This window comes from Pelobates fuscus, chromosome 4 (assembly GCF_036172605.1).
Source record: "Pelobates fuscus isolate aPelFus1 chromosome 4, aPelFus1.pri, whole genome shotgun sequence".
NCBI lineage: Eukaryota > Metazoa > Chordata > Amphibia > Anura > Pelobatidae > Pelobates > Pelobates fuscus.
In genome coordinates this window covers 237,216,748-237,352,001 of record NC_086320.1, presented here as the reverse complement: position 1 = coordinate 237,352,001, position 135,254 = coordinate 237,216,748, and the positions used below count along the sequence as shown (strand labels likewise).

Genomic DNA, 135,254 nt, shown 5'->3' with positions numbered 1-135,254 from the left:
AATTCTCTGCAATTTCGGCCTGGGTTGGCAGGCAGGTCCCTCAAATTGCAATTAATAAAATTACTTAATTATGTAAAAAATATTACATAAATACGCACGTAGAATTTACATATATATGCATATTTATATATTTGAAGTCTACATGTATATTTATATAATTATTTATGTAATTTTGTATATGGACAAATGTATATTTTGTATTATTTTTATTTATTTATATATACATAGATATATATGCAATTTCATTCTAAGTGTATTTTTGATATAAATATATATCAAAATACAGTTAGAATAAAATTTCATATAGATATATAATTTTTTTTTTTTTTATTTTTTTTTTTATTCTTTATTTTTGCGGGCGCATGTTCAAACAGTTGCTTGCGTAGCAGTATACATTCGTACAATTCAAAATGCGTAAAGGAAATACAAATATTTCGCCCATTTTTTGTTTTTCTTTCGGTGTACAAGAATATACAATGTATGTAACTGGTTAATAAAACATTGACATGTTAACTCTGTAAGGTAAGTCGAGTGTGTAGGGTGTGAGAGGTGTCTAGAGGACTTGTCTATCCAAGCTTGCTGTGTGAGGTGCTCTGTATCCCCGAGCTGGGGGGGGGGGGGGGAGAAGTAGATGTCACCTTATGTTTTGGTCTGCTAGTGAGTGGTGTGGTTAGTGTCACGTCGCCTTATTGATATCCCCTCTACCGGGGTAGTGAGATGTGCGGGCCATAGGGGTGATATTAGCGGAAACCAACATGTGAGGAAAATAGTCAAATGAGAAACTAAAAAAAATTAAACTATACATATTCAGTGAAATAAAACAATTAAACTATACACAGTCCCGGTCCATGTTGTTACATGGAGTCTTGAGGTGTGAGTCCCGATACATGGGCAAAGGCCTCAGGTTGCGCCAGCTGCTTGCGTGCCTGTTATGGTCTTCCGAGGGACGAAAGAGGTGGCCGTTGCAGGGTTCCACGCGTGTGTGGCAGATTTAGCTGGGTAAGGTGTTAACTGCAGGGTGGTCTGTTGGAGGCCCAGGGTCCTGCAGCGGCCTCCTGTAGAGTGTGGACATAGTGCGAGTTGTCCCCGTGGAGGATCAGCAGGGTCTGCGAAGGGCGCCACCGGTACTGGATATTATGGTCCCGTAGGAGGGTGGTGAAAGGCTGCAGGGATTTTCGCCATTTCAGTGTGTCGCCAGAGACATCAGCAAAGAAAGATATGTCCAGGTTCTCGAATTTGTAAATGGGAGTCCCTCGTATAGCGGCCTGGACTGATGCTTTCTCTCTAATGGTTTGAAATTGGACCACCAGGTCCCTGGGTGCTGCGGTCGGCGCCTTCCGTGACTTGGGTATGCGGAACACTCCGGTGAAGGCTATGTTTTTAGCCTGTCGTGGTGTGAGCAGGGATGCCGTTAGTCTCCGCAGGAAATGCGGGATTTCGGCCTCTGGTATGTCCTCGGGTACTCCTCGTATCTTGAGGTTTTTGCTCCTTCTTCGGTCTTCAAGGTCTGTGAAGCGCAGGTCTGTGATAGCCTGTTGCTGTTTGAGGGCCTGGACCTCTTGTTCGAGAGCCGCAATCTTTTGGGAGTGCGTGTCAGACGAGGCTTCCACAACCCCCAGCCTGCCCACGAGGCCTGTGAGGTCCGCCCGGAGCAAGGCCACGTCCGCTTGGATCGTTTTCGTCAGGTCAGTGAGCATCACCCGCAGGGCTGCCTCTGTCACCGGGGCTGAATCAGCGTTCCGTGGGACTGGTTGTGGGTTAACCAGGGCCGGCGGTGTAGTGTTGTTCAGATTCAGTGAGAAGTCATCTGAGTAGTCTGAGCAATCTGTAATGTCGGCCGCCATATTGGGCCTTAGCGCTCCACGCCGATATATAATTTTTTAAACATTTTTGATTACCGTATATACTCGAGTATAAGCCGACCCGAATATAAGCCGAGGCCCCTAATTTTACCCAAAAAAACTGGGAAAACTTATTGACTCGAGTATAAGACCAAGGTGGGAAATGCAGCAGCTACTGGTAAATTTCTAAATAAAATTAGATCCTAAAAAAAATATATTAATTTAATATTTATTTACAGTGTGTATTTAATGAATGCAGTGTGTGTGTATGAATGCAGCGTGTGCGTATGAGTGCAGCGTGTGTGTATGAGTGCAGCGTGTGTGTATGAATGCAGTGTGTGTGTATGAGTGCAGTGTGTGTATGAGTGCAGTGTGTGTGTACGAATGCAGTGTGTGTATGAGTGCAGTGTGTGTATGAGTGCAGTGTGTGTGTGTATGAATGCAGTGTGTGTATGAGTGCAGCGTGTGTATGAGTGCAGCGTGTGTATGAATGCAGCGTGTGTATGAGTGCAGCGTGTGTATGAGTGCAGCGTTTGTGTATGAGAGCAGCGTGTGTGTATGAGTGCAGTGTGTGTGTATGAATGCAGTGTGTGTATGTGTATGAGTGCAGTGTGTGTATGTGTATGAGTGCAGTGTGTGTATGTGTATGAGTGCACGGTGTGTATGTGTATGAGTGCACGGTGTGTATGTGTATGAGTGCACGGTGTGTATGTGTATGAGTGCACGGTGTGTATGTGTGTGTGTGTGTGTGTGTGTGTGTGTGTGTGTTGCAGAGCCTTGGTGGGGGGTGGGCAATTTTATTATTTTTTTAATTATTTTAATTTTTTTATATTATTATTTCTTATTATTATTTTGAATTTAATTTAATTATTATTATTTTATTATTATTATTATTTTTTTTCGTCCCCCCTCCCTGCTTGATATATGGCAGGGAGGGGGGCTCTCCTTCCCTGGTGGTCCAGTGGCATTGGCAGTTCAGTGGGGGGGAGAGGGGGGCTGTCAGAGCTGTAACTTACTCTCCTCGCCGTCCGGTCAGCTCTTCTGTCAGCTCCCACTGTCGCGGCTCTCGCGAGATTTACACTGGGAGCTGACCGAGGTGCTGAACGGACGGCGCGGAGGAGGAGGGAGCTGACAGGAGCTGCAGGAGAAGGTAAGTTACAGCTCTGACAGCCCCCACAGCCCCTGTCTGTATTATGACAATGCAAATTGCCATAATACAGACTTTTGACTCGAGTATAAGCCGAGTTAGGGTTTTTCAGCACAAAAAAATGTGCTGAAAAACTCGGCTTATACTCGAGTATATACGGTATTATTTTAAAATTTTTATTTAATTTAATTTACTTATTATTTGTATTTTATAATAATATATATATACAATATATATAGTTATTATATATATATATTATATATATACGTGTGTAATTTAATTATAAGTGTATTTTTATATTAATATATGTACATATTAATATAAAAAATACACTTGGTATGACATTATATATATGATATATAGACCTATATTATATAAATATAATATAGGTCTATATATCATATAAATACACACATATATCTTTTTTTTATTTTTTTTATTAATATTAACTTTATTTTTATTTTTTTTATTTTACAGTTGCAGGGAAACTGCCTGTCAGCACAGACAGTCTCCCTGCAGGCAGACACATGGACACCTATTGTGACCATGTGATTGCTCTGTTGAGCGATCACATGGCCCCTGGGGTCCTAATCCGCCATGGGGAGACTGTCTGGGCTGCAGGCAGTCTCCCCACACCGGGAGCACCGCCGGGGGAACGACGGCGATCGGGTAAGTAACTAAGACCGTTAGGACGGTTCAGGACCATCATCGGTCGGCAATGCAAAAATGCCGATGATGGTCTGAACTGTCCTCAGTCCTTAAGGGGTTAAGGACTGAGCCAATTGTACAAGTTGTACGTGATCAAAACAAAATGTAAACAAAACCTGGAACTTGCGCTATATATCTGTTCAACCATAATTCGACTCTTTCATATTCAATGCACCCACACTTATATATCATTTTGTTCAGGAGAAATAAGGCTTTCATGTCACATCCAATACTTATTAAACATAATTTAATATGAATAGTATAGAAATAAATGTGAGAAATTAAGAAATGTTTTTTTTAGTTCTGCATGGCATTTTAACTGTGAATGTCACAATACTGTTAGCTGTTACTGCAATAAAGAACACATATTTGTATTCAGCAATGTCTGACTAGTACAACAGTACCCCCATGTACAGATTTTATGATGTTTTGGAAAGTTACAGGGTCAAATATAGCATGTTACACTTTTCAGTATATACACATTGAAATTTGCAAGATTGATTATGTTGCCTTTGAGACCATATGGTAGTCCAGGAATGAAAATTACCCCCTTGATGGCATACCATTTGCAAAAGTAGACAGCCCAAGGTATTACAAATGGGGTCCAGACTTTTTTAGTAGGCACAGTAGTCACAAACACTGGCCAAAGTTAGCGTTTATAGTTGATTGTATGTGAAAAATACAAAAAACTAAATTGAATGCTAATTTTGGCCAGTATTTGTGACTACTAAAAAGAACGTATGCAATTTGCCATACCTTAAGTTGTCTACTTTTGCAAATGGTATGCCATCATGGGGGTAATTCTCATTCCTGGGCTACCATACGGTCTCAACATAACCAATCTGGCAAATTTCAATGTGGAAAAACTGAAATGCCTCGGAGCCTGACCGTGCAAGGAAATGGAAGCGTAACTCATGAGCTCTGCCACAACCAAGCCTAATCCACAGCCATCACTAGCAACTGAGCCCCCAAAACCCCCTTACTCCTCACCCACCCTCAACCTAACACAGACCAAGACACCCAATACCTAATGGGTGGTGGGAGGAAATTAAGGAACTCAGTGGCAGCTCCCATCTTCTGCACCAGGCCGGAGAACGCACAGACACCATCTTCAAATCATTCCCAGTCAGAATCCGACTCGGATAAGAGCAGCACGGCGACCGTGGAGAGGACAGATGCACCTCTCACACGACGGGACATAAGAGGATTTCTGGCAGAATTTTAAAAATCCGTCGCGGGGGAGCTGGACAAATGCCTACTCCCGGAAGGCATGGCGGACCTTGCAGCCCGAGCCCAGTAGACAGAACACAAAATGGAGGAGATGGCGGAAGCAGTAAGCTCTCATGATTGTCTGCCTGTGTATGTGTGTCTGCCTGTGATTGTCTGTGTGACTGTGTGTGTGATTGTCTGTGTGACTCTGTGTGTGTTATTGTCTGCCTGTGTGTGTGTGTGTGTGTCTCTGACTGTGTGTATGTGACTGTCTGACTGATTGTGTGTGTGTGACTGTCTGTGATTGTGTTGTGTGTATGTGTGACTGTCTGCCTGTGTGACTGTCTGCCTGTGATTGTCTGTGTTACTCTGTGTGTGACTGTCTGCCTGTGATTGTGGGTGTGTGTGAGTGACTGTCTGTGACTATGTGAGTGTGTGTGTGTGACTGCCTGTGATTGTGTGTGTGACTGTCTGTGACTGTGTTGTGTGTATGTGTGACTGTCTGCCTGTGATTGTTACATAGTTACATAGTTACATAGCTGAAAAGAGACTTGCGTCCATCAAGTTCAGCCTTCCTCACATATGCTTTTGCTGTTGATCCAAAAGAAGGCAAAAAACCCAGTCTGAAGCGCTTCCAATTTTGCAACAAACTAGGAAAAAATTCCTTCTTGACCCCAAAATAGCAGTCAGATGTCTCCTTGGATCAAGCAGCTATTACCCCACTAATTAGAAATTATATCCCTGTATGTTATGTTTTTGCAAGTATTTATCCAATTGCTGTTTAACCCCTTAACACCGGAGGGCGTACTATTATGTCCTTTTAAAAGCAGCTCTAAACGCAGCAGGACGTAATAGTACGCCCTCCGTTTTTTTGTAACTTACCCGGTCGCCGGCGATCCCACGCCGGGGATCGCGGTTGGGGGGACTCCCAGGGAGCTCACAATCACATGGCCGGGATAGCTGGCTGCAGCAATGCCAGCAGGGGGACTAACTGTAATGACAGTTAGTCCCCCTGCTGGCTGGAAATCAAATTCAAATTAATTGAAATAAGTGTAAAAAAAAATAATATATACTTAGATCATATATATATATATTATATATATATGATCTAAGTACATATATACACATATACACACACACACACACATACACCGTCTAGGTGTATTTTAATATTAATATATACATAATTATATATATATATATATATATATATATATATATATATTAATATCAAATTACACGTAGACTGATACTGATTAAATATATATATATAATTATTGTTATATATATTTATATATAATATAAAAAAAGAAATATGTAAATAAGTAAAAAAATAAAATACAAAAAGTAATTAAAAATAAAATATTAAAAAATATATAGATGTGTTTTATTTCGTTCTAACTGTATTGTGATATTAATATATATATATATTTATATCAAAATACACGTAGAACGAAATAATATATATATCTATATACATAAATATATACGTGTATATCACTATATATATACCTATACATAAATAAAAATATTTTTAAAAAATTATGTATATATATATATACGTATATATACACATATGTATATATATACATATATTAATTCTACACATATATTTATGTAATAATTTTACATAATTAGGTATCCTAATTAATTACAATTAGCGGGACCTGCCTGACAACCCATGCCGAAAGTATAGGGAATTTAATTTGCTAGCACTATATTTAACCCTATAACTTTCCAAGACACCATAAAACCTGTACATGGGGGGTACTGTTTTACTCGAGAGACTTCGCTGAACACAAATATTAGTGTTTCAAAACAGTAAAATGTATTACAACGATGATATCGCCAGTAAAAGTGAAGTTTTTTGCATTTTTCACGCACAAACAGCACTTACACGGACGATATTATTGCTGCAATACTTTTTACTGTTTTGAAACACAAATATTTGTGTTCAGCGAAGTCTCCCGAGTACAACAGTACCCCTCATGTACAGGTTTTATGGTGTTTTCAAAAATTACAGCGTCAAATATAAGGCTTGTGTTTCTTTTTTTTCACATTAAAATTCGCCAGATTGCTTACGTTGCCTTTATGACCCTATGGTAGCCCAAGAATGAAAATTACCCCTATGATGGCATACTATTTGCAATAGTAGACAACCCAAGGTATTGCAAATGGGGGTATGTCCAGTCTTTTTTAGTAGCCACTTAGTCACAAACACTGGACAAAATTGGCGTCTTTTGCATTTTTCACACACAAACAAATACTAACGCTAACTTTGGCCAGTGTTTGTGACCAAATGGCTACTAAAAAAGACTGGACATACCCCATTTGCAATACCTTGGGTCGTCTACTATTGCAAATGGTATGCAATTATGGATGTAAATTTATTTCCTGGGCTACTATACAGTCTCAAAGGCAACGTTACCAATCTGGCGAATTTCAATTTCAACTGTAACACGCTATATTTGACCCTGTAACTTCCCAAAACACCATAAAACCTGTACATAGGGGGTACTGTTTTACACGTGAGACTTTGCTGAATACAAATATGTGTATTTTATTGCAGTAAAAGCAAACAGTATTATGACATTGACAGATAAAATGTCATGTAGAACTAAAAAAATAAAAAAAAAATCTTATTTTCTCCCATGTTTTTCATATTAAATTATGTTTCATAGCTAAATATTTGATATTAAATGAAAGCCCTGTTCCCCTGAATAAAATGATATATAATAAGGGGGGGGGTGCATTTAATATGAAAGAGGTGAATTACGGTTGGACAGACATATAGCGCAAATGCCAGGTTTTGTTAACATTTTGTTTCGTTCACAACTTGTACATTTGGCTGCGGTGTTAAGGGGTTAAGACCGCAGCCAAATGTACAAGTTGTGATCCAAAAAAAACTTAAACAAAACCTGGCATTTGCCCTATATGTCTGTCCAACCATAATTCACCTCTTTCATATTAAATGCACCCACACTTATTATATATCATTTTATTCAGGGGAAACAGGGCTTTCGTTTAACATCAAATATTTACGTATGGAACATAATTTAATATGAAAAAAATATTTAAACAAAATGGGAGAAAATAATAATTTTTAAACATTTTTTAGTTCTACGTGACATTCTAACTGTGAATGTCAAAATACTGTTTGCTTTTACTGCAATACAATACACATATTTGTATTCAGCGATGTCTCACGTGTAAAACAGTACCCCCTATGTACAGGTTTTATGGTGTTTTGGAAAGTTACAGGGTCAAATATAGCATGTTACATATTTCAGTTTTTTCACATTGAAATTCGCCAGATTGGTTACGTTGCCTTTGAGACCATATGGTAGCCCAGAAATAAGAATTACCCCCATGATGGCATACCATTTGCAAAAGTAGACAACCTAAGGTATTGCAAATGGAGTATGTCCAGTCTTTTTTAGTAGCCACTTGGTCACAAACACTGGCCAAAGTTAGTGTTAATATTTGAAAATGCAAAAAACTAATTTGAACGCAAATTTTGGCCAGTGTTTGTGACTATGTGGCTACTAAAAAAACTGAACATACCCTATTTGCAATACCCTGGGTTGTCTACTATTGCAAATGGTATGCCATCATGGGGATAATTTTCATTCCTGGGCTACCATACGGTCTCAAAGGCAACCTGGTGAATTTTTTTTTTTTTTAATTCTTTATTTTTGTTGTGCATTTTATACAAAGTATTGACATACTCCACAATAGCCGGTCTGAGAATAAACTAACAGTAATCAGTGGTATGGATTCTTGCACATTTTTATATAATTCTAAATATTCATCTGGTAGGCTAGACAGTAGAAACATTTAAACCAAATGTTAAAGATAAAATTAACGTTTAACTGTGTCAGGATAGGTAGGTTAGCATGGATGTCCACAATCTGGGTCTGCTAGGCTAGGGTGTACACTGCGTAGGCATCATAGATGTATTAATATAGTAGTGACTTGGTCAGCATCAGCATGCCTGGGGATATACTTATAGTGAGCAGTGGCATAAAAGCATACAAAATTAAATACAGTTCTATTAGTTATCCGATAGGCTAAACATAGAGGGCATTTATATAAAATAAAATATTAATGAGAGGTTGACACTTAACAGTTCTAGGGTAGGTGGGTCATTCCAGTTGTCCTTATTCTGAGTCTGCTGAGTTAGTGTGCTTACTGTGCCGGCCTCATGGGCGTATATACTTAGTATTGACCCCCTCCCCCGCAGCATGTCTGTGAATGAACTTGTAGTAATCGGTGGCCTGGAAACTTGCAATTGTGTACATAGGTCTACTAGTCATCCAATAGGCTAAACGGTAGAAACGTTTAACTATTTAAATAAGCTGGAATGACACGGATAAGGTTGACACTTAACCGTGCCAGGGTAAGTGGGTTATCTCAGTTGTCCGCATTCTGAGTCTGCTAGGCTAGTGTGCGTACTGTGCAAGCCTTATTGACGTGTATACTTAGTATAGACCTGCTCCATCTCAGTGTGTCTGGGAGTAAACTTTCAGTGCTCAGTGGTATGAAGTCTTATGAATGTATATGTATCTATAAGTCTAATAGCCAACCGCTAGGCTAGACAGTGGAGACAATGAGTTAGAATAAAATAATAATAATACATTTGACGTTTAGCAGTGCTAGTGTAGGTGGATTATCTTGGTTATCCACCTTTTGAGTCTGTTAGGCTAGGGTGTAAGCTGTGTAGGCATTATAGGCGCACATACTTAGTAATGACACATGCAGCAGCAGCGTGTCTGAGGATAAGCTAAGTAATCAGCTAAGTAATCAGCGGCCTGCGACCTTGCACATTTTGTATAATTCAAATAGTCCTCTGATAGGATAAACAGTGAGAACATTTAAACAAGAGAACAGTGATAAGGTTTACGTGTAACAATGTTAATGTAAGTAGGTGAACACGGATGTCCACATTCTGCTGCAGTTAGGCTAGGGTGCTGACTATGTAGGCAAAATATGTACGCTTGTTGATTGTTGCTGGGGAGCGATAGCCTGTTTAGGAGGCTGCAGTGGCCCGCAGTATCTTACAATATAGTATGCCCATGTTGGGATGCTCGACTCTCCTCTATCAGGTGGTGACTATACTGCCCTGCATGTTATTTAAAATTTTGCCCGCTAGCACTGCGAGCAGGGTGTGGGAAGATATATAAGCGTAGACAGGCTGGATCTGTTCGGTGGGTGGACTAAGTATTCCAGCTTCATTCGGCTATGCCGGCCTATTGCCATTATACCCAGTCAAGGACGGGGTCGATGGTTATTAGTGTACCTCTGGCACAATCTGATTTGTAGCTGTGAGTGTGAGTGCTGATCTATAACATATAACAAACCCGACATAAACCTATTTTACAAGTAGTGTCATATGCGGTATAGTGTATTATAATCACATATTGTGGCGAAACCGACCTCGCCACGTGTCCTTGGAGGGGGCTGATTGCCCGCCTCTTGCCTTTGGACTATGGACCAGACTTTATGGGAATGTGATACCCCAGATAGCCATACCATGGAGCCTATTCATATAATGAAAGACTATGGGAAAGACTTCAGCTCCATGGCAATTGTACTGTGGGAGTAGGATCTGCGCGCTATTCGGTAGTTTTGTGCGTGCAGATCCCAGCTATCTGGGGATAGGTGAAATGTCTGTGTGTTATGTGTAAATGTGACTTTATGTATTTTAAAGTGTTTTATGTCGTTTTGCAACCATGTGGTTAATGGAGTCTGCCTTTAGTCCTGGGTAATTGGATTACTTCTCCAATTAACTCCAGGGCAGAAGGGAGGAAACCAGGGTGCATTGTGGGGATGTTTTTCTGCCAGCCAGAAAGGAACAAAAGATACTTTTAGTAACTTTTGAACCCCTGGTCGGATTCATGCCATGGATGGACATAGAAATGGTGAATGATCTGGTATGAGAATTATTGTACTTGTGAAATCGCAATATAATAGGATATCTTGCCTATGAGGATTGTAGCTAGCAGTGAAGAGTTAATTCAGTGTGATTTGACTGTCAGCCAAAGTTTTTATTGCTGTGCTGCTGTGAGATGCTGTATTCTGTGCTAAGTTGATTTCAAACTAAATTGTCCTGTCGTAAATCTTCTGAAAACTGCATACAACTGTTGCATATAACCGTTGCTATTTAGCGGTCTATATTGCGTTAAAACCACTGCCATATTGTATACTTTTGTTATACCTAAATATTCACTGATTGACACGCATGTTACGGTTTATTATTTTATTATTATTGTCACAATAATTTATATTTTTTATAATTAATTTGTGATTAATGTCTGAAATAATATCTTCTGATGAAACTTACTCTAGGATCTAGGAGAAATAAAATAGTGGGTAATTCTCAGCTTTAAATCATTAATCGGGGAACATTGCCAAGATATACATTTTTTACAATAAAAATTATGAAATTAATTTTTGATAAGGTTTATGAAAATATTTTTAATATTTATTCCCTCATAAATATCCTCTATTTTGAAATTAACTCTATCCTCCAATATGGCCGAGAATGGTATTTTAGTTCCTTTATTTGTTTGCTATACCCTCTGCTAATGTTTTAATATCACCTTCACTTTTGAGTTAGGGGTTACACTTCTCTTATTTTATTGTAATTACAAGGACTTTTATGTATGTTTTCATGGTTTTTAATTTCCCCCTTTGTCTTTTATATTTGCCCATATCAAAAATGGTGCCTGAGGACTAACATCAATAGACACTCATAGCACCCTGCTAGATGTAAACTCTTTCTGTGTAATAAAAATGTTGGAGGCAGCTCAGAACTACAGGATGTAGCCATGAACATGCTACCATCTTGGGGTGGTAAGATCCTCTGGAAACAAGCAGCCACAACAGGAAGTCTGCTAGAGGAAGTCGATGCACGGACATTTTGGAAGAGGGCAAGGCTGCCAAAGGATGTGCGGCCATAATGGGAAGGTCGGATATCTCACAACTGGATGTACCAGCATGTTGGAGGTGGCGAAAAGCCACAGGAAACGAACCATATTTAGTAATGGGTGTTGGTTCATGACTATTAACACACCTGGACTAAATCTGAACATTAGCGGGGTATATATATGGATGTACGGACATTGTATGAACATATGCACCTGAGGAAGACCCCGAGTTTGGTTGAAATGCGTAAGTATCTTTATAGTTTTATGTGCAATTAAGTTTTTAACTTCATCTGGTTCCTGGCTACCTTTTAACCCCTTAAGGACACATGACATGTCATGATTCCCTTTTATTCCAGAAGTTTGGTCCTTAAGGGGTTAAAGGAATATTGCTGCTTTCTGAGGGGCCTGGCACTTGAAGTATTCTACCCTGCATCAACCTGAGATTCTTGAAATGCCTGTACGGTTTAGAGCCAACTGGCTCTTTAATTTGTGAGTGTTCCAAGTTCTCACCATTCTGATTTGGGTTTACATACTAAACCATATTTTCATGGGTTTTAAATACCAAACTGAGGTTTTACCACTGTCTGCACAATCACCTTTTTCCCAGTTTGATTTATGTATTTATTAAGTTTGAAAGTGACATTGTACTTGGGTGATTTATTGACTTCACTGGGTTTTAGTTACAACGTCATCCTTAAAAGTTTTTAGTTATTGTAACTTGAAAAACTGCCTGCTTATTAGTGTACCGTATTATGGGTCTCCGGGTGAGCTCGGGGTTACGAGGGCCATGGCAAGACCGCTATCTTAGGTGCAGCATGTGGGAGCAGAAGCATCTTCTGTGGCAAAGAGGTGAGTATCTCCAGCATGAACTGTGATAAACCACACGGGTGCAAAGGGGGATAGGGCTGTATTGGTTTCTCTGCTAAAAGCATGTCTCATTTCCGAAGATCGTCCACTTTGTCCAAGCAGTCGGTCGCACAAGTGAAGTAGGTCTCTAGGCCTAAATGTGCTCTGTTTTGATGCTGCTGTCTGATACAGGTCTGACTGAGCGGCTACCATGGGCGGGATGCAGTCGGAAGAGCCCAGGAGCAGCGTGCAAAAGCTAGAGCTTTTGAAAAGCACTACCAACCATTTTAGCAGTCAGGGCCCACCCCCTTAATTTGCCATCGTGTATTAAAACATCAAGTGCATTTAAAAAGCATTAAAACCATTAGGCTTCGCAGAGATCAGTCCCCTCAGTAGAGGTATGTATCCCAGCCCTAGTGCCGGCTTCTTCAAGGCTATGGGATCAGATTTTTCAGCTCAAATGGATTCCGGAAGGCGGAGGCAATGATGTTGTCGAAGCAGTTTTAATTTAAGTTGGCAAATAAAGAATTTACAAAGATACTGCTGCTGTCGTCTGTGACATCTACTGGAACCACCAAATTTAGTGGTCTAAAAGCACACTTACACCCTGAGCATTCTTACCTACTCAACACTTGTAAGTAATACTTCATCTTCTTAGGATTACATTTCCAAAAAAAGTGTTACACTATATATTTTTTTCTTTTATATGCTAAATGGATTTATATGATGCAAGTGTTTATTGAGCACGTTACATGGATTGCACTTCGGATTGAAGCACTTAATTGTGATTGAAATATCTAATTGCACTTTATTGAATATACAGTGCACTCTGGTGTCACTTAACACTTGTGAGAAGGTAATATTTTATACATTGTGCAATTCACACCGTCTTAAAGACACAGCACACTTTTACATTGAGGTTTGTTATACAGAACACTTATTTCAAGTTATTGCTGCTAAAGGTAGTTTTACAAGCTATTGAATCATAAGGTGCACACATTGGTTCTCCATTTTGGCTTTATATTTGTTAACTAAAACATGACACTAAGTGTAATGTCATGTGTCATCTGATGTTGTATTTACCCAATTTTAAGACCTGTTAAGGCACAGATGATTGTTTTGTCTTGATATGTAAAGCTATAGAATCCAGTCATAGAATAATTCCATCAGCAGTCATTAAATGAACATACATAATTTTGATACAACAGTCTCATCAAAAAACTTTGGCTTTAATTGAGACAGTTGCCTCACTGTGCAGGCTGAAAATAAGCAGGTAAATATATGTTTGGTAATATTTACCCGTTTTCTTACACATTCCACACTTTCCAGGGGGACATTGATCTAGCCAGTGACCCTAAACCAAACATCAGAGACTTCTTTGCATGTTTAAACTCCCTAAAGAGGGAGTCTGATCATGCAAAGCAGGCTCTGATGTTTGGTTCCCTCTCTCCTGCTGCACAATGATGCCCTGTTTGTTATTAGAGGACTGGACTGAAACTGAGCTAAGGCGTGTCCAGTAATGCATCTGAGCAAATTTGAAAAGTATGTAATAAACATTTAGAAATTTACCACAAAGTTTTCTTGCTTTATTTGGGTTGCCTATTTGTTTAAAAGTGTTTGCTTGCTGGTTTAAAAAAAAACCTGTTGTCAAGTGATGCATGATGACCCTTTTAGTCAAATGCAGTCACACACACACACACCATACACCACCCCCCCGCCCCCCAATAAAATATCAGGCATAAAAATGTCTTATGAAAACATAGGTAAGGCAGAATAAAGTGTTACTCTATGATAAAATCACCAGCAGAATAAACAAAGAATGCCCAAATAAATGCACTTAAATATAGACCCTTAAAATGTATTTATTTTTCCTGAAATCATCATTCCATATGCATTTGGTGTCCAACCTCAAAAAAGGTCACACAATGGTAAAAAATAAAAATAATAATAAAAGTTAAACAAATATTTTTGGAACAAAAACTCCAGTTGACAACTCATTCTGTAGACATTTAAATTAAGAACAATTAAAAGATATCACTGTAAAAACAGTCACTGATCAAAATAAGTTGTTTGAAAAGCAAGACACAAAAAGGTGATACTGAATATATCTGAGGTGGATTTTAATTAACTGTACTCATTTGAAGCTCCACAATCATAACTGTAGCTCTCAGTATTTCGCAAACCTTTCAAAATGCCCTTATTATAGTATTAAGCAAAACACCAAAGCTCTTAAACTTACATTCATTCTAAATGCCATAATAAAGACATTGTGTAATGCAATTTAGATCTCAACACTTAAAACAATAAGGTCTACTGGCCATTGCTTTTTAAGTGAAGTGAGTATAACCTTGGTTGAAGAGACACATTTATGGGGGAAATCCCCTTGCAGACATAATTAGTGGGAAGGTAACCTCTTTCTGTATTAACCAAGGTTGTCATGTGTTTTCAATATGAAACAATGAATTGTAACTGAAGTCAGATCCTAACTTCTGTAATGATTATTTGTTTCATCAATGTTATAAGCACAATATCTCAGCTCAGCTGTTCACGATCGATCTATTTCAAAATTATGTGAAAGCCTTCTCCACTGTCCGCTAAAATAAAAAAAATAAAAAGTTAGTGTACAAATATTGGCAATAACAAAACTTCAACTATATATTGTTGACAAGTTTGATGTCTCAAGCAAAGCATTATCCTAAAAAGTACAGGAAGGAGGACGGCAGGAGAGTATCAAAAAGGGAAATGTTTAAAAGTCTACTTTTTTCAAATATTTAAAACAAATTACAACAATATTATAAAATGATTTACACTATAGTGTACAAAGAATAACAGAAGGGTATTGCAACTTTTTTGTGTGCTCATTTTAATAAAATCAAAAACAATTGCTATTGTTCCCCTTTGTGGATTAATGATGGGAAAATCTTAAACTAGAAGACAGGTGCCAAACACTTCCCTATACTTTATGTCCTGCTCTGCTTCTCTGTAACCCTGCACAGTTACTAACCAGATTATAGATGTCAAAAAAATGGGAATCAGTTGTTAAATTTAGAAAAGAACAAAAAAATAGTGTAATACAGTTAAATATGAATGTGTGCTATCATTAAATGCACTCACAGGATGGAAGTATGGACTGCGCTCAAGGGTGCCTCCCCCGATGGTGCTGGGGGGTTGGAAATCACAGGATTTGGCAAGAGAATAGCCACTTTATTACAAAATAAAAAGGTGTATATCACATATATCAACCAAATTGGTCCTACGCGTTTCGTCCCAGTGACTTGGGACTTCCTCAGGGATTTGAGATCAATGTACAATTACAAACATTCAAACAAGTAAAAAGCAGCCTAACCAAACCCACCCCTGAATCCCTTTAAATAGGGCTAAGCCCGGAGTCCAATTGGTGGCAAAGGACCAATTTGGTTGATTTTTATCATTCTATAGGTGATATACCCCTTTTTATTTTGCAATAAAGCTGCTATTCTCTTGCCAAATCCTGATCTGGAGTCCCAATTTCAAGTGGGCGACCTAGAACAGATTTCCAGCCCCCCCAGCACCATCGGGGGTGGCACCCTTGTGCTCAATCTATACTTCCATCCTGTGAGTGCATTCAATGATAGCGCACATTCATATTGCCTAACTGTAATGCATTATTTTTTGTTCTAGGTTCTTTTCTAGATTTAAAAGCAGATTTCCATTTTTTGTGGTCTATAAACTGGTTGAGATCATTATCTGGAAAGTAATCATATGGAGGCTGTCCAATTTCACTATTAGATAACTAATATTTTATACTTGTTGCACACTATTTACACGTTATACTGTGGTGATAGTGTTGTTCTGCATCTACAGTTACTAACCAACAAGAATGCATGAAACACCAGAAGAACAAAGTACTAGTACAGGAGAATGTTGGAGGACAAGTTTCCTGGATACAACACATGTTGACCATGCCAGTTGCTTTCAATATACATTAAGTTACCGTATTTATCGGCGTATAACACGCGCCGGCGTATAACACGCACCTCTTTTTCAGAAGGAAATTCCAGGAAATTTCCACCCCTCCCATAGTATTCCCCCCCCTCATCCCATAGTGTTCCCCCCCCCTTTCCATAGTATTCTTCCCCCCCTCCCATAGTATTCTCCCCCCCTCCCATAGTATTCTCCCCCCATAGTATTCTCCCCCCCCCCCTCATCCCATAGGGTTCCCCCCCCTTCCATAGTATTCTTCACCCCCTCCCATAGTATTCTCCCCTCATCCCATAGTGTTCCCCCCTCATCCCATAGTGTTCCCCCCTCCCATAGTATTCTCCACCCCCCATAGTGCCCCTCCCATAGTGTGTCCCCCCTCCCATAGTGTCCCCTAGTGCACTTTCCCTCTGTCCCATATTTACTTACCTGTCTTGAAGCGTGGGCCGGCTTCACAGCGCGCACCGCGGTACTGGAACTTAAATTTCAGGTTCCGGTTTCCGGCGGGACTGAAAGGAAGTGTGCACACTATTGTGTGCACACTTCCTTTCAGTCCCGCCGGTTGTGGAACTTAAATTTCAGGTTCCGGTTTCCGGCGGGACTGAAAGGAAGTGTGCACACAATAGTGTGCACACTTCCTTTCAGTCCCGCCGGAAACCGGAACCTGAAATTTAAGTTCCAGTACCGCGGTGCGCGCTGTGAAGCCGGCCCACGCTTCAAGACAGGTAAGTAAATGTGGGATATCGGCGTATAACACGCACCCATGATTTTCTCCCTATTTTCAGGGAGAAAAAGTGCGTGTTATACGCCGATAAATACGGTAATTTAGCATTACAAGCATACACTGAAGGTAAACAGGTATAATGTAACAGTGCATGTATAGAAAATCTGCAAGTTGCCTTGTTTTGATGGTAGTTTTTAATTATTTTTTTTAGTGAACCAAATGGTGAATTAAAAAGGCAAGGTAGCATATTTTAATCACCAAAAAGACCAAACGTGTTTTTTTGTTGGGCTATTTTTTTGCACTTAATAAAATAATTAACAATGATTTGTACAAAGCCTGTTCCAGAATTTTAATTTAGAAGACTACATAAAATAAGGTAAAAGTAAGGAATCTTTATGCAATCATAGCATCGGACTCCCTAAAATCCTTTTTAATAAGAGCCCTAATTTGATAAAGTTGAAATGCAAAATACCTTTTAATGTTGTAACCATGAAACAGCTTTCATCCTGAAAATTCTGAACCATCTAGGGAAAAAAAATAATAATTTATGAACATGTATGGAAAATACTCTAAACCTTTTATGTATATATCCACAAACCATTCAAAATTGCAAAGTAGGAATTTAGGGTCTATCGAATTTTTATGGACTGTTCAAAACCTTCACACTGTACCTTTTGGAAAATGTTGTAGAAAATAAACTCCACATCAAACCACCTGCAAGGTTTTCAGTGTGTTTATTCACAAAACTTCAAATTGTAGTGAAGTTAAATCTGAATAAGTTTGGCAAAAATGGCCAATTAGAAATAAATTTCGACTCACTCAGCTACAATCACAGAGTAAATTCTAAAACTTGTTCAGAATGTTCAGCACATTACAATGCAGTCAGTTTATATAAGCAATCAAATGTGCAAATGCTAGTGTTGGTGATATACCAATGTTAGCACATAGGGTGTTATAATCACTACCTTGTTTTGAGTGGTGTAATAATTTTTTTTTAAAAGGGACCAGGGTACATGTGGTCACCACATTTTTGGTTTGTCAAAGCATGACCTAGTAGAGATGCACTGCAAATCCTATGGCATGCCCTTACAATGACCTGTAATTACTCAAAAACATGACAAACCTGCAGTGTTAAAGCTGAATCTATGCCTTACATGGCAGTTTAGTAACCCAACAATCAAGTTATGTCAATAAATGCAGGTATGCAAATTTCAAATATATACTGCCTCAGCATTTTAAAACTTCATGTGACACCTGTACACTAAATTCTGACAAATCTGTGTGCGCCACTTTGTGTGTCTCTGTGTGACTCAACAAGTTAGTATCTGTTAATGTGAATGTTTTGCATTCAATGTGCAACGCAATAAAAAACAAAATATGAAGGGTACATATATACCCAAACCGGAATACTAATTAAATACTGAATAAATGTTCAAGAGCAGCCAACTCATTCAGAAACTTTATAATAAAAAAAAAAAAAAAAAAAAATCACTCTTACCTGATCACTGACCACGACATGAATGCCAGTGGGACCCTGTCTATAAACACTGGATATTTGATGAAGAGGAATATCAAAAACCACAGCCATCTTACTGGTTAATTCTGATGCATTAATATCTTCCAAATATAATGCATGGTAAACTGCACATGGAAATAAAATAATTTAAAAATTACAAAAATACAAAATAATAATACAGATTAATCCGTTAGAAGGTTAAAGTGCTACAAATAACTCACAAAAAGTATAAGTAGTAATATAAACAGTGTTGTGCTTACTCTCCAAGTAAAATAAGAAAAATAAATTGACAGTATAGCCCCCAAAACGTAAATGAACAATATAGGGTCAGGAACACAAACATGTATCCCTGACCCTAAAGCATTGAAACCACCACCTCCTCTCCCCAAATGCCTACCTAAATATAATAAAATCTTACTTGCATTCAAGTCTGAAGCTGCTGGCTCTGCCCCTGTCTTCCTCTGCAACTGCCTGTGTCTGCTGACATCATCAGAAGTAGTGGTCTGAGCCAATCACAATGCTTCCCCATAGGATTGGCTGAGCTTGTCAAGAAGGCAGATCAGGGGCAGAGCCAGCACAATCCAAACACAGCCATGACCAATTAGCATCTCCTCAGAGATGAATTGAATCAATGCATTTCTAGGAGGAAAGTCCAGTGTCTGCATGCAAAGGGTGGAGATACTGAATAGCAGTACAGCTCAGTGTTCGGCACTGCCCCTAGCAGTCATCTGAGGAGTGGCCAGTGGAGTTATCACTAGGTTGTAATGTAAACACTGTATTTTCTCTGAAAAGACATTGTTTACTGCAAAAAGCCTGACGGAAATTATTCTACTCACAAGAACAAATACAATAAGCTGTTAGTTGTTCTGGTGACTATAGTGCCCCTTTAATTTATCTTAATGAAGTGTATTTGACTTCTGACAAGGTACAAAACAGATTTCATATCAGACAGGAGGCTAATATTATGCAATATTCCATGTTCACCAAGCATCAGCAGCAAATTTTATATGAACAAAAGTTAGAATGCGAAGAAAACTTTATTTTAACCAAACTAAAAGGTATCAGCAACAGCCAATCAGAACACAGCCAAGTCTATAAATAACAGGCAATATAGTCAACTCCTTTCTTTGTGGTTTCTCATAAGAGTATCATTGTATTACCAGTTTAGAAAAACATGAATTGGGTTGCATATTTTCTAATTTATTCTACATATTTTATTTCCCAGTACATTTATTTTTCCTTAAAGGGACACTAGTCACCAGAACAACTACAGCTTATTGTATTTGTTCTGGTGAGTAGAATCATTCCCTTCAGGCCTTTTGCAGTAAACACACAGAGAAAATGCAGTGTTTACATTACAGCCCAGTGATAATTCCATTGGCCACTCCTCAGATGTCTGCTAGAGGTGCTTCCTGGGGCAGTGCTGCACAATGTGCTGAACTGCCATTCAAGGTCTCCACCCTCTGCATGCAGACACTAAACTTTACTCATAGAGATGCATTGATTCAATAGGGGGGATAGATGGTGGTTTTAACACTATAGGGTCAGGGATACACGTTTGTGTTCCTGACCCTATAGTGTTCCTTTAAATTACCTTTTCATTCACTTTTTTGTGGACAATCTTTGCCTTTTAAGTGTTGCTCCATTATTCATAGTTTTATTGCTTAGTTTAAAACCTTTCATGTTTCCTGGCTTATACTGCACCTTCTGTTTCCCTCCATGTTACTTTCTCTTTCTACATTCGTTCTCGTTGCCTATGTGCGCCACTCCCCTCCTCCCTGCGCATTTACTTGCTGGATTTTAATTGGCTGTATCAAATGGCTACTGTAAAACTTTTGTCGGTCATTTACGACCGGAATTTCAGTGCTTTAATTAATGATTTAATTTTTTCACTTCATACCTTTCATTTTAAATGTTGTATTTTAGTTTAGTTTATTATTTAGTATCATTTTAGTAGGCATATTTTAGAAAAAAAAATACTGTGCAATATCTAGCAGTTTTACTGTAGCTCCAAAAGTACAGACCAAAAAAAAAAAAAAAAAGTACAGTGAAATATTTTCAGACCCCTTTGAGTCTGTTCAAATTACTGTATTCAAAGCCATATTACCAGCAATGTCTTCTATGCAAAATTCCATAAGTCACTCAGTCACTCTGGTTTTGTCTCAGGCACAGATTAACAAATCTTGGAATCCCTCTACTCCCTCAGACCGCTACTGGTCAGCTAAAGAATCAAAGGCAGCTTGCAATGGCATGTTGTGGAAAGTCTGATATGGTCACCCAGAAAACCAAACATGGCTTAAACAGTCCTACTCCTTCCACCAAACACTCTAAATCAATGCTCTAAAGCAGGGTTGCCCAAAGTGTGGGCCGCTGGGTGATTCCCACTGGGTCGTGCTGACTCACGCCTCCAGGGCCGCCGGGGACCTATGAGACAGTCAAGCAGACTGATTAGTCGGGCCCTTGGTCCGTGACCACGGGTCCAACGGCTTGCCCTGTTTTTGCAGACAGTGTTTTTCTAGAAATCTAACTTCCAAAGACATAATATAAAGGCCTGCTGTACTTTTTTTTTTATTTTTACCTTGAACTGGTCCATCTCCATTTTCCCTACTGTCTCCATCTGCTTGGCTTTCTAGAGGAGCACCTCCAGATATATCTTGACACACATAAATTGTTAAACGGGGCGGAATGATCCTGGAACAAAAGGAGTTGTTAGATATGGCTATTAAATGGAAAAAAATATTCTATCTTCGTCTATAAATGGTTAAAAGAAAAGAACAATCAGCCTCTTTGCAGATTATGACTTCCTTTGGCTGCCACCCCACAGTTCTCTCTGGTCTCCAGGGGGAAAATCTGACAGCCACTAGAAGTGGAGTTAACCGTGAATAGTAATTATTGCAGTTTCTCAATAACTGCAATAATTACTATTGCAGGGTTACGGGACATGGGACATTACACCTAGACGATTTCAATGAGCTGAAGTGGTCTGGATGACTAGAATGTCCCTTTAAATAAAAAGGATTTGATTGGAACACATAGAATGGAGATCACAACCAAAAGTTATAAAAAATATAATTACAGTAAGTGTCCCAAGAGAGTTTTAGATATTATGTAGGCATTTCGGGGTGGGGAGAAAATATTACCGTAATTTCAAAGCATTGAATAAACGAATTCCATTAGCAGGACCACAAATTTGAACTAAATCCTCTCTGGTCAACCTTAATAAATCAGCCCCTATGGAGAATAAGAAAAGTGAAAACATTAATATTATTTGTATAAAATTTAGAAGGACACACACACACACAAAGGAAACAAATGCAAAAGTTATTTCTAACCTGAGAAGTTAGAAAAAAGTCTTGTGTATGTGGAAAACCTGTTCCTCACCAGCCATTGCTGTGCATCTTGAATTGTAGCAGTTGGATGAAGTTGCTAATGGGAAAGGCAGCACATTAGAAATTTAGTGATATACACAATGTGCAATTAAGTGGCACTGCAGATAACATTTAAATATCTTGATGAGCAGCTACACCATCCCTTAGATAGGAGGCACTACTCACTTTAGAAATTTGCACAACTTTTTAGAAAAAAAAAAATACCCCTTTGTTTGCTACTCATCTTCATTAAGCCAGTCAGTACCCAATATAAGTATCTGACAAGTAACAGATGCATAGTGGAAAAGAGACATGTGTCCATAAAGTTCAGCCTCTCTCATTTCTGTTTTTTGGGGTTGATCCAAACGAAGGAAAATACCCAGTTTGGAGCGCTTTCCGATTTTGTAACAAACTAGGAAAAAATCCCTTCTTGACCTCAGAATTGCAGTCGGATATCTCCTTGGATCAAGCAGCTGTTACCCCACGTACTAAATAGGATATCCCTGTATATTATGTTTTTGCAAGTATGCATCAGATTGCTGTTTAACCATCTCTATGGACTCTGATAATACCACATCTTCAATAGTCACAATTAAAACAGGTAGGCACACTTAATATGCTAATAAAGAACAGAAAATAACAACGAAACTCGGGTGCTCACTCGTATAAGGCCGTATTCCAAACAGGCCAAAAGAGTTACATTTATTGCTTGAACAAGGAGCACAACCACAAAAGTATATAGAAAAATATGTTTATTACATGGGTCAAAATAATAGGCTCTCATAAACAGTATCAATGCATAAAAAAAAGACAATAAATGTCCAATAAAGAATACAATGCAATATCTATAAGTTCTTAAGTTGCATACAAGCAAACTGCATAATGCATAAAAAATTATTTATGAGTATACAAGACAGCTATATGAGATGCCAAATTCAATAACCCCCCCCAAAATGATAAATTACACAAAAATAAAGACAACATACCAGACCTAGTGAGAAGAAGGACAAGAGTCTGGTATGTTGTCTTTATTTTTGTGTAATTTATCGTTTATTTTTGGGGTTATTGAATTTGGCATCTCATATAGCTGTCTTGTATACTCATATATAATTTTTTATGCATTATGCAGTTTGCTTGTATGCAACTTAAGAACTTATAGATATTGCATTGTATTCTTTATTGGACATTTATTGTATTTTTTATGCATTGATACTGTTTATGAGAGCCTATTATTTTGACCCATGTAATAAACATCTTTTTCTATATACTTTTGTGGTTGTGCTCCTTGTTCAAGTAATAAAACCACATCTTCAGTCAGAGAATTCCACATCCTTATCTCCTTTCTACCAGTCTAAATGCGTGACCTTTTGTCCTATGTATAGTCTGTGAATAGATTTCCAGACAATGGTTTGTATTGGTCATGAATATATTTGTGTAATGCTATCATATTCCTTCTGAGATGCAGTTTTTCTAAACTAAACAGATATATATAATTTTTTTTTTTACCTTTCTTCATAACTAATGTTCTATTCTTTTTATTAAAGGCACACTATAGTCAGCTAATTGTATTTGTTCTGGTGAGCAGAATCATTTCCGTCAGGCATTTCACAGTAAACACGGTCTTTTCAGAGAAAAAAGGGTAATAGAAGCATAGTTTTTAGACACTCAAAACTAATGCAGACACAAGTCATTGCCTGTTAAATCTGAAGCATAGATGTGTATTTTTAGACTACGTGTTATTAGTCAAACTCAGTGTTTTCTACTATTTACAATATAAATTTGGTACTTACTTCAAAATTCCCTTGTGGAATAGCATCTCCTTGGTGATTTGGTGAAGAGGAGTTGCTAACAACAACAAAAAATAATTACATTTTACTTTTCCTTTTGTGAGATTTTTGATTTTAACATTTCTTGTAAATTCTTGTTTTACTGAATATATACAGTAAACCACACATGTGCAAATGTGTGTGCTTGAAGCTTCTTAGGTAATCATAAACAAATGTAACTTGCATGAGAAACAGTTTTTACTCATAAGAGTGCTTTTGATTCAATGTAAATCAATTACTTTCTGAAATGGGAAACCCTACACAGCAAAAGTGTTATTCATTTTTAAGCAATTTATTCTGCTATACATTTGATAACAAAAACACAAACAAAATAGTTTCAAAAAACCTACCAAGTTGAACTGATTATACAGGAATACCAAACTGCTTTTACATTTTCCAACAATTTTCCAGTATACCTGAATACCACGTTTATTTATTAATTTATTCTAGTACACACCTGTCTGGGACACTGTAGGTACTGTGTTGAGTAGGAGAGGTAAATGTAGGTGTTGTAGTTGGACTTGTATTTACATATGCTGTATCTGGCCACGGTGAACACTGCAGAAAACCAAAAAAACAAATATCAAGTTACAATTTATATACTGGGGAAGAGATTTAGCTATACGAGACTTATACAACTCATTTACATTTACGAAACCCCAACACACACACACACACACACACACACACACACACACACACAAACTTACCGGTATATATATCAAATTAGTTGTGAGAATCACTTTAGTTTATTATAAATCTATATTCGGTTTTAATGACTACAATACATTTAAAAACAGAAACTGTTCTATAGGTTGACAAACATTTTGAAAACAAATTGTACAGACGAGCATGCAAGTTTTACAAGCTTGTATCATTTCAATGGATGAAGGTCATCATGCCAAAATTAGGAGGGCATTTGATGGATCTGCACTTGGGGCATCATATTGTGGACTACATGGTCCATAATCTTGAGAGTTAAAGGGACACTATAGTCACCAGCTTAATGTAGTTCTGGTGAGTAGAATAATTATTTTCAGGCATTTTCATGCAAACACCGCCTTTTCATAGGGGCACTGTTTACACTGCCCCTAGGGACACCTCCAAGTGGCCACTCCTCAGATGGCCACTGGAGGTGCTTCCTGGCTCAGTGCTGCACAGTAGACAGCAGTGCCATTCAGCGTCTCCACGCTCTGCATGGGGACACTGAATTTTCCTCATTCAATGCATCTCTATGAGGAGGTGCCGCATGGCCAAAATGGCGTTTGGCCCTGCCGCGTTGTCGATTTTAGCCAATCCAATGCTTTCCCCATGGGAAAGCTTTGGATTGGCTAATAATCTGCAATTCTGGTGATGTCACCAAGGGGGTGGGGCAAGCGCTGGCAGACCCACACGGCGCTGGAAATAAGGTTTTATTAACTTTTTAAGGGGTTAAAGGGGGGGAGGGGGGCGGCAAGCCTCCTAAATGGTGGGTTTTGCACTATAGGGTCAGGAATACATGTTTGTGTTCCTGATCCTATAGTGTTCCTTTAAGGAAATACCTCATTAACACAGAAATAATATATAGTAATAATTAAACAAATGCAAATTATATTCTAGTCTTGCTGTCTGAAGCTTTGGGAATTATGGTTCAAAATCCCTCACCTACACCAACAAGACAGAACAGGGTAGCAGAAGATTCTTTCACTAATTTGTGATCAGAAAGAAGAGAAAATTCTGTCATAAGAAATATTGCATTTGCCATTTATACAGGCATATACTGGTACTTATGTAAAAATACTCAAATTGCAATAATTTCCTATACAAATTCATTTATAAATGTTTACTGGGACCATACATCAGCGAAAAATGGGACTATATCACAAAACATGCATCCGGACATCTTCACTGAAAACAAAATTTACGAAATATTGAATTGAAGATCAAACTGCAAAATATCGGAGTTTGAATTTTAACAATAGCTATAGTAACAACATGGCTATTTTGATATTCTGTTTTCACTGTTTAGTGAATGTTTTTATAGCAACATCTCTTCACTAGTCCGTAGTATACATTCAAATCTGACTTTTTTTGTACAACATTTCAAGAAAAAGTTTATCTATTGGGAAAAATCGAGGCAGATGGAAAAAATACAGAAGAGTTGCAACTTGCATATTGTTTTATGCAACAAATCAAATTTAGGTTTAACATTTTTATGACTATTTCACACGCCACTATAAATAATTACCTTTATTATATCAAACGTTATAGCTAAACAAAAACGCCCCATGAAAAGAGTTTCTGGAAAGGTTCTCTTCACCCAGACCATTTGTTATCAGTGAATTGGGCTGGGTGCAGTGCCCCCTTGTTTCTCACATATCACCTCCTCTAAATGAGAGGAGAAATTTGCTAAGAGGAGCACAGCAATCGCTGCACAGGCACTCCTCATCCCCGTTACTCATAGAAACATAGAATGCGATGGCAGATAAGAACCATTAGGGGAGGGGATTTTTTTTTTTTTTTAAATTACATTTTAAATTAAAAAGGGAGAAAATATTTCAAAGTTAATTTAGGGATCCTCTAAAACCAGGGATAGGCAACCTGCGGCTCTCAAGAAGTCACTAGAGGGACTTCCTGAATTGAAACGGACCTTTGGCCATTATCTCAGTGAGGACTCCCAGGGTCAGATTTTCCCCCAAAGAAAAGCATTGATTAATGTTTTTATTAATGCTTTCCTATGGAGAAATCCTAATGCGAGCACGGCTATTGACGCGCATGCGCATTAGGTCACCCCCACTGACGTTAGTGAGGAGCGTAGGCGGATCCTGACCCAGCGCTGAGGCACATCAGCGCTGGATTCAGGTAAGTGACTGAATGGGTTTAACCCCTTCAGCGCCGCAGGAGGCAAGGGGCACTGTAGGATTCTATAGTACCAGGAAAATGGCATTGTTTTCCTGGCACTATAGAATCCCTTTAAGGTAGAACCTATGGCTATAGATATGCAAAGGATTGCATACAGATAAACAGCAACTAGATGCATACTTGCAAAAACAACATTCAACAATCTAATTTTCTTCAACAGTAGAGCAATAGCTTGTTTATTCAAGGATATATCTGACTGCTATTCTGGGATCAAGAAGGAATTTTTTTCCTAGTTTGTTGCAAAAAACAGATGTGAGGATGGCTGAACTTGATGGACATGTCTCTTTTCAGCCTCGGTAACTCGTACATGAGAGTATTCCATCTACAGGGTGTGGACTTCCATGTCCATTCTTCCAAAAACTGAACATGTACTTTGAACACTGTTATGTTGCTTTTCCTTGACCTTTTAAGCTTTAGAATCTGAAGACCATAAATCTGTTTTCTCTACCAGCTTTAGGCAGGCTTGAGCAAATCAAGACACAGACCACGTTCTTAACCACTATGTTACAGGAAATAGGTATTCTATATTTCCAAAATCGTGAACCATGTGCAGATCAGTATTAAGAAAAAAAGAGAAGAGATGAGTGCCCTAAATTTATTTAAAATATAACCTTTAATAGTAATAATAAAAGCTAGTGTCAGTATCCTTAATGGAGATAATATTCAAAAGTATAATAATAAACTAAGGTATATACACACTGTGGTAGATAGTTTGTCAATAGGAAAATATGTAAAGAGACCCTGTAGACAAAAAATAGATTGAAATAGGACCTACCGTAGCCCTGTATTCTAAGTATTCAGAGACCTTATTTAGTGGTGCCTGCAGAGGATCGTTCTGCAGTCCACAATAGCTAGGTGGTTACGGCTAGCTAGAGAAACAGTGAGTGTACAGAGTAATACACTGAAGTCTAATAAATCTATTAGTGTAAATTAAAGTATAAACGTACTTGTAAATAACTAAAGTATATACAGTGGAGTGAACTGGTAAATAACTAAAGTATATACAATAAGGTAAAAGGTCCTGTACGTAGATTTGTACAAAAAAGTGAACTAATAAATTACTGAAATATATACAATATATTAGAAGGTTTTGTTCTAAAATTGTCAGAGACCTTCACCTGGTAATGTGTGCAAAACAAAGTTTTGCAATCCACAGGGGCTGAGTAAAGTGGCACTAACTGTGCAGATAGTTAAGTAAATATCTTGGTTGAGTAATGTTACAGCAAAAATGCGTTCCAAATACGGATTGAGCAAAATGACGTAATTGAGAAGAGACGCGAGAAGCCGCGTCATCAGAAAAAGACGTAATCGTTTGACGACATCAGGTGACCGTAATGAGGAATTAAAGGGCAAACGCCAAAGATCAACAGGATACGAAACAGAGGAAGAAGAAATAGAGAACAAGGGAAAAAGAGGGAAGAAGTGAATATGGATGGCATCTTTAACCTCTCAGAATATGTATTCAATGAGGAAGAAATAAAAGTCCTGAAAAAAGGGTTAAAATTTGCCCCTAGTTGTGACTTAAATAAATTAGATTTTTTTGTTGATTTAAATAAATTTATGAGACAACTAAGTTTGAAAAAGGTTTTTTTCGGGAAGGAAGAAAACATAGTAGAGAGTGAAGATACTGAATATATTCATACAGAATTAAAAGATAAATCAAAATTCTACCCCAAACACATGGTCTCGGATGAGATGAGAACATTCGAGACCATGGTTATGAAGGACATTAATAAAATTAAGAAACTAAATAGATACCAACAAAATATGACTGTAAAGGAAAAAAAGATTCTAAAGAACATCCAAGATAATAAAGAGTTAATTATAAAACCAGCGGATAAGGAGGGGGGGGGGGGGGGTTTGGTAGTCCTCTCCGAGACTTTGTATGTACAAGAATCTGAGAGAATTCTATCCGACACTACAACTTATCAAAAATTAACCTCGAATCCAATTAATGAAATTAAAGAACAATTTGCAAACTTTATACAGAAGGGGCTTGATAAGGGAATTTTAACTGAGAAAGAAGGCAAATACCTCTCTGTCCCGCACCCCAAAACCCCAGTTTTCTACTATCTTCCGAAAGTCCACAAGAACCCCCTGCACCCTCCAGGTCGCCCAATAATATCTGGAATTGATTCTATTCCATCTAAAATTTCAGAATACATCGATACCCTGTTACAACCCCTAGTGAGCAATACTACAGCACATTTAAAAGACACGATTCACGTCCTACAGCTCTTGAATGCGATTCAATGGAAAGACCAATACCATCTAGTCACAAGTGACGTCACATCTTTATATAGTATTATTCCTCATGAGATAGGTCTTAAAGCAGTCAGGCATTTTTTAACAAAATCCAATTTTAAAGATGATCAAATAGAATAAATTTTAGAAGGAATTTTATTGATCCTGACCCATAACTATTTTTGGTTCCAAGACACATTTTATTTACAGATCCGAGGTATGGCGATGGGCACCAAATTCGCACCCAGTTACGCAAACCTCTTTAGGGCATACTGGGAGGAAGAATGTATCTTTTCGAAACATTCATGGGTTGCGAATTTGGTGTCCTCTCGCCGATATATAGATGATATCCTCCTGATCTGGAATGGTTCCATTGAAGTTTTAGAACAATTTTTATTCTTTCTTAATAATAACGAATGGGGAATTATCCTCACCACGATTCACAGTTCAACAAGTATTAACTTTTTAGATCTTCATATTTTTATAGAAGATAATTCAATTAAGACCAGAAACTTTTTTAAACCTGTTGATGCCAATGGATACATTGATCAGAATAGCTGTCACCACAAACCATGGCTAACCAATGCACCAAAAGGCCAATTCCTAAGAATAAAACGGAATTGTACCAATGACACAGACTTTTTAAATCAAGCAGGAAAGATAAAAAGCCAATTTATGGAGAAGGGATACGATGACTCACTTCTAACCACAGCGATAGAGGAGGTGAGAAAAATCCCAAGGGAACAACTATTGACCTACAAATCAAAGAAAAATGATGAAAAAACATCACAGAGTGCTCGGTTTATATGCAATTTCAATGGCAACAGTAAAAGAGTCAATAGAACCATTAGAAAGTATTGGCACGTCTTACAAGACGATCCAATACTTAAGAAAGTGCTACCTACAAAACCTCAGATCATTTATAGGGGGGCCACAAATTTGAAGAGAACCATAGCCCACAGTAGTAAGGAACCCCAAGCACTAAAGCACTTATGAATCAAACGAAAGTTTTTTTTGGATGTGGGTCCTGCCTAGCCTGCAGAATTACAAAGAGCAGAAAAAGGCATATAACAGAAGTGAAAGAATCTACGAATACCACCTTCTCCATTAAGGATCAACTAACTTGTTACTCAAAAGGGGTTATATACCTCTTGAAGTGCCCGTGTAATTTAATATACATAGGAAGGACCATTAGATGCGTTAATGTGAGGGTTTCAGAACACATTAGGAATATTAAAAAGGGACTAGAAACTCATTGCGTCTCTAATCACTTCAAGGTACATCATAACCAAAACCCAGAAAACCTCTTTTTCTGTCCCCTCAAATTAGTGAAAAAAAGATTGGAGAGGTGGGGACTATATTAACAAACTAGGGAAGGAGGAAATGAAGTTTATCTTTAATTTTAACTCTTTAATACCACATGGTCTTAATTCGGATTTTGAATTGTGTCACTTTTTTTAAAATAGCATAAATTTTAGATTGTTCTTATATTTTACCCATATTTTATTTATTCTTATATATATATTTTTACATATGAGATTATGAGACTTAGAACATATGTTATTTTGTATATTTATCAATTATTTAGGTATATTAACTGAATATGGTTTTTTAATATAGATGCAGTTATTATTAAGAACAGTTAGTTGTAACAGTATATGCCATTGACTGCTATTTTCCGTTTGAAACTTAATACTATACAATACAGTTATAAGAGGAAAAGTCATTACTGCTATTTTTCGTTTGAAATTGAATACTGCAATATGTATTTTATTTTTGATACCATCGGAGTAGAGATGATGTACTGGAACGCACATTTGATACGTCGTGCGTTCCAGGGACGCAAGGGTCGCAACAATCAATGACGTCACTCTGTGCGACCCGGAAGTGGAGCGCACGACGTACAGGTTGGAACGCACGTTGCGTTCCACGTGCGCACAACGCCGGAACCCGGAAGCAACGAGCAAAAAGAAAAAACCCGTAAATAGACGCCAGTAAGAAGATATATAAAGTGAAGAGGACCCATCAGAACATTACACCGACTGAGGAAGCCCCCATAGGGGCGAAACGCGTATCGGCATCGGCACTAGTACAGAAGTTACCAAAAGGTACCATTTGGACTTTTATACAACACATTGGACTTTAAATTTGTTTTTCTTTTTGGGACTTTTATGATTGGGTCTGACCTGATTCCAGACAGTACCCATACAGAGATATCCCACATACATTATTTTAACCACTATCAGCACTTATATATAGGTGCTTGTTTTTACAATAAAGAATTGTTCTTTCGCAAAGACGTCGTTTTTCATCCATCACCTGCACCAAATACATCAAGAAGCAGGATTGAGGACGTCCTAAAAGAGTCCTCCTGCGCTATTCATGAGAGCCTTATGATTATATTTGGCTCCATGTTTATCCGCCCAAAGTGTTCCACCAATTGTATGTATTTGTATTTTGATATTTAGAGTGGTATAAGGGGTTCCCACTCAGGTGGTTTATAGCACTGGTTGGCAACACTTTTTTCCCCCGCATATTGTGTATTGTATCCTTCTCTCAAGATCTACAAGCAACTGAAGAAGCCTTCTAATAGGTGAAACGCGTCTTGCAAGCTTTCACCAATTATTTTGGACTTTATATATTGTACCCATTTACTATTTTATCTTATATTTAACTTTTATTTTATTTTGTTTTGCACTAATAAAGAAATTCCTGACACTGGAATTCACGTGCAGTGGAACTACTGTGAAAACAGGAAGACTCCTAAAGCAACAAAAGGGAGTGGGGTCCCTTCCAACTTCCCCACCTGTGCCTTTGGAGCCTCTTATATTGGCTCCATCTTTATGATTACCATACCATTAGAAACACATTTTTGTCTATTTTGATTAGACCAACTATATTACACTAGGCTTTGGCCATGTTGTTTTGACTTTTGCAGCAATATTATACCTGAAAACCAACCATACTCCGCCTATTTCCTTATGTATGTATAATTGCTGTTATTCTGTTTTTGTGTGCAAAGAGAGGTGAGCACACAGGTGTTTAGAGTGTGTTGGTATATTGTGGGTAACACAGCAGGACTTTGAATTTATTTTGAGACAGATATAAATACACTTTTATTTACCAAACAAACGATAAGAACAATAAAAATGAAATTCAAGAGTCCACTTTACGCGTTTCGCCTATTCAAAGGCTTCATTTTTATTGTTCTTATCTTATGTTTGGTAAATAGTGTATTTTATAACTATATTCACACTTTTAATTTTTCCAAACTTCACTTCCGAGTACCAGCATATCCCTGGGTGGGGATTATACCACCAGCGCTATACACTAGAGCAAGTTTTGCTCTAGTAAATGTGAGTACGATTACTATGAATCATCCAGTTAGAGTTATGGCCTGGACTAGTATGACAGCAAAAGGTGTGGGCAGACTGTGGTACTGTAAATGGGAAAAGAAAAGAAAAAGAAAAAAAAACACCGGTGATATACTTGAGTTAAAACTGAAGCCTATGGCACATACTTTGTCCAAGATAATCAAGCCTACATACTTCACTTTGTTATGTTGCTGCAGTGTGCAAAAAGGTTTCAGGAAAATCATATTACACTGCTTGAATGCCCAGGTAGTAGCCCTGATGTGAATCCAATAGAAAATCTGTGGATCCGATTAAACTTGTTAGTGAAAAGTAACAAAGGAATAAAATACAATTGATAGAACCAATCACAATCTTGGTTTTACATTATGACACCGAATTAACTAAAGCACTTGGTTCACTCAATATGATCCTGTTGCGAGGCTGTAAATGCAACAAAAGGTTTCAGTAAAAGAATCAGGTTCTGAAATATGCTTTACCATGGTTTTCATTGTTCAGGATGGGCCAAAATCCAGAAGCTCATGTCAATAAGCAAAACAGTTTCTGATTTAAGAAACTCCAAATATAATTCAGCAGTGCCAAATGCACCGCCTGGCGACCTCATAGGAAGTTATCAAGTTATCGGGCTTTACTTCTTTAAAAACGGCTGAAATGCGAGCACTAGAGCCTCAAACATTAACTATGTTATGAACATCAAAAAAAGACCAGAAACACAAACAGGATCTGTGAAGAGAAAAACACACCCAACTATTTGTGTCTCTCTCTCTCTCTCCACAGAGCCTGTACACCAGTGAGACACTCCAGGGATGTCTCAAGGCATAACCCTAAATTGTACTCAAAGAAAAACACTATTCCTAAAACGTGAAAGAATGCTGCCTGGAAGTATGAACAACCTCAATTAGTCGTATCAAATATGTATGTGTAGTCATACAATTGTAGTAAAAGAGAGAGCTCTCTTTTGCTACAATTGTATGACTACACATACAAATATGGTCATCCAAATGGAAAGAAAAACAAAAACAAAACTGAAAACTAAATAATACTTTATAATGAGGACCTATTGGAGATGTTGACGGAGTTCGACATTTATTGGGTGTCTTTGTCAACCCACTACATCATGACAGTGTGGTAAGTACAAGTTGTGGGAGAGGGAGAAGTCGGAAGGCAACTATGTACAGGAAGGTGTGTTGTGTGTCAGTAAGGAAAAGAATAGGATAGAAGAATGAAAGGAGATAGGAAATTGGAGTATCGATGAAGTATAGGAAATGTCTAGGTCTCACAAAGGAGTTGGGTTGTAGGTTGCTGGTTGTGCCTGTGAATTGAGGCACTAATTGAGTGGTATCTCTGTAACCTTTATTGGAGTTTACAATGGGGACGTGGCAACCAATAGGTTTATAGCCACGGGTCCAAAACCTTATGGAAAACTTTTGGAGTGTATCTGGTCAGTTCGTTTATCCATATCGAGTGCATCTTCAATTTTTCACATCGCTGTGGTAATGGTGTGTATGCGTTTGGCCATAACTCTCCTGTGTATCTGTGTGCTACAAATGTGATCATTGTGGCTAGTTTACCCTAATTTCTAGTGAGAGCTAATTGTTTCAAACATTGCACACGGGTCCGCTGGGAAGTTTTTTTAATACCTGCGCTATCGGTGATTGCACCGTAGACAAGAAACATTGTAATTTGGAGCACGTTTGTCACCATTGTAGGAATGTGTCAGTGTCACCGCACAGCTCCAACATGAGTTTGTCGGGAGCGGTCCCATTTTGTTTAGTCTGTTGGGTACTACCTGAAAAGCATCTTGTACAATTGCTCTGTATGCCTGACACAAATAGTTAAAACCCACATTGCTTTCCATATCTCCTATCAGACGCTCGATTCATCAGGTGGACCAGAATCTCATTCCCATGGAGCTATATACAGTAGCACAATATGTGAGGTATGAGTGGTTAGTGAGATGTCCCATACAGAAATTTGCCTCTTGTGAATTGGTAGTTCCAGGTTAGCGGGACTGTCTCGGCTTGCCTAATGACTAGTGCTGCAGCTAAGTCTCTTTGTTGTAAGAAGCTAAATAAACCTGTGCACAGCAAAAATGTATTGAATATGTATTTAGTCCCCAAGATTGTTCCTATTCTTTCCTTAGGATTAAAGGAAGTGCTCTGTAGACTGACAGCCATACCACGGCTGCGATCGGTTTAACCATATCCCATAGCTGTGTGAGGCCATCTAAATAGCCAAAGCCAGCGGCTCAGTTTTCCTCAAGCAGCTACTTTGTTTTAAGTATTTTCCTACTCTTGACAAAGAGTGGAGCTTAATGCAATTTAATTAACTTTTTCAGGACTTGTCAAGTGCCACGTTAATATCCCTCAATATTCCATCACCTCCATCCTAAGTAATCTCACAATTTCTCCTTTTGCAAGTGTTGCACATGCCTAGTACAATTGGGAGTGGGCATGTGCGAGATCAGAAGTGAGGTGGAAGGATGGGCACTGAAAAAGATGCCGGATGGGGAGGAGATGCCAAACAGAGAGCTTTTCTGAGGTTAGAATGAGGGACATGTGACAATACTTTTGGGGAAACAATTAGGTAATATAAACATCACCAGACAAGTGTCCATGACAAAGCTGCTTTAAGTCAGAAGGAATACAATGTAATACAACAAGGATTGGTATGTAAATTAAATAACCCTTGCAACAAAGATAGTAGAGTAACATAATAGAACAGTTCAGGAAGGTTTAGTATACGCACATAATTACTCTCAGCATGAGTGGGTGTTGCCTTGTGAGAAAGGTCTAGGTTAGACAGTCCAGTGTGCCTTAAAAGGGTCACTCAGCAACATAACTTGGTATTGTGAAATAAATTTACTTTGATTCCAAGGTTCAAGCTTATCGGTGTCATATTAGATATCCTATATTAAAATTTGCTAACTTGGACTCAGGAAATGCTTAATGCTTAAAATGACACTTAAGACCATATATGTCTAGTTCCGGGAGCAGATAGCCCAACCTGAGCTGTCTCTCCTAAATCAGTCGGTTCTCTCTCTGAATTATCTGTTATATGTACATGGTGTTCATCCCTATGTCTTATCTGTACTCCTTTCACTCCCTTCCTACGAGTATTTGCACGTAAGCACTTACTTTTTAATGTATAAAAACACAATTGACAAAATAAAGGTCAGAGGCTTATTTAGAATACCAACAGGTGTCTGGTGTCTAATTCACGCTCCTTCAAGTGCACTTGAAGTAACAATTTAGGCTCCCTTGAATATACCAAAAATCACATTGGATCTATATCAGCATCACTTCAAGATGCATTTAAACATTTAAAACCCTGCATTCACTCTCACCTCTGACAGTGGCTTATAAGTGCAGTGTTTTGTTAAAAAAAAACAAAAAAACCACCTCTGCAGCTATAAGACTGCCCCCTAGAGCTGTCAATCAGGCAACCAGGTTTCTCTCTTCATGCATGCCAGTATCAATTTTGTGTAATGCATTAATTTGTTAAAATGCATTAATAGAAGTTAACTTTTACACCACTAATTTCAGTTTGACTTCTGTAAAAATCTGTGCTTACAGGAACACCAAGCACAAAACCACTAAATTTTTGTGCATCTAGTTTGTGCAAAGACTCTGTGCCTGCATTCAAACAAATGTACCGTATGTACTTGAGTATAAGCCGACCCGAATATAAGCCGAGGCCCCTAATTTTACCCCAAAAAACTGGGAAAACGTATTGACTCGAGTATAAGACTAGGGTGGGAAATGCAGCAGCTACTGGTAAATTTCTAAATAAAATTCGATCCTAAATTATATTAATTGAATATTTATTTACAGTGTGTGTATATAATGAATGCAGTGTGTGTGTGTGTGTGTATATAATGAATGCAGTGTGTGTGTGTGTGTATATAATGAATGCAGTGTGTGTGTGTGTGTGTGTGTGTATATAATGAATGCAGTGTGTGTGTGTATATAATGAATGCAGTGTGTGTGTGTATGAGTGCAGTGTGTGTGTGTGTGTGTGCATGAGTGGTGTGTGTGTGTGTGTGTGTGTGTGCATGAGTGGTGTGTGTGTGTGTGTGTGTGTGCATGCATGAGTGCAGTGTGTGTGTGTGCGTGCATGCATGAGTGCAGTGTGTGTGTGTGTGTGTGCATGCATGAGTGCAGTGTGTGTGTGTGTGCATGAGTGCAGTGTGTGCGTGTGTGCGCATGAGTGCAGTGTGTGTGTGTGCGCGTGTGTGTATGAGTGCAGTGTGTGTGTGTGTGCGCGTGTGTGTATGTATGAGTGCAGTGTGTGTGTGTGTGCGCGTGTGTGTATGTATGAGTGCAGTGTGTGTGTGTATGAGTGCAGTGTGTGTGTATGAGTGCAGTGTGTGTGTGTATGAGATGCAGAGTGTGTGTGTATGAGATGCAGAGTGTGAGATGCAGAGTGTGAGATGCAGAGTGTGAGATGCAGAGTGTGAGATGCAGAGTGTGAGATGCAGAGTGTGAGATGCAGAGTGTGAGATGCAGAGCCTTGGTGGGGGTTATTTTTTAATTATTTTAATATTGTTTTTTGTTTCATTAATATTTTGTATTATTATTATTTTATTATTATTATTTATATATTAATTTTTTCGTCCCCCCTACCTGCTTCCTAGCTGGCCAGGGAGGGGGGGCTCTCACTCCCTGGTGGTCCAGTGGCATTGGTAGTTCAGTGGGGGGGAAGAGGGGAGCTGGCAGGGAGCACTTACCTCTCCTGCAGCTTCTGTCAGCCTCCCTTCTCCTCCGCGCCGGTCCGGTCAGCTCCCCTGTCAGCTTACAGTGTTAGTCTCGCGAGAGCCGCACTATGGCCCCGCGGCTCTCGCGAGACTTACACTGGAATCTGACAGAGGTGCTGAACGGACCGGCGCAGAGGAGAAGGGAGCTGACAGGAGCTGCAGGAGATGTAAGCGCTCGCTGCCAGCCCCCTGTCTGTGCAATGTAAATTGCCATAATACAGACAGTGACTCGAGTATAAGACGAGTTGGGGGTTTTCAGCACAAAATGTGCTGAAAAACTCGTCTTATACGGTAAACACTGTGAAATGCAATGCTTACATTTGTCAGTCAGAATGGTTCCTAGTGTGTCAGATCACCACAGGAGGAACTTCCTTAACCCCTTAAGGACACGAGATGTGTGACATGTCATTCCCTTTTATTCCAGAAGTTTGGTCCTTAAGGGGTAAAGACTTTTGATTAATGAAAATGTTCACTTTTAGCATTGGCAAATAATGTTAATGCTGGTCGTGGAGAAACACTGCAAGTAAATCACTACATCACAAGAGAAGTAGCTGACAGGTGGAGTGCAACAAATGAAGCACAAGTACCATAGAGCCATAATGCTTTTATGAGAAACATTTGACTGGCCCAAGATCATCAGTAACAATGATCTCAGGATAAGAGAAGTGAGAGAGATAAAAATGGAGTGGCCCAATGTTCTATTAGGGTACAGAAAACTTAACTTTAAAAAATAAATACATTTATAGTCGGCATTTCATTGAAGATGTGATTATGAAAAAAGATTCCTGTGTGTTAATACACTGATCAAAAAAATAAAGGGAACACTTAAACAACACAATGCAACTCCAAGTCAATCACACTTCTGTGAAATAAACTGTCCACTTAGGAAGCAACACTGAGTGACAATTTGCTGTTGTGCAAATGGGATAGACAACAGGTGGAAATTATAGGCAATTAGCAAGACACCCACAATAAAGGAGTGGTTCTGCAGGTGCTGACCACAGACCACTTCTCAGTTCCTATGCTTCCTGGCTGATGTTTTGGTCACTTGAATGCTGGCGGTGCTTTCACTCTAGTGGTAGCATGAGACGGAGTCTACAACCCACACAAGTGGCTCAGGTAGTGCAGCTCATCCAGGATGGCACATCAATGCGATCTGTGGCAAGAAGATTTGCTGTGTCTGTCAGCATAGTGTCTAGAGCATGGAGGCGCTACCAGGAGACAGGCCAGTACATCAGGAGACATGGAGGAGGCCGTAGGAGGGCAACAACCCAGCAGCAGGACCGCTACCTCCGCCTTTGTGCAAGGAGGAGCACTGCCAGAGCCCTGCAAAATGACCTCCAGCAGGCCACAAATGTGCATGTGTCTGCTCAAACATTCAGAAACAGACTCCATGAGGGTGGTATGAGGGCCCGACGTCCACAGGTGGGGGTTGTGCTTACAGCCCAACACCGTGCAGGACGTTTGGCATTTGCCAGAGAACACCAAGATTGGCAAATTCGCCACTGGCGCCCTGTGCTCTTCACAGATGAAAGCAGGTTCACACTGAGCACATGTGACAGAGTCTGGAGAAACCGTGGAGAACGTTCAGCTGCCTGCAAAATCCTCCAGCATGACCGGTTTGGCAGTGGGTCAGTAATGGTGTGGGGTGGCATTTCTTTGGGGGGCCGCACAGCACTCCATGTGCTCGCCAGAGGTAGCCTGACTGCCATTAGGTACCAAAATTAGATCCTCAGACCCCTTGTGAGACCATATGCAGGTGCGGTTGGCCCTGGGTTCCTCTTAATGCTAGACCTCATGTGGCTGGAGTGTGTCAGCAGTTCCTGCAAGACGAAGGCATTGATGCTATGGACTGGCCCGCCCGTTCCCCAGACCTGAATCCAATTGAGCACATCTGGGACATCATGACTCGCTCCATCCACCAATGTCACGTTGCACCACAGACTGTCCAGGAGTTGGCACATGCTTTAGTCCAGGTCTGGGAGGAGATCCCCCACGAGACCTTCCTCCACCTCATCAGGAGCATGCACAGGCGTTGTAGGGAGGTCATACAGGCACGTGAAGGCCACACACACTACTAAGCCTCATTTTGACTTGTTTTAAGGACATTACATCAAAGTTGGATCAGCCTGTAGTGTGTTTTTCCACTTTAATTTCGAGTGTGACTCCAAATCCAGACCTCCATGGGTTGAAAAATTTGATTTCCATTTTTTTTTATTTTTGTGTGATTTTGTGGTCAGCACATTCAACTATGTAAAGAACAAAATATTTCAGAAGAATATTTAATTCATTCAGATCTAGGATGTTATTTTTGTATTCCCTTTATTTTTTTTGGGCAGTGTATTCTAGCAAATTATGAGTAATGGGAATTCTTGCTGCATGCAATCCAATTGGAATATTGTTACGATTTTATTTAAATCTCTTTAATGAACAGTGTGTTTGTGCCTTCTTAACGGTTTTCTATAAAATATAAGGAATCTTATATAGTGAGGCAGAAGAGACATTCCAAGCAAACTCAGGCTGGAACTGTTGTAAAGTCACTGCTGCAGAAACATACTAGGAATGGCAGATGGATTACTGTAGGATCTGGTAGACTTAGAGTTGTGGATAAAGGGCATATTGCACAGTCTGCTGCTCTACAAAATTCATTTCCAGCACTTTCAAAGTGTAGTGGAGACAGGTTCAGGCACCGAGTGCAGTGGTATTATGGAGACAGGCTTGGAGACTATGGTGAGGTCTGATAGAATCCCTCAACAACAACTGCTTTCTATCATAAGAGGTGTGGAGCTGGACAATAGCAGTCTTGTGAGAACTTTTCCTGGAGCTACTGCTCACAGAGACAGGAGACGTATCTGTAATCTTGTTAAGCGAGCAAAGCAGGAATGGAAATTGGATGTACTTGTCCATCTAGGGACAAATGACTTGGCTTGCAATGAGGTTTCAGAGGTAAAGGACGTTTTTGTTGTTGCTTCCACACTGTCATTCTCTTAAGTTTGGCCTGTGCATAACATTTAGAACGACAGGCGGATGCGTATTAGGGACTTTAACTTGTGGCTTGGTGAATGGTGTCGGGAGCAAGGATTTGGCTTTATTGCTCATGGTAGCTCGGTTTGAACTGGAAATAAACTGTACAAAAAAGTTGGTTTGCATCTTTCTCAAAATGGAACAAATGTTCTCAGTGAGCAGTTCAGAGGTTTTGCTAGGATGTATTTAAACTAGGAGGGGGGGACAAAAGGGTAATAAATAATCAATCCAATAGCCCCCCAAAACAAGGACAGAAGGTGCATGTAGCAAGTGTGTTAAAAATGTACTTCAGAAGTACTTCAGAAGCCTATCAGGTGAAACGCGTCAAGTGGGACTTTATTTTATATATTTTATCCTTTACCATTTTGAAGTTACTTTTTATATCCACTATTTTTTTGTTTCCTGATCCTGTATATCCTTGGTGGGGATTATACCACCTAAGCCGTTTACACTAGAGCAGGTCATTTGCTCTAGAAAGTGTAAGTACAATACCATTTACTATTTAATATAATATTAGTACTTACTTCACCATATTGCTGCTATCTTTTTTTTTTATATCTACCAAGTACAATGCACTTTGAAAACATCTGTGACAACCACTATAAATCCAAAGACGGGGATTGTACCGTCCAAGCGCTTCACAGCAGAGCTCTGTCATAGCTCATTTAAATGTGAGTGGACTGTACATAGCCATATAACCACCTGTCTTTAAGATAATATTTACTGTATTGCACTATGATTACTGTAGGTGAAAGTTTAGGATCCAGTGATCAGTCAGTGAGTCATGCCGCACAAAAACAAAAAAGTTTTAGACTTTAGAAAAACAGACTTTTCTAAAATTAGAATATGTGTAAAGGAGTCATGATCAGACTGGAACAGTTTAAATGGGGTCAAAGAGAAATGGGATTATTTAAAAGTTGCACTGCTGAAGGCAAAAGAATATTGCATTAGGCTTGTCAGTAAAAGCAAACTACTGTGGTGCTCTGTCAATATGGCAAAAATAGTAAAAAACTAAAAGTTAGCATTTAGTAATTATAGACAGATCTATAAAATTAGACAGAAAGAGGTTAAGTAAGTTATAAGAGCTTCCGAATCACACACAAAAGAGAAAACAGTCAGTAAAAAAGGGGGATAAAACATTTTTAGATACATAAATGAGAAAAGGAAAGTAAAACAAGGATATTTTCAATTCAAAACAAAAGAAGGAAGGTATGTAGAAGAGGATAAAGGTCTAGCTGACTGCCTCAATTAATATTTTTGTTCAGTATTTACAGATGAAAATGAAGGAAGGGGGCCTCAGTAAGGAAAAAGTACAAATTAGTAATTTGTTACATGTGATTTTACAGAGGAAGAGGTTCTATTTCAAATGCCAAAAGTAAAGACTAATAAGTCAATGGGACCTGATGGAATACACCCAAAGTTATTAAAAGAGCTTAGTGGTGTACTAGCAAAACCATTAACAGATTTATTTAACCCATCATTGTTAACAGGAGTAGTCCCAGAAGATTGGTAGTTAGCGAATTCTTTGCCCATTAACAAGAAAGGTAGTAGGGAGGAGTCGGTCAACTATAGGCCAGTAAGCCTTACTTCAGTAGTGGGGAAAGTAATGGAAACCATGTTAAAAGATGGGATTGTTGAACATCTAAAATTCCATAGATTTCAAGATCAGAGACAACATGGGTTTACTTCAAGGAGATCATGCCAAACTAATTTTATTGATTTTTTTTGATTGGGTAGTGATCATGGTGGTGCAGTAGACAATGCTTACCTAGATTTCAGTAAGGCTTTTGACACTGTTTCACATAGAAGGCTCATCAATAAACTGCAATCTTTAAGTTTGGATTCCAATCTTGTTGAATGGGTAAGGCAGTGGCTGAGTGATAGGCAACAGAGGGTTGTAGTCAATGGAGTATAATCGAAGCATGGGCTGGTCACCATTTTTATTAGTGATATTGCAGAAGGTCTTGATGGTAAGGTATGTCTTTTTCTGCCGTCACATTCTATGTTTCTATGTTTACCCTTTATCTATCAATAATGTTGGCATAAATGGGTCAAAGTAAAAACGTGCATATACCTATAAACGTGCATATACCTATAAACCTATAAACCTATAAAACACTCAAAATCATGTATTTTTTTTAAATAACTTAAAATTAGGAATCTTCTAAAACAATGTGCAGTGAATAACTTGTTTTTGGTTACAAAATTCTCTTCATAGACTTTATCTTTTATGGTCATAATACAGAAAGGTAGAAAAGACAGACATACTGCATATCACATTTATACCTAATTGCACCAGGAGACCAAGAAAGCAGTAATTCCTACCTACAGTAGCAGAGTTATTCACTAAATCCCATTTTTTTGTAAAATAACAACGGAAATATATATATATATATATATATATATATATATATATATATATATATATATATATATCAGCAGTGGAAATGTTTCTACTTTATTTTAATTTGCAAAAAAATCATTTAGTGAATAATCCAGTAGATGTGGTTTCTGAATTTCATAATGGCCAATATATGCTGGGTGCTGTGCAAGATTTGAGAATGACAGCTAATATTTATTCATATTGCTTGGTGTACTACTCTCTGGTGGAATAAATAAACCCAATATCAAATTGTATTCACTTCACTTTATAAATAAAAAAGAAAATCAGAATCACAAAGCACAAACACAGAATGTTTTGTATTATCAACCTAACGTAAGCTAATTTTTGCATGACAGACATTCTGGAGAAAATATCTATGACAAGTGATTCACGGAACTGCCTTAAATAACGCTACCTGCACGTGGATGTCTTAAACTACATAAGTGATTTTAGTTCATTGGTCCATTTTGTGAATTTAGCATATTATTTATTTCACATAACACCATAAAAATCTCGAATACCGTAGATTTCCTTTGCAAGGAAAGAAGAAAAAAAATTATAAGACCATTAAACGAAAAAATAAATAAAAATGAATGTAGAATGTCTTAAAGATCTACATACTTTATACAACATTCCCAAACCTGTGAACCTCAGTCTATAAAAGCACATTTACTCAGGTGTTAGATTTAGGAAGGATTTTTTTCTCCCATAAAAGAAATGTAGTATTGATTTTTTTTTTTTTTTTTAAATCACTGCAATTGAAGAAAAAAAAAAGAAAAAAAAAAAGAAAATGTTTCTGCTTGCATTAATGGTTTATGTTGAAATTTGTTCAATGGCATTAAAGACACCAAACAGGGAACTCTACATTGTGCAGGGCTTTTGTTCCCTGCATAACTAAATACATATTCTAATATTATTCACAGTCCAAAGAGATTTCCATATTTTTTTGTAATAGGACAGGTGCTGCTTTTTTTTTTACTGCAAGAGAATTAAGGAAAATATATTTTTTAATCTGCAGTTACATTATACAGATCAAACACTGATAAATGGAACAAACAGGGACAAAGCACCCAAGTATTAAATGGACACTAAGCATCAAAACAGTTGTGGCTTAATGAAGTGATAGATCATGGCCTTGCAGTCTTACTGCTCAATTCTCGGTCATGTGTTAAATCACTTTGCTTATGCAGCCCTAGCCACATCTTTCTTGACTGACTTACACAGCCTCCCTACACACATCCTGTATAGATAGATCCAATTTTTAAACTTCCTTCAATGCACAGATTTTGTAATTAGGAATTTCTGTTGATAGCCTGTTGGAGCAACTGAAGTTCAAACAACGGAGCAGGAGATAAAACCTTATAAAGTAAACATTGTGTTCTGTAAAGATTTGGTTGAAATTTGTTTTTGTTTTCATGCTGGCTGTGTGAGTCACACATAAGTGGCTAGGGTTGCATAAACAGAAATAAAAGTGATTAACTCAAAAATGGAAGAGAAGTTAGCAGTGAGACTGTTGGGGCCTTACCTATACACCAAAATGTTTATGGTGTCATCTATACAACAAAACAACTTTATAAAAGTAAAGTTGTTTTGGTGCTTAGAGTAACCCTATAACTAACAAACATATAGACAATCTTGGGATTTTGGTAGGAAAATTTGGCTACACAAACCATTCTGAATGGGGATGTCAACACGTAAATCTATTTTTAGATGTACTATCCACTGTATGCATATGGGCAGCACATCAGATAGCAGTCCCCCTCCTCCACATACTGCCCAAAGCATATGAGGAAAGCCCTGCATAACAAGAGTTATCAGAGTTGTCAAGAGTACAATCAAGTCAATCTCAATTCTAACAGTCTTTGAGAATGACTGTTTGGTAATGTAATTTTTTTTTTTTTTTTTAAAAAGCTGCTGGAGGAGATGGACCAAAGAGATAGGGGGGGGAAAAAAGCACTCTCGAAGACTTTGATCCGGTTTTAACTCTTATTAGCTTATGCAGAAACCAATGCAATTTAATGTAATTAACAGAATGCATTTTTTTTATTCTAGGGTTATAGACCCCTGAAAATATACTTTTAAAATAGTTAATGTTGGTAAATAAGGGATTCTATATTTCAAAAGTGTACTATTTATATGCAACATGGTTGGTGTCTTTGTATGCACACCTATTAGAACATTTCTATAAAACAAAATTAGTTTCAGTTTCAAAAATAACTGAAGCATGATGCATAAAGAAGCAAGCATTATTTTAGGAGTATCTCCTAGATCTAACACAGCTATTCTTGCACAAGATATCTTGCACAAATAAATAAATTAAAAAGTAAGCAGAGGTCCCTTACACTGCCTCGCTTTGCCAGAGAATCACCGCAGTCTGCTGGCAAAGTCCGCTTGCTGGACTTTTTCTGCTCATGTTCAACTGCATCTTCAAATATAGGCTCAAGCCTCATCTGGGATAAACACCAAAAATTTGGATCAATTTTCTTCATGACTGTCAAGTTTGATTTAAAAGCTTCTTGTGTTTAATCACTTTTAGTTTGAGGACTGGGATTACAAAATAATTTATTTGAAAAAATATATAATAGTTAAAATCTAGAAGCGGATATAGATATATATATATATATTATATATATATATTATTTTTTTTTAATTGACATAAAAAGGTTTATATAGTTATATCACTCTTCTCATTTCCCTTTTACGTACAAACCAACATTCAAACAATCTTTAATATCAAAGATAACTCAAAGGATTAATGGAGTAACAAATAAGGAAATTAAGAAAAGTAATTCTTAGCTCGTACATGAACTAATCTCAAACTAGGCTTGTAAAAAAAAAGGATATAGGAGAGATTATATTATATTAAATATAATAGCGTAAATACACGCTTTTTTCCCCCCAAGACCAATTACAAAAACACTTAAAAATCCATGGCTCAATTAATTAATTAGAACATATACAAGATCAGATTTACTAGTATGAGAGAAAGGGGGTGTTATTTTATGTGTCTAGCACTTCCAAAATGGACTAAAGCAACTGAATACGGAATGTGATTACATCTCGGTTACATACACTAATAATCTTGTCTGGAAAGTGGGCACGGAAATACAAATGTGTAGCCTCTGACTAAAAGTCTGATAACTAGTAAAGGAAAACCCTGAAGTGAGAAATCTGTTGAGGCAAACTTGGAAGAAGCGAGAGTTAGAGGAGTGTGTGTGTGTGTTGCAGCTTCTGATGTAGAGTAAGAACAAACCAATTCACATATGCACAATATGCATTAATAACCTAATTGGCAATTTACCTCAGTCAAGATTGTGGTCTCATAGGAAGGTTGGTATTTTTCCTTCTCCTGAGGGGTTCTTTTCTCCATTTTCTCTCTGTCTGTTTTTTGTTTCCTGTCAGCTCCTTTGGGCTATAAGAAAAATTAAAAGGTTATGCAATAAACAATACACAGAGTCATGCATCTTTAATAATTATTTGTTTTAATCAGTGTTTCAAGCAAAAATAATGCCATTGAAGATTTCGAGAGAGATGATACTATAAACTGTCAAATCAAAGGCAGTTTCCATAATGCATGTTTCAGCTTTTAGACTACAAGTTTTTTTTCATGTTATGGTTAAAGGAACACTATAGGCACCCTGACCACTTCATCTCATTGTACAAGGTGTGCAACGTGCAAATACTACAATGCCCAGGTATGGCTTTACTACACGTGCTCTCGAGTGACCTTTCAAGAGGGATAAGACAGTTTGGCTGTCAATTGATCAAAGCAATTTATCACAAATGGGGCCTGTTACTCCACAGCTATCTTCAAAACATCTTTTCTTCTTTTCTCGCTGCTCCATGCTAATGCTTTCTTTTTATGTGAAATGCTTTTAAACGAAATGTCGACCACAATCATTACATTTGTAATTTTCATTTATTGTTCATATAACAGATGACTTTTGTATCTGCACACACATATGCATATTTTTTTAATGAGTATTTCAATATCTACCTATTCTCTGTTAATGCAAATCTAATAAAAACGCTTATTGGATTGGGGGGAGGAGGAATACATCTTTGTATTCTCAACACTAAAGTTTTCCACTAAGTTTAGAGCAGCTACATGACATGTACTGTAGAAAAACGGATTAAAAACATACATCTTACACACATGCACATACACAGTGATAACAGTGTCACACAAGCTTTAAAAGAGTTTAATGCACCTCTTGCTTTGTACATTTGTACCTTACTTTTAAATGCACACAAAGTAAATATGTATGTATTTCAACATACGAGATAGGCCATATACTTTAGTCAGTGTTCATATTTATGTCCGTTACCTTAAAAACTTTGATTTGGCAGCTTGCTGAGTGCAGGTGATCAGTGTATTCTCCATTTTCATTTTGTTTGAAAGTGTCAACTTGAATTCTGAATGGAACACCTTTTTCACCTCCATGTTTGCGAGGGGTAAATTCTGTACTGATACAATGCACCTGGAGGGGTGTGGAGAAAATGTACTCATGATTCTAAAACAGAATGTATTTGACTATACTGGAAACTAAAAAAAAAAAAAAAAAACACTGTGGGCTACCATGCTTTGTGTATTATACAGGTTGAATAGGTAGACTGCTTTTAGCTGCTCAGAATCGTACAACATACTGAGTGTAAAATGTGGAATATTTTTGCTGGATTAAGTCAATTCAGTCTTCCCTGCTTCCAGACCAAATCCCATGGCTTTACACGGTTTTAATAATATTCAAGTGTTTATTCCTATATCACAAACACAAGAAAAATTAATGGGTGTTTCAACCATAAAACAGTATGGAGCAAGGTTGCTTGTCCTCCACAAAAAAAAAAAAAAAAAAAAAAAAAAAAGTAAAAAGCCAGTTTATCCTTGAAGCCATATCCTCTTTCTATGCTATCCCTCCTCCTTACTGCATTGGGAGGGATATCCCATAGGCAGAGACAGGGAGAAGAAAGGGTGTGCCACCACTGGACATTATTATATGGCTTGTATTGTCACTAGACCAGACAATATAAAGACAAATCCAGCTAGCTAAGCACCAAACTGCCTACATATACATCAAAGAACACTTCACGGTCTCCCAGTATGTGAAGGTTCACTGAGTGTGGGGGGATTGTTCCAGCACCTATATAACCCATTCACTTGCCACTAAGCCAATGCCCAGTTTAGTCTGTCCACATCTGCGCAGCACTGACAGGCCCATCCTCCGAGCACACACAATCACTGCTTGGACAGTTAAATACAGATTGGTACCAGATGTGCCAATATTATAGAGGCATCAACCTAGTTTTGGTGTAAAATGTTGCCATGATAAACATGGAAATATCAAACCTGAATAAATGCAGATGAGCGTTTGGATAAGTCCCATAGAAATTCAACAGCATTTAATTGACCCGGGTTTGTTCTTGGATCAATTATTCCGACAGACATGGGGATATCTATAGATAAAACAAAATTAAAATTATAAAATTTACAGAAAACGATTTAGAATCTGCACAACACTGTAGCATGCATCTCCCAGGAAACCCTAGCTAATAGTTGATATATCAATGCTTACGTAGATTCACCCTGTTGAAATAGCACAACCCCTCAACCGGCAAGTATCTCTACATTTTTCAATCTGCATACATGGCCTGGACATGGGTCTCACCAATGCCAGTTTATCAGAAGTTATAGTCTATTAAAATTTGGTGTGGGATATAACCAATTTCTCCTGATGCATGCTTTCGAGATAGTTTTTCTAATTTCACAGGGCAAGGAAAGCTTTAAACAGGCCTGTGCTGGCCAGTCTTGTGACTCTCTCGGAGTCTGTAAATATCAAGAGCAGTAACCACTGGCATCAAAGTTTTACCAATGGAATATCCAACTGTGTAGCTTTGACACCATATTTGATTTAAAATCAAAGTCTATAACAAGTAAAAAAAAAAAAAAAAAAAAAAAGATTATTAAAATGGTGCTATAACATTTATCATAAAGCAAAGAGTTGGAGGTAGCAGTTTCATGTGGATGGTACAACCAGGGAATTCCTATGATATTTACTGGATCCAAAAATAAATATAAAATGACAAATACTAATAAAACATCACTTTTAATAAGTTACTAAAAAAGCGCCCTTGTATATTACAGACTGACACGTCAACATAAAGTGAGAAACAGAAAATCAAAAAATTGTGAAGTAAAAATAATTGTATAGGTAAAAATGCCCTGAAGACTTTGTATGTCAATATCAACCGCAGTTTAATACTGACCGATATAGCTGGGATACAATTATAAGTGGAGTCTAAGCCACTGAGAGCAATATGATGTTGTACTGGATTGACCACGCTGTCAAAGATTAGGTGTATGAAAAACACATTCAGTGTCCTCTGATGAGCTTATGAGCGAAACGCGCGTCAGGGCAACCAGAGCAACTAGGACTTTATCCAATGATCATATATTTACCTAGATGTAGCAGCAAAATAATTTATTATACTTCTATCGAATTCTGATTAACTTTTGGATTTTCTGCGTGCACATATTTTTTATCTTTATTTGTCTCACAGGCTACCTTATCTCCATACTTACCACCTTATATCGATCTCTCAATTTTACCATACTATATATGAGGAGGGTGGATTCCTTTATTATATACCAACCAGGGAAAGCGTTTTCGGTTAAGGGGTGCCCTTGAAGGCACAGTAGGGAAAGTTAAGTTACATTTTAGACCAACTATTCTCTTTTACCTCCCTCTCTTCACATCTAGTAATCGGAAGCTGATAATGTTTTCACAACACTTCCAACATTAGCACTATTATTTGGATGCTTAATATAGATCCCTTTAGAGCAGGGGTTCTCAACCCAGTCCTCAGGACCCCCTACCAGTCCAGGATTTGGGGATTACCTGGGTGTGTCTAAGGTGTTTAGAAAAAGGGGGAAAAAAAAAAAAACACCTTAGACTCTAAGGTGTTTTTTTCTTTTCTTTTTCTGAACACCTTAAGACACACCCAGGTAATCCCTAAACCCTGGACTGGTAGGGGGTCCTTGAGGGCAAGGTTGAGAACCCCTGCTTTAGAGGATCCTCAACAATATATAACTTCCTGAAGTAAGTGGATTTATAAGGGTCCAATAATGATACAACGTGTACCGGTTAGAAATGAACTCTATTTACACACTTTAACAGTCACTATCTAATACATCTAACCAGGGTGTTTTTTACACAGTTGTATATTTAGAGAGTTAACAACAAGCCACTCTTCTGTATTTAGTGGTTACTTTGTAATCTAGCTGCTACTTCTATCTTGCACCGATAAGGTGCGTTAGTCACAGACATCCTAACGGATACAAAGTATCGGACTGAGAAAAAGTTATTGTGCATAGACGGCATATTTACAAATAACTATGGATGCCATCAATAGCAATGATTTAGATAGCTACAGATACAAGACATTATTAGCTATCTAAGCTACTCTGTTGCAAACGATCTCAGCTGCAAGAGCAGATTGCTATCACCAGGACCGGATTAAGAGCCCAGTGGGCCTGGTGCTGACAATTATGATGGGCCTATTTACAGAATCTTATCGACCAAAAACACTAAAACGGTCATACCTCCCAAGCGTCATGTATCTGATGGAGATGGTGTTGGAGGGAGACTCATGGGATGCAGCTATAAGAAAACATATACTCTATGCTAATCTCTCTCTAATTTATGCTTTCATCTTTCAAGTAAATCCATACCCCCTAACAGCAGTGTCCAGTGAAGCAGGGAGTCAATGGGCAGGGTAAAAGGGTGGGTCACTGGTGCGAATCACGTCACCAGACCTGCCAAAAGGGGAGAACATGCCCAAAAAGGGGGCATGTCTGTCCAAAGAATTTGAAGGACAGCCTGGCATGAATGCATGTCAGGCTGCCCGCCAATCCTGCAGGCTGTCCAACTAAGGGCATACTATGCAGGCAGCACCCTGAGCTTGACATAAATGTGTCTAATGATGCGCTCACTCAATGTCCCCTAGCACTTGCTGGTCCACTTGTCTCCTTACCTTCTTACTAGCAGGCAGCAGTTCCTGATATACAGTCGGAGACAGAGAAAAGGTGTATGTAGTGAGTGTAGAAGAAAGGAGGGGACATACCACATTGTTAGAGAGACCAACAGCATTACCTAAACTAATTTTATTGTCAGCCAGTCCACACAGGTTTTGTTCCCATACATCCCTCTTAAGCTTCCAAACTTAAAGGGACACTATAGTCACCAGAACAACTACAGCTTATTGTATTTGTTCTGGTAAGCAGAATCATTCCATTCAGGGCTTTTGCAGTAAACACTGTCTTTTCAGAGAAAATAACTCCACTGGCCACTCCTTAGATGGCTGCTAGAGGTGCTTCCTGGGGCAGTACTGCCTAGTGTGCAGCACTGCCATTCAGTGTCTCCACCCTCTGCATGCAGACACTGAACTTTCCTCATAGAGATGCATTGATTCAATGTATCTTTATGAGGAGATGCTGATTGGCCAGGGCTATGTTGGACTTGTGCTGGCTCTGCCCCTGATCTGCCTAGTTAACAGTCTCAGCTAATCCTATGGGCAAGTATTGTAATTTGCTCAGACCACCACTTCTGATGATGTCAGCAGACAGTCAGTTCAGAGGCAGAGCCAGCAGTTGCAGACTTGAATACAAGTTATATTTTACTATACTTAGCGAGGCAAGGAGGGGCCAGGGTGGTGGTTTTAACATATTAGGGTCAGAAATACATGATTGTGTTCCTGACCCTGTAGTGCTCCTTTAAGCAAGAGTATGTGAAGAGTAGTTAGGGTTGCCACCTTTCTTGGGAAAAAAATACCAGCCTTAATCATTTGTATAATCACAAGGAGTGACATCAGAAAAAATTCTGTAAAATCACCAACAAACTACTCACAGTTTGATTCTGCTGTATAGATGGATTGCTCCCAATGTCTCCCTGTGTCTCAGTCTCGCAAGTCACCCAGTGTCCCTATGTATCACAGTGTCAGTGTACCCATGTCACCCAGTCCTAGTCTCCCAGTGTCCCCATTTCTCCCAGTGTCCCAATGTCTCAGTGTGTCCCCATGTCACTAGGATACTGGGGACACAGAGACATGGGGACACAGAGAGACCCGGGAACACAGCGACATTTAGGGAAACTGGGAGAAATGGGGACACTGAGACACTATGGACACAGACACATGGGAACACAGGCACTGGGAGACTAGGGGACAATGGCTGGGAGACAGACACTTGGGGACACTGAGAGACATGGGGACACTAAGACACTAGGGACACAGACATGGGAACAGACACTGGGAGACATGGGGACAGTTGTGGACATAGACATGGGGACACTGGGACATATAGGGACACATGGGGACACTAGACACACTGAGAGACATGGGACACAGACACTGGGAGACTTGGGGACACTGAGACACTAGCTGGGAGAAATGGGGACAGTGTCTCTATGTCCCAATGTCCCTATGTCCCCATGTGTCTCAGAGTCCCCATGTGTCTCAGAGTCCCCATGTGTCTCAGAGTCCCCATGTGTCTCAGAGTCCCCATGTGTCTCAGAGTCCCCATGTGTCTCAGAGTCCCCATGTGTCTCAGAGTCCCCATGTGTCTCAGAGTCCCCATGTGTCTCAGAGTCCCCATGTGTCTCAGAGTCCCCATGTGTCTCAGAGTCCCCATGTGTCTCAGAGTCCCCATGTGTCTCAGAGTCCCCATGTGTCTCAGAGTCCCCATGTGTCTCAGAGTCCCCATGTGTCTCAGAGTCCCCATGTTTTCCAGTGTCTGTGTCCCCATTTGTCCTAGTGTCTCAGTGTCCCCTATGTCCCTTAGTGTCCCCTAGTTTCTCAGTGTCCCCATGTGTCCCTACTATCTTTCCCCCCATCCCTCACTTACTGTAGAGCTGTTGTCTGGACTCTGCTGTGTAGCTGCTCCCCCACGGATCGGTGAGTAGTAGAGAGAGGCAGGGATATGCTGTAACTTCCTATCCCTGCCTCTCTCCACACACAGTGACCCCTACTGGCCGGTGCTGGTATTGCAGAGTAATCTCCATTTATTCTGAGAAAAATACCTGCATTTGTATTGCTGGTATTACTGCAATACCGGCACGGCCACACAGCCTCAAATACCGGCTGTGCCAGTAAAATACCAGTCAGGTTGCAAACCCAAGAGTAGTGTGTAAAAAAAAAAAAAAAAAAAAAAAAAAAATTATATATATATATATCTATCTGTTGTAGAATTATTAAAACCTTTATTAAATTTCCCCATTAACTCCATTAACTTCATTATGACAGATTTTCCTAACAGCATTTAGAATATTAGAAAGAGAATGTATTTTCTAGAAGGATATGAGTAACACCGGAATTGTCAAGTTCCTGTAATATGTAACAATGTATGCCATAGTTAGATCATGAGAACTGTACTAATGAAATGTCCATTCACTAAAAAGCCTTGAACCTGACCTCGAATATAACATCACTAACTACTCAAAATGGCGCCTAAAGCCCCCTTCCCATCGAGTAAAGCCTCGTGCTAGCAAGATGGCGCCTGGGCCATCGTGTCCACTCCCGTGTCCAAGATGACGCCACCTCTAGGTGGGAGGTCATGTAGCCGGCCACTTAACACTTAAGCCAATTAATAATATTGATGACTGGGGATTGACATAGCCACTTAACACCTAACCCAATAAATGATGTTTATTTGTTGTTATCTTGATATTCTATGATGATGTAATATTGCTCTTATAAGGGTCTGCAAGCCCGCTTTTTAACCAGATACCATTAAATTTTCTCGAAGTTCTTTTAACCTGAACTCCGTGTGTCAGTGTGAATTTACTTCTGCGTATACGCAATTTAATCATCTCAGATTTGGACAGGAACAGATAGACATTCAAACTTATTTGTTTGATTAAAAGAATCTATATCATATATATATATATATATATATATATATATACACACACACACACACACACACTATTGCTATGTGAAGGATGGATACATACTAATAAGATCGATTATTACCCATGTGAACATATGTAACCTGCTACTGACATGTATGTCACTTGCCACTTTGCTGTATGTCCGCCATAATCAAAGAAGAAAAAGAATACTTGATTATATGCTGCTTTTTATGAACAGTGTTTCTACTTCCACACCCACAAGCGCACTTAATTTAAATTTTAAACAATAATATATCATCTAATGTGTAACTCTACCCGCTGTGGTGGCCTCTGTGTTCCAGATGTACAATTATACCACAATGCAATTAAGCCATCAAAAGCCGGGCTTTCATCCCTCAAGCTCAATCCCATTTGTGGGTGCAACTACAAGGCCCATACTGCTCACCTTTCCCAGAGCAGCACACCTTGTGGATTCCTAGCAAACACAAACTACTTCCTGCAGAAATTCTAAGCATGACAGCCCTCACACTACAGACTGTGTGCTTGGTTGCCAAAGATTCTTCCTCATACCTCTGGGCTCTTAGTTGCACTGACGAGTTCCCTACATATCCCAACATCAGATCATCCATGGGAAATCTGGACAAAAGCAAGTATTGCCAAAATTCAACAACTACTCTACCCACAAGGTCCTATCCCATTGCCAGAGACGTGCTCCACTTACCACTCACTGTCATCTAGTATGTTCACCTATCTCCGCATAAAGAACATTTTGCCAATCAACAAAGTGCAAGCATCACTTCTAGATCTAGTAGTAACTCCCTTTTGTAAGTTCTGTATTGGGCAAAGACTCCTGCTAAACCTTTTTATGTTACCACGCAATCCTGAACAGCTGCCAATTAGCACAACCCTCATATATTACAAATGGGAAGCGAAACTCCATTGCTCTTTTACAGCAGAAGAGTACTGCATTGAAAAGAGCGAATATATCTATGAGCAGGTCACATTGGGAAGCAAGCAGAACATTGTCATAGAGTTAGCACATATATACCCAAAAACGCTTTGAAAACACTGCTGGAGATGCCAACAACAATGCTCCACATACTCTGGTGGATGCACACTGTAGACCAAATACTGGAGATATATTTCAGCAAACTAAAAAGTTCTCCACATAATCATCCCATTAATGCAATATTTTCTGTTGGGACATACTGCCAGTATTCGTTACGAACCTTGTGTTACGAAAAGTGTAGTCCTTTTTTAAAGGGAAGACAAAAAAATAAGGACCCCATTTGCTCCGAACATACGATTCAGAGAATACGAATAAGTGGAAACAGGGGAGAACAGAGAACTAAGGAGACCACAAGAAAAAATTTGGAAATACAGATTCTTTATTTAATCGAGTAAAATTTTTAATTTTAATTATATCAGTATTTTTAACAAAGGTTTTAAAGTTGTCCCCAGCTGCCCTATTAATAAATTGGATACATATACGGATATTACATTTTTTCATAAATTATGCTTTAAAAAAAAAAAAAGTTTTTAAGGGACAGAAATTTAAAGTTTACCAGAAAAAACAAACAATTAAAGGGACACTATAGTCACCTGAACAACTTCAGCTTAATGAAGCAGTTTTGGTGTATAGAACATGCCCCTGCAGCCTCACTGCTCAATCCTCTGCCATTTAGGAGTTAAATCCCTTTGTTTATTCACCCTAGTCACACCTCCCTGCATGTGACTTGCACAGCCTTCCATAAACACTTCCTGTAAAGAGAGCCCTATTTAGGCTCTCTTTATTGTAAGTTCTGTTTAATTAAGATTTTCTTATCCCCTGCTATAGCTTCCTGTATGTGATTAAAGTTCAATTTAGAGATTGAGATACAATTATTTAAGGTAAATTACATCTGTTTGAAAGTGAAACCAGTTTTTTTTTTCATGCAGGCTCTGTCAATCATAGCCAGGGGAGGTGTGGCTAGGGCTGCATAAACAGAAACAAAGTGATTTAACTCCTAAATGACAGTGAATTGAGCAGTGAAATTGCAGGGGAATGATCTATACACTAAAACTGCTTTATTTAGCTAAAGTAATTTAGGTGACTATAGTGTTCCTTTAATCGTGATGATTTCAAGCACAAAAATCTTGAATAACCTTCTACATTTTATACTATTTATTTGAAATCAATGAACATGAAAGTTTTTGAGAGAGTATGTGTAAAAGACAAAGATATGAAAATTAAAAACAAAAATATCAAAATAATGCAACTATTAACCCCTTAAGGACACAGCTTCAGAAGCTTATCTTACGCTTAAAGACACAAGCCATTTTTGCATTTTTTTGCGGTTTGTGTTCAAATGCAATTTGCATCTCTGTCATTTATTGCACCAACACATATTATACATCTTTTTTAGAGGGCAAACGGGTCTTTAACTTGATATCACATATACATAGATATATTCTCAATTATAACAAATAAAAAAAAAAAGCCAAAAAATGTAAAACAAAAAAAAAAGTTTTGGCAATAATAGCGTGTGCAGATGTCCATCTTAGAAAGAGTAATTAAAAATAAATTCATTTATGTGTCTTGATTTATAGAGTACATCATAAAATAAATACAAGGACTAAAAAAAAAAAATTACATTTGCAACAATTTTAGAAGTTGGCTACTAAACCTACAAGACAAACATACCATCACAGAAAATAAAAATTGCCACACAAAAGTATGTGTTTATATGAAGTAGAAATCACGTGCTATTTACCTAAGGTTAGTTTGACACTTTTTACGTAGCCATTTCATCGCCAATCTCTGCTAAATATTGGAGTAAAATTGTGCTTTTTCTCTATTTTGTCATACACACATAACAAGGTTTTTGTAATGTGTATTTTGTAAAGCTAGTGTGTACTATTCCTGCACATAACCCCATAGTGTTCAGCTACATTTGCTGAGTGTCAAGATACCCCCCATTGTATGCCTTGGGCACTTTTCTGTGCCATCTAAGATACAAGGCTATTTCAGTTTCTATAGTTAGAATTTTCGTAGATGGATTTGACGGGCCGGTGTCTCATTTTAGGATATTATAGCAGTGTGACTGTTCAAGTAACCCCACAAAAGGGCTTTCATTTGATAAAGCAGATATTGTGCCTTAACTTGTCACCATTTTTTCATCAATTTATGTCAAGGTTTGTGGTGGTGGGGGGGGGCTGAGTATTTTTTACACTTAATATGTGCCACTGTCAAAAATCCTCCAAATTATGCTCTGTTTCATCTTCTGAGTAAAACAATATGCCCAATGTATGACCTAGACACTATTTTGTGAAGTTACAGTGCTGTAAAAGAGACGTGACAAGTTCAGGTTTAAGTGTGAATTTTCATGGAGGGTTTTGATGCGTCAGTGTCCCACTTGAGCAGGCTACATATAACACTACACCATAAAGGCATACCATTCCTTAGCGAAGACATCCCAGGGTATTTCAAAAGGCAGATTTTGAACCTTGGCGTGGGATCATTTTCCCGCTAGCTTGTACCAAATGTAGTGGTAATAAGCATTTTTCTGCCCTTTTGACACACAAAGTGAGTTTGTACATTTTGCAAACCTTATGTGTGCTACGACTGTATAATACTACATATGTTGCTCAGCTATGTCGTCTGAGTACAGCAATACCCCCGTATTTACCTTTTCCAGGTATATGTGGATGTTGAACGGGCACATTTGAGACGCAGCCAGTTTTTTTTCTAATTTTGAAGTTTTCCGCTGTGTCCATGTTCCATTTTGGAGTAATTTAGCTGGTTGGTTTTTGAAACTTACCCACAAACATACTATTTATTACACCCTGGGGTAATTCAAAAGGCGTATTTTGAACATTAGCGTGGGATCATTACTTCTCTAGTTTGTTCCATCTGTAGTGGTAATGAGCATTTTTAAATTACTTTTTTTTTTGCTTATGAATTTTTTTAAACTTTCTTTAAACTTAAATGTTTTTATTTTTTTTTTACAGATTTAACATTTTTATACGTTTTTTTTTTTACCATTAACCCCTAACAGTAAATTCCCCAATTTCCCATAACTCCCACCCACCCCAGCTAGCAAAATGTATAATTTTAAAATATTTAAGAAGTCAGTTAATTTTTATTGAAGTTATTTTTCCATTTATACATACACTATACAATCATTATTAAGCAATTTGAGTTACGAAATTTATATACATACAATACCGACATGACATACATACTTTATTGTTTGGTATTTTACTCATTTGAAAGGTTTAGATAATATTTACTGTCTAGTAGAATAAGAAAGACTATTAAACTAATTATTTAATCTTTTTAATCCACTGTTCATAATGATGTATATATTTGAGATTATGATTTGAATATGCAACTCCTTTCTCCATTTCAAGCTGAAATACAAGTTGTTTTTTTATATTTATATAAAAAAAACATATGTGAGGAAGGCTGAACTTGATGGACGCAAGTCTCTTTTCAGCTATGTAACTATGTAACTATGTAACTATGCAATATTGAGAGATATCTGGAGTTGTTGTTTGTTTCCATGATCTTGCAGTTACCATTTTCACAGACATAAGGGAATGTAAGATTCATATTTGGTGTTTTTTGGGGAGTTTACACCAATTAAGATGGAGCAGACCAATGTCTGGGGATTTCTTTAACGTTATATTAAAGAGTGACATGAAAAAATATATTGAGTCCCAAAATATGCTTATTTTTAGGCAATTCCACCAAATATGTAACATATTGTCTTCCTGAGTTAGACATCTCCAACAAAGGGGAGAGTTGGACAGAGATATCTCGGCCAGCCTGGTTAGAACTAGGTACCATCTATTAAGTACTTTTAACCCCTTAAGGACCAAACTTCTGGAATAAAAGGGAATCATGACATGTCACATGTCATGTGTCCTTAAGGGGTTAAAAAGGTTTTGATAATATTAAGGCAATGTATATGCTTTTTAAGTACTCTCAAGGGGGAACACCATTCTCGGTCGGATATTTTATGGTTCAAATCTTTTTCCCATTGTTTTTTAGCTAAAGGTTGTATATTTAAGTATGATTGTCTGATTAAATCTATTGCAATGGAGCTGACTGATTTAGATTCCTTTTTTTTGAAAATTTTATATATTAAATTCTTCTGATCTCCTTCAGTCTTTAAGAGAAACTCACTCTGAAATCCTATAACTCTTAAGTGAGAATATTTCTTTATCGGAGATGTCAAGTTTTAGTTTCAAGTTGTTAAATGGACACAATTGGAATTCTGAAGGAGATCTTCAATAAAAATTTTGTTGTGAGCTCTACAGGTGCTAAGATTTAAATCAGGCTTACCTGAATGTTTGCTCCTTCGAATATTTTTTTGTTTATAGCTATTTTAAGCGTTTAATTAATTGCCATTCTCCTATGAGATGGGATACAATGCTTGAATTACATTGCATTAAGTGGAGATTATAGCTCGTGAAATCATCCCATATCAGAAGGGCTAAATCTTTTTCATTTATTCTATGTGGGATTCTATCTTAAACCAGGGTTCGTTTCTTGAATCTAAAATTTGTGGATATGGGAAATAATATAATCATTAGATACATCCCTAATCAAAGGGAATGCCATACCTCATTGATTATTATTTTTTTTGTCAAAATGTGAGATTTTATTCTTGGGAATTTTCCTTTGCAAATAAAATTAGAGAAGGAATATTGAAGCATGTCCAACCATGGCTTAGGGAATTTTAACGGAATCATGTTAAAAAGATAAGCCCATTTGGGGATAATATATGCTTTTACGGTATTAACTCTTCCCCACCAAGAAATTTCTAGGGAGCGCCATTCCTTGAGAATTTTATTAGTATATTTTATCATTTTCAAGAAATTGGCCTCTACTATATTTTTGGGATTTGCTGTTCCCAAGTACTGAAAATCTCTCTAAGTCCATTTTAAAATATTTAAATTAAATAAATTTAACCTCTGAGGGTTAAATAAATAAATAAAAAAATATCGTATCATAGTATAATACTGTGATCTGTATTTTGATCACTGTAGGTAGTGATCAACTGGCAGGGAAGGGGTTAATTTTTATTAGGACTGGGTAAAGGAAGGTGGGATTTTTATTTTATTTTACGTTAACCCCTAGCTAGCCTAACAACAAATCCCCCACTTCCCCACTAACTTCCACCCACGCCAGCTAGCTAAATATATCATTTTAATATATTTAAATTAATTAATAAAATCAAATTAACCCCTGAGGGTTACAAAAAATAAAAGTTGAACATTTTTTTTATCAGATCACCATAAAATGTAGTCTCTGCCAATTGATCACTTGGCAGGGAAGGGGTTAATTTTATTAAAGTAGGGGAAGGGGAGGGGGGGTGAAATTTTACTTTAATTTATTTTTTTTGAACAGGGAGAAGATCACTGCTGATCCATCTCCCTGCAGTTCACACAGACCGCGGAAGAGCAGGGAGGCGATCGCGAGTTCCTGCAGCACATGTGCTCGCTCTGACTGTGTCACGTATTCATCCGCACATTAAAAATGTGGTTAATGGCATTTACTGTCCTGACAGGAAAAGTTGAGCCGAGCAACATTACTGTCCTGACAGGAAAAGTTGAGCTGAGCAGCAATCAAGCACATGTAAACCTGGTAATTGTTTTTAGGGTCAAATGCCGGTTACAGCCAATCGAATCCACAGGAGGGGTATTTAAACACAGCTCTCATCTTGCTCATTGCCCTGTCGTGGTTTCAGGCCTATGGTTATCCGAGAGTGCGATCCTGATCTTCTGGTATTTGACTTTGGCTTTGTTTTGACTTCCCTGATATCTGGTATCCTTGACTTTTGGCTTTCCCTCATCTTTGTGTCTGATTCTGTGTCCCTGACCTCGGCTAGTATTTTGACTATTCTTGGAGACGTTAAGTCTGGCCATTCTAAGGTCCGGTTATACGTTATCCTTAGTCCTAGGTGTGACACAGTACTGCATGCTGGATCAATTTGTAATCCTGACAGACAGCCTGTCAGAGCAATCACTGCTGCAGAGGCAGCGCGATCGGGTGCGCCCAGTCTGCCTCTAATACAGAGGCAGACCGGAGGAGCGTTAACCCTGCGACCTGGTCCATCATTCGGCGTTAACTGCTTCCCCGCCATGACGGACCCAAAATTGCTGGGTAGAGAAACTGTTGCTCTATAGGAGATATATAGATGACACTTTTTTTGGAAATGTAGCAAGGCTTCTATTTAAGAATTTTTTACATTTTTAAATAACAATAGCTGGAATATTAAGTTGTCCCATGAATTTGGTAAAAATTAGATTAATATCTTGGATATTAATATTTATATTAAATCAAAACATGCACTAAATAAAATAAAAAAATTAAATAGATGACGTTAACAGTTTTATCTAAAAAGAGTTGCCATTTCCATCCATGGCTTGAAAATATCCCTAGAGGACTGTTTTTAAGGTTAAGAATTAATTGCTCGGAGATACAAAAATATGACATCGAAGCAGATTTATAATATATATATATATATATTTATTTATTTTTTTAAATAGAGGTTATCCCCTTAACCACTTGAACAGAGAAACTAAAGATATTAGAGAGCAAAAAAAGGAAGAATTAGTTCAATAAAAATGTAAAGAAATTAAAAAATGAAATATAAACGATTCCTTTGATCTTTAAATTGTAATAAAAATCATGCTCAGCTCAAACAGATTTTAAATAAAAACTGGCATATCCTACAACAGGACAAATAAATTACACCTTTTGTGGGGCATAAACCAACAGTAATTTTTAGAGCAGGACAGAATGTAAAACAGGTTTTAACATCAAGTTTTATATAACACACTAACAAAGATTTTACTAGTTCAAATAAAAATTCCAAGAAAGGTTATTATTGTGGAAGCTGTATGGGACATAGAGTTCATAATATTAAGGAAAAGAAAACCAAATTCTTTAATTCTAAATCCAAATTGAATACCTTCTCGGTTAAATAATTTTTGATGTGTAAAACTAAAAATGATTTAGATGTTCTCGTGTGACCATGTGGTCTCCAGTATGTGGGTAAGACATCTAGGTGTCCGTGGACCAGGATATGCAAGCAAATATATATCATCAAAAGAGGATACAAGGGGGGCGGGGCCGGACCGCGAGCTGGACGGTCGCAAGGGTGATCAGCTCCGGCAAATCCCTCTACTTTAAGCCTATAAACCTACAAATTTCAGCCTAAAAGTTGACCGACAGCACTAGTCTTTATGCAGACACCCTTCAGCTCTTGACAAAGGCGGTTCTATGCGCCGAAACGCGCGCCGAGCACTTAATAATGCCGATGCATTTACTTTGAGTTCCTTCATTTTTTGTTTTTTCACGTTTTGGCTTTTCTTTTTTCATTTATTCCCTTTATTTATTATTATTTTCTATTATACTAGGCGACCTTTTTGGTTCCTCTTATGACCAGTTAGGATCTTTATGGGCGGTGTGGGGCTTGTGTGGCAGGGATAGCCGCTAGGCTGCCTTGAAGCAGCAGGTAGTTAATTTGGTCCCCCTGTTATTCTGGGAGACAGTTAGGAAGCTCAGGGCTTTACAAGGTGTGGGTGTGGTGTATTTTTAGGACTCCTGCAATGGAAGTTTTGGCTATTTCCTTTCCTTCTCTACTTATATGTGGAATTCACACTTTGAAGGTCTAGCCATTTCCTTTTGAGTCATTTACTCTGTATCTACCACCCCCTCCCCTGGCATTAGTAATTGGCCTGTTTGAGTAACTATACTACTGTCCCCAGGGGCACCATTACTACCAAGGCATAATATACTATTTACCCCCACCTATACTCCACTCGACCCTATACCAGGGTTTCTGGTATGATTATTCTGTTAAGAGATATATATCATATCTTTACAGTGACTTTCCTGTTAAGTGGTCTATTGAACCGGTTATCTGGGTTCGCTCTAATCAGTGTCTGTGAGCACTTATCTCACTGACCTGCAGTATTTGTTTCTCGCAATTTTTTAACCCCTTAAGGACCAAACTTCTGGAATAAAAGGGAATCATGACATGTCACACATGTCATGTGTCCTTAAGGGGTTAAGCCAGTTTTACACATTACTAATTTGTTCTATTAAAGGTCTAAGAACCCGTGCCTGTGAGCACTTATCCCACTGACCTGTAATATCTGTGTCTGGCAATCTTTTTAAGCCAGTTTTATATATTACCTAATTTGTATATTCTATTCTATTAAAGGTTTAAGAACGTTTTTTTCCCTCTTTTATGTAAGTACATTTACTTTGAGAGGTATAGATTTGAGATTGAGCAGGTAGTCCACCCTTTCATTTCGGTGGTCTCCCAGCCCAGTCTCCTCTTTTTCTAATCTTCTGAATTGTTAATGCAAGCATGTCTGTTAAACTATGCACTACCAAAAAAAAAAAAAAAAAAGAAATTTTTTATATATATATATATATATATATATATATATATATATATATATATATATATATCTATATCTATATCTATATCTATATCTATATCTATATCTATATCTATATCTATATCTATATCTATATCTATATCTATATCTATATCTATATCTATATCTATATATCTTGCACTCACGCTCAGTAGTTCCTCATTAGCCGGGTGCCAAAGCCTGGACTCCAAAGATACAAAGAAATGCCAAAAAGTAGCTGCTCACCGGTCTTTTAAAAATTCTAATATTTTATTAAATCACATTAAAATCTACGACCAACGTTTCAGTCCCCGCTTGGGACTCTCATCAGGGTCAAATATGATATGTTGTCCTATCATATTTGACCCTGATGAGAGTCCAGAGTGGGGACTGAAACGTTGGTCGTAGATTTTAATGTGATTTAATAAAATATTTAAATTTTTAAAAGACCGGTGAGCAGCTACTTTTTGAGATTATATATTTGGATGTATATCAGAATACATAATATGACCAGCACTCACAGTTTTGTAGAGAAATAAAAAAAGTGTAGATTTTATTTAAACATGGTTAAAAAATGGCAGCTTTGAGCTGCCATTTTTTAACCATGTTTAAATAAAATCTACACTTTTTATTTCTCTACAAAACCGTGAGTGCTGGTCATATTATGTATTCTGATATTTGAACTTACCCTGGATTACAAGCACCCGGATTCTTTTTTTTTTTTATAAATTCTTTATTTTTCATGTGCTATTTTTGACAAATGGTAGAACATATGCATTCAAGGTAGGCATTAAGATCGTTTGACGTTTGCAGGTACATAATGCATTGGTAGTGTTTCTTGCACGTATTTTATATTTATGAGGTGAGGCTGATCGTGTGCTCAGGTGCCGTGAGGCGGTGTAGGTGTGCCGTCCCAGTGCCATATGCCCTGCCGGGCCGATTGTGCTCTGCGCCTTGGCGAAGTAGAGGGTGTGAGTGTCTGTCGTTCCAGTAGGAATCGTATGTCTGTGGTATGCGTTGGTATGCGTAGACGTTGCGTAGACGTTGGTATGCGTCTGACCTGTATGCGTTGAGTGACCTGTGTCATAGTAAGCTTTGTAGGTGTACAATGAGCCATATTCGTTTACATGAAGGACATGGTAGAATCAAACAAAACTGAATAAACATAACGATAACATGTGAGCACCCGGATTCTAATATTTCAGTCAGTGTGCAAGGAATTTGGAGAGATTATATATATATATATATATATATATATATATATGTTATTCCATTCATCTATAAGTTTACTTTTATTATAGTTGTAGATGTCAATTTATCAATATAAAGCATTAATCTATTGATTTATATTCTTTATTTTATCTATAAAATTTATTTTATACAAGTTCTATTTGACAGTATTAACACCCATTAATATTGCCTATTTTGGACTTTTAAATATGGCGAAAGGGCTTTCAAGGAAATGTGAAACCTATCCGGATTCGCAGATATCGACAAATGCTAAAGCAGTCAGACGCAACAGCGTCACGACGTACATGGAGCTACATCAATGTAGTTCGACAGAAAGACGATCTGGGAGTTAGGGACGCTGCTGCAAAATTCGACCTCCTGCCCGGCGGAATAAAAAGCAGAATACTGGACACATTATGCACCTTGATGAAGACCAGGCAGGTTGAAACACGTTGTGCTATTGATTTTATGTTATATATTTGACTAATTCTGTTGTCTTGTCTACACAGAATACTTTATATTGATAACTAATTAAAAAAGTTTTTGCACTACCTCCAATTGAATTCCTTCTACATTTGGATCCATTAAAAGGTGGACGACAGGTGGCAACCAGATAAAGTGATCTTTCTAAGCCTTCAGAGCCACAGTCTGCTATATGTGGTTCTGTATACTGTGAGTTGGCAATTGGCACCTAGTTTCTATACACATTTGCATGTACAGTATTAGGCTATAGACTGTTTAAGTGTTAAGTTAACATACAAGTACAAAACACAAGGATCAAGAGTGAATAAGTATTATTGATTTTATATTATTTTATTCCCTTGGTTTTAAAATATTTTGCGCCCCCTATCTAAATATTTTTTCAATTATCAATTATCTGCGTCTTGTGAGTGGTTATAGACACTGGGAAAGTGGCACCTATCAACTGTACTAGCGTCATTTTTTCACTTTTTTTGCACTTGTGTGAATTTTTTTGGCATACTCAGTATCGCACAGCTGCAGCACTCCTGGCGGCAATAATAATTATACCTTAATACTGGAAACGAAACGACCAACATCTCAGATCATTAATATGCGAATATCCACAAGAAATGAGATGAACTTCACTAAGACATTTCTGCAAGTCTGGCAACCTTGGGACTTGCTCTACCAGAGTCGGAAAGCAGACATTGGTATGGGTACATGGTCGTTCCCCTATCTCCACCTACACCCAGCCCTTTAATCTCCCCATTTGCTGTTCTTAATAGGGCAGCATTACATAGGGCAGCTCAACTGATAATAATAGGGGTCCACCCAAAGAAATAAAGTATTTTAAAGACAACAACCATAATGTTCATTTTATATTTATGCTAGAATGCTTGTTACATGAGAAAATAATCCAGGCACTCCAACGAATTCCAAGAAAAATAGGCAATTTATTAGAACCAGCAGCTACACACCGACGTTTCAACCCCTCAGGGTCTTTATCAAGCTTGATAAAGACCCTGAGGGGTTGAAACGTCGGTGTGTAGCTGCTGGTTCTAATAAATTGCCTATTTTTCTTGGAATTCGTTGGGAGTGCCTGGATTATTTTCTACATTTTATAAGTTTACATTTGGTCCATTTTGGTACTGGGACTTATCCAGTGAAGCACCATGGATCCCTGGATGAAGGGTTGAGTACACTTCCATCATTTCTTATTATCTAGAATGCTTGTTACAGACCTAGATGCCTAAACACAGTTATATTTGGATGTTGCTCATCCGTATTTAAAACCCAAATAAAGATTATATATGGAAAAAATAAATAAAAAATGTGCAATTCTAGGTTCCTAATGTAATGAGGCTAAAATCACTTTATCAAAGGCTTTTTTCAGCATCAAGGCAAAGGATTGTTTAGCCCACAATACCGACACCAAGGCCCTTCTAACCTCGACTACTGGGTGACTCCCTACCATAAATCCAAGACGGTGACTGTAACGGATCGCCTGGCACCCCGACTGAGTACCTCCGTTAATGGATGCTCCTAGTGCTTCCTGAGGACTCCAAGCACTCTGGTAGACACCACAATCACCGAATCCGAGAAACCTTTAAATTCTCCCAAGCATATGAATGCTGTAGACCATTGAATAGGAACCATACAAATAGGCTTGTAGTCCTAGCAGTCAACTGGAACAGCATGCAATAAATCCTTCCCCCAATAATGAGACGACACTTCACTTTGAGGGTAAAACAGGAATTCTGGACTGGCTCATCCAGCCTGGCTTTTATTACACTAATACACATACAGGCCACACCCAGGGGGAGGCATAAAATAACCAATCACATACATGGTTCAGCCCACACATCCCCACCCCTCAGATAACATTAAACCCAATTATCCGGTACACTTTTCCAGCCAAGTTCTGGATGTACCCCAAAAACAGGGGGTACACCTTTAAATCCAGCATCGCTGGATAGCCCTTATTCAGGGGGACAACATATTCACAATTCAAGTCATCCGGATGAACGGTTCGGGAGATATGGGGTTCCAAAGATTTGACCGACCGCATGGGTAAAGTATCCGAAAACAGTTCCATGCATTTTGGCCCTGCGGTCGGTCACAGAAAAGGGAATGAAACAGACAAATTGCCTGGGTTATAGAGACTAAGGGGAATTCGCATGAATCCCCTAGTTCGTGAGTTTCTTTCTACCGAACGGCGGGCCGTTCGGTAGTTTCCCCACGAAATCCTGGAAGTCTGGAGGTCCTAGCGGTGCTTGCCTAGTCGAGTGTCCGTTTTCAGTTCCAGACACTCGACGGCAAAACACCGCTGTTCGGTAGTTTAAGATGGCCGCCGCCACGTGTTCAGCTCCCGAATGGCGGCCACCCAGAGGACAAAGACCACACTGCACGGACTGCCAATTACCCGTTTGCAACATTGTTGCAAACGGTAATTGGAGGCACACTTAGTCCTGGGTGGTCTGGTTGTTCGGTAGTTTCCCTCAATATAATGAATGGAGGGATTCTACCGAACAATCAGTTGAATGCTGCATACATATCCCAGGTAAAACTGAACACAGTATAACATATATAATATGAAAGGCAATATACTGAAATATGCTCCACAGTCTTAAAGGGACAGTAGTCCCAAAAGTCCCAATCTGTCCATAGATGATTTTAAAGGGCCAGTAGCCGCCATATAAAGTACAATATGCCCCAAATAACCCAGGGGCCATAGTCAGTAGGTAGGAGGCTAGCAAACAGGCTTCTCCAGGGCCCAGTGGCGAGGTTGGTTTCGCCACAGTGACATGTCAGAATTTGGGTTTAAAAAGGCTTGAATCGGGGGCGGAGCCGAGCAGCCAGACTGAGCAGACGTGCCGAGACACAGCTCCTGAGCCAAATCGTCTTTTTCTGGGGTAAAACCCAGGCAACTCGGCACGCCAGACTCTAAGTCAGCTCTTAACAAGTGGGGGACAACCTGGTGCATACCCAGATACCAAAAACGAGCAGTTTGACAGCCGGGTGCCCCGATCCACCTACTGAGGCCTGCTGACACACCGCACGGCACCAACATGCGGCCTGTTCACACAGGCAGCGCGGGAGAGACGGCCGCTCTCCCGCCGCCTCCATATCCGGCTGATTTATCGCTTAGCCCACGTCCCCCCCCTACGGACCGGTGGGGGTCATCCCGGTCCTCAAGCTCCCACAAACTCCTGGGACCGCAAGCAACCCGCAACTGGCAACCAAAATGGCGGCCGCCATCCACGCTCCGGGGCCTACACTCACCAAGTCTCCACAAGCGGAACCAATAGGTGGGATCCCCCACAAAGACAGGATAAAAGCGGCATTTGACCGATTTTGGGTGCAGCTATGGGCCAAGTTGGCACAGACCCAAACAGCTGAAACAGCCGTGCGACAGCCAAGCATCCCCCCTGCATACAAACCAGCTCTGAAAAGCACCACGGAGCCACTAAACGAGACAAAGCATGTGAGCAGAGCAGGGGTTGCCCCCCGACCCTTAGGCGGCAGACCACGCATCACACACCACCTACCCGGGCCTCGACGCGGGCGGAGGACCCACACGCAAGGCCCACCGCTGCTTAAACTACAAAGACGCACCCGGAGGGGCAACCCTCGGCCGGCTAGCGCACCACAAGCGAGGGAACAGAGGCGAAGGCCTTGTAAAGTGTCCGGATGCAATTCTGACCGGGGGTCGCACTCAGCTCCTGACAAGCGACGGAGGCCACCAGCAGCTCCCAGAGCGGCACCTACATCGGCAAACCTGTTGAAGCAGCAGAACCACTTGAAGGTGACCTCCAACCATAATCCACTGAATACCCGCTATGAGAATAGCACGTTACAAAGAGATCGGGAGCCAAGACAAGGAATGGGGTGAACTCCTACTAAGGTCGGCCTGGGCATATCAGTGACTACCATGCTTTTACCACACTGACCGATCTGCCCCGACCCAAGCCAGAATTGTCTCTGCCACATCACCTGCTAAATCGACCTCATTGGACTTCCTTTATAACCCTAATGATACCGAGTTCTACCCGACCTGAACAGTAAAGCTTAATGTTTAAATGTCAAATGTTAACTGTTTATGTTCCACTCAAAGAAAGGACTCAAACTGTTATATTTAAATTTAATTATATTTTCTTTGCTGTTCGCACCAATACCTCACACCCTGCAACCGACAACCGGAGGCCTCCTCCTACACACCACACGACTCACTCGTAAACACCTTCCTGTCCATCCCCGCCATACCAAGGCTCAGGGTGCACACACATATCACACATAGCTAGGCAGACATTGACATACGTTTCTTGCCCAGCATAGCATTACTCACATACATACCTGATATATCTCCAGCGATCTCCTAGCTGTTCAACTTTTTACATGTTTACTCATGAGTAAATCAGCACAACACCTAGATAGAAATGTTTTATCTTGTATTAATCGACTACCCAGCGACATTTGTTTTTTTCTGCATGTATAATCTAGCTTAACCACCGTATGGCGTATCGTTTAAACCTTGTACTACACACACTAGGCATGCACTTAGCGTAACGCTTAGATAGAAATGTTTTTCTCTTGTATTAACCGACTATTCAGCGACATTTGTTTTTTCTGCATGTATAATCTTACTTATGTACCACATAGCATATCGTTAAAACCTTGTACTGCACACGCTAGGCGTGCATTTAACGCAAAACGTAGATAGAAATGCTTTGTCTTATACTCATCGACCACTCAGCGACAATTGTTTTTTTTTTTTTCTGCATGTATAATCTTACTTGTACACCTACAAAAAAAAACAAAAAAAAACGCACATCATCTTGACCTTTTCCGCATATACCTGTGACTACACTCATTGTGAAATGCATATGTCTTATTTTGAGCTTGTATTTAACATTGCGCTTCCAAAAATAAAGAATTTAGAAAAAAAAAAAAAAAGGCTTGAATTTTAGTAGTCAAAGTTTTTGTTATGCTTTTTAATGGATGAGAAGAGAGTAACATTTGTAGGATCTCTTCCATGTATGGGCTGACAAGATGTACTTTATTTTATATGTCAGCATCTCCTCTCAACTAGACATCAAGGCACCTCCTACATTTAAACGCAGCAAGCGCTCCCAACTACAACCTTGGCACACCGAGCTGACTCGATACCTCCAAAAATGCTCAAGAACTACTGAACGCTGTTGGAGAAAGTCTCACTCCGCATCTGACTTTCTCCACTATAAATTTATGCTGTGCTCTTACAGCTTGGCTCTTTCCTCTGCAAAATAAATTACGTCAATACTCTCATAACCACCCTCTCCCGTGAACCCAAACGACTATTTCACACTTTTAACCCTATTCTGTCGCACTGTTGCTCCTCCTACCGACTGAACCGCCGCAAACTTTGCAACTCACTCCACTGACAAGATCTCTACAATCAGTGAAGAGATCTCTCTCCTCCCCCTTACAATACTTCCCCCAACCTCCCTCCGCTATTCTATGTTCATGCTCAACCGCTACAGCGGAAGAGATTTCTGACCTACTCCGGTCCTCCCGCCCCACCAACTGCTACCTTGATCCCATTCCCTTGTATCTCATCCGTACTCTGTCTCCTTCTCTTGCTTTGCCTCTCACTAAAAATCTAAATTTCTCCCTCTCACCTGGCATATTTCCCTTACCCTTCAAACATGCGACTGTAACCCAGATTCTAAAAAAGCCCAACCTTGACCCCAACTCCCCGTCCAACTACCACCCTCTTGCGCTACTGCCTTTTGCTTCCAAGATCCTTGAAAGATCTGTGTATGTGAGATTGACAGACTTCAAGTCCAATTCTCTGCTCGACCCACTTCAGTTTGGTTTCCGCGCTCAGCAATCTGTGGAAACAGCTCTGAACAAAGTATCAAACAATCTACTCATTGCAAAATCTCGCAGTCACTACTCTATCCTAATTCTCCTTGATCTTTCCACTGCTTTTCTTACAGTTCATCATCAACAGCTTCTTCTCATCCTCCGTAATCACCTCACCCAGTGTTCTTCTAGAGTTTCTTTTTCTGGCTTTGCTTCCTCCTCTCCCCCCCCCCCCCCCAACCCCTCTCTGTTGGTGTCCCCCAAGGTTTAGTCCTTGGTCCCCTACTGTTCTCCCTTGGTAAACTCATCAGCTCCTTTGTCTTCCAATATCACTTTTATGCAGATGACACGCAAATCTATCTGTCCTCCCCTGATCTCTCCCCGCCCCTCTTGACTCGTGTCTCTGACTGCCTCTTTGCTATTTTTAACTGGATGGCTGCCAACTTCCTTAAACTCAACTTGTCCAAAACAGAACTTCTGGTCTTTTCTCCCTCAAGTTTTGCTACTCCCGTCTCGGTCTCCCTCCACATTAATTGTGCTACCATTAGCTCCACCACACAGGCTCGCTGCCTAGTTGTTCTCTGACTCCGACCTCTCCTTTCCCCCTCGTCCAGTCGATCGCCAAATCCTGCCGCTTACATCTCAAAAACATTGCGAGCATCCGCCCCTATTTAACGCCAGAAGTGGCTACGGTGCTGGTCCATGCTACTGTCCTCTCTCGCCTTGACTACTGCAATCCGCTTCTCAGTGGTCTTACGTGCTCCCAACTTGCCCCATTGCAGTCTAACGAATGCGGCAACGAGGAAGATCTTCTTGTCTGTCCGCACTTCCCATGCCTCCCCCCTCTGTCAGTCCCTGCATTGGCTTCCTGTAAGATATAGGGCTCAATTTAAAATCCTCTGTTCGTACTCCCACCTCTGATGCTCGCATTCAAGATTTCTCTAGGTATGCATCGTTCCTGTGGAACTACCGTCCCTTCTCCGTTAGATGCTCACCCAGTCTCCACTCCTTCATAAAAATCATTAAAAACTCACTTTTTCACAAAAGCATATCAATTAAACTGTTAATGGCTCCAAGAAAACCCACACTAAGTCTTCATTGAGTACTATTCTACCAATCTACTTTCCTAATACTTCCCTTACCTTTTGTGTCACCTTGCCCCACTCCCTCTGACATGTAAACTCATTGAGCAGGGCCCTCAACCCCTCTGTTTCTGTGAGTCAAACTTGTCTGGTTACAATTACGTTTGTTAGTTCATCCATTGTAAAGTGCTACGAAATTTGTTGGCGCTATATAAATATAATAATCTAAAGAAAAAAATTATATTATTGGGTTGTCAAAAGGAGATGAGCCATTTGCAAGTGAGCCAGGAAAGGCATAGCCAAAGCTTCACCAGGATCAGTTAACATGACCACTTTGAGAAAACTAGTTCAGAGATGGATAGATTGGGTTTGTTTCTAATGAAATCAATGGACTTCAGTAGCAAAGAATTACATAAAGTCTGATTACAGGAAATGCACATAAATCTTAAGGCAGTTGTGATATTCTAATTATAAAAATCCGTGTTTGTGTTTGTATTTTATGGTTAAAAGAATTGCAAATTATGTTTAACATTAGAATTATTAAAAGAACACTATAAGCAAAGCAGTATAGCAAATGCAGTTTCTGCAACCTACCCAAATCAAGAAGACGGTCCCCAGGACGGTTCCACCTCCAACCCTCTAATTGTTGATGCTCCATATATTGCAGCCTTCGGTCGTGAAATACAACTCTTATAATACTCTAAAAGAGAAAACAAACATATAAAACCTTACACAGTAAAAGGTCATTAACAGGAATTAAATGCTTCAAATGGTTTGTCTTATTTTTTTTTTTTATTTCTTTATTTATATAATAGCATTCCGGCTTAGTCATGGCCATAGTAACATTCAAAGTTCAACCGTTTGTAGTACATCAATCAGGAAATACATTGTAACACAATAAATGGTAAATAGTAGCTTTACAGAATTTTAGCAGTGGATATCATATTGCACTTTTGACTTGCGAGGGTTGCCGATAGAGTGTTCAGCAATATTTAGCTTTATCGTTGCCATTTTCCGCCTTCCGTTTTTAAGTGAAGTTACACTATAGGATCCAAAAAACTAAACCAAGTATAATATAACTTCCAACAGCCATGCAAGGAGCCAAACTCATTGGCAGGGCAATGATATCTAAACAGAGAGCAGGTAGATCATATGACCTAAACCTGTATTTTATAAAAAAATATTTGAATGTGAATTTCTGTCACAGTTGGTGTAAAAATAAAATTTAAAAAAAAACTATATCTGCCACACTAAATGGCTTCAGGATACATCACAAATATTTATCATCAGCACACTATTGTAATGCTCCCTCACATTTCTGGCCGTGATCCTGCTTCCAGTCTACTCCAGCCGCTGTAGCTCCGTTTCCTGACTTGGCTTGTATACCTTTTTTTTTTTCTTTGTGATTTCTGGCTCAAACAGTTGGTTTGGTTTTCAAACAGTTTTCTGTTGTTCACCAGTGAAGTTCCTCCAATGTTTTTCATCTCCTCACCTCTCCCGTCCCTGGACTACCTGCCTGGTGTGCTGCAGTTGGTCCTTGAGACCTGGCTCACCTTTACTTCTGTGGTGGAGTCCGAACTCTTTCGTTCATTCCACATGACCTCCATCTGCCATACTGGACATTACCTCCGGCAGCAGTCATGCACCAGTGAAGGACTGGGGCTCTTGCCCGCACAACCTAATCTGCCTTAGTTTTTAGGCCTGCGGATTCATCATGAACCCGGGCGATACTCTATTCTTGCTGTTGGCCTCTCTAAGAAGTTCAGCACTGAGCTTGAAAGGTTTGGAGATGCAAGTGTGGGGGGGGGTTTGGGTCTCGCCAGGGATGGAAACCAGGATTGTGTGACCTAGGAGCTGTTTTTTTTTATTCAACCGATCAGCCAGAGCCTTTTTTGGCTGGGCACAACCCAGGGTTCCAGAGAACTCACCTGAGTTGAATCTCAGAGCTGACCTTAATCCAATTGACAACCATATCAAAATAATCACCCTATAGGACCCGGTCTCATAATGCTAGGCTACAGTTATTTCTGTATTCACTATACAAGATAGCCTCTGGCAACTTTCTGACAAGTCACTGATCCCCCTCCACTGGAGATCTCCCAAGGTTCCCAAAGTGGAAAGATGGAAACAAAGTGAAATATATTAAGCAAATGGAGGAACTGCCGTGTCATTGAACACATGCGCCCAATTTGTTGAGATGTGAATCCCTGGACACTACTACCACCACACTCACCAGCACAGGTCCGTTACAACTATTGCCAGCATGTAAAACACTTCCAACCGAACTACTAATAATAGGATACAACTCTCTGTTAACAGACATTTCATTTATCTTACTTCATTGTACGTTCTCCAAGTTCATGATGTTGACAAATCAAATTCACATTTATGTGTAAATTGCCTGACTTTCTCCCTCTTGTTTTAGGTCTTATGTGTTATCATTTACAGATGCACTCATATTGTATACACTACTTATGCTTTGATGTTATTCACAATGATAATCTCACAGCTTTGTACCAAAGAACTTTATACATTACTCTGTACCGTAAATATAACCAATAAAAAAAATAAATAAATAAATAAATAAATAAAGAGGGAATACATTTCACTTGCATAGATTGGGGCCCCTGACAAGAACTCTTGACTTAACTGCTCAATTTTGAATTCTCACGAATTAAACCTGAATAGAAAAACTGATGCATAATAACCAACCTAGAAAAATCTAATAAAAATCTCCAGCACAGGTCCGTTACAACTATTGCCAGCATTTAAAACACTTCCAAAAGACAGCCACTAGAGGAGGACTTAACCCTGCAAGGTAATTATTGCAGTTTATAAAAACTGCAATAATTACACTTGCAGGGTTAAGGGTGGTGGGAGTTGGCACCCAGACCACTCCAATGGACAGAAGGGGTCTGGGTGCCTGGAGTGTTCCTTTAAAGGGCAAAAATTTGAGTAGCGAGACAGCAGGGGAATGACCTACACACCAAAACTGCTTCATCAAGTTGTTTTTGGAGCCTATAGTGTCCCTTTAAATAACGACCATCCCTTCTCCGAACTCTTAACTGACCCACCTTTTTTCTTCTTTAAAGGACCACTATAGGCACCCAGACCACTTCAGCTTAATGAAGTGGTCTGGGTGCCAGGTTTAACCCTTTTTTCTATAAACATAGCAGTTTCGGAGAAACTGCTATGTTTATATTAGGGTTAATCCAGTCTCTAGTGGCTCTCATTGACAGCCGCCAGAGGCGCTTGCGTGCTTCTCACTGTGAAAATCACAGTGAGAAGACGCCAGCGTCTATAGGAAAGCATTGTAAATGCTTTCCTATGAGACTGGCTGAATGCGCGCGCGGCTCTTGTTGCGCATGCGCATTCAGCCGAAGAGGAGGCGGAGAGCTCCCCGCCCGGCGCTGGAGAAAGAGGTAAGTTTAACCCCTTCCTCTCCATCCAGCCCGGCGGGAGGGGAACACCCTCAGGGCACTATAGTGCCAGGAAAACGAGTATGTTTTCCAGGCACTATAGTGGTCCTTTAATGTGTCAAATAATATACATAGATTTAATAAAACTAGTCATTACACTAGTAATATATTTTCATTACACTGAGAAAATTCTATTTTGATGTATAAAAACTACTCTCACCTTTACCAGTTTTCCAGTAATTTCAGGCAAATTCCCAATTTCTCTGTTATCAAGCATTCTGATTTCATAAGACTGGCCTAGAAGAAAATGGCAATCAATGGAGACATTAAAACAAACAGTGGAAAAGCCAGACACAATAAAGAATACATGTAACATAGTATTTTTAAAACCCTGTATAAAATGATTAATCTGAGGCGTCATTCAATTCTGATGTTTTTCACCTATAAAGTGCTTGTAATGATTTCCTTTACAGAATTTACAGAGATGTTACTGTATACGTTTTCACATCCTGTACAAGATTTTAAAAAACCAGCACACTTGCCTTTTTAATCAAACAATAAATTGTAATGAATTGGAAGTTGCAAAATGAGGGTAGAAATACACAATGATGAAGAAAAAAAAAACAAAAACCTCAAAGCGCGTGGTTAGTGAATCAACCCTACAATTCCTGAGCTTTCTAGAATTGAGAGGAGAACCATCAATTCTCCAGAAAGAACATCACATACAACGATAATTCAATTCAGATAACTGGACAAGCATTGCCAATGAGAAGGAAAAATAAAAACATTGTTTCATTTTCCATTTCCTCGGTATGCTGATTGCCAGGTGCCAAATCACAGCGCTTAGATCAGAACAATAAGTGACAGGGAGCTAAAATGGAAGAGGTAAAGGAGATGAAGATTTCAAACAATTTTTATATTTTACAACACTGGCTTGCTGACCACAGAGAGAAGTAAATCGTGAGTCCCCCCTTTAAACAGAATCTTTAAGTTTGTTTACTGAATCCAAATTCTGCATTCACCCAAGCACAAATATTTCTTCCAGTATATCTTTAGTGATATGTAGGTGTTTACCAGGCAGCAAAATGATCTGCTTACTTTTTAGGAAGAGATTCAATACATTTCACAAAATTTTCAATATACTGGCTGTAGAAGTTTTCAGAAAAGGTTTCAATACTCAGGGCAAAGGTGTTCAGAAGATACTGTCTTTTTTGCGGTGTGTTCAACCGCAATTTCCACGTTTCTCTATATATACACTTTTTGTTTTAAGGACAAAACGGGCTTTAATTTGATGTGACATACAGCACAGGGGAAAAAAGAAAAAGAAAAAATGCTAATTTTCTTTTACCCATGAAATTAGAATTTCTACATGTATGGCAGTCATTCTATTCCAGTCTCTGCTTAATTCCAACGCAGGCATGCCTCATTCTACTGAATTAGGTTACTGATTAGGTAATCATCTGAACCAAATTTTATGTAATGAGTAAAAGTATAATCACTGCAGGGGACAGCACCATCCTCTTGCAATATGAACTGCCGGATGGCAAAAACAAGGTCTATTGACTACGCCAAAATAGCTGAAAAGAAAAAAGTTAAAATTGTGACTTTATTGGCAGCGGGATATAGTAAGCGTCAGGTTGCTTCCATCCTTAAAGTTTAAAAGATAGCAGTTCAGAAGAACAAGGTCAAGGCACAACAAATATCGGTAAAGGGCACAAAAAACAACTTTGCATTGACCAAGATCACAGCCTACTCATTCAAAGGTCACTCAACAATCGTAGGATGACATCAAGTGACCTACAAAATGGCAAATGGCATCTAGGTTAAAGTGCCATGCAAAAGCTGAAGTCATACAAAAGCTACAAAAAAAAAATCACTTCAGCAAAGAATAGTCATGCTAAGTTTCCAAAAGACCATAAGGATTGGACCAGAGAGCACTAAAGTAAAGTCAACATTTCTGGTGCGTCCAATTTTCAGCTATACCAAAACACCTGGTTGTCTAATGGTTAGACTGAAACCAGAAGAAACTGTCAATCCACTTGGAAATTTGAAGGAGGATTGGCGATAAATTGATGGTGCTTTATAGCAAGGTTGGAAATGGTTAGAATCAGCTTTGCGAAATTAATCAAGTCACGTACAAAGAGTTATTTGACAATGTTACCCAACTCTAAAGCTTTGTTTTTCTAGCAGGATGGTCCATGCCACACACCCAAGACAATCAAGGTGTGGATGGAAAACCACCAGATCAATACCCTGTGTCAGAGCCAGTCCAATCTCTGGATTTGAACCCCATTGAAAACCTCATGATTGTGATCAACAGGAAGATGGATAGGCACAAACGAATGATGGCTGCACACAACAGCATACCAAGATGCAGTAATGATGTGACATTACATTTATTTATTTTTTTTAAATCGGGGTTATTCCACTGAATATTAATTTCGGAATGATTCCTAAGTTAAGTTACTCCAACCACCACGACCGCATCAAGTCATGGTAATGGAGGTCTAAATGAGTTTCTGCTTGAAAACCTGCACTTCCAGATCTGTATTACTTCTTGTGCAAGGGAATAGTTACACCCCTAGCACATGTTCCTTTGTCAGACCTGAACTTAGACAGCCTAATGTCAACTCTGTGCATATTTTCTGTTAGTCAACAGCAACCGGTGTAAGCAAGGCAGGCAGAGGCAGAAGAGAGGGAAGTTTACTCTCCTCCCTCCATCTGCCTGCATGAAATTAATAGCAGGGTATTTTTAAAATAAAAATCCCTCTCCAAACTTCCTATGGTTAGTTCACCAGTTGTCCATCCTGGAAATGCTGCAGACCACTTGCTTCCCTTCATAGTAATGGTGTTTCCTGACAGTAGTGGCCTTTTTTAGCAGGATAATGCACCCTGCCACACTGCAAAAATTGTTCAGGAATGGTTTGAGGAACATGACAAATAGTTTAATGTGTTGCCTTGGCCTCCAAATGCCACAGAACTCAATTCGATTGCGTATCTGTTGGGTGTGCTGGAACAACAAATTCGATACATGGAGTCCCCACCTTCCAACTTGCAGGACTTAAATGGACACTATAGCCACCAGAACCACTGCAACTTAATGTAGTGGTTCTGGCGTCTAGAACATGTCCCTGCATGCTCTGCAATGTAACTGCCATCCTGTTCACAGAAAAGGCAGTATTAACACTGCTCCAGTAATAAAAGGTACTCGATAGATATCATTAAGTCCACCACTTCAGCAATGAATATGTTAACTAAAATCTTAGCCACGACTCCAAAATCCAAACTGTACATAAAAACACTTTTACTTAGAGATATGGCACACATATAATGCCCATTTATTATAGACAAATAATTAAAAACGAAAACACAAAAGACAATGAATACAAAAGTAGCTAAATATAGACCAGCAAGGAATAAATGCCCTTATAAACAGCTGGATACAATTAAACAGGCTCCAATCACACTAAGTAGCCTTTCAAACCGAGGCATAAATAAACATATCCGACCAATTATAAGAGTTGTGGCGAAACCAACCTCGCCAAACAAACCTGTTCTGGAGAAGCCAGGTTGCCCGCATGCTACCTCTGGACTATGGCCCCGTGTTAAAAACCTTTATTTCTCCCTACAGAAAGGCTTGTTCGTGCCTTTCTGCCAGGGTGTTCGGTAAATTCAAGTTACCGAACAAACGCACAAATCACCGGACCACCTGGGTATGGAGTATGCAGGAAATTGATCTCCCAGAAGCTGCGGTTAAGTGGAGGGGCCCCTCACTGGAGCTATATTTTTGACTTTTGGGGAAACCCCTATTTTTACAAAGTGCGTGTATACAATGCTACACTCATAACTGGTCAAATATGTTTATTTATGCATCGGTTTGAAAGGCTACTTAGTGTTTGGAGCCTGTTTAATTGTATCCGGCTATCAGGGCATTTATTCCTTGCTGGTCTATATTTAGCTACTTTTGTATTCATTGTCTTTTGTGTTTTCGTTTTTAATTATTTGTCTATAATAAATGGGCATTATATGCGTGCCATATCTTTAAGTAAAAGATTGTGTTTTTATGTACAGTTTGGATTTTGGAGTCGTGGCTAAGATTTTAGTTAACATATTCATTGCTGAAGTGGTGGACTTTATGATATCTATTGAGTACCTTTATTACGGGAGCGCTCACACTATTTTATATCTTTAATAGTTGCTCACAGTTGTGAAGCTGCCCACTTTATTTTTAATGATATGGAGTTATTTGTAACTACTAACCACTACCCTCCCGATTTGAGCCATTCTCTGTATTAGTATTAGCACTGCTGCCTAGTAACACCTCTTGATGCAGTCACCCAGACAGCCACTAGAGGGATTTAACCAATTTCAGCACTGTGACAAACTCCCCTTTTTCTGCGAGTTTGCCACTAGTTTTGGGACCAGTTTTCTTGCCCTCCTACCCTGCAATATACCATGCCCCAATACACTTTAAAAGGCTCCATTCATGTAATGCAAGTACTTTTGTACTCCACAAAGAGAGACCAACCGCTGGCCCTAATTCCCTGGAACTGTTTTGGGCATGAAGCCATGCTTGCATCCGGTCAAAAAGGGAATTCCATGAAACCTTTGAATCCCTGCTCTGAACTGGGTGACTTTTGGATATGTTGTTCACCCAGATCAGGGATATCCGAATGCAACAATTGTGGGGGTATGTTATGTTTTGGGGTACTTTCTGAACTTTTTTCTGCCTGGAGATAATGGAGTTACTTACAGGACTTTACTCAATTATCTCCCAAGCAGAGGGGAGGGATTTTGTGCTGTACATGGGCGTGTCACAGACTGTATGTTTGTTCTGATTGGTTTATGTCCTTTGTGTCCCTGTGCCCCATCAGGTCCAGGGGGTGTTCTTCTGGCCTGGAGAATTGTATAAAAGCCAACCTGAACCATTAAAGCTCAGATCATCTTGCACCTTCATGATGTCGTGGCTCATGTTTGGGGGATTTGAGAACTACATTCTGGGGGATTGCTATAATCACTAAGGTCTTGTAAAAGCTTGTTTCTGCATCACTCTCGGGACCAAGAGAGTCCTATCCACTGGAAGCTGGATCCTGGTCTTGGGTCCCGGGTGGGTGGAGGACGGCGAGACCCCAACCAAGCTGGGCGGTTCATGGGGTTATGGTGCTTCGGAAGCAGCGAATGACGGATGTCCAAACGCTCCCCATAGAGAGTCATTGATTGCATTTTGCCGCATATATAAGTTCTGAGCCAGTGAGAGGAGGATGGAAGAGACATCTTTACAAAAAAACATTCAATTAGTGGAGGGAGGTGGGAGAAAGCAAAAAATGTGAGGGAGGAGAAAGTAATCTGCCCCTTGCAGGCACTTAAGACAGACATTTTTATGTACAGAACTGAAATTAAGCAGCCCAGATCTGCCCAGTCAAGGTTCTAAGCCTGTGTTCCAGCCTCTGAGCCACTTCAGTTCTTATTTTGGCCTGGAGCTTATCCTTGCTGTGTCTCTAGCACTGGGGGCTGGACTTAACCTGTGACTGCTCCTGTCAATCATGGTTCACCTATATATTATCACTGATTAGCCAGGTATAAGACACTGCCTCTCCCTGAGGGCAGTGTCAGTTCATTGACTCTGGTTCACATTTGCGGCTCCTGTTTCTACATATCCAGATTGTGTGTTCTCCAGTTTGTTCCTGGCTCCTGACCTTGGCTTGTTACTTTGATTTCTGACATCTGGCTTCCGCTCTCCACAACTACTTTTCGGATTGTACTTGCCTGTACTGCGACTTGGACTATATCCCTGCACAGCCTCACAGGCCAGGTGAATTCTTACCTGACCACCTTGGTCTGTGTTTATTTGCAAGTGTGAGCATACAGGGAGTGCAGAATTATTAGGCAAATTAGTATTTTGACCACATCATCCTCTTTATGCATGTTGTCTTACTCCAAGCTGTATAGGCTCGAAAGCCTACTACCAATTAAGCATATTAGGTGATGTGCATCTCTGTAATGAGAAGGGGTGTGGTCTAATGACATCAACACCCTATATCAGGTGTGCATAATTATTAGGCAACTTCCTTTCCTTTGGCAAAATGGGTCAAAAGAAGGACTTGACAGGCTCAGAAAAGTCAAAAATAGTGAGATATCTTGCAGAGGGATGCAGCACTCTTAAAATTGCAAAGCTTCTGAAGCGTGATCATCGAACAATCAAGCGTTTCATTCAAAATAGTCAACAGGGTCGCAAGAAGCGTGTGGAGAAACCAAGGCGCAAAATAACTGCCCATGAACTGAGAAAAGTCAAGCGTGGAGCTGCCAAGATGCCACTTGCCACCAGTTTGGCCATATTTCAGAGCTGCAACATCACTGGAGTGCCCAAAAGCACAAGGTGTGCAATACTCAGAGACATGGCCAAGGTAAGAAAGGCTGAAAGACGACCACCACTGAACAAGACACACAAGCTGAAACGTCAAGACTGGGCCAAGAAATATCTCAAGACTGATTTTTCTAAGGTTTTATGGACTGATGAAATGAAAGTGAGTCTTGATGGGCCAGATGGATGGATTGGTAAAGGGCAGAGAGCTCCAGTCCGACTCAGACGCCAGCAAGGTGGAGGTGGAGTACTGGTTTGGGCTGGTATCATCAAAGATGAGCTTGTGGGGCCTTTTCGGGTTGAGGATGGAGTCAAGCTCAACTCCCAGTCCTACTGCCAGTTTCTGGAAGACACCTTCTTCAAGCAGTGGTACAGGAAGAAGTCTGCATCCTTCAAGAAAAACATGATTTTCATGCAGGACAATGCTCCATCACACGCGTCCAAGTACTCCACAGCGTGGCTGGCAAGAAAGGGTATAAAAGAAGATAATCTAATGACATGGCCTCCTTGTTCACCTGATCTGAACCCCATTGAGAACCTGTAGTCCATCATCAAATGTGAGATTTACAAGGAGGGAAAACAGTACACCTCTCTGAACAGTGTCTGGGAGGCTGTGGTTGCTGCTGCACGCAATGTTGATGGTGAACAGATCAAAACACTGACAGAATCCATGGATGGCAGGCTTTTCAGTGTCCTTGCAAAAAAAGGTGGCTATATTGGTCACTGATTTGTTTTTGTATGTCAGAAATGTATATTTGTGAATGTTGAGATGTTATCTTGGTTTCACTGGTAAAAATAAATAATTGAAATGGGTATATATGTTTTTTGTTAAGTTGCCTAATAATTATGCACAGTAATAGTCACCTGCACACACAGATATCCCCCTAAAATAGCTATAACTAAAAACAAACTAAAAACTACTTCCAAAAATATTCAGCTTTGATATTAATGAGTTTTTTGGGTTCATTGAGAACATGGTGGTTGTTCAATAATAAAATTAATCCTCAAAAATACAACTTGCCTAATAATTCTGCACTCCCTGTATCTCTGCCTACCAGACTCCCACCGCAGGTAAGATCCTGACATAATGAACTGACCATTATGGAGTCCGCAGAGATCTGTAAGCTGCTCACCTCCCTTGCTCAGCAAGTATCTAGCATCGCCCAGACTGTTTTGGAGCTACAGTGTGAATTTCTGATCCTTAAAAGGCACAGTACGCCCAGTCCCGGAGCCATTCGTTATGATGCCTGACCCCATCCTGTTGCAGCGTGAACCTATCGCCAGGGACTTGCCTTGTCACGCTGATTGTACTTAAGCAAGCTGTGAGACTCCAGTGGACAGGGAGGAACCCATGGAGATCGGAATTATCCAAACTAGGTTGCATACTAAGGAACGAGCCTATAGGAGAGTCCATGGCCTGTGTTTATACTGTGGGGAAAGAGGGCATTTCATCTCTCTCTGCCAAACTCGTCCACCTAGGCCAAGAACTCTTCTGAGTACCCTACAGACTCGTCCTGTCATCCCTGGAACACAGCCTGGAAACTACCAAGGTTGCTGCCAGACTTGTCCACGTTCCAGGACACAAAGGGCACCCAGACTATGGTAAACAACATACCCTGTACCCCTGAGCAGTCTCTACCTTCTGCTCCTGAGACATATGCACCTCCTCCTGAAGATACTTCTTTTAACACTTCTTCCTGCCAGCTCAAAGAAGAATTTCCTTTTGGAATGTACCTATGCCTCTAATGGTACCATAGTCCGAAAAGAGGACATAAAAAGGTTCGAGATGGCGTTGCAAGCTACAACCTCCACACCTGTAACCGGATCATCAAAGACCTTGACCTATCTCCAGCGGTACCAGAAACTGGTACTATGGAGTCCCATACTGTTCAGGGACTCCGCTCTGGGGACTTCGATTATAAGGACATTCTTGATTCTGATTGTAAAACCAATTAGGTGTATGGCAAAGACAAAGAGCCTGTTCACGCCCAGAGGGCGTTCTGAAAGGGGGGGTCCAGACATTAAGAGGAGGTCACCCCAGAAGGGCCAACAGGGGATTTGAACCTGGGTGCTTTATGGTTCTAAGCCACCCCCCCATGTCACTTCCCTCCCCCTCTCATTGACAGCCGCTACCGCACTTCTCGCTGTGATTTTCACAGTGAGAAGACGCTTGCATCCATAGGAAAGCATTGAGAATGCGCGCATGCACAGCAAGCATTCAGCTGAAGAGGGAGGAGAGAGTCCCCAGCGCAGAGGGAGCCCGCCGCTGGAGAAAGGTAAGTGTTTAACCCCTTCCTCTTTCTAGAGCACGGCGGGAGGGGGGCCATGAGGGTGGGGGGGACCTAAAGACCATGTAGTGCACTTTAACAGTACTAAATGGTTAAAAAAAAAAACGGGGAATCACTTTAATGGTATGGTGGATAAAGAAATGTATGGAATAAAACGTCCCCTTTAAAAGTATAACAAATCCAGTATGCATTTTGAAGTCATTAGATAGACAGATATAAATTAAAATAAATAGCAATGTGCATACCAACCTTGGTTTAGGTATGTTAGAGTTTCATCATGCAATTTAATTGCAGGAGATGTTGCCGTGCATAATATATATTGGAACGGAGGATGTTTGGCCTCATTTTCTGGTGGAAGGCTTGCATCTTCTTGCTTGAATATGGGAAGTGCAAGTACATCACTGGAATAAAGTGTATTATAATAAAAAATATTAACATTTCCAAAATCTATCTGAAAATCTACATTCAATAGACAAATTTATAAAATAGAAAAATTTAATAAAGTACATATATGTTAGAAGAAACATTTTGTATTTGAAACGAAAAATGGTCAAAAAAGACTGAAGAGTGAATGGATGTTGATCAGATTTGCCATAATTAGTCCTTTCTGTTCTAGGCACAATTCTATAGAAAATGTATTTGGGCAGGTCTATTTACATCTCTCATTCATGTTCACATTGGCTTGTTTACAATGTGAATGCAAAAGGACAAAGCAATGGTTACTAATACGGATTATATCAGCCAATCCAATGCTTGCCCCATAGGGAAACATTAAGAGGCTAGTGTGCATGCACGTCATTCAACAGAGCATGGAAACACCAAACATCTGTCCTGTAGCCAATCATTCCATGATTGCAATCAAGAAGTCCATATAGTGGCTGTCCAAGTGACAGCCACTAGATTTGTTATTAAGTAGCAATGACACACTCGCAGTGCTTACACTGCAGGGACAATACCTTTGCCCCGGAACTGCTGTAGTGATTCAAGATTGTCTCTTTAATATGTGGAAGAAAATTCCATAAAGTGACTATCATGCCGAACTTACCTTTTCCCAATCGCTTCCTCTTCTCTCCCTCTCTCAGGATCTGTTTTTCTTTTCTTCCTATCTGATCTAGCTTTTAAAAAAAAAAAAAAAAAAAAAAAGACAAAAGTAGGGACTATTTTGTCTTATGTATTTTTCCGATGCTAGAACAGCTTTGATCCAGGGGAGGTGCTAAGTCCACTCCATTTCCTGTGGTCAAAGCAATTTCTCACAATACTCACCTCTCCTCCTGCTGCTTCATTCGCATACAAACGCCGATGAAACTACCGCAGGCAAGTTTTGTCCGAACAGAACGTTAACAGTATGTCCATTCATGTTAGGACGCAATTCAGTACTTTTTGTTCGGTTCAAAATTTCATTTGAATGAATGAAATTCCGATCCTATTTGTGCCGCGAGTAGATAGCTCCCTTATTCTCATGGACAGAATGATCTATTAGATTAGGCAGAAAGAGGCTAAGCAAGTTATAAGATCTTCCAAATCACACACAGAAGAGAAAATCGCACAGTCAGTAAAAAAAAAAAAAAAAAAAGGGACAAAACATTTTTAGATACATAAATGAGAAAAGGAAAGTAAAACAAGGATTAGTTAGATTAAAAACAAAAGAAGGAAGGTATGTAGATGGGGATAAAGGTCTAGCTGACTGCCTCAATGAATATTTTTGTTTGGTATTTACAGATGAAAATGAAGGAGAGGGACCTCAGTTAAGAAAAAGGATAAATGAGTCATTTGTTACATGTGAGTTTACATAGAAAGAGGTTCTATTTCAACTGTCAAAAGTAAAGACAAATAAGTCAATGGGACCTGATGGAATGCACCCAAAGCTATTAAAAGAGCTTAGTGGTGTACTAGCAAAACCATTAACAGATTTATTTAACCAATCATTAACAGGAGTAGTCCCAGAAGATTGGAAGTTAGCAAATGTTGTGCCCATTCACAAGAATGGTAGTAGGGAGGAGTCTGGCAACTATAGGCCAGTACGCCTTACTTCAGTAGTGGGGAAAGTAATGGAAACCATGTTAAAGGATAGGATTGTTGAACATCTAAAATCATATGGATTTCAAGATTAGAGACATGGGTTTACTTCAGGGAGATCATGCCAAACTAATCTTATTGATTTTTTTAATTGGGTAACTAAAATAATAGATCAGGGTGGTGCAGTAGACATTGTTTACCTAGATTTCAGTAAGGCTTTTGACACTGTTGCACATAGAAGGCTTATCAATAAACTACAATCTTTGAGTTTGGATTCCAATATTGTTGAATGGGTAAGGCAGTGGCTGAGTGACAGGCAACAGAGGGTTGTAGTCAATGGAGTATATTCGAAGCTTGGGCTTGTCACCAGTGGGGTACATCAGGGATCTGTACTTGGACCCATTCTCTTTATTATTTTCATTAGTGATATTGCAGAAGGTCTTGATAGTAAGGTATGTCTTTTTGCTGATGATACTAAGATATGCAACAGGGTTGATGTTCCAGGAGGGATAAGCCAAATGGCAAATGATTTAGGTAAACTAGAAAAATGGTCAGAGTTGTGGCAACTGACATTTATTGTGGATAAGTGCAAGATAATGCATCTTGGACGTAAAAACCCAAGGGCAGAGTACAGTATATTTGATACCCTACTAACCTAAACATCTGAAGAAAGGGAATATGGGGTAATTATTTCTGATGACTTAAAAGGTAGGCAGATAATGTAATAGAGCAGCAGGAAATGCTAGCAGAATGCTAGGTTGTATAGGGAGCGGTATTAGCAGGAGAAAGAGGGAAGTGCTCATGCCATTGTACAGAACACTGGTGAGACCTCAGTATTGTACGCAGTACTGGAGACCGTATCTTCAGAAGATATTGATACTTTAGAGAGAGTTCAGAGAAGGGCTACTAAACTGGTTCATGGATTGCAGGATAAAACTTACCAGGAAAGGTTAAAGGATCTTAACATGTATAGCTTGGTGGAAAGACGAGACGGGGGCGATATGATAGAAACATTTAAATACATAAAGGGAATCAACACAGTAAAGGAGGAGACTATATTTAAAAGAAAAAACACAACAAGAGGACAGTCTTAAATTAGAGGGGCAAAGATTGAAAAATAATATCAGGAAGTATTACTTTACTGAGAGGGTAGTGGATAGCCTTCCAGCTGAAGTGGTAGATGTTAACACAGTAAAGGAGTTTAAGCATGCATGGGATATGGATAAGGCTGTCCTAACTATAAGATGAGGCCAGGGACTAATTAAAGCATTTAGAAAATTGGGCAGACTAGATGGGTCGAATGTTTCTTATCTGCCGCCACATTCTAAGCCATCTACTAAAAGTCCAAAATGTACTAATAAGTAACGATTACTTAGTATTAGTAATTAATCTGCCCCTACCAAAAGAAAAAAGTACCGAATTGCATCATAACACGAATGCACATACTGTTCCCATTGTGTTCAGACATTTGCCGGCGGTAGTTTCGCCAGCATTTGAACGCGAATGAAGCAGCAGGAGGAGAGGTGAGTATTGTGGGAAATTGCTTTGACCACAGGAAATGGAGCGGACTTAGCTCCTCCCCTAGGTCAAGCATAGAAAAATACATGAGACAAAATAGTCCCTACTTTGTCTTACGTTTTAAAGAAAACTAGATCAGATAGGAAAGAAAAGATCCTGAGAGGGGAAGAGAAAAGGAAGAGATTGGGATAAGGCAAGTATGGCATGATAGTGTCGCTTTAAGGGGAGCTTCCTATTGAAAATATTTTTGAACTTCAGGGCACTTGCTCATCCTAGATGCACAGACAAAAATAAATACTGATATATCACAAGTCAAACATATGCTTTTTTTTTTTTATCAATTTCTTAAATACTGCCTGCTAAGAAACTACTACATAATACCAAGTCGCACTAGACCTAGCTTACACTACAGCAGACTAGAATACTTCAGATGTTGGGAGACAAAAGTTATATTTGTAGTTAAATGCGCCTAAATATTAAAATATTATATGAGAAATAAAATATTTAGTAGGTCCAACTAGGGAGAGAAAAGTGTGTGAAGTGGTTGTCATTTCAATAAGAAAACTTTCATAATTTCTAGACGTGTGTAATTAGGTTTCCTGTATAATTTTGTGCATTAAAGGGACACTATTCACCAAAAAACTGTAGCTTAATGAAGCAGTTTTTGTGTATAGATCAGTACCAGCAGTCTCACTGCTTAATTCACTGCCATTTAAGAGTTAGGTCATTTAGGCATCCCTAGCCACACCTCTGCTGCATGTGACTGCATGAAAACAAAATTGTTTTATTTTCAGATATAAATTAAGTTTTTATATCCTGCCCTGTAAATTGAACTTCAATCTCACACAGAGGGGTATTAGAGCAGGAGATAAGATATTCTAAATTAAACAGATGTGACATGCACAGCAACAATCATCAGAAATAGGGATACATGATTTTGCAAGTGTTTTCTCGTAGGGAGCAGCACTTGTAATCCCTCTCAACCCAGTGCTGACATACCAACAATTTGGTATAAAAGCCGTTAGTGGTACTCCTGGCTCTTTGATTGGCCGGAATTATAGGTAAAGATAGAAGCTCCACTTTGAAGCTCTGTTGTGAGAAACTGGAAAAGAACTGAATCATACAAAAGCATGGATGGTATCCTTGTACCACTAATTTTAAAAGCTGGTAATGGTGCCTAGCGTGTTCCTTTAAATATGCTATATAGCAAAACTGCAGAATATTATGGAAGGGGTTATTTTGCTAGAAGCTTTCTCTAATGTCTCATGGCTTTTCCATTTTATTACATATGTGATGGATGGAAAGCATGTTTATGCATGGTATGTTTGGTTTTAAAGGGTCATTTTAAACATAACTAAGATAGCAGCTGTAGTGGTATGTTGCCTGGTGGTGACACACTGTAACACTTAACTGTAAGCAATATAAATTAAGGTTCTTCTCAGTGTCCAGAGATCACCATCTTCACTACAGTAAAGTAGTATTGTAAGAACCATAACCACTACAGTCTACAATAGTAGTTATGGAGCAAAGAGTCCAACAGGGTCCCGCCTGAGCACCCATCCTGCTTCTGGTGATACAGCAAAATCAGATACTCATTCCGTTTCATCTATATTAATTTTGTGTAACTTTTTCAAAACATTGATGAGTGTGTCAGCTAGGCGGTAGTTGTTGGGGTTAGGGATCGAACGATATGGATTTTATTTTTTTTTTTTAGAGCAGATACCGATACTCTGAACTTTCAGGCAGATAGCCGATAATTTACCGATACACTGCACATTTACCTTTTTGAGAGAAAAAAAAAAAAACTTTCTACACAAATCTACTGTTAACTGAACATGTTCATTATTTAGTTATTTGCAATTTTTTTTTATTAAGGCAAATGCACAAAATACATATGCTATATATGTAGTGGATGCAGTGATAGTATTTGATTAGTGAATGCAGAGCGTGTTTGTGTAGTGGATGCAGGGCACTTTATTTTTTTAAATATTTAATCTTTAAATCTTTAGTTCTAGGCCCTCTCTCTCTGCTTCTTACCTGGCCAGGGAGGGGGGTATGGCATTCCCTGGTGGTCCGGTGGCAAGGACTGCGCAGTGGAGGGCCCGCAGCAAGCTCATACCTTCCCAGCAGCTCCGTTCAGCTCCCCTGTCTAAATCTCGCTCTGACGGCCGTGAAACTCACGATATTTAGACAGGGGAGCTGAAGGAAAAGTAAGTAAGAGCTTGCTGCGGGCCCTCCAGGACTGCAGGGCACATGAAAACCGTCTCTTGCCTTTATTATTGCTGAATCAACAAATGTAAATTTTTACCAACCTGAATACCATTGATTTTCAGAGTGCTTGGTTAATCTATCCACGCTCAACATTGTTATCCCAAGGTACACAGCGTTTTGCAGTAAGTAAAAAATATTGGGGGAGATTTATCCAAAAGGTACACAGCGTTTTGCAGTAAGTAAAAAATATTGGGGGAGATTTATCAAGGTGTCACACGATCAACATTTTTAAGTCTTATTGTTAGAGAATTTGTTTGTTTGTTTTTTCGGCGATGCAACAGATCAATTATTCCCCCACATTTTCCAAGAACATAGTTCTGTTACATCACACTAAATTTGGTGGGGTTTTTTTTTTTAAATATATGTGGTGGTAAAAAAAATAATAATAATAAATAATAAATATATATATATATATATATATATATATATATATATATATATATATATATATATATACACACACACACCGTATATATTTATATCAAATGTTTTTTTTCCTATAGAGAACACATTCAAGAAATATACTCAAACCAATGAGTGAAATTGATGGTCACTTTTCAGAACATTTTGAGAAATGTCCCCCAGTGTTTCAGTTTCCCATGTTCTCAATAAAGGGTGAAGAGAGCAAACAAAAGTTTAGAACAGTGGTTGACAAGAGCCAACATGGAAGTGTTCCGCTTTAGAATAGTGCTAAATACAGGAGGGTGTGGTTGTATTTTATTACCAGAAATCATAAAAACATGGTTATGTATCATTTGTTATTTAGGAAGGAAAAGTGCCGGTAATCTTACTAATAATACATGTATGGAAGTGACAATAACCCTTTCATAAAACAACTGAAATAAATCCAAATGTGACAGTGTATCAAGTAGGCCTTATAAAGTCACAATCTAACCTCATGCTGTAGGCTCCTGCTCCCAACTCTTGTCCAATCCCAGAGAGGCTTGAATCAAAGTCATGCACTAGTCCAGACTCTATAACTTCATCCATCTTCAGAAGCCAAGCCATAATATGCTGTTTGCATAAGTTGGACAGTCCAAACACAGCAAGAAAGTTCCAGAAAATATAAAGGGGGTAATACAATAACAAACTCAAAGTGATTACAGCTTGAAATCCACTGTCTGAAAAGAGCAATTGATGGTGGAGGAGGAAAATGTGTACCAGGAGCAACAAAAATGCGAAATAATTATTCAAAAAAAAAAAAAAAAAAAGGGTATTGTCCAACTGGTACGGACTAGAAGCAGAGCACACCAATTGCTCTAACAAAAGGTATGAAACAATCCCATAAAGTTATTACATATATGCATAAAAGATGCCGAGTTTATCTTTATAGAAGGAGAGGGATACAGAAATTTAGCTACAGTTGCAAAAAGAAAAATGCCAGTCTTCACTGGCCTACTACAAGAATATAGTTGAGAATTAAAAGTAAAAGGTCTAAAATTAACAAACATCTGTTCACTTCCACACAAAAAAAAATAAAAATATATAAAACACAAAAGGAGATGCCAGAAACTACATTACAGATATAACTGATCGACAGTAAAATGTGTAGTATCAGTAAGATACAATGAGTAGAAAAGAAAGGTGTAATAAGGAAAGCGACCAGATGTTTGTTACGTTGGACAAAAATCTCAAGATTTGAAATTACGTTTCCTATGAAAGATTATTTCAATAAAAAAAAAAATGTGCATTTAAATTGAAAAAAAAAATGTAAGTGAAGAGAATGTAAAACTTTTGGGTTGTTCACCCTCGAGCCTGAGGACAGAACATAAAGAGCTAAACGGGCACAACCCGGTGGGTGAGGGACCAGGGTGATGCACTGTTAGCAATACCAATTCTAGTACTTGCTAATATTGAAGGGGTAGGGGGGTGGAGGTTACAGCGAGCACATAGCGACACTGCCTCCGCTTCCAATGGGCAGCAAGACGAGCTGCGGCCGCATGGAAGGAGGGCACGGCAACTGCATCGTCCCCACGGTATCTGGCCCTCTCCAAGCAGCGGGACTCGGCCAACAAGTCCTGTGTCCTCCCCGGGGAATGGGAACGGTCAGGCTGCAAAATGTTCATATACTTATGGGGATAATTCCCAATAGGAACACTGCCAGCCCTCTTCCCCCTCCACCGCCTCTCTGGGTCTATACAGACCAAGCTGCCGTAGCCTCCGGTGCCTCGGAAGCCACCATCACCCTCCTCACCCACCGCCGCTTCCGGCTTCTAGACACCCTCTTGGAACGCGAGGGGCACTTCCGGCGTGTTACCTCATCACCACCGCAATGGGTTGTGGGAGAGCCGGACGTCATGTCGCAGGGTGTGTGCCGTAGGTTTCCATTCGGTTACAGCAGCCAGCGTCGCATTATGAGCTCGTGTTAAAGCTACACTCTGACCTAATAGCAGCCATTGTTACCATGAGGGTTCCTGTCTGAGTGTAGATTACTCGCCCCCATGTTTCAAGGAAAACCCCATAAAAAGTTTTAAAATAATTCATCAAACTTACGGTACTTGTAAAGCAGCGCCAGCAGCACCTCCTCCTCTCTGCAGCTCGATCCGCTCTCATCAGTCATGATGATAATTGTCCAATACACTGCCTCAATCCACTAATAAGGGACCGGGCTATGTGTGGCGATTACTATTACCGCCAATCCCTTTAATCATAGATATAAAGAAGCATAGCTATGGATAGAGGAACCTGATGGAGTTTATCCATGTAAACTGAAATGTCATTTTTTTGTTTTTTTTAATACTTATAAATAAAAGCTAACTTTAACTTATAAGACACAGTCCAAGACCTTGGAGTGCTATCATTTGATCTGCATTGTAGTCATTTGCGGAACAGCACCAGGAGTGCAGGTGATTGTGTATTTAAACATATATATAATACACAACCATGTGCACTCCAGCGTATATATATATATATATACACACACACACACACACAACATACAAGATCCAGCGCACTCGCTCATTCACTAAACAGCAATTTAAAGTCTCACAGAATGTAGTTTTATATAAAAACACCACACCTATGCAGGAAATAATGGTTTAGTTACTGATGGAGAATGAATTATTTTACCAATGCAATGCTTAGTGAATATTCCCCCAGACGTACAGAGCTATAAATATATGCATTAACCTATAGATGTATTGCATACTGAGACGTGGATTTAATAATATAATATTATCCTGTATCTACAAATACCTTGACAGGTCTTCCTTGATGTGTTGTGGTGGTAGGGGCAAAGGGAATAGATGCTAATTAAAGGCACACAGGTATAATTAGTACATCTGGAGATTCCTTGCCTAACTCTCACCTGCAGTACCAGAAAAAAGGGGGACTTGTCATAGATACAGGTAAAAAAAAAGGGTTAAACTTCCACTATCGTGTATAAACATCCTGACATTGGAAAACATAACATTCTCTCTAAGCACTTGAATATTTTAATTGGGTTCCTAAATCAAAGACTCTCATGTACATCACTTATTGCTTAGTTAAGTCTTTCCACGTCTGCAGGGGTCTTCCCCAATCGGTTTGTCTATTTCCTACCATTTTTTGCATACGGCTCTCAGTTCCGCTGCTTGCCCCACACCTGTGACCCCTCTCCAGCCAGGTACAGCTAGTTTCGCATCACGGCAGCCATTTTGCGGTTGGCGATTTTTGCCGTGCTTTACTGCGGGACCAACACCGCTCATTTGGGGGCGGGAGTAAGCCGATTGGTTGGCTGTGTTGCTGGGCAGCTTCACGGTGTTCCCCAGGAGCCATTCCTGAGGGAACATCAGTGAGCTTGCCTTCTTTTGATAATTGTGCCATTTGGACTGTTGTGCCATATTAATGAATCTGATATTATTGTACTACGCTTCTTCCCTACCACTACACACTGTGTGATATTTCTCTGTCCTATACTCACAGGTCTCTCCTTATCTTCCCCTGTGCTACTGTACCTTTTTGTACCCAGAAAGTGGCAGAAGTTCCCACTACCGGGTCTTCCACTAGTGGCCCTAAAGCCCCTGCACCTTTGGTGGTGACCAGACTACCCGCACAACCCGTGCCAGATGAAGCGTCACAGGAGAAAATTATTGACGCAGACCATCTTTACGGCTATGGGGACTATGTCTGATAACATTTCTCACTCTATCACAGGGGCTCTAATGTCCTCCCAGAAGCCACATATTCTCCTTTCTCCTAACCCCTTTGAGAGTAAACCGGTTTCTCCCAGTGGACATAAATACGGCAAAAACTCCCGGCGCTTAGACAAGGAGGCCTCCAAAAAGTTTCAGACAGACAGGGCACAACAACCAAGAGCCACCCACTGGGCAAAATCGTGAGGAGTTGGAAGAGGGCAAAAGGCCTAAGTGAATCTTCCGAATCCGAGTCGAAACAGTAGGAGGCACTTAGTGAGTCTGATGATGAGGCACGATTCAGGCACTTTTTTCCCTGAACAAGGTTTCTTGACTGGGCCTGGGGTTGACCCGAAGGCCGGATTGGATGATTCCACTCTTCTTGATCCTCAAGGTGAAGCACTCTTTGACCCGGATAGCCTGCAGCATCTGAGATATTCTGAGTGGTACCCACTGGATCAATTGGCAAATTACATTGCCGCACGCATAAGGAAACCTCTTGACAAGTGTCAGAGATATTGTGTTGGAAAGAAAATACGTATATATTATGTGATAAAAATTAATACATGCATGATAGCAAAAACGCAATTTAGCTAATATGCCATGAAGTGCTAAAATAGAAAGACAAGACACTGTTGCTAAAAGAGCCAGACAGTGAATAAATACATCTGTATCAATAAAGATAAGAACACAGATAAGAAATGTATGTGTTAATTAAAGGACCACTATAGGCACCAAGACCACTTCAGCTTAATGAAGTGGTCTGGGTGCCAGGTCCATCTAGGGTTAACCCTATACACACACACACACACACAACATACAAGATCCAGCGCACTCGCTCATTCACTAAACAGCAATTTAAAGTCTCACAGAATGTAGTTTTATATAAAAACACCACACCTATGCAGGAAATAATGGTTTAGTTACTGATGGAGAATGAATTATTTTACCAATGCAATGCTTAGTGAATATTCCCCCAGACGTACAGAGCTATAAATATATGCATTAACCTATAGATGTATTGCATACTGAGACGTGGATTTAATAAAATAATATTATCCTGTATCTACAAATACCTTGACAGGTCTTCCTTGATGTGTTGTGGTGGTAGGGGCAAAGGGAATAGATGCTAATTAAAGGCACACAGGTATAATTAGTACATCTGGAGATTCCTTGCCTAACTCTCACCTGCAGTACCAGAAAAAAGGGGGACTTGTCATAGATACAGGTAAAAAAAAAGGGTTAAACTTCCACTATCGTGTATAAACATCCTGACATTGGAAAACATAACATTCTCTCTAAGCACTTGAATATTTTAATTGGGTTCCTAAATCAAAGACTCTCATGTACATCACTTATTGCTTAGTTAAGTCTTTCCACGTCTGCAGGGGTCTTCCCCAATCGGTTTGTCTATTTCCTACCATTTTTTGCATACGGCTCTCAGTTCCGCTGCTTGCCCCACACCTGTGACCCCTCTCCAGCCAGGTACAGCTAGTTTCGCATCACGGCAGCCATTTTGCGGTTGGCGATTTTTGCCGTGCTTTACTGCGGGACCAACACCGCTCATTTGGGGGCGGGAGTAAGCCGATTGGTTGGCTGTGTTGCTGGGCAGCTTCACGGTGTTCCCCAGGAGCCATTCCTGAGGGAACATCAGTGAGCTTGCCTTCTTTTGATAATTGTGCCATTTGGACTGTTGTGCCATATTAATGAATCTGATATTATTGTACTACGCTTCTTCCCTACCACTACACACTGTGTGATATTTCTCTGTCCTATACTCACAGGTCTCTCCTTATCTTCCCCTGTGCTACTGTACCTTTTTGTACCCAGAAAGTGGCAGAAGTTCCCACTACCGGGTCTTCCACTAGTGGCCCTAAAGCCCCTGCACCTTTGGTGGTGACCAGACTACCCGCACAACCCGTGCCAGATGAAGCGTCACAGGAGAAAATTATTGACGCAGACCATCTTTACGGCTATGGGGACTATGTCTGATAACATCTCTCACTCTATCACAGGGGCTCTAATGTCCTCCCAGAAGCCACATATTCTCCTTTCTCCTAACCCCTTTGAGAGTAAACCGGTTTCTCCCAGTGGACATAAATACGGCAAAAACTCCCGGCGCTTAGACGAGGAGGCCTCCAAAAAGTTTCAGACAGACAGGGCACAACAACCAAGAGCCACCCACTGGGCAAAATCGTGAGGAGTTGGAAGAGGGCAAAAGGCCTAAGTGAATCTTCCGAATCCGAGTCGAAACAGTAGGAGGCACTTAGTGAGTCTGATGATGAGGCACGATTCAGGCACTTTTTTCCCTGAACAAGGTTTCTTGACTGGGCCTGGGGTTGACCCGAAGGCCGGATTGGATGATTCCACTCTTCTTGATCCTCAAGGTGAAGCACTCTTTGACCCGGATAGCCTGCAGCATCTGAGATATTCTGAGTGGTACCCACTGGATCAATTGGCAAATTACATTGCCGCACGCATAAGGAAACCTCTTGACAAGTGTCAGAGATATTGTGTTGGAAAGAAAATACGTATATATTATGTGATAAAAATTAATACATGCATGATAGCAAAAACGCAATTTAGCTAATATGCCATGAAGTGCTAAAATAGAAAGACAAGACACTGTTGCTAAAAGAGCCAGACAGTGAATAAATACATCTGTATCAATAAAGATAAGAACACAGATAAGAAATGTATGTGTTAATTAAAGGACCACTATAGGCACCAAGACCACTTCAGCTTAATGAAGTGGTCTGGGTGCCAGGTCCATCTAGGGTTAACCCTGCCTGCTGTAAACATAGCAGTTTCAGAGAAACCTCTATGTTTACATATGGGTTAATCCAGCCTCTAGTGGCTGTCTCACTGAAAATCACAGTGAGCAGACGCCAGCGTCCATAGAAAAGCATTGAGAAATGCTTTCCTATGGACTGACTGAATGCGCCCGAGGCTCTTGGTACGCATGCGCATTCAGCCAATGACGTCGGAAGGAGGAGGAGAGTCCCCAGAGCCGGGGGAGCCTGGCGCTGGAGAAAGGTAAGAATTTAACCCCTTCCTCCCACTTCAGCCCGGCAGGAGGGGGGCCATGAGGGTGGGGGGAGGGGGAGGACCTATTAACACTATAGTGCCAGGAAAATGAGTTTGTTTTCCTGGCACTATAGTGGTCCTTTAAAAAAGTATTTGTTCAGCAAACACACATACATATTGCTATAAGTTTAGTTATATACAAAAATAGTAATATAGTGTGATATATTCTTAGTTAGCAACATATACATATATATAAACATATATCTACATGTAAAGATGTAATTACCTGTAAATAAGTTAAGTTGAACAACTTAAAAATCTTGAAATAGAATAATGCTTAGGTAAGCAAGGACAAATTAGGTTTAAACGACCAATGTCCAAATTGAGAAAGGAGAAACGCTGACTAAAGCATCTTCAAATTAAAACAATCCTAAATTGTCCTAAAAAATAAGTTAACCCTATATGATAATAGCTGAGAATACTCCTGACGTAAGCCAACAGCTCCACCTGACGTCAACAGCCATTAACATAAAGACTTGCCCCAAAAATCCCATAGGACAACGTCAGAAGGTTAACAGTTAAGGAATGACATATAACCCCATGACATAGGGATAGAAGGATCATCATCATCTTCTCACATCATGCTCACAATATTCATTCATCATACTACTCGGACGATCTCTTGAAATCCCATTGACAGCGGACATCTTGAAACTATCTTACTCTTTACTTAGCTGTAAACTTAACCTATCTCTACCAGGGAAAAAGTTCTTAGAAATTATACCTATGTCTACCAGAACTTTTAACTATAATTCACTAACACTGAATCAATCAAGAAAAATCCAGCAGACATCCAGGCCCGGACTGGCCATCGGGCACACCGGGCAAATGCCCGGTGGGCCGCGATGGCCGTGGGGCCGAGGCCGGCAGGGGAAGGTCCCAGGACTTCCCCTGCCGGTTTATGCAGGGCCGGCACTATCCGAGCGCCGGCCCCGCTGTATTCCATGTCGGGCCGGTGGGGAGATCAAAGATCTCCCTCACCGGCCCACATGCTATCCAATGCGGCCGCCGGTGGGGAGAGAGGGAGGGAGACAGCCTGCCCGGAGAGAGGACCCGGCGGAGCTCTAACTTGCAGCTCCGCCGGGTTCCTCTCGCGAGATCCGGAGCGTTGCCATGGCAACGACCGGATCTCGCGAGAGTGAGCTCTAGCCCGCAGGCTAGAGTTCACTCACCACGAGGACCACCAGGGAACACTGCCACTCTGCCTCCCAGCCCCAGGAACCAGTCCCCCCCTCCCAGGCTAAAGGTAAGAAGGGAGGGGGGGACATAATGCCTGTTATTTTATTTGTTTACCCCCCCCCTCACACAAAATCCATTCTAACATTTATACATCACTCACACCCATCACACTCAGCACTCTCACACTCAGCACTCTCACACTCAGCACTCTCACACCCATCACACTCAGCACTCTCACACCCATCACACTCAGCACTCACACCCATCACACTCAGCACTCTCACACCCAGCACTCTCACACCCATCACCCCCAGCACTCTCACCCCCAGCACTCTCACCCCCAGCACTCTCACCCACAGCACTCTCACCCACAGCACTCTCACCCACAGCATACACAGCACTCTCACACCCATCACACACAGCACTCTCACACCCATCACACACAGCACTCTCACACCCATCACACACAGCACTCTCACACCCATCACACACAGCACTCTCACACACAGCACTCACACCCATCACACTCAGCACTCACACTCAGCACTCTTACACTCAGCACTCTCACCCACATAACACACAGCACTCTCACACCCATCACACTCAGCACTCTCACACCCATCACACTCAGCACTCTCACACTCAGCACTCTCACACCCATCACACTCAGCACTCTCACACCCATCACACTCAGCACTCACACACCCATCACACTCAGCACTCTCACCCACATCACACACATCACACTCAGCACTCGCACATTCAGCACTCTCACACACAGCACTATCACACTCAGCACTCTCACACCCATCACACACAGCACTCTCACACCCATCACACACAGCACTCTCACACCCATCACACACAGCACTCTCACACCCATCACACACAGCACTCACACCCATCACACTCAGCACTCACACCCATCACACTCAGCACTCACTCAGCACTCTCACCCACATAACACACAGCACTCTCACAACTATCACACACAGCATTCTCACACACAGCACTCTCACACACAGCACTCTCTAACCCATCACACACAGCACTCTCACACCCATCACACAAAGCATTCTCACACACATCACTCTCACACACATCATACACAGCACTCTCACACACAGCACTCTCTAACCCATCACACACAGCACTCTCACACACATCGTACACAGTACTCTTACACACATCACACTCAGCACTCTCACACACAGCACTATCACACTCAGCACTCTCACACCCATCATACACAGCACTATCATACACAGCACTCTCACACACATTACAAACAGCACTGTCACACACAGCACTCTCACACACCACATTCTTACACACATCACACACAGCATTCTCACACACACCACTTACCGCACCCTCACATACCACTTACCGCACCCTCACACACAGCACCCCTCACACACAGCATCCATCACGCACACATACTGCACCCCTCACATACACACAGAACCCCCCCCCAACACACTGCACCACACACATACACAATAGTTCCAAACACACACATATATATACATACATACACACACAGCACCCCTCACACATACTGCACCCCTAAACACATTACATTCCAGACACACACTAGATCCCTTACCCAACTCTGGATCATCTACACACATATAAACACTAGATCCCTATATACACTCTGAATCCGTTATAAACACACACTCACTAGATCTCCTACACATTCTGGGTCCTTCAAACACACACTAGATTCCTATACACATACACACACACACACACACACACTACACTCTTAACATATACACTCTGAATCCCCTATACACACACACACACACACACACACACTAGATTCCTTGTAAGCAAACACATACTACACCCCTAAACACACACTTTCTACAAACACTACATCACTTATACACACACTCTATAGCCTGTTTGCACACATGCTACATCCCCTTTACATACATTCTCTACAGCCCCTAGCCACATATGCATCACATTACACCACAGGCACAACATGTCTAAAACTAACCTTATTACACAATACCACACCACAATCAGCTCACTCTACACACACGCAATACCACAAGCAGACTCCAAACACATGCACAATACTCTTTCCTGGCATTTTGTCTCCTGGTATCCAGTTATAGAGACACCAGAGACAAGTTGCAAGGAAACACAGTGCAAGCATGTTATTAAATTTGCTTGCACTGTGCAGAACAAATACAGTTTTTTTTTTCTCATGCTAGAGCTCTTCAGCAGAGCTCTGCGCATGGTCTGCCCTGGAAGAGCATTGAACCAACATGCTCACTTTGAGAGGGGGCGTGCTTGTCATTAGTGATGACAAAACACACCTCCTCTGACCCGCCCCCTTCTTAGTGGGCCGCTGGGATAAAAAAATGCCCGGGCCGAATTTTTCTCCCAGTCCGGCCCTGCAGACATCTATCGTTAACATAAGCCAATTATAAGAAATAAAATGACATAACTAAAAGTTAGTATTTTTCTGGGTAAAAGCTGATTGGAATCCTCCACATTGGGTTTCATGATAGTTCATGATCAAAATTTTGTTTCTCAAACTGCAGATTTGGAGACTAATTGAAATCATGAAATAAAGATAGAATATCAAGAGTTACCCAGATTAATATTAATCAGATAACAATCTAGGAAATATTTATGAGATAAGAATTGTTTTAACTAAACCTGTAAGAATTTAGTTACTAGATGAATTAATTAATTAATCATAATTAATTACTCTGTGAAACAGCAGTGAGCTAGTTAAAATCCTGTATGAGTAAAAGTTTAACCTCTTAGTGAGTAGACCGTTTTTCAATTTTTTTACCATTAAGGACCAGGGCTGTTTTTACATTTCTACGGTGTTTGTGTTTAGCTGTAATTTTCCTTTTACTCATTTACAGTCCCCACACATATTATATACCGTTTTTCTCGCCATTAAATAGTCTTTCTAAAGATAACATTATTTTCATCATATCATATAATTTACTATATTTTTTTTTTATAAAATATGACGAAAAAATTTTCTTACCTTTTTTGGGAAAGTTATAGGGCAATGAGTACAAGTAGCACTTTGCTATTTCCAAACCATTGTTTTTCTTCAAAATTAACTAACGTTACATTGTAACACTGATATCTGTCAGGAATCCCTGAATAACCCTTCACATGTATATATTTTTTAAAAGAAGACAAGGTATTAAACTTGGGGAATTTTGACTATTTTCATGCAACCATATTACCACCAATCTATGCCAAATTAAAAAAAAAAAAAACACATGGCAATGTAAGAATACATGTACTGAAAACTATAAGTGTTACTGGCAAAGAACACCCCAATATGTGTTCAGCAACATCTCCTGAGTACAGGGATATCATCCATGTATAGGTGTGTCTGGTTCTCTGGGGGCCAAAATACCTTATTTGGAGGGTGCGCATTCAAGGTCATCATGCACCCATGTCCTATTTGGGACATTTCTGAAGCCAGCCAATGTAATTTACCCCCATCAAACCATATATTTTTGAAAAGTAAACACCCTAGGGTATTTCGAATGGTGGTATTTTAACACTTTCCATGCATTATTTCTACCACCAGTGTTTGTCAAACTTTTGGGTAGTAATTTCTTTGTGTTATTTTTCTCTCACATTGTACTTTAGGCATGGATTCTCATTTCCTTTTATGTGTTACTGACAAAAAACATCCCAATATGTGTTCAGCAACATCTCCCGAGTACAGCAGTGCCCCCAATGTACAGATTTTATGGGATTTTGCAAACTTACAGGGGTCAAATGTAGGGCTTTGTCCTTTTCCTGTTTGCACATTGAAATTTGCCAGATTGGTTTGCTGGGCCTATGTTGTTTTTCAGACTGTATGGGTCAATATAGGGCTTGCCCAATTCAGTTTGCCAGATTGGTTTGCTGGGTCTGTGTTGCCTTTTGAGATCATATGTTAGCCCAGGAATGTGAAATAACCCCATCATGGCATACCATTTTCAAATGTAGACAACACAGGGTATTTCCAGTCTTTTGTAATAGCCACTTAGTCACAAACGCTGGCCAAAGTTAGCGGTTTTATTTGCTTTTTGCATTTCATTTACACAAAAACTGCACTTTTACTGGTGATATCATCGTCGTGATACTTTTACTTTTTAAAACACTCATATTTGTGTTCAGCGAACCCTCCCGAGTATCACAATACCCCCCATGTAAAGGTGTTATGGTGTTTTGGAAAGTTACGGTGTTAAATATAGGGCTTGCCAATTAAATTCTCTGGACTGTCTGTCCTGTATTCATCCGCTTATAAAAATGTGGTTAATGGCATTTACTGTCCACACATGAAAAGTTGTTCCGAGCAGCAACCAAATCCACAGAAGGGTTAATGCTGAGAAGCAATTATGCAAATGGGAACCTGGTAACTGCCTTTGGGGTCAAAGGCCGGTTACAGCCTATCAGATCTAGAGGAGGGGTATTTAGGCCCAGTTCTCATCCTGCTCAGTGTCCTGTCGTGGTTTCCCTTGTGGTTGTCCGAGAGCGCGTTATTGATTTTGGTTATTCTGGTTATTTGACTTTGGCATTGTTTTTGACTTCCCTGTTTTCTGGCATCCCTGACTCCTGGCTTTTCCTTATCGTTGTGTCTCTTTCTGTATCCCTTGACCTCGGCTATTCCTGACTATTCTTTGGTACGTTAGTCTGGCCATTCTAAGGTCCGGTATACGTTACCTGTCAGTCCTCTGTGTTATACAATTCTACGTGCTGGATCATTCTGTAATCCTGACATTACGACATGTCAGGGTATTTATATCGGCAGACATTTTGTGCTATGATAGAAATTAAAATGTATATTGTCAGAGTCACTCTGAACAGAGCAGACTCCATTTTGTTATTTTCAAGCTAACAAAAGACACAAGATTTCTATCCATTCTGTAAAACTAACCACTTTGCCAGAACTAAAATAATGCTTAGTATATACAAACCTGTTGATAAGAAATGAGAACGGGGGATGGACAGACTGTCTAAATGCTAATGGTATATAATTAATTCTAAACCCAGACATTTATGACAGAGAAGATTAAATCATTTAATTTTACTTTCGTTATTGTATAAGATCCCATTGTAATTTAGAGGTCATACTTAGTTTACAAACTGTCATATTAGAAATTATATCAGAATTGCCAGACACATAGTCTGAAGAAAGCCCAAAGAAACTCTTTGAACTGACAGAAAACTTAAGTTATAGATAACCATAAAGATAAGGTAAATAACGTCAAAATAGCCACCAGGAAAAGTTAACTCTTTCCTGGATAGGAATGTTTAGTGGGACGAGACTGCCCTCTATAGACCAAATACTTAAATTGCTATCTGGAAGGTAACCACACCTCCAGTTTTTTATTGGTCTATCACCTAGTGAATTTTCCCTTTAAAAAGTTAAGACAAAGGGAAGAGAGGGGACAGCAAGAAGGTATGCAAAAGGAAGCAAAGAAGCAAAGAGGTGAGCAGTCGGGGGCAATGCAGAGAAATCCATGACAGATATCCACTCCAAGGCACTCAGAATTTCTTACACACCAATCACACATCCATGCAGTTCCTGAGACTACCTACTCATCAGATGAGAATGTCTACTCAACTGGTAATTATACTGGTTTCATTTAATTAATCTAAATTAATTAACATTTTCTAATAACATGATATATGACTGGATAAATCACGATCAGATTTCGATATTTAGAAATCTTAGTTACTAAAGAATATATAATTAAGCATTCCATTCTGCAGATGGAAAGGAATAATTATATATATTAATGTGACATATCACATGTTAGCATATCATGATATTTATCCAGGTGTATTGATTTGCCCTAAAATAAGATAAAATATCTATTTAGGCAAGTTAAAATTCTGCTTATAGAACATGGTAGATTACTCGTATTGGATGGTTCCAGGAAATGACTAATAAGCTGGTATAACTGTTATTTTATTTAAAATCACATGATAATAGGTCTTAATTACCTAGGAGGTCTAGCCAGCATTGAAAGGGTTATTCTAACTGCTAGCTAAAGTTTTTATGGCTATTCGCTGGAAGCTTTCTCTGTGTGAAACTTTCACTTTCTTTCTGTGAACTACCGTCATAAATATTGTCTTGACAATTAAGACTGTCAGCCATTGGAATGTGTATTGCCATTGTATTGCATACTATGTTATACTAAATATTCATTGATTATTATCACGCATGTTACATATTATTATTATTTAATTTGTCACAATAAATTGTATCTATTTTTATAACAAATTGTGATTTTATTTATATGGAATAACGATCTTTGAGATCTGAGAATTGAAATAGTGGGCAATTCTCAACTGTTTACTATTATTATCCCATAAATATCCCCACAGACAGGGCCATAGATCCTATAGAATTGTGTAAGCACATAGCTGCTTGTGAAAGGAAACTGGAGGATAATGATCACCGCATGGATCAATTTGCCCAGGCCTTCAGTACGCTTCTTACCCGAACAGCGCATCTGCAACCTGCGGCCTCACCTCCACCTTGTGTACATCCAGCTATAGTACAAACGGCACCTACTATCTCCCTATCTCCTCCCCTGCATTTTGATGGTAATATTCAAGCCGGGGATTTATTAACAAAATGGAGTATCATTTTGAGGCCTCACCGGGATCTTTTCCCACAGACAGAGCTAAAATTGGTTACCTAATGAATCAATTAAAAGGTAAAGCTTTAGCTTGGGCCAATCCATTATGGGAGAGTAATAGGAGTGTGGCATACAATTACCAGGAGTTCCTTACGGAATTCAAACTTACGTTTGAACCTTTAGGCAGAGAGGATGACGCCTCTACTGCCCTGATGCACATCAGACAAGGGAACCGGTCTATCTCGGAATATGCCATAGAATTTCGTACCCTAGCTTCCGAGGTAGACTGGACTAATAGTGGGTTAATCTCTGCATTTAAAAAGGGATTATCTGAAACTATGCTTGATGAGATTGCCGCCAAAGACTTACCCAAAAAGCTTAACCCCTTAAGGACCAGACTTCTGAATTAAAAGGGAATCATGACATGTCACACATGTCATGTGTCCTTAAGGGGTTAAAGGACCACTATAGTGCCAGGAAAACATACTCGTTTTCCTGGCACTATAGTGCCCTGAGGGTGAGAAGCACGCAAGCGCCTCTAGCGGCTGTCAATGAGACAGCCACTAGAGGTTTTGGAGGCTGGATTAACCCTCAGTATAAACATAGCAGTTTCTCTGAAACTGCTATGTTTATTAAAAAAAAGGGTTAATCCTAGAGGGACCTGGCACCCAGACCACCTCATTAAGCTGAAGTGGTCTGGGTGCCTAGAGTGGTCCTTTAATGAATTTATCACTTTTGTCATGCAGAATGATAATAGATTAAGAACCAGAGAAGCTACTAGAAACAAGACCAGAGGCATGAGTATGCATTTAGCACCCCGTTTCTCCAGACCTATTCTCCCTGAAATTCCTGCACAGTCCGAACCTCTGCAGTTGGGGGTCACTAGACTGTCAGAAGCAGAAAGACAATATAGGAGAAAAGAAGGCCTATGTCTATACTGCGGAAGGGACATATGAGAAACAATTGTCCCATACGTCCGGAAAACTACCGCACCTAAGCACCTTAAGGGGACAGGTCTTAGGTGTAATGAAAACGTCATCTGAAAAGAATAAAAATAGGTTTCTCCTTGACATTTCTATCGCCTTTGACAAAAATAACTTTTCATGCAAAGCCCTGATGGATTCAGGTGCTGCTGGAAACTTCGATATTCAATTTGTCAAAGGTAATACTATACCTATCAAAGAGAGACTGTCACCCCTAGCTGTTGAAGCTATTGATGGGAGACCACTCTCACAACCATTGATAACGCATGAAACCTTACCCATTAATATTTCCATTAGTGCATTACATAAGGAAGAGATTAAATTTCAGGTGATTGCATCTCCTTCTTGTCCTATTTTATTAGGATTCCCATGGCTTAGCAAGCATAACCCTCATATTGACTGGGCTAATGGGGAAATATTAGAATGGGGTAAGGATTGTAATGATAGGTGCATATTGCATGTCACCAAAAGAGTGGGCACTATTGAATTACCCACTAGTACACCTCAAAATCCCGAGATCCCTATACAATACCAAGACATTAAAGAAGTATTCAGCAAGACTCAGTCTAATACTCTACCTCCTCACAGACCATATGACTGTTCCATTAACGTACTACTAGGTGCTATGCCACCTAAGGGAGCAGTCTATGCTCTATCTCCTCAGGAGAGTAGTGTAATGGAGGAATATATTAAAGATTCATTGAATAAAGGCCATATACGAAAATCATCCTCACCTGCTGGTGCAGGATTCTTTTTTGTATCTAAAAAGGATGGTGAGTTGCGCCCATGTATCGATTACAGGGCATTGAACAAAATCATCATTAAGAACGCCTACCCCATTCCTCTTATTGCTGAATTATTTGACAGACTCCAGGGCGCTAAAGTATTTACTAAGCTTGACCTTAGAAAGGGCTTACAATTTAGTGAGAATCAAGGAAAACCACGAGTGGAAGACTGCATTTAATACCAGAAGCTTGAAGGCGTTAATTATGTCAGTCTTACTAAGCCATGCCCCCTTCCCTGCTGTCGTGATTGCATCAATGGCGTTATCAATAGTAGCATACTGCAGGGAAAATTCTTATTAAGGAATGAGAGTTCAGATTGGGTGTTGTGGAAGAGTGGGGAGTAGAGAGGTCGACAATCAACCTTTGCTTGGCTGAACTTTTACCAGAGACCACCCCATCAGGGTTAGTTCTCCAAGCAGAGAAAGGTGGGGAACTGAATGGCCCAAGTAGGAAACCTTGCTCCAATTCAATCTGTAACAGATTGTTTACCGATATTGGATTGGCGAGGGCGGATTGTAGGTTCTTACATTCTACAATGCCGAAAGGCATGTAAACGATTCCCGTATGGAACCCTTCCGTGAATCCCGACAAAACTCCACCAAGTGGGGTGAGGGGTGGTTCTGCAGTAAGTCAGCGAAATAAGTCACATTAATTGAGGCCATGTAGGGTTTAGGAAACAATTTATTAGGACACATTGTTTAGGCATGTGCCCTGAAACAAAAAACACACATGCAATAACCGGCACACACTAAATCCACAGGAACCTGCATTGAAGTTATTGCAGATCTGGGATTTATCAAGGAATACAATAGTACGGCCGTGCTTGTCCTTAATCACTCTCTCAGGTTTAGCTGAGGAAGTAGGAAAAGGAAAGGCCGCACCCAGCTCAGGGGTATTAGGACATAGGTTTGTGGTGTGTGAGGATGAAGAGCAAACAAGCTGTGGACCTGAGGCCCACGAAGTGCCTGCAAAATAGCTCTGTATCCAACTGGCTCCAGTCTGTCTGAAAATTAAACTGAGCCAGGGCTGCAGACACCTTCTTGGAGAATGATCTGTGGTAATCAAAAAAAAATTATCCCCCTACCTACCCCCTCACCCTAAAAATAATGAGGGGGGGGACCTTTAACTAAGAACCTGTAAAAAAACAAACAAACTTACCATTCGATGTTTTCTTTCTTCTAAAATCTTCTTTTTTCAGCCCCAAAAAAGGCCAAATAAAAAACCATAATAACCGACGCAATAAAAAAAAAAAAAAAAAACGAGCGCTAAAAAAAATAATGCTTCTTCACCCATGGAGGGCTCCGCGCAGACTGAGCTCTGCAGGGCGGGGGAAGGCTTATAAAGCCTTGCCCCGCCCTGCAATTAGGCTCAGAGCACTCTGATTGGTGGGTTTAAGCCATCCAATCAGAGTGCTCTGACAGGTAAATGAAGAGACTGACAGGTAAGTCTCTACATTTACTTGTCACAGCACTCTGATTGGTTGGTTTGTAATCCACCAATCAGAGTGCACTGTGTCATTTTACACAGCGTGGGAAAGTTCTTTGGAATTTTCCCACGCTGTGTAATTTGACTCATAACTCTCTGATTATTCTGTCACTAAAGTTAGAATAATTCCGAATTCAACATGAAATTTTATGTAAAATATCCAATGATATTTCATCCAGATGAAAGTAAGGGGTATATTAGGCTATAGTATGCCAGTTTGAAAGTTCTAATTTGGGTGAGTGAGTTGTAATTTAGAGGCAAGTGGATTGCCTAATTAAGTCAATATCCTGTATTGTGTCAGTAATGTTAAAGGTCAGTGTATTCCTACTAAGGTAGGTCAGTTTACTTTGCTGAGAATAAGAGAAGAGAGAATAGGAAATAGAGGGGGCAGGGAGGAGGGGCGTGATGGTACTTTTTTCTTCTGGGAGCTCTGTCCCAGGTACATTCTTTTCCAAGCCAGTTTTGTGACTGCCCTGGCCTGCGGCACTTTGCGGGGAAAGTGTCCCCACAAAATGTAGCACAAGTGCATCATTAGATGTGTTTGTGCTGCATTCAGGGCTCATGGACCCTGCAGAGTTCACTGAGGGTCTTCCCTTCTTGATTGTTAGGCAGCCTGGTGTGCATTCATGCCTGGCTGATCTACCAGTAATTTGAGCAGACCCACCCACTTTCTACCCCCTCCTCCCCCCCTTCTTGGCAGTGTCACTATTTAGGTGGGAAAGTGAAGCAATCATGTCACCAGCCTGCACCCTTTACCTCCTCTCACACCAAAAAATGCATGTTATAAAAGAAACAGAAACCAAGCCAAAAAGGTAGTGGCCTAGGACGCTCTGTAAGAGGGCACACACACAGGGACTGTTATGTTCATCTGGCTACCCCATGAGAATATGCTGGCTGTATTCAGTCTCAAAGAACAATTATAAACCCACCCCACCCCCCTGTGACAGAGCTGCCAGCGCCCTCCCCTTTCTGCTCCTGCCTTCCTCATGGTAATTCTTTAAGCCCTTAAGACCATTACAGTGTTTTGTGGCATCGTGCTTAAAAGCCATTAGAGCGGCATAGAATGCTGTAAAGTTCTCCAGACCCTGCAGCTCAAAATGCTTACCCTCCGCACTGATCCCAGTGGGGGGGACTGTCTGACAACCCAGGCTGTCTCACTATTGCAAAGCCGGCGCTTCCGGGCCATGTAATCAATTATATGGTCAGTATGGCAGTCCAAAGCACTGTCTGCAGGAGACTGCCTGTGTTGTCAAGTAGTCGTCCAAACACAAAAATAAAGAAATTATTGTATATGCTTATATAACATATATATAAATAACAAATATGAATACAATTTTATATATTTGAAGGCTTGGCCTGTAGTTGTGGGAGGGGCTTAAATTCTGTTTAAAAGGGCTGACAATCCACTCCCACCTTACCGTTGCTGGTCTGGCGAGTCTGAAACGTTTTACTTCCGGTTCAGATCGCCATCTTGGATTTTCTTACCTGTTTTCCTCGTGGTCTCCTGGTCCGGTGCTTTCCTGGCTCTCCTTCCCGTAGCCGGCGCCCGCACAGCCCGTTCGTTTACTTTACCACAGCGTAAAAAACGTAAGTTAGGCCCGCCGTAAAGCAACCGCTGCAAACTCCCCAGCTTTACACGGTGGAGCCCCGTTCATTTCAACCAGCATTCGGTACTTTTTCGTTTTCATACAGTATGCCGTTCGGCTAAATTCCCTTAGCCACTCGCAGATGTTTCATATTACTTAATCTAACGAACGCTATCGTTCAGTTATATACATAAAATTTCCGTTTGGTTTCAATTTACAATTAGGATGTATCCATTCGTATGTATCAATACTCTACCTAGTTCATTCATTCATTACAACAAAATAAGCACGAATTTCAACCAGTACTCCAGGGGAATTTTGCCCCTACTGGTTACAAATGTAATTACAGTCACTTATAAAATTCTACTAAAGCAAATATAAATGTTTAAACCTGGATATGGTGTCCTGATTTTCCTGACATTTTCCCACAGGTTCTTACCAAGGATTCGTACTAGGAATTGTGATTTCTGACACCCGTGTCAATTATATTTACTTTCTAGGTTGGTTGGAATTTAATTATGATTCATGTGAAGGCCAATAATGCATATGAAATGAGTTAAGTGTGTAATTTACTCTTCTAGGTTATTATTCATTGGACGGTAGCTTTTACAAGCACGGAAGCCGTCACCTTCTTTCGGTTAAATCCCCTCTGCAGAGTGTCGGGTAGGATCTGTTTTTCTAGGGCCCACGATCTGGCCAAACTACTACCTTACATTCAGAAGTTTATATATCATCTTATGCCCACAGGTCAACACCTCGATACTATTACAGTCACTGTTTACCTCTTCATTGACAGCTCGGCCTGACTCACATATCAGGTACTACGCCAGAACCCATTACTTTCTATGTTATAAGTGGTACTGGTCCTAGGTTATGTAGCCCAATTAGGAAATTTTTCTGGTCTTAATCCATAGGCTAGTGGTCCCGCGAGGCTAACATCCCCATCCCCATACTCGGAGGTACTACGCCCCTCGGGCCAAATCATAGCTAGCCGCCTCGCACCATTGCAAAGAGAGGGCCTCACCTGTCACTCACATTCTTTCTTATGCTTTAATTGACACCGAGAGGCCAACACCCCGCCACAACGTTCGGTGGCCTCAAATTCCCCTCGGGCCCACGCATAGAGTGCCTCTCAGGCCGCTTGGCAACTAGCAGAGACTTATCTGTCATGCTCACAAAGCATAATTGTTTCACCACTTGGTATTTAGCTAGCCCACCAGTACCCACCCAAATTCATTACATATGACTGATTAAACCACTTTTATATTTTCAGTTATGTCACAAACTCCTGATATCCCTGAGGAACTTTCACTACCCAGCACACCCGCTAGGCCTGGTACCCCTGTTCCTGGTACAGATGTGAATAGCCCTGCGTCCCTTAAATCATCATTGAACCATCCCACGTCTCACAGCAGAACTCAGAAGATGCTGCATCCCTTTCCCAGCTACGGCTAGGAAGGCGGAGTTGTTTAGATTATAGTGTTAAGAAGTGGAGCGATATCAAACTATACTAAGCCCCTCCCCCACATGCAACAGAGCTTTCGAAAAGGAAAAGAAAATACTTATATTTCTCACTGGATGGTGTTCCAATTTATGCTCAGCATGTAAGAGAAAAATATAAAGAGATCATAGAACAGATCTGTATAGATTAACTGGCACTTCTTAAATAGTACTAAATGTACATATAATTACTAAATCAGCTGGATATGAAACAATTTATTACCAGTTTATCACCAGTATAAAACAATATCTGATATAAAACAAACTATAAAAATTAATTTAAAAACACAAGTATAGAGCATGTCACTGCTTAGTTAACAAACATGAAGCAGGTCATTGCTTAATGTGCAAACACAGAGCAGATCACTGCTAGATACACAGAATATAAAACAGGTTACTGCTTACTAGATGGAATGGTGGGTAAACGGTATGTGTTCCCGTTACCCACAACCAGGCTTTCCCACACTGGGAGACGTCTCCTGCGTTAAGGGGTCAGTTTTAAGGGGTCAGAGCTTTTTGAAAGCTCTGTTGCATGTGGGGGAGCGGCTTATTATAGTTTGATATCGCTCCACTTCTTAACACTATACTCTGAATACTCTATATGTGGTGAAGGGATCACTTTGAAGTGTGGTAGCCAGTATCCATTTAATATTTGAGAATTGATATAGCCTATAAATAGCTCTATTTTTGCTCCTATAGAGTTTCTATATACTAAGCGCTCCAGTATTGTGTATTTTATTTTGTAGAGTTGTTTAGATTACTGAATACTACCACCGACAACTCCGAGGCAGGGGAAGGCCCTAGTGTGACAGGCTGGATAAATTGGAAGCTGGTGGTGCTAATCAGTCCACTACCAATACTACGGTCACCAGTCATCCTCTCACTAATACTATGCCCGGTAATACCTTCGAATCTACTGCGGTTATAGAATCAATTGATCCCTCGCATATGGTCCCATCTCACCTTAAAAAGGACACTCTGGAAGGCAAGGACGTTAACCTGGTCTCATTGCTCATTGCCTCCCAGGATGTCCTAGAGAACAGGACCGTTGTGTCAGGGTACCTGAGGTCTCTACCTCCGAGAGAGGCAGAGACTTAGACGTCTATCCATCCGGACGGGCTGTTTCCCCTGTTCCTCGCGGTCCTCCCGGTCACGTAAACGCCGGCCGCGAGGGAGTCACTTCCTTTTGTAGCAGGACGTCCGGAAACCGACGTCATGACGCCAGCCCGGAACGACCTGTCACTCAATCCTTTAGAGACTAATCAGATCTCGTCGGAGGCGTGTCTCTCCCTCCGAGCCAGGGTATTTAAACTTGCTTCTCCCATTTGCTCATTGCCCTGTCGTGGTTCTAGCCTGTCTAGTCACACAGTGCTCTGGTATTTTCTGTTATCCCTTTGGTTCCGACCCGGCTTGTTTGACTGACTCTTTTTACCTCTGTTATCCTTGACCCGGCTTGTTCCTCGCTTACCTGTCCTCTCGTTCCCTCGACCTCGGCTTGTCTCTGACCATTCTCTATACTCTCCGTACGTTAGTCCGGCCATTCTAAGGTCCGGTATACGTATCCTGTACCTGTTTGTACTCTGCGTGTTGGATCCCTGTCCCGATCCTGACATTACGACAGGGCCAATGGACCCTGCGAGTACAAACAGTCAGCTTGGTCCTTCTGATCCTAGGTTCGAAGCCATGGAGCACAGAATGGATCAGATGGCGCTAGCACTACAGGCATTATTGTCTTGTGCTAATAACCCGCCAGAAGAGACACGTACTACTTCTATTTCTCCTGTGAGCTCAGGCTTAGAGGTAGCCACTGTAGGTGCCTCTTCCCGTATTACACCACCAGTACGTTATGGTGGTTCACCTGAGAAGTGTCGTGGTTAACCAGATCAGTATCCACTTTGAATTACAACCTCGCTCCTATCCTACAGATAGGGCAAAGGTTGGATTTATTATCACCTTACTCATTGAGAAAGCTCTGAGATGGGCCAACCCACTATGGGAGAACGATAACCCGTTAGTATATAACTATAATGCCTTTGTAGCTGCCTTTAGAAGAACTTTTGACCCCCCTGGTAGAAAGGTCAATGCAGCCAGATTACTGTTGCGCCTGAGACAGGAGAACCGAACTCTCGTGGATTATGCACTAGAGTTCAGGTCTCTGGCGTCAGAAGTTAAGTGGAATGAGCAGGCTTATATAGACGTATTTTTGAACGGGCTATCAGACGTAATCCTTGATGAGGTTGTGTCACGACTAGTAATGTGGTCCAGCACGCAGAAACTATGTAAACATATACATAAGTAAGAAAAGGAAAATAATAGGAAAGAGCGTAAACCGGTCCTTAGAATGGCCGGACTAATACGCTAGAGACAGAGAATGGTCAAAGGGAAAGCCGAGGTCAAGGAAGCCAGAAAATACTCAATACCGATAAAACAAGCCAAGTCAGGGAAACCAGAGATCAGAATAACCAGGGAAACGCCAAGGATCAGGATACCAGGAAATCAGAAACACGAGAATAGCACTTTCAGGAAACCAGGAAACTGAAACCACGACATGGCAAAGTAATGGGGAAAGCTAGGGGTTTAAATACCCCTCTCTAGGCTATGATTGGTCAGAGGGCGACCTCTGACCCCAAAACGTGCGTGTGCGTTGACGTCGTGACGTCACGCACACGTTGGTATAATTCTCGGGGGCGGGGCTAGCAATAGACGCGACCACGCGGTCGGCGCCATCTTGGATCTGGGCGCGATGCCCGGAAGAACTACGTGCGCGGTTCCCGGCTCGCCGACGAGCAGGTAAGCTCGTGTAGTCGGAGCGGTCGTGCCGGTCGGGCACGACCGTGAGGCTCGGCGGGCCGGTGACCGCAACAGTACCCCCCACTCGAAGACCGCGCACCGGGCGGGAAGGACCCGGCTTAAGAGGAAAGCGGTTGTGAAACGACCGGATAAGACGGGGCGCATGGACCCGGTCAGCAGGAACCCAACAACGTTCCTCGGGACCATAACCCTTCCAGTCAACGAGATAGGACAAGACACCTCTGGATAATTTGGAGTCCATGATAGAATGGACTTCGTATTCTTCTTGATCACCCACTACCAAGGGCGGAGGAGGAGTGGATACCCTGGTGTAGCGATTGCAAGTAAGGGGCTTGAGCAGAGACACATGGAAAGTATTCGCTATTCTCATATGAGCCGGTAGTGCCAAAGAATAGGTCACTGGATTAATACGTTGGGTAACTCGAAAGGGACCAATGTACCGAGGGGCAAATTTCATGGATGGGACCTTAAGCTTGATATGTCTCGTGGAGAGCCACACCCTGTCACCTGGAAGATAGACAGGATTAGCGCCCCGTTTCTTGTCAGCTTGGACCTTTGCTCGGAATGAGGCTTTTTGCAGAGCTGAATGGACGGAATCCCAGGTATCATGAATCGATTCTAAACGGGTGTCCAAAGCGGGGATATCTGTGTCTGAGAATGCAGAAGGTAAAACAGCGGGGTGATAACCCTGATTAACAAAGAATGGACTGTGATTAGAAGATTCATGAGTGGCGTTGTTTCTGGCGAACTCAGCCATGGGTAAGAGCTCATACCAGTTAGATTGATTGGCATTTATAAAGCAACGTAAATAGGCTTCTAAAGACTGATTCGCCCTCTCTGCTGCTCCATTTGTTTGAGGGTGATATGCTGATGAAAAGGAGAGTTCGACGCCCAATTGTTTGCAAAAGGAACGCCAAAACCTAGAAACAAACTGGGTACCTCTGTCAGATACTATGTTTTTGGGTACACCGTGCAACCGAAAGATCTCTCTCAAGAATATTTGAACAAGATCTTGAGCAGATGGTAATTTCTTAAGTGGGACGAAATGTGCCATCTTCGTGAATCTATCAATAACCATAAGGACTGTATTAAACCCGTTTGAACTGGGTAGATCCACAATGAAATCCATGGCCAAGTGGGTCCATGGAGCACTAGGTATGGGCAGTGGTTGTAACAGTCCAGGAGGTGACCTAGGAGGAACTTTAGAAACTGCACATATTTGACATGCCCCAACATAATCTTTGATATCGTTTCTAAGAGCAGGCCACCAAAATCTCCTGGAGACGGCTGAGAGAGTTTTATGGACTCCAGGATGGCCCGCTGTGAGGTTGTCATGGAACAAATCTAGTACCTTCTTTCGAAACTGAAGTGACACAGTTTGTCCGGAGGTTTTCCCACAGGTGCCTGAGTTTGATCTGCTATTATGGCACAGAAGAGTGGAGAAGACACTTCGGAAACAGTAGTGGCAATGAGGCATTCAGGAGGTACAATAGGATATATCTCCTGTTCTGGTACTTCATCTGTCTCAAACTGCCGAGAAAGTGCATCTGCCTTGGTGTTTTTAGTACCAGGCCGGTACGTAATTACGAAATTGAATCGGGAGAGGAACAATGACCACCTAGCCTGACGAGAGGACAGTCTCTTAGCGTCCCCAATATAAGCCAAATTCTTATGATCAGTAAAGATCAAAAGTGGCTCTTTGGAACCTTCTAAGAGATGCCTCCATTCCTTAAGGGCAAGTACAATGGCCAAAAGTTCCCTATTCCCTATGTCGTAATTCCTCTCTGCAGGTGTGAGTTTGCGAGAGTAAAATCCACAGGGATGTAAAGGCGTATCAGGACTTTCTCTTTGAGACAGAATGGCTCCAACTCCTGTTTCTGATGCATCCACCTCTAGGATAAATGGTTTGGATGGATCAGGATGGGTCAGGACAGGTGCTGAGGAAAATAAAAATTTTAATTGTTCAAATGCCTCTCTTGCTTCTTTGGGCCAAGATATACAATTTGTTCCTTTTTTTGTTAAATTGGTTATAGGGGAAATCACGGAGGAAAATCCCCTTATGAATTTGCGGTAGTAATTTGCAAAACCTATAAAGCGTTGAGTAGCTTTAAGGCCCTTGGGTAATGGCCACTGTAAGACTGCCTCCAGTTTATGAGGATCCATCTGGAAACCAGACGGAGATATAACGTATCCAAGGAATTGTATCTCCGTTTGGTCAAACTGGCATTTCTCCAGTTTACAGTAAAGGCCGTTTTGTAACAGGGTTTTCAGTACAATTCTCACATGTTCGTGATGCGTCTCTAGGTCTGGGGAATAGATGAGAATGTCGTCCAAATACACTAGAACGAACATGTGAAGGTACTCTCTTAGGACATCGTTAATAAAATCCTGGAATACCGCTGGAGCGTTACATAATCCAAACGGCATAACCAGGTATTCGTAATGTCCCATTCTGGTGTTAAATGCGGTCTTCCATTCGTGACCGTCCTTAATCCTGACTAGATTGTATGCACTTCGGAGATCGAGCTTGGTAAAGACTCGAGCTCCCTTCAATCTGTCAAATAGCTCTGATATAAGGGGAATAGGGTAGGCGTTTTTAATGGTAATCCTATTCAAACCCCTATAATCAATACAAGGGCGTAGGTCTCCTTCTTTTTTAGAGACAAAGAAGAATCCAGCCCCGGCTGGTGAGGAGGACCTACGGATATGACCCTTTCTGAGAGCCTCCTTAATGTATTCCTCTAAACAAAGATTTTCCTGGGGGGACAAGGCATAGATTCCTCCCTTGGGAGGCATAGTCCCTGGTAATAAATTTATAGTACAGTCATAAGGTCTATGAGGAGGTAACCCTTCTGACTGGACCTTGTTAAATACCTCTTTCAAATCCATATACTGTTGTGGAATTTGTGTGGTCAAGGGAGGTGTAACAGGAACATTAATGGTGCCAATAGGTTGTGGGATTTGTTTAAAGCAGACACCTTTGCATCTCTCACCCCAACTCACAATCTCTCCTTCAATCCAATCCAAACGTGGATTGTGTTTAAGGAGCCAAGGGAAACCGAGTATTATCGGAACTGTAGGTGAAGAGATAATTTGAAAGGTCATTTCTTCAGAATGGAGAACACCCACTGAAACAGTGATTGGCAGAGTTTCGTGTGTGATGAAAGGCTGGGTAAGAGGCCTCCCATCAATGGCCTCCACTGCTATAGGTTTCTCTTTATGTCTTAAGGGCAGGAGATGTTTTGCAGAGAATTCTTTGTCTAGGAAATTCTCCGCTGCCCCAGAGTCAATCATAGCCTCACATTGAACAGTAGTGTTCTCGAAAGATAAGGTTACTTTGATAAGGAAACGGTTCTTAGTCAATTTAGGGGACATATACATCACACCTAAGGTCGGTCCCCGTACGTGCCTAAGGTGTGCAAGTTTTCCGGCCGAACCGGGCATGACGACCTTAGATGCCCCTTCTTGCCACAATACATACATAACCCCTCGTTACGTCTGTGTTGTCTCTCTGCCTCAGTGAGTTTAGCACTACCCAATTGCATGGGTTCAGGTTCTGGAAGAGGCGTTTGGCTACTCACCACTGGATTAGAGAAACGAGGGGCTATGGACAAATTAGAGCGTCTGTTACGTTGTTTGTTTTTCTCTCTCTCTCTGAGCCGGTTGTCAATGTCTATCATGTAGGCAATAAACTCGTTAAGATTAACCGGAAGGTCTCTAGCTGCAGTCTCATCGTGTATATTCTCAGCTAAACCTTCAGAGAAAGCAGCCACCAGACCGCTATTGGTCCAATCAACCTCAGACGCTAATGTCCTGAACTCTATAGCATAATCGGCTACAGAACGACTGCCTTGCTTGATTCGCATAAGGGCTTTGGCAGCGTTCTTCTCCCTGCCTTTAGGTTCAAATGTAGCTTTAAAGGCCGTAAGAAAAGTATTGTAATCACGGGCTACTGCGTCACCACTTTCCCATAAGGGGTTAGCCCAGGTCAAAGCTTTTCCAGTTAATTGGTTCATCAGATAGCCTATTTTTGATCTATCTGTTGGGAATGAACCTGGGGAGGCCTCAAAGTGGTATTCAATTTGGTTTAAAAAACCTCTGAATTCCTTAGAATCACCTCCATAGCGAGGGGGCGGTGACAAGGTTATGGACGGTGGTTTATGTGGTACGGGAACCACTACAGGTGGCGGAACCACAGGTGGTACCGGAGGGACCTCTAAATAGGCAGTCCTCTGGAGCAAGGTCTGAAACGCCTGGGCAAATTGGTCTAACCTGTGGTCCATATCCTCCACCCTACTCTCACATGCGATCATATGCTTGCATAGTTCTGCAGGATCCATGGCCATGTCGTAATGTCACGACTAGTAATGTGGTCCAGCACGCAGAAACTATGTAAACATATACATAAGTAAGAAAAGGAAAATAATAGGAAAGAGCGTAAACCGGTCCTTAGAATGGCCGGACTAATACGCTAGAGACAGAGAATGGTCAAAGGGAAAGCCGAGGTCAAGGAAGCCAGAAAATACTCAATACCGATAAAACAAGCCAAGTCAGGGAAACCAGAGATCAGAATAACCAGGGAAACGCCAAGGATCAGGATACCAGGAAATCAGAAACACGAGAATAGCACTTTCAGGAAACCAGGAAACTGAAACCACGACATGGCAAAGTAATGGGGAAAGCTAGGGGTTTAAATACCCCTCTCTAGGCTATGATTGGTCAGAGGGCGACCTCTGACCCCAAAACGTGCGTGTGCGTTGACGTCGTGACGTCACGCACACGTTGGTATAATTCTCGGGGGCGGGGCTAGCAATAGACGCGACCACGCGGTCGGCGCCATCTTGGATCTGGGCGCGATGCCCGGAAGAACTACGTGCGCGGTTCCCGGCTCGCCGACGAGCAGGTAAGCTCGTGTAGTCGGAGCGGTCGTGCCGGTCGGGCACGACCGTGAGGCTCGGCGGGCCGGTGACCGCAACAGGTTGCCACTAGAGAACTCCCTGAAAATTTGGAGGATTTAATTTCGTTCATTTCTCGTATTGATGAGCGTTTAAGAGAGAGACAAAACACTCGAGAGAGGAACCTTAGACCTTCCTTTAAATTAGCTCCCGCATTTCAAAGTCCTGATTCCACTACCTCACTGTTTCCTGAACCTATGCAGATAGGCAATACTCGCCTCTCAGAAGAGGAGAGACAGTACAGGAGAAGAGAGGGATTATGCATGTATTGTGGAGTCAGAGGTCACTTACGCCTGAATTGTCCTAATCGTTCGGGAAACGCTCGCACCTAAGTTTCTCTAGAGGACAGGCCTTGGGTGTTTCTATTTTGTCCTCTACTCATAATTATAAAGATCACAGGCTTCTGCTACCAGTTTCTTTAACTTGGGAGAAGGGAGTACTAAAGACTATGGCTTTGATAGATTCCGGAGCTGCTGAGAATTTTATCGACCAAGCCTTTGCTACTAAACACACTGTTCCTTCCCAGTTAAGGGATACACCCTTGGCCGTTGAGGCCATAGATGGTAGACCTTTACTTGAGCCTGTTATCTCCCGTGAGACTATACCCGTTAATTTAACTGGTGGTATCTTACACGAAGAGAACTTATCACTTATGCTCATTTCTTCCCCTTCGGTCCCCATAGTTCTGGGGTACCCATGGTTAAAAAGACATAACCCTATTATCGATTGGGAGTTAGGGGAGATACTCTCATGGGGTCAGGGCTGCCAGGAGAAGTGTTTACGCAGGGTTTCCCCATTGGCTGTAATAAACACACCGGGTAGTTCCACTCAGTCTACAGAGGGACAGATACCGTTCATCTACCAGGACTTAAAAGCAGTATTCGACAAGAAGAATGCCGATACCTTACCTCCACACAGGTCATTTGATTGTAAAATTAAGCTTTTACCTGGTACTATGCCTCCGAGGGGCAATGTATATCCTCTATCCACTCAAGAGAACTCTGTTCTAGAGGAATATATTCGTGAGAATCTAGAAAAAGGATTCATTAGGAGATCCTCTTCCCCCGCCGGGGCTGGTTTTTTTTTCGTTAAAAAAAAGGATGGTACTTTGAGACCTTGTATTGATTACCGAGGGTTGAATAAGATAACCATCAGAAATGCCTATCCCATTCCTTTGATTACCGAGCTGTTTGATCGTTTAAAGGGCTCTAAAATTTTCACCAAGTTAGATCTCAGAGGGGCGTATAACTTGGTGAGAATCCAGGATGGACACGAGTGGATGACAGCGTTCAATACCCGTTATGGTCACTATGAATACACGGTTATGCCATTTGGTCTTTGTAATGCTCCGGCAGTCTTTCAGGATTTGATTAATGAAGTTCTTAGGGAGTTTCAACATGATTGTGTCATTGTATACCTGGATGACATACTTATACACTCTAGGGAGATTGAGACCCACCACAGACAAGTCAGAAAAGTATTGCTCAAACTTCTGCAACATGGCCTATACTGTAAATTGGAGAAATGCAGTTTTGACCAGTCTCAGATAGACTTTCTTGGGTACGTGATTTCTGGGGAAGGCTTTAAGATGGATCCTCACAAACTCCAATCTATTTTAGATTGGCCATTACCTAAGGGACTCAAGGCTATTCAGAGGTTTATTGGTTTCTCTAATTATTATAGGCGCTTTATTAAGGGATACTCTTCTATTATTGCGCCTATTACCAATATGACCAAACAAGGGACTAATACTAAGACCTGGTCTACTGAGGCTCTTGTTGCTTTCAAGACACTCAAGGAACTTTTTGCCTCTGCCCCAATATTGGTTCATCCTGATACGACTCTGCCGTTCCTACTCGAGGTTGATGCCTCTGAGACGGGAGTAGGGGCTGTTCTGTCACAAAGGTTAGGGGTGGACAAACCGTTGCACCCGTATCTGGTCCTGAAAGCAGATATGACATCGGTGACAGGGAACTGTTAGCGGTCATCATGGCTCTTAAGGAGTGGAGGCATTTATTAGAGGGGACCTTACATCCTGTTACTATTTTAACGGATCACAAGAACTTGTCCTATATTGGGGAGGCTAAACGCCTATCCGCCAGGCAGGCTCGTTGGTCCTTATTCCTGACTCACTTCAATTATGTGCTTACTTATAGACCTGGTTCTAAGAACTCCAAAGCCGATGCTTTATCTCACCAATATGAACCGTCCACTATAGTTGAGCCTGTTCTTTCCTCGATAGTTCCTAAATGTAACACGAATCTCAGGATTCATTCTCCGTTGCTTACCGAGATCATGGAGTTACAACATCTGGCTCCTGAACAGACTCCTGGGGATAGACACTTCGTTCCTCCTGCTCTCCAACTGGAAGTGTTGCGATGTTTCCACAACTGCAAGGTAGCTGGGCATCCTGGCATTCGCAAGACGTATGCTTTAATCTCCAAAGATTTCTGGTGGCCTGCTTTGCGTAAGGATATTAAAGATTTCATCAATACTTGTGAGGTCTGTACTAAGACTAAGCAACCTCATACGCTTCCATGTGGATTTCTGCATCCCTTAGAGGTTCCAGAGAAACCATGGTCCTGTTTAGCTATGGACTTCATTGTCGATTTGCCTATCTCTAAAAAACAGACTGTTATCCTCACCGTGGTTGACAGATTCACCAAGATGGCTCACTTTGTTCCTCTGCCTAAACTCCCGTCTTCACCCGAATTGGCGGAGATATTCGCTAGGGAGATTTTTCGTTTACATGGCATACCCTCCCAAATTGTATCTGACAGAGGTCCCCAATTTGTTTCCCGTTTTTGGAGGTCCTTCTGCTCTCAACTGGGTATCAAATTGAATTTCTCTTCTGCCTATCATCCTCAGTCTAACGGAGCTGCTGAACGCACCAACCAAAAAATTGAACAATATTTACGTTGTTTTGTTTCTGAACACCAGGACGATTGGGTTGGTTTGATTCCTTGGGCGGAGTTTGCACACAACAATCTCGTTTGTGATTCTACTCATTCAAGCCCCTTCTTCATGAATTATGGCTTTCATCCATCTATTCTTCCCTCGGCCTCCCCTTCCCAAGGGATACCGTCGGTTGATGTTCATGTTGCCAATTTGAGGAAGTTGTGGGATCAGACTCGACAAATTCTTCTGCACAATTCTATGCTGGTTAAGAAACACGCCGATAAACGTAGAAGGGCGGCTCCGGTGTTTGTTCCAGGTGATAGAGTATGGTTGAGTACAAGAAACATCCGTCTAAAAGTACCTTCCATGAAATTCGCTCCTCGTTATATTGGACCTTACAGGGTGCTGACTCGGATTAACCCTGTTGCGTATCGTCTAGCTCTTCCTACTGCCTTACGCATCCCTAACTCGTTTCATGTTTCATTGCTGAAACCTCTAGTCTGCAACCGATTTTCCTCCACGACGTCCTCTCCTCGCTCTGTTCAGGTGGAGGGTCAGGAGGAGTATGAGGTTAACTCTATTATCGATTCTCGAATCTCCCGGGGGAGAGTACAATATCTGGTCGATTGGAAGGGATATGGTCCTGAGGAGAGGAGTTGGGTACCTCAAGAGGATGTTCATGCTCCTCGTCTCCGCAGGGCGTTTCACTCCCGCTTCCCATCTCATCCTGGTTCCTTCCGCCCGGTGGGCATATCTGAGAGGGGGGGTACTGTCAGGGTACCTGAGGTCTCTACCTCCGAGAGAGGCAGAGACTTAGACGTCTATACATCCGGACGGGCTGTTTCCCCTGTTCCTCGCGGTCCTCCCGGTCACGTAAACGCCGGCCGCGAGGGAGTCACTTCCTTTTGTAGCAGGACGTCCGGAAACCGACGTCATGACGCCAGCCCGGAACGACCTGTCACTCAATCCTTTAGAGACTAATCAGATCTCGTCGGAGGCGTGTCTCTCCCTCCGAGCCAGGGTATTTAAACTTGCTTCTCCCATTTGCTCATTGCCCTGTCGTGGTTCTAGCCTGTCTAGTCACACAGTGCTCTGGTATTTTCTGTTATCCCTTTGGTTCCGACCCGGCTTGTTTGACTGACTCTTTTTACCTCTGTTATCCTTGACCCGGCTTGTTCCTCGCTTACCTGTCCTCTCGTTCCCTCGACCTCGGCTTGTCTCTGACCATTCTCTATACTCTCCGTACGTTAGTCCGGCCATTCTAAAGTCCGGTATACGTATCCTGTACCTGTTTGTACTCTGCGTGTTGGATCCCTGTCCCGATCCTGACACTTTGCATATGGGGATATTTCTGTAGTACTAAGGGCTAGAGACCCCCGGCTGAATAAAAAATTGACCATCCCTGAATTCGTACTGGGGTTTGGGATTTATAGAGATGTCTACTGCTCAGTTTACCCAGAGAAAAGAGCAGAGTTGGATGCATACATGCACAAGATGGTGGATCTGGGGCACAAATACAGTGGTACCGCCTTTTGCGATTACCACCGTTCCTTCTCTGCAAAGGTGGCTGCGGCTCTGGCTCAGTTCAATTTAAGCATAAATTGGAATAAATTGGACACGGAGCTATTCTGCAGGCCTCAGACCCCCAACTTGTGCAGTGTACGCATCAGCAACACATAGCACCAATTTCTGCCCGAATTCGTCTGAAATTGAACAAAACCAACCGGCTTCTAACTTCCAAAGACCTACTAGAGGATTAAAAGACAAACTGGGCAGGGATATTGTCTTTTTAGGCAGATCCCAAGTTTGCAATAATTTTAACGCGGGCAATTGTGGGTTCAGCTCTTGCAGGTTAATGCATGTATGTTTACACTGTTTCAGGGCCCATTCCAAGAAAATGTGCCCAAATAAAGCATTTCCTAAACCATATCTCACGTGCGTGAACCTCAGATTATTCACCACTTTTCTACAACTACACCCATCACGACATTTCAGTGACTACCTTATAACAGGACTGACTGAGGGATTTCACACCGGGTTGATACATTTACCTACAGGCACACTGGAATGTGACAACCTACTATCCACATTAGATGACCCACAGTTGGTACACAAACTTATCATGACCGAGGTAAACCAAGGGTTCTTGTTGGGCCCATTTCTTTCACCACCCTTCACATCTTGAAGAACCAATCCCATTGGGGTTGTCACGGGAAAAAACTCACTCAAACCTAGACTGATCATTGATTTATCTGCACCACATTCCTCCACCGTCCCCAGCCTAAATTCACTCATACCTTCTGAAGAATTTTCACTACATTACGCCACTATCGACCATGCCATAGGTGCTATCATTAAACCAGGCACAGGGGCATGGTTAAGTAAAACGGATGTAGTAAATGCCTTCAAGTTACTTCCCATGCACCCTTCCCTTTGGCACCTTCATGGCATTAAATGGCAAGGGTTATATTATTTCTTCACCCGTCTCACCTTTGGCTCCAAAAGCAGCCAACGTACAGGGAGTGCAGAATTATTAGGCAAATTAGTATTTTGACCACATCATCCTCTATATGCATGTTGTCTTACTCCAAGCTGTATAGGCTCGAAAGCCTACTACCAATTAAGCATATTAGGTGATGGGCATCTCTGTAATGAGAAGGGGTGTGGTCTAATGACATCAACACCCTATATCAGGTGTGCATAATTATTAGGCAACTTCCTTTCCTTTGGCAAAATGGGTCAAAAGAAGGACTTGACAGGCTCAGAAAAGTCAAAAATAGTGAGATATCTTGCAGAGGGATGCAGCACTCTTAAAATTGCAAAGCTTCTGAAGCGTGATCATCGAACAATCAAGCGTTTCATTCAAAATAGTCAACAGGGTCGCAAGAAGCGTGTGGAAAAACCAAGGCGCAAAATAACTGCCCATGAACTGAGAAAAGTCAAGCGTGCAGCTGCCAAGATGCCACTTGCCACCAGTTTGGCCATATTTCAGAGCTGCAACATCACTGGAGTGCCCAAGAGCACAAGGTGTGCAATACTCAGAGACATGGCCAAGGTAAGAGGCTGAAAGACGACCACCACTGAACAAGACACACAAGCTGAAACGTCAAGACTGGGCCAAGAAATATCTCAAGACTGATTTTTCTAAGGTTTTATGGACTGATGAAATGAGAGTGAGTCTTGATGGGCCAGATGGATGGGCCCGTGGCTGGATTGGTAAAGGGCAGAGAGCTCCAGTCCGACTCAGACGCCAGCAAGGTGGAGGTGGAGTACTGGTTTGGGCTGGTATCATCAAAGATGAGCTTGTGGGGCCTTTTCGGGTTGAGGATGGAGTCAAGCTCAACTCCCAGTCCTACTGCCAGTTTCTGGAAGACACCTTCTTCAAGCAGTGGTACAGGAAGAAGTCTGCATCCTTCAAGAAAAACATGATTTTCATGCAGGACAATGCTCCATCACACGCGTCCAAGTACTCCACAGCGTGGCTGGCAAGAAAGGGTATAAAAGAAGATAATCTAATGACATGGCCTCCTTGTTCACCTGATCTGAACCCCATTGAGAACCTGTTGTCCATCATCAAATGTGAGATTTACAAGGAGGGAAAACAGTACACCTCTCTGAACAGTGTCTGGGAGGCTGTGGTTGCTTCTGCACGCAATGTTGATGGTGAACAGATCAAAACACTGACAGAATCCATGGATGGCAGGCTTTTGAGTGTTCTTGCAAAGAAAGGTGGCTATATTGGTCACTGATTTGTTTTTGTTTTTGAATGTCAGAAATGTGTATTTGTGAATGTTGAGATGTTATATTGGTTTCACTGGTAAAAATAAATAATTGAAATGGGTATATATTTGTTTTTTGTTAAGTTGCCTAATAATTATGCACAGTAATAGTCACCTGCACACACAGATATCCCCCTAAAATAGCTAAAACTAAAAACAAACTAAAAACTACTTCCAAAAATAGCTTTGATATTAATGAGTTTTTTGGGTTCATTGAGAACATGGTTGTTGTTCAATAATAAAATTAATCCTCAAAAATACAACTTGGCTAATAATTCTGCACTCCCTGTATTTTTGACACATTTGCAGAGGCTTTGTGTTGGTTATTACTTAATATGTGTAAATGTCCTTCGGTTATTCACTATCTAGATGATTTCCTCACGATTGAGAACAACACACTCCCCCCAAGTAGTTTGAAACACATGTTGGCTTTGTTTGAATCCCTCACTATCCCAGTTTCCCCACACAAGACATTGGGGCCCGACACCAACATGCAATTTTTGGGGATACAACTAGACATTGTACACATGCAGGCTAGCCTCCCTCAGGACAAAATTGAGCGTACCCTGGCAAGCATCGAACACTACCTACAGCAAGGGTGTTGCACCAGGAAAGAACTGCAATCACTGCTGGGATCACTCAACTTTGCAATGAGGATCATTCCCCAAGGTAAATCTTTCATTTCACATCTACTATCCCTATTTCCACAATTCACCTCAGACACTTCAAGTATCACATTAGACGACCACGCAACCTCTGATTTACGTATATGAGGAGTTCTTTTCACCTCTTGGAACGGGCGAGCCATGTTTATACCACCCCACTCTGACACTTCACCTACACTGTGGACAGATGCTGCAGCAAACACAGGTTTTGCAGCCATCTGGGGAGATCTATGGCTTTGGGGACCATGGCCGACCGAGGTCAAATCACTACCCCAAATTACTGAGACCTCAGCTTTATTTGAGCTGTACCCAATCGTAGCGGCGGCCATTGCCTGGGGACCACATTGGTCCGGTCACGCGGTTAGGTGTTACTCGGATAATATGGCTACATGCCATATTGTCAATAAAGGCCGGTCAGCATCCCTGGTAATTATGAGACTCCTAAGACGACTCACATGGGTAGCGGACACCTGTCAATTCTTTATCACATGTATTCACGTTCCGGGGTGCACAAACACCGGTGCTGATCACTTGTCTCGATTTCGTTTTCAGGATTTCTTCACGACACTACCCACTGCTTCCAGACTGGCAACTCCTGCCCCACTTTTCCGAGACATGATAATGGATTAAAAGCTTTGTTAGATCACGCACATCACATTTCTCACCTCGCACTTTCAGTAAACACTAGGAACACATACGATAGGGCTTTTCACGAAATTCAAGACTGAATTCCACATCCACGACATGTTCACGTTAGAATCAATATTGGGTTTCACTTCCTTTTGCCACATCAACCTTAAACTATCATTTAACACAATAAAACTGTACCTTACTGTCATTCAACACCACATGCTTATCCAACAACCCAACGCTACAGGTTTCCTGTCCTCATATCAAATTAAGACAGTACTCAAAGGCATTAAAAAATTGGACGCACATGTCCCCTCACAAAGACTACCCATAGAAAACAACATATTCCATTCACTAATCAATTTATTAGATTCTTCTCCTTTCAAGCCCATAACTAATACCATAATAAAGACAGCTATATATTTAGCCTTTTATGGGTTCCTCCGACCCAACAAATTCACGACTAGGACCATTACAACCCCCGACTACCTAAGAACTATGGACTTGCAAAAACATAACGACCATTACCTACTAATTTTAAAACAATCAAAAACCAGCACTGTAGGTCATACTATTAAAATCCCCTTGTATCCTATTCATAATAAATGGTGCCCCGTACAAGTTTTTGACGCTTATCTTCTTTCACTCCACAAACAACCTCTACAACCTTTGCTCGAACTGCATGGGAACATTCTGACTACAACAAAGTTTATGCTTTATGTACGTCTACTATTGACTAGGCTCGGTCTAAACCCCAATCATTTCTCAGGTCATTCTTTCCGAATTGGGGCAGCATCTACAGCATCTGCTAATCACATACCCACTCACATTATCAAGACAATGGGACGCTGGAAATCCTCAGCCTACACACTCTACATACCTAATCCCGTTAAAGAATTAAGACAAGCTTTTTGTGACTTATCTAAATAAAGAAAGAAGTTGGTTACCGTATTACGTCTTATGGTATTTTCTTTTTGCCCACTTTTATTACAGGCCTACTGCTTTGTCGGTTCCGGCACACCACAACCGACTGGTTCCAACTCATTGATGTTATGGTTATTATATGCTAGATTTCTGAATACGGCTATATTGCCCCGACTACAAATATATATATATATATATAACGAAAAAACGAGTGCACTCGAAAGGACTTAGTAGAAAAACTCTTCAATTTATTCACATACGTGCCAGTGATAAGTTCAACGTTTCAGTCCTCGTAGGACTTTTATCAAGACGTCTTGATAAAAGTCCTACGAGGACTGAAACGTTGAACTTATCACTGGCACGTATGTGAATAAATTGAAGAGTTTTTCTACTAAGTCCTTTCGAGTGCACTCGTTTTTTCGTTATACATCCTCACGGCTGAGGCAGCACCAAGGCAAGAACAAGACAGGTACATTGAGTGCGGAGCTTTCGATATTTTATATATATATATATATATATATATATATATATATTATATTTGTATTCAGGCCATTTCAGTATAGTATGAAATAGCTAGTGAGTATACTTATCATAATAATTAAAAGTCGGTAGAGGTGTGCCGAAACCGACGTGTGTGGTAGGCCTGTAAATAAGAGGGCAAAAAGGAATACCCATATAGTGTTATCAAAGCTATTTATTAACAAAAACACAAGACATGGAGTTAGCATATTTACGATTACATTTTCACAAATGCATGCCTTAATTCTTGTGTTGGCTGTGGTATGTAAACAGCTTAAGCGGATGACTTCCAGCGGCCCAAGGTTTTTATGATGTGAACCGGGATGTCTAGGCCTGAGGCCGTGGAGGCTGCCCCTATCCGGAATAAATGTCCAGAATAGTTTGCGGCGTTTAAGCCGAGTCTGGTCAATAGTAAGCGAATATACATCACAAATTTGGAGGGAGTGAGGTTCGTGTAGGTGATGACTGTAGATAGTTGTTAAAAACTTTCACCGGGCACCATGCATTGTTGGTGGGGTAGTATTGAATAAGAACCTCGTGCCCCATCTGGCTGGTCTTAGTTGAAGGTAAGCTTAATATGTAGTGGTCCTGCTTTTGTGTACAAGTTAGAATACCGGAGGCAATACATGGACTCGTGTTGCCTAGTAATGGTAAATTCTCTGGGTCGTAAGAAACCATAAAAGGCCAAGTATATGGCAGTTTTAGAGTGGCCATGATGCCATGAATTTCTTGTATAGGTAAGCTCTATCGTATGCGATGTGTGTTTTTTGCGAGAGCGAGTTTTGTAAGTATCTTGCTGTGTTGTAATAATTCCTCTAGTCCATGATTAGATCCTGGAGTTGGGGAGCGATCGTGGCTACCGGTGACGCTGTTGGTAGAGACTCCCTGAACGCTTGAAACTGAAAGCGGGACAGCTGGTCAGCGGCTGGATTATAGATACCCGGTACATGGTAACATACTAGATGAAACTGATGACAGGCCGCCAACCACGTAAGACGTCAGATAAAACTCATGATGGTTAGAGAGGTAGACCGGCCTTTGTTTATGACGTGGCAAATCGTCAAGTTGTCAGAAAAACATCGAACTGGTCTACCTGCCCAAGACTGTCCCCATGTGACTGCTGCTGCTACTATGGGGTACACTTCAAAGAGTGCAGAATTCCTAAAAAAAAGCCTTCTATTTGCTTAACTTCTTCCGGCCATCTACCCCATAGCCAGTTGTCCCCAAAAATGGCTGCAAAACCTGTGGAGGCTGCTGCGTCAGTCCAAATGGTAGGGGAATCCTCTGGGACTTGGGGGAGGAACATGCTCCTGCCATTCCAGTTTGACAGGAACACGTTCCACATGTGTAAGTCTGCTGTGGCTTGCATATCAAGAGTGGTACTTTTGTGTTCGTCAGTTAGTGTTGGAAGAAGGCACAGGAATCTGGAAATGAATGCTCTTCCTTGGGGTATAATACAGATAGCAAAATTTAGCGAGCCAATCAGTGACTGAAGCTCTTTCCTATTGCATGAGCCTATGCGCAAGTACAGCTCAATGGTCTGAGTGATGTTTTCAATCTTATCTCTCGGGAGGCTGGCTTCCATAGTTATGGAGTCCAGTTGAATCCCCAAAAACTGAATGATCGTATCTGGACCTTCTGTCTTGGTGGGAGATACTGGAACTCCAATGGTGTTAAATAAGTGTATGGCTTTGTGTAAACTGTTAGGGGGGTAGCGTTATTTTCTATGAAAAGGAAGTCATCCAAGGTTGGGCTTGTGATGGCCCTGGGAATCAGGCCGAATCAACACTGACGAGGGGGTTTCTGTCCCCCACAATACTGTAGCGTGGACCTCGGCGGGTCAGGCTATGTGTAGGCTGCAGACCGGTATAATGATACCAACTCACTGTTTAGTAGGGAAACCGGCGGAAGGAGCACCTGAAAACTTTGAAAATGCAGCTGTCAGGAGAAACTGAAACCACGCTGGGAACCTGCAATCCAAACGAGCATCTGGACCAGAAGGTGAATGAGGTAGGAGGGGGAGTCCCTTTTAAAGGGATATAGCCCCTACCACAACTAAAGGCCCTGCCTTCCAATATATATATATATATAATACCGCCACTCCAGGATTTGATAAAAAAAGAGAAGTTAGTTTTTCTTTATTCTTACAGTTCCAGTCAACGTTTCAGCTCTAGCACAGATGAAAGCTCTGTGCTAGAGCTGAAACGTTGACTGGAACTGTAAGAATACAGAAGAACTAAGTTCTCTTTTTATATAAAATCCTGGAGTGCCTGTATTTTTTTCATTATTTATACTTTATGTGACCAGAGCACCAGGTATTTATTTTGTTAAAGTTGGAGTGCAGGAGCCTTGGATTTAGGATATATATATATATATATATATATATATATATATATATTTATATATCCTATCATATAACCTTTATTGTATTTTGAGTATACAGTCCACACAAAACAAAGAAAAAAGAAAGACATTAAAAAATTTAAATGTATCATTTATAAAAGAAAATAAACAATATAACTAAATAAATGAATTTTTCATTCTGCTATTATGTTGAGTTCTTAGTGGATACAATAGCTTGGTTCAGCATAAATATCCTATAGCATTTATCTCCACACCGGGGAATTTCTCTTACATGCCCACCATATATGGCAGAGAGTCCCAACTTACCCACATTACCACCAACAACTATTAAGAGACACCAGGGTACATGTGATGTAATCAAACAGATGTTAATTACCATCTTTTCAGCAATTTACACGAAAATTCCACATGGTTGGTGCATTTTGAGATGCCAGCAGTAAAACTCAGCAATGACTTTCAGTCATTGCCTGGAAAAGGTTGCCCCAACTCTTCCAACCTAGCCTAAAAGAAAGTTTAGCTGAATATACTGAGGCAATTATCGTTTGATAGCAAATTAAAATAGATTTATGTCCATTTGGTGCCTGTGACATTTGTCACAAACTCCTGGAGGAGCCTGCTAGCTAGCCTCCTGCCCAAGGACCATGGGCCACATACAAAGACCCTGTGTCAGGATCGGGACAGGGATCCAACACGCAGAGTACAAACAGTAGCCAGATACGTATACCGGACCTTAGAATGGCCGGACTAACGTAAGTAGTACAGTAGAGAATAGTCAAAGACAAGCCGAGGTCGAGGGTAACAGAAGACAGGTAAGCGATAGACAAGCCGAATCAAGGGTAACAGAGATAAGCAGAATAGAGCAAACAAGCCGGGTCAAAACCAAAAGGGATAACTAGAAAATACGAGCACTGAGTGACTAGAACAAGCTAGAACCACGACAGGGCAATGAGCTAATGAAAGAAGCACTGTTAAATGCCCTGTTCAGATAAGTAGACACACCTCCGTCGAGTCCTGATTGGTCCTGAACCAATTGAGTGACAGGTCGTTCCGGGTTGACGTCCTGACGTCGACCTCCGGACGTCATGCTATAAAAGGGAGTCACTCCCTCGCGGCCGGCTTTGCATGACCAGAAGGACCGCGAGGAAGAGGGAAATCAGGCCGTCCGGATGGCTGAACAACTAAGTCTCTACCTCTCTCGGAGGTAGAGACCTCAGGTACCCTGACAGTACCCCCCCTCTCAGATACGCCCACCGGGCGGAAGTAACCAGGACGAGAAGGGAAGCAAGAGTGAAATGCCCTGCAGAGACTGGGAGCATGAACATCCTCCTGAGGTACCCAACTTCTCTCCTCAGGATCCTCTCCAATCGACCAGATATTGTACTTTCCCCCGGGAGATTCGAGAATCGACGATTCTCCACCTGAACAGAGCGAGGAGGGGCGATCGTGGAGGAGAATCTGTTACAAACTAGTGGTTTCAGCAACGAAACATGGAACGAGTTAGGAATGCGTAAGGTAGTAGGCAAAGCTAGACGATACGCAACTGGGTTAATTTGAGCCAGCACCCTGTAAGGGCCAATATACCGGGGAGCGAACTTCATGGAAGGCACTTTTAACCGAATGTTTCTAGTACTCAGCCATACTCTCTCGCCTGGAACAAACACCGGTGCTGCCCTTCTATGTTTGTCAGCGTGTTTTTTCACCAGCATAGAATTGTGCAGAAGAATTTGTCGAGTCTGGTCCCACAACTTCTTCAAATTGGCAACATGGACATCAACCGACGGTACCCCTTGGGAAGAAGAGTCTGAAGGAAGAATGGAAGGATGAAAGCCATAATTCATGAAGAAGGGGCTAGAAGGCGTAGAATCACAAACGAGATTGTTGTGTGCAAACTCCGCCCAAGGAATCAAACCGACCCAATCGTCCTGGTGTTCAGAAACGAAACAACGTAGATATTGTTCAACTTTTTGGTTGGTGCGTTCAGCAGCTCCATTGGACTGAGGATGGTAGGCAGAAGAAAAATTCAATTTGATGCCCAGTTGAGAGCAGAAGGATTTCCAAAAACGGGAAACAAATTGGGAACCTCTGTCCGATACAATTTGGGAAGGTATCCCATGTAAACGGAAGACCTCCTTAGCGAATATCTCTGCTAATTCGGGCGAAGATGGAAGTTTAGGTAAGGGAATGAAGTGAGCCATCTTAGTAAATCTGTCCACCACAGTGAGGATAACAGTCTGCTTTTTAGAGATAGGCAAATCAACAATGAAGTCCATAGCCAAACAGGACCATGGCTTTTCAGGAACCTCTAGAGGGTGCAGAAATCCGCATGGGAGCGAATGAGGTAGCTTAGTCTTGGTACAAATTTCACACGCCCCGATGAATTCTTTAATATCTTTACGTAAATCAGGCCACCAGAAATCTTTAGAGAACAAAGCATACGTCTTGCGAATGCCAGGATGCCCAGCCACCTTGCTGTTATGGAAACAGCGTAACACTTCTAGTTGGAGAGTGGCAGGAACGAAGTGTCGATCCCCAGGAGTCTGTTTGGGCGCAAGATGCTGTAATTTCATGATCTCAGTAAGCAACGGGGAGTGAATCCTGAGATTCGTGTTAGCGATGATGTTGCCCTTAGGAACTATCGAGGAAAGGACTGGCTCAGTTATAGTGAACGGTTCATATTGACGAGACAAAGCATCGGCTTTAGAGTTCTTAGAACCAGGTCTGTAAGTAAGTACATAATTAAAGTGAGTAAGGAACAAGGACCAACGAGCTTGTCTGGCGGACAGGCGCTTAGCCTCCCCAATATAAGACAAGTTCTTATGATCCGTTAAAATAGTAACAGGGTGTAATGTCCCTTCTAGTAAATGTCTCCACTCCTTTAAAGCCTTAATGACCGCTAACAGTTCCCTATCACCGATGTCATATCTGCTTTCAGGCCCAGATAATTTCTTAGAAAAGAACCCACAAGGGTGTAACGGTTTGTCCACCCCTAACCTTTGAGACAGAACAGCACCAACTCCCGTCTCAGAGGCATCGACCTCGAGTAAGAACGGCAGAGTCGTATCAGGGTGGACTAGAATGGGAGCAGAGGCAAAAAGTTCTTTGAGAGTCTTGAACGCAACAAGAGCCTCCGTAGACCAAGTCTTAGTATCAGCCCCTTGTTTGGTCATATTGGTAATAGGCGAGATGATAGAAGAGTATCCCTTAATGAAGCGCCTATAATAGTTGGAAAAACCAATAAACCTCTGAATAGCCTTAAGTCCTTTAGGCAACGGCCAATCTAAAATAGACTGGAGTTTGTCAGGGTCCATTTTAAAGCCTTCCCCAGAAATCACGTAACCAAGAAAGTCTATCTGCGACTGGTCAAAGCTGCATTTCTCCAATTTACAGTATAGACCATGTTGCAGAAGTTTGTGTAGTACCTTTCTGACTTGTCTATGGTGAGTCTCAATCTCCCTAGAGTGTATCAGTATGTCGTCCAGGTAGACAATAACACAATCATGTTGAAACTCCCTAAGTACCTCATTAATCAAATCCTGAAATACTGCAGGAGCATTGCAAAGTCCAAATGGCATAACTGTGTATTCATAATGGCCATACCGAGTATTGAACGCCGTCATCCACTCGTGTCCATGCTGGATTCTCACCAAATTATATGCCCCTCTGAGATCTAATTTGGTGAAGATTTTGGAGCCCTTAAGACGATCAAACAACTCGGTAATCAATGGGATAGGATAGGCATTTCTGATAGTTATTTTATTCAAACCTCGGTAATCAATACAAGGCCTCAGCGTGCCATCCTTCTTTTTAACGAAGAAAAACCCAGCCCCGGCAGGAGAAGAAGACCTCCTAATGAATCCTTTCTCTAAATTCTCACGGATATATTCCTCTAGAACAGAGTTCTCCTGAACAGATAAAGGATATACATTACCCCTCGGAGGCATAGTACCAGGTAGAAGCTTAATTTTACAATCAAATGGCCTGTGTGGAGGTAATGAATCGGCATTCTTCTTGTCGAATACTGCCTTTAAGTCTTGGTACAGGGGCGGTATCTGTCTCTCAGTGGACTGAGTAGAACTACCTGGTGTATTAATATTGGCCAATGGAGAAACCCTGCGTAAACACTTCTCCTGGCAGCTCAGACCCCACGAGAGTATCTCCCCTAATTCCCAATCGATAATAGGGTTATGTCTCTTCAACCATGGATACCCCAGAACTATGGGAACAGAAGGGGACGAAATGAGCATGAGAGATAAATTCTCCACGTGTAGGATACCAACATTTAAGTTAATGGGTATGGTCTCACGAAAGATAACGGGGTCCAGTAATGGTCTACCATCTATGGCCTCAACGGCCAAGGGTGTCTCCCTTAACTGGGATGGGATATTGTGTCTAGTAGCAAAGGCTTGGTCGATAAAATTCTCAGCAGCTCCGGAATCTATCAAGGCCATAGCCTTTACTACTTCCTTCTCCCAGGTTAAGGAAACTGGTAGCTGAAGCCTGTGATCTTTATAATTAGGAGTAGAGGACAAAATAGAAACACCCAAGGCCTGTCCTCTAGAGAAACTTAGGTGCGAGCGTTTCCCGGCCGGTTAGGACAGTTTGAGAGTAAATGACCTCTGACTCCACAGTACATACATAACCCCTCCTTCCTCCTGTACTGTCTCTCCTCCTCAGAGAGGCGGGTATAGCCTATCTGCATAGGTTCAGGGAGCAATGAGGCCGTGGAGTCAGGACTTGGAAATGCGGGAGCTAACCTAAAGGAAGGTCTCCGGTTCCTCTCTCGAGT

At 40.7% G+C, this 135,254-nt stretch overlaps 1 protein-coding gene across 2 annotated transcripts; it reads right to left on the bottom strand.

Annotated features, from left to right (window-relative positions):
• Positions 1-14,726: 14,726 nt before the first annotated feature.
• Positions 14,727-90,975, bottom strand: UBP1 (upstream binding protein 1). Of its 2 annotated transcripts, XM_063452005.1 has the most exons (16): positions 90,464-90,975; positions 84,013-84,164; positions 75,335-75,411; positions 72,290-72,395; positions 48,098-48,204; positions 47,082-47,234; positions 46,055-46,165; positions 45,096-45,203; positions 24,532-24,632; positions 24,039-24,093; positions 22,213-22,306; positions 22,021-22,111; positions 21,459-21,571; positions 18,863-19,005; positions 17,837-17,888; positions 14,727-15,274 (listed from the first exon to the last, which is right to left on the bottom strand). In XM_063452005.1, exons 1-16 carry the CDS (start codon positions 90,574-90,576, stop codon positions 15,237-15,239), a joined length of 1,614 nt encoding a protein of 537 aa, XP_063308075.1. In that variant the 5' UTR covers positions 90,577-90,975; the 3' UTR covers positions 14,727-15,236. The 2 variants fall into 2 exon arrangements, with proteins under 2 accessions (XP_063308075.1, XP_063308076.1); XM_063452006.1 differs by lacking the exon at positions 45,096-45,203.
• Positions 90,976-135,254: the final 44,279 nt, after the last annotated feature.

Excerpts from the sequence above, each read along its gene's own strand:
- UBP1 (XM_063452005.1), bottom strand. The coding sequence starts at position 90,576 with ATGGCTTGGCTTCTGAAGATGGATGAAGTTATAGAGTCTGGACTAGTG. Across the intron at positions 48,205-72,289 it reads GGACCGTCTTCTTGATTTGG|ATATCCCCATGTCTGTCGGA; the intron begins GTAGGTTGCAGA and ends TTTTATCTATAG. Across the intron at positions 22,307-24,038 it reads TTCCACAAGGGAATTTTGAA|CAACTTCATCCAACTGCTAC; the intron begins GTAAGTACCAAA and ends CTTTCCCATTAG.